At 35.8% G+C, this 144179-nt stretch overlaps 4 protein-coding genes across 5 annotated transcripts; 2 read left to right on the top strand and 2 right to left on the bottom strand.

Moving 5' to 3' along the window:
* Positions 1 to 52759: 52759 nt before the first annotated feature.
* Positions 52760 to 54043, top strand: LOC137402368 (uncharacterized). Its single transcript, XM_068088869.1, has one exon. It carries the CDS (start codon positions 52760 to 52762, stop codon positions 54041 to 54043), a length of 1284 nt encoding a protein of 427 aa, XP_067944970.1.
* Positions 54044 to 56534: 2491 nt separating this feature from the next.
* Positions 56535 to 57482, bottom strand: LOC137402367 (delta-type opioid receptor-like). The gene has a single exon (XM_068088868.1). The coding sequence runs from the start codon at positions 57480 to 57482 to the stop codon at positions 56535 to 56537; it is 948 nt and encodes a 315-aa protein (XP_067944969.1).
* Positions 57483 to 75865: 18383 nt separating this feature from the next.
* On the top strand, positions 75866 to 109094 carry LOC137401638 (uncharacterized). 2 transcript variants are annotated; one of them, XM_068088087.1, is made up of 9 exons: positions 75866 to 75910; positions 83740 to 83909; positions 88569 to 88725; positions 89069 to 89252; positions 91495 to 91685; positions 94279 to 94434; positions 96666 to 96774; positions 98136 to 98873; positions 107744 to 109094. In XM_068088087.1, exons 2-9 carry the CDS (start codon positions 83746 to 83748, stop codon positions 107878 to 107880), a joined length of 1836 nt encoding a protein of 611 aa, XP_067944188.1. In that variant the 5' UTR covers positions 75866 to 75910; positions 83740 to 83745; the 3' UTR covers positions 107881 to 109094. The 2 variants fall into 2 exon arrangements, with proteins under 2 accessions (XP_067944188.1, XP_067944187.1); XM_068088086.1 differs by having other exon boundaries at positions 94264 to 94434.
* A 25083-nt stretch (positions 109095 to 134177) lies between these two features.
* Positions 134178 to 135272, bottom strand: LOC137402366 (uncharacterized). Its single transcript, XM_068088867.1, has 2 exons — positions 134475 to 135272; positions 134178 to 134339 (listed from the first exon to the last, which is right to left on the bottom strand). The coding sequence occupies exons 1-2, from the start codon at positions 135270 to 135272 to the stop codon at positions 134178 to 134180; spliced, it is 960 nt and encodes a 319-aa protein (XP_067944968.1).
* Between the last annotated feature and the right edge of the window lie 8907 nt (positions 135273 to 144179).

Below are 144179 nucleotides of genomic sequence, written 5' to 3'. Positions count from 1 at the left end.
AAATACCATTTCATCATGATACAAGCACTTTTCACCAAAATTTGATGAAATATTTATAATGCCTTGGCAATTTAGGCAGTGCAAAGACAAGCTACGACAAGCTTCTCCTGTTTATACAGTATTTATACTATATTATATATACAAGACGCCAGTGGCACGTAGTACGTCAACTACATCACTATATCGTGTTTTAAAGTCAGTTTCACAAAGTCCTATGTATGATTCAGTAGTGTTGTTGTCTAGTCGTGTAACTTTGGCTTGGTATATCACACTTTTTTGCAGGCAGTTTTCATTAAGTGGGCATTCACTTTTGACTCGGCAGTTACATATTTTGTCATATACTGGGGTTTCATTGCTTTTTCCAAGGATGTTTTTGTTGTGTGCATTAATTTTACTCTTCATGTTGGGCATTGTGGAATAGCTGATCTTTACTGTGTTCTTGTTGAATATTTTGCCTAGCGGGTTCTTTTTGTCAAAGCATTTGTTTACAATTTTCAAGAATTTTTTGCCAATGTTATTCTGTACATTGCTGTTATATGGTGCGTTGTACCATATTACTATTCGTTGCCTGTTACGTTTTTTTTAGTTGTGGTTTCAGGTTTGTATTTTAGTTTGTACTTGTAGTTACTGTCATTGAGTGTTTGTTGGTATGGTGTTTTTGATTGCTCAATTATATGTTTGTTAGCAGAGAATCGAGAGAGTCTTTTGTTGACGTTTTCTGGTAAGTTTTTAATGATGTTAGGGGGTGGTTACTTTGGGCATGAACATATTGCATGTTGTTGTTGGGTTTAGTGTATGGGCTGTGTGTACCACGGTTTAGGTCTAGGGTTACATCTAAGAAACTGATGATTTTTTGGTTAGCTTCAATAGTGATTTTCAGTTAGTTCTGTTTGAAGGTTTTTCATATTTTTTTCTTCATGCTTTCAATGCTGCGAGGTGTGCCATCACAGATTGCAAGTCCGTCAGCACGATAAAGTCCAGTGTTGCGTTTGAGTTTGTCTGGAACTAAAGAAAGTAAGTAAGTCCCTACAAGTTAACAAGTCTCAGCTCCGTCATAGCTTCCCACAGTCACGTCGAACTTGCTAACATTGTCTTTTTTCTCCAAGGTTCTTGTCCATATGTCAAGTATGCGTTTTTTGTGTGAATGATTATGAGTTCTTTATTGTCAGTAATCGTAGTATATTGACGGGCAAAACATATTGCATTAGTTAGTAGTTCCTGTGTTATTGAAGGGTAAAAGTCATTTTAGGGACATACTCTATAGGGACATTTAATTTTAAATGTCCTATAGAGTGGTGTAGAAACCAAAAGTAATTATCTAATGAAAACACCTTGATGAAAATAATCAAAATTTTTAATTTGTATCTAAGATATTAAAGCTATCAACGGAATGATATTTTAACGTTGGTAACTATAGTTAACAACTGTAACTTGGTGTGCCTATTTTTTATGATCTGCTAGAAGATTTAACATTGCAAATTACTTTGTACAGTATGTAACATAGGGTAGTTCTTACCTTTGAGACAAAGGTGTTACACAAACGTTCAATTCAACTTAAATTGAATTAGCTTACTAAACGCGTACTTTAAGCTGAGTCTTAGTATGTGCTTTGCTAAACTACCTATTGCCTTTGTCATTAGATAAAGCCTCATCAAATAACTGTATTCAGTTTCATGTTAACTATAACCCACCATGAATAATGTTGAACTAAGATTGACAGCAAGGAAACCTCGTGCAATTTTCAGGCTTTGTGAGAGGTATTTGGGCAAGTAGCATTTTGGCATATTAACTATTTTAATGTAATCGACATGTCGACTGTGAAACTTTATTATTGAAAGAATTTTCAAAAAAATTATTTTTTTCCACTTTTTAGGACAACAAATCATAAACAGGACTTCGTAACTCAAAAGTGCACTGTATTAGTTGACACTAAAAATTTCAATCTAACGTGTGTCATTGCAAAACAGAATATATGATATATGATATTTTTCTTGTTGATATCAGTTTTCTTGCCATTGTAACTCCACTATGAAAAATGGACTCACTCTTTTGTCATGTGTTTAATATAAATATTATTTAGAAACTAAGGAGTTAGAATTTTTTATAACTGTTTGACAATTTCATCAATTTATAAACGAAAAATCTCATGTTGCAAATAGCAAAAAGTAATATTAAAGATTTCAATTTTCTATCACGATTTTTTGAAATTAAAAATAATATTTTGGTAAATATACCAAGTTTCCAAGAAAATTTTGGTAAAAATAAGAATCTGATTGAAGCTTTTTCATGCTGATATACCTGAAAAATCTACAGTAGTCTCACTTCAGCTGAAGGGTTGATATGGATAACAAAAAAGTTGGCGACCGGGAATTTTTGTTCATGTATGGTCAATTTTATAAAGGTTTCACTATAGCTCACAAAAACTTTAAACAAAGCTGTAAAATTACCTCTTCTTTGGAAATATTTCTGAAGTTTTATGTTTTACTAATTTTCCTCCCTAAGAAGTTACTAGAAAAATTATGTTTTTATAACTTCAGTTCATATCTTTCTATTAAAAAATTTTAATGGGTTAGGAAATGTTGTTTGATTTGATGGTTTTTTCTACATTAATTTGCTCATAGTATTTACCTAAAAATATTGGAATCACCAGAATAAAAACTGAAATTTTAACTTGTACTTCTCATCAGACGAAACTGAGAGTCTGCTCACAATAATTAAAATTTAATATATATTCATCGATTTCTGCTTCACTTAAATGATTCAAATTTTTATTATATGCCATGAAGCATGGAATTTAATGATGTCATTCTTTCTGCTAAGTGCAACACTGTGAACCTTGTTCACAGCAATTTCATATATTTTTTATTCATCAGTAATGGCCAGCCCTTTCACCGGTGGAACAGTTTTAGACTTTATTGAAAAAGAACAAGATTTAATAAATAATGTGAATGAGGCTTATGCACATTTACTTCACATTCCCGCAACAATGTTCAGCGATCAAGTGCCAGGAATGAATGATGCGTTAGAAAGCAAATATACGCAAGTTAATTTTGAGGAATACTACGGAGCTGTAACAGATCTTGAGCCAATTGCAGCGGAAGTTTCCGAAAAGCGGGATGAGATATGTAATAGCATAACACAAGCATACTTTCGAAGCTGGTAAATATATTCATCTATGTTATGTTATATAATTCATTGAAAACAACAAATGTTACTAATTACTGTTTAAGGTCATCTCTATATAAGAAAGAAAATAGATAGTTTATTACATTTGAGGTTTATTTGAAATGTCTAATTACCATCTTGAAATACATAACTAGTATTAATATTTTGCAGTGCTATTAACGTTCTAAACTTATGTATTGAATCAACTCTATTATACCGGTTTAATTAAGTTATCAGCTGATGTTATTTTATTGCAAACACATTAAGTGTTTGTGTACACGTCAATAAACAAAACAGTGTTTTGCTTATTGGCCAATTTCAATTTTGTGAGCAAATATTTTATCGTTTTTGATGGTTAAGAAGGAATATTGACAATCCCAGATAATTTTTATAACCAGACCGCTTCCATATATATATATATATATACTCTTCTCTAGTTAATTGTATGTGTTTTATATAGGTATAGCTTGAAAGTTTAGGAGTTTCTTTTTGAAAAAAAAACAGTTGCAAAAGAAAAAATGAAGATGAAAACAGTAAAGGCTGTCGTTGAGCAAATATGACGCTGATATGTCAAAAATGAATTATTTATCTTCCTATTAAATTTTTAGTAACTAGCTAAAAATAACGCTAAACTAACTACCTATAATTAACTTCTCCTACATTTTTGTGCAAATTGCACTTGTAATTTTTTCTTTGAAAGCTAGAATTGAGTTGTAAACTCTATTTTAAAATTTTTGTTCGAAAGTCAACAGAAAATTTGGCACAAGAACCAATAAATTTGGCAAATAAAAATTATGTTCATTTTTTTGTAATTTAGAAAACTGACAGCAAAAGAGAAGGTTTATAGTTTTGACAGTTTGACCACAACACAGACTAAAACGCAGATTGAACTTTTCTAATATAAAATATAGTCCTAAAAAATGTCTTAGAATCAATATTGAAAAATGACACTTGCAGAAATATGCTTAGAGCAGTGTTTACCATATTCTTTTATAAATGTTAAAAAGAATTAGGATATGGCAAAATAAGTGACAGATCCGAGCTGGTATAAATGCTTTTTATAATGAAAAAAATTAAGGCGAATGTTTATAAGCTGCAAAATAATAAATATTTGAGTGACTTTGTGAGTATAAAAATATACATACCTTTCTAAAGAACTCGCGTCTAACAAAATTAAACCTAGTTGTACCGCAACAAAAGTGGCATAGCTAAACCTAATGATAGTGCGCAGGTGAACCAGATAGCTGTTAGTTCTCTACTAACATACTATGTTGATGCGCAGCAACATATTACTAACCAATAAAGTATAGGCATTAAAACCGAGGCTTTGTACAAATGTGTGCCACTGTCACTGTTACACTGAATTAACATCTATTCTTCAGTTCACATCAAATTGGTTTATTTAAGATAGCATTATTCAAGATAGACTTTTTGTTACTGCAGTAATTATTATTGAGGTAGCAATATTACAATAAAACATTGGTGAGCTTCGACTCGGCTTGTTGCGCTTATTGAAAACAGGGAATCAAAGGAATTAATTCATTTTTAGTAAAATGTACTGAGTTAATTCAATTCTACAGCAGTTAAAAAATACCAGAAATTGATTAGCTTCATTTGTGATTTGAACGTGAAGGTTTTTCTGAGAGAGCAGGCTAGCTCGAGCGTAAATCTCTAAAAACAGTGCATGTTTGCTCAGGTAATTACTTTTAGGGTTCAAAATAAACAAGGCTAACAAAAACGTTCGCTAAAAAAGTCCTTATCGCTGTTTGTAAGAAATGATCAGATAGTGCAGAATGTTTTATAAAACAATATTCTTCTTTTTATTTTTTATTCTGTTTTTATAAGACTTTTTAATTTAAATTTTGAATAAGTAGTCAGATTTCTATTAAACCAAAAGCAATTTTATGTACGTATATCGTATTATAAAACTCTGGTAATTCAATCTTGAATCCATCGAACCAAAGAAATGATAAAAGCAGTAGCTAAATTTCTCTCTAAAATGTTATACAGGTGGGTTTTCATCTCATAAACTTTTACACTATAAGGCATCCACTACCTTTCTACACTCCAAGGTTTATGATCAACTTTTTGAACACAAAAATGTTGAACTTTCACTCAGACTAATACTGTAGAAACAGAATTAAGTACTATCAAGCAAAGGGTAACAAGTTAAGTTTTAAACAATAGACTAATTTTGTAGATGTCTGTTTCAGCTTATTTCACTGGTCTGACAGAGGGGAAGATGTACAAGGGTTTTTAAACACTCATCTGGCAGAGAGTCCAAGATTAGATGTTAACTTGCAGAGACTTCACAGCCTTGGTATGACATGTAAAATAAATAATGGCAACAACGACCTTTTTGTTGAAAGACCAGTCAAAAACATTCACAGCGGCTAAATTTCTATACTCTAATTACTCAAAAAACTATTGTTAATGAGTGAAATTTCCTTATTGACTCTGTACACTAAACTTGCAAACAAGGCTGTAATAAAAAACCATTGCTGTCTGCCTTTCCACCTTTCTGGAATCTGTGTTAGAATTTCCAATAAAAGATTATCTCATTCAGTGCTCCAGTTCATGGCACTCAATTCAGTAGCTCAATACTGTAATACCCTCTAATCATGCACCTGCTTTTTCTCTATGCTTTATAAACGCAAAACAAAAAAGATCTCTTTTTTAATTAATAATTTAAATAAATAAAATGATCATGAAATAATACTGTTTAAAAAACTAGATACGAAATACTAGTACCACTACTAAATATTATTCATGTAGCGGGTTTTGCTTGAATAAATTTCTTACTCCTAGCCAACTACATACATGTAGTTATGTAGTTATTTATATTTTCTATTTTTCTCACAATATGGCATTTACTGTACATGAATATATCCGTAATTGTAGTTAAAAGCAAACAAAGATAATTTTACTAAAAAAAATTGTTACATATTTTGGATAAATACCTAAAACACAATCGACCAATTTGTTTTTAAACTTTAAAATGCTTCAAATCTTAAGCTTTTTCAAAAAAACTAAATTTTTAACTTTTACAACTTCAAATCTGAAAGATTTTGGTTGCTTGGTTTTATATCATAATTTTCAAATCACCTTGAGATAAGAAGTAAAAAAATCTTCGCTCATAACAGATCAAAAAGTGAAACAGACGAAAGTTTATTGACGAGGCTTTAGGCTTTGTAGGCTGCTAACTTTGGAGGATGAAATTTTTCTTATTATGTTTTATGCGACATTCACACAAAGTTGTTTGAATTTTACATCGTAAAGTTTGTAAAACTTTACGATGTAAAATTGTAAAAGTTTGTAAAAGTTTGTAAAACTTTACGATGTTCAATACGTAAAATACTAGGCCTAAAAATTTAATTACCTTATGATTGTTAAACATTTTTTACAACCACTGTTATCTTACTTCTGGTCACTTACAAGTGTGAAAAGTCAAGAGGACCTGGAGGCCTAGTCACTTCATACACATATCTTTTGCATCTTATGACTTTCTGTTTGTAATTCAGGGTCTTGCAAGTTTTGTGTGGTTTGGGAGCCTATAACATGCATAATCTACTATATAAACGGCAATTGTTATCTGTCTGTTTGGTTGAGTTTCCGCCTTGTAGAGTACCATACTTTTCGGACTATTAGCTGCTACTAGGTATCTAGGGCGCAATAACAGGAATCTCCGGTTAGTACACTCTTCTATTATACATAGCCTAATCATCATTTGCCGTTTTCACACAAAAATGACGTAATAATTACAACTCTATAGCTTTCTTTTAGCTTCATGACACACGATGCTTTTTTGTCCTCGACGCATTAGGGCTAATTTGTTTTCGGCAAAACGATATCGACAATAGACTCTCTCGATATTAGAATTTGGCGAATAAGTTCTATTAACTCTATGAAACACGATGCCGTTTTTGTGAACCTCTATTTCTGGCTTTTTTTAAGGTTCAATTGCTAAATCGCTGTTAAGGTCACTAATTTTCACGCGAACAATCGTATTATCTCGAGTAGGAATAGCATCTAGATTCTCTCACTTTTGATCAAACAACGACACTATAATATTTTATTTTTACATAACATATCGACGTACCAGTATCGTCGTATTTAGAGTTTTGATGGATAGCTGTTGGTGGAACTGTAACTTTTTTACATACACACTTCTATGCAAGAATTTTTACTATTAATTCAACATATTCACAAGATTTATTCTGTTTTCTCAGTTTGTATTAATTGTATCATTGCCGAATCATCTCATATTGTAATCATAGCAAAACAGATTCAATTTAGCTACTACTTGCTAATGATTTCATTGTTACATCTAAACCCTTTTATAGTCATTTTATTTTTAAAATTAATTTGACCTGCACAAAAATTTTTCTCATGATATGAAGTTTGAAAGTTGTTTGACAAAGTAAGTTTGAAAACCTTTACAGTTGTTTTAGGTAGAATGGCAAATGTTGTTATAAGTTAAATACAAATCAATTTTCTGTTCAGCTTTTTTTATTACCCGGGCAATGCTGGGTTTTACAGCTAGATGTATTAGCTTACACATCTTTCCTTTTAAACCTAACTAATTAGTTTTTCGTAATTAATTTCACATTTTACAAAAAAACATTTGTAAGATTACTATAAGATTTATTGTGTAAGATCGCAAGTATTAGTTATTCTCCACTCTATTATATTTACATACATTTACATGCTTTGAGAAATAGTATATACATATAGAATATATATAAATTTATATTCTCTTATTAGGCCTACACTTATAAACTTTTTATGACTTTTGATTTTATAATATAAGTTTTTTAAAGTTTGTTTCATCATTGTTATTAGATCAACTTGCATTTTTTAAAACATAAATTGAGTTCTTGAAGTTAAAATATTATTCATTTTCCAATCACTGTTATTATTACTTGATTAATTTCCAATCTTTATTATTAACAATATTCTTTCATTCAACCATTTTTGTCAGACATTGTTCTAATAAAATTTCAACTACAAAGTACTATGATATTCGGTCATATTTTTTAGTATTGTCATGTTCAAAGAACTGATGGATAGTTTCTGGTGGGACAGTAACCTTTTTATACCCACACACCTTTATGCAAGAATTGCTACTATTAATTCAGCATATTCATGAATTTTTTTTTCTCAGTTTTTATTAATTGCACCATTCCCATATCATCTTATATTGTAATTGTATCAAAACTGACTTAATTTAGCTATTACTTGCTAATAATTTGAAATTTAGATCTAATCCCTTTTACAATTGTTTTATTTTTTTAATTTATTAGACTGGCAGAAAACCTGTTCCTCATGATATGAAGTTTGAAAGTTACAGTTGTTTGACAAAGTTTGATAAACTTTACAGTTGTTTTTATTGTCTCCAAAATTATTTTAACTACACAAAACACTTTTCTTATGATAGGTTACCTATCATGTTATTTCATATTACCTATGTAGTTTGAATGTTAGAATGGCAAATGTTGCTACATATGTTAAATACAAATAGATTTTCTGTGCAAAGACTTTTTTATTACCTGGGTACAAGTACAGCTTATGGTGTAAAATGTTGAAAAAATACTTTACTGAAGTTGTTTTCTTGCCTTGAAGTAGATTAAAATTTACATTGTTTTATTTTGATGGAAAAAATTGTTTTGGCTCTCAAACTTCTGGAACTGAATATGTTCGAAAAATAAGGTTCCACTATACGTTATCAAAAGATATAGGTCGCTGATAGTTATGAAATTTTAATTTTACATTGGTTTAAAAACCTTTACAGTTGTTTTATTTATTTTTTAAATCAGTTGTCCTGCACAAAACCTATTTCTCATGATATCAAGTTTGAAAGTTGTAGTTGTCTGAAAAACTTGGAAAACTTTTACAGGTGTTTTATTTTTTTTCCTAATTTATTTCAACTACACAAAACACTTTTTTCATAATATTTAGTTTGAAAGTTATAATGGCAAATGTTGTTATATGTTAAGTACAAATCAATTTTGTGTGCAAAATTTTTTTTACTACCCGGGCAACGCTAGGTAGCGCAGCTAGGCTTGGAGCCGTGGTATCACTTGGAGATGCACGGGAGACCTGTTTTGCCCTGAGTACAGCGAGAGTCTCTAGGCGCGGCTTTACGGATGAATGAGCTGGCGAGTGCGAGGCGATTGATTGCAAAGCGATTGAGTGCTAGGCAATTAATTGCGAGTGCGAGGTGATTGGTTGTGAGACGATTTGTTGCGAGTGCAAGGTGATTGATTGCAAGGCGAGTGCGAGGTGATTGGTTGCAAAGCGCATGCAAGGCAATTGATTGCGAGGCAATAGAGTGCGAGGCGATTGATTGCAAGGCGAGTGGGAGGTGGTTGCAAGGCGAGTGCGAGGCGATTGATTGCGAGGGGATTGATTGCGAGGCGATTGATTGCGAGGCGGGTGCGGGCTGATTGATTGCGAGGCGATTGATCGCGAGTGCAAACCGATTGATTGATTGTCAGCTGCTCGGCGAGTAAAGACTGGTCAGCCGAGGCGGGGCTCAGCGGCAGATGTGCGCGATTGTCAACTGCAAATATAGATGGGTATGAACGGATGCATGAATCTAGACACATGAATCTAGAATATTTACTATATTTTACACGCATCTAACTGTAAGACACTTTGCACATTTCCTATGTATTCTCCAACATTGACATGTATTATTAATATGTGCATGCATACTCTGAACAGGACAACAATTTCAGTAGATTGCATATTTGGAGTTGTTTTACAGTATGTAAGACAACTCTCAATAAACCTCATGCTGCACGTGAATCTGTTCCTGTAGGCGGGTAATGCAGCTAGTTGTGTATATAGCAACCACCCTGCCTTTCTCTTGCTCAATTATATTTATGTTGTTGTTAGCATTGTTATTAAATTTATTGCTCAAATAAGTTTTTTAATCAGTTTGTATTACATATTGTTATAAACTTCTCTAGAAGTTTGTTAAAAAAGGTAATATAACCTGATTAGCTTATTTTATCAAATCATTCATATAACTTCTTTGATTTAATTTTTGTTTTAACCATGTCCATCACAAACTGTACTTATTTATTTCTAGCTAACCAACTCCGACAGCGAAATCCTCCCAACTTTGATCTGTTTGCGCAACGGGTGATGGTTTTAGTTTTCAAAATTCTGAACGAACCTGAACCATATATGTTGTTTAATGATGTCTTTCCTTTAATGCGTATGATTAGTGATTGGACAAATCAAGCTCAAACCTCACCTTGGAATACTTATATTGCAGTAAGTAAAACAGCATAGATTTTTCGAGTTTTTAGTTATATAAATATAACTATAATATATAATATAATGCTATAATATATAATATTTCAAATAAAATTGCCAAAATTTATTAATATTTTGCCTAATAGAAATATCAAAAAATGAAACAATAAAAAAACTTAGCCTTTTTTCTGAACTTTTCTTAAAAACATTTAGATATTTAAAAATTTTCTCATAAGACTTTTTGACAACATGAAGCTTAAAACCTTAAAACCTTATGCAATGCCATTAGTTTATTTGCTAAAACTTCTAAAATGTAAACACAAATGTCATTTATCAAGTGCTTTATTATTTGTACTAAAAATAATGTTATGGTGATTATATTTTTATAAGTCAGCAGAAGTAACCTCCCCAAATCTACTTTCAAGGTTGCGTTAAAACTAACAGAGAAACAAAGATTTTTCAACAAACAACAGCTCATGTATTGTTATTTTCAATGTCAAGGTCGATTGTCAATTTACATTTTCTAAATGTCAAATAACAAAAAACTGAGATGAAAAATTGAAACTAAACTTTTTCCATTTTTACATCAACGACAATCAATATAATAAAATAATTAAAATTAATGAAACAGCTGATAGTTTAACCAAAATATCAAGCAACAATCAACTCTAGTATTCTAAAGTTCTTGAGAATTCTTTGTACACCCAAGTAAGTTCTTAAGAGCTTTTCGATTGCTTATTTCATCAAAAATTAAAAGAGTATGGTAGTCTCATTTTATTTTAAAATCTTAAGTAATGTAGCATGATTTTTTTTTATCAAATTTCAATTTGGAAAAAATTTCAGCAATCAGAATTTCAGTTTGAGTAACTTGTTTAAAATTCAGCAGATAAAATACCTTTAAACTTTTATGGCCCTTAAAAACTTATAACAGACTAAATGAAAGAAACTCAGAAAAACTATTGCTGTGATACAATGATGAATGCTGCTACTCTTCCGGATACTAAAATTAAGTCTGTTCATTCATTTTAGAAAGCACACTTTAAACATTAAAAATGGTTCACACCACGCTTGAACTGAAACAGTCTTATTAATTACAGGCTCTCTAACCACTAAACCACTCGGCTGCCTTGCAACTTCCCAGATTAATTAGACACTTAGTGATTGGACGATAAGATATCTCACATTGTACTGAGGTCAAAATATATTAGTAAAAATAGTAGCAGCAAATACAGCCATGCAGTGTAAACTTTTTGATTGACTTGTTTTCTTTTAAATGTTACGTTTGTATAAATTAAGTAAAAAATTAGAACTATTTTTGTGGTGGTAGCTAGCCAATAGAGATTACCAGGTTTTTGAAAACTGGTTGACTTACTGGTATGTCACAAACTGACTGCAAGCACGAGCAGTCAAGCATAAATAAATTAGCTGATCAGATAGAAAAAACTACTAAAGCCGGCACTGAATAAACTGACTCTGCTAAAAAGGCTATTGCTGAATCAGCTGAAGATGGCACAATTAGCGTTTCATTTTTATTGCCTAAGCTCGAATAATTGAAAGCAAAACTTGTTGATTAGCCAAGCTTTAAAAATAGGTGGTTTATTAGTCAAAAAGCAAATAAAAGAGATACAAAAAAGCGCAGGAATCGAAAGTCCTAATAGTCTTTGTATAAATTTCTTTGTATGTCTACATGAAATTGACTCATTGCGGTGGACGCCTGGCCATGACTTTCTTACTCTTATAAATATTTCTATATGTATATTTATGTATATTGCATGTTGTGGTTGCTCATTTTATTGTATTGTTAATAATTTGTTAGTTAAATCATATTGCTATTACATTTTGCCTTTGGTTACGTTTCTCCGCTACTGTAATTTTAGTGTATTATAACCATGCCAACACATTAGTAATTCCAATTATTTCAATTGTTGGTCAATTTTTCTTATTAATGCCACTATCCACTATAAATTAAGCGTGCTTACTAAGAAGGCAGAGCAAAAGTTACAGGATTCTTGACTGATTCATTATTTTTCTAAATGTGAGGGAATGGAAACCATACATCTTTTTCTTCATGCAACATTTTAGATTGTGCCTGTGTATACATCAAATTTAATTTACACTAGTTGCATTGGTAGGATTGTGCCAATCTCAAAATGCATTGTATGAAAATTGAAATCAGACCTTGGCAAATTTCCTGCCCTGCTTGCAAAAGCAGCCTCTGTAGAGGAAAACAAGAGTAGTATGGCAAACACTGGGGGTTCCGACTGCAAGAACAATAGTTTTACAGCTATCCAGCCATTTGTAGAGAAATCAAGTGTTTAAGAACAAGCAGGTAATGCAGTATTTCTAAAGATAGAGTTGATGACTGGCACTATGCCAACCATACCCCACTCTGTGAAACACTCGAAACTGCTATTGTCTATTGTCGATTGTCTATAAAAAAAACCTCACTCGGAGAGAAGCTCAAAGTCATCTTATAAGAAGAAACGGAGTGCAGACTGGGACATACACAAACTAGCTGACACCGCGAATCAACTTGTCAGATTAAACCGAAACCCTGAACCGGCCTCCCAGTTCAAAATACCTGAGTGTAATTACCAGATTTAAGGAAATAACAACTGCAAATAAGTTGGCAGAAGGAGACTCCACACTTCAAAGAGGCTTGGAAAGAAAAGGCAAAGTTTTGTGGATAGGTCAGTTGGGGTAGTAGCCATAGTTTAAGCCATCCAAGCCCAATTTGGACTATCCCCCTCACAAGATTGGGTAAAGTTGAGCAGTTTGACAAAAAAATTCCAAACCTCCCTGCAGAAGCTATCGACGGAAAATGAACCGCTAGTCCAAAATTGCCTACTCTACACTGTAAAAAAAATCTATGCAGTATTCAATCACCTCAGATGGTCATTTTTCAATGCACCTGAAAAACTACACACTCGAAAATTATGGAATGTCCATGCGCTATTCATTCAATAAAAACACACTTCTATTCATCGTTTTATGCGATGTGCAACTAAAAATTAACGCACTGCTGATGGTCATTTTTCAAGGCAATTTCTATTCACACTGTGCATTAATCATAAAACCAAAATATGTACGCACTTAGCGTTTAAAAATTGCAGTTTTTAAACATTGACTGAGTTTTCTATACGAAGACGATTTTCACACGCTGAGTGCATTTAGCATTGCAACCTGGTTTTACACGCTTGGCGCATTATATTTTAGGGTCAAATTTGAACGCAGCAAGTGTTTACAAGTTTAATCACTTTACAAACAGCTCTGCGTTTTTTTCAGCCAAGGATATTTTTAAACAGCGAGTATATATAATTTATTATTAACATTTAATAAAAGCACTAAATAACTCGAAAAACACACACAGCATTTAATAAAAGCACTAAATAACTCGAAAAACACACACACCATTTAATAAAAGCACTAAATAACTCGAAAAACACACAGCATCTGTTTGATCAAGATCGATTTAGAATAATAATTAAAAAAAACTATCTACAATAATATAAAAGAGAGCACGATTCCATAAAATCCATTGAGTAAGCCCAAACCCCAAATCACGTAAATAATTCGCTCTAAAAGTGGTGTCACTTTGGCATACTGGATTGGAAAGGTTACTATTTCGTGTGAATTGTGTTCTATGAATTTTGTTGTTATGTTTTAGACTTATAGCGTTCCAGGCTTTGCCGGCACTTGCTTTTCTTCGCCTACTCATCGTCGGCTCGGCTTTCCTGCAAAAGAGAAAAAAAATGTTTCTATGATTTATGATAATTCCAACATGAAAAATAAACGTTAAAAATAAGACTAGGAAGACGGCAAAAAGCTCGACCAATGAGTTTAGGATATGAGTGTTCTCGGAAATTTTAGTTTCAATGATTTTACAACTGGTTGAAATCGTTTTTTGCGCCAAAAGTTACATTTTGGAGTTCTCTTCTCATGAATTATATGATAAATTGCTACCATAGAAATTCATTCGAATCCTACTTAGTTTTTCGACAGATATAAAACTAGCATAGCTGAGTCATTAGGTACTCACCCGCTTCATTTTTTCCATAAATTTGTCGACAGACAAATACTTGCTTCCCTTTCTCACGGTGCTGGAGCCCAAGAAGGTAAACTCCAGCAGCTGGCCAAACTTCTTGGCGTCGCCAAACTCGATGTCCCCAATGTAAAATACTGCCAGAAGTTTTAGCAGGACGAGAGGGTCCTCACTAACGCTTAACTTTTCCCCATCCACACAGAGTTTCCCGAATTTGAGGTGGGGAAGAGAATGGCTTACCTAAAACAGTAAAAAGTAAGTCAGATTGGAGCCGAAACCAGTCCAGCCAATTTATGACGTCAACAACATGCCTATAGAAACATCCTAATAACCTCTAACACGCTGAGTTGGAGTTGCGAACCCATAGCCGGGCTAATGTATGACGTCAACAACATTCCTATAGAAACATCCTAATAACCTCTAACACGCTGAGTTGGAGTTGCGAACCCATAGACGGGCTAATGTATGACGTTAACAACATTCCTATAGAAACATCCTAATAACCTCTAACACGCTAAGTTGGAGTTGCGAACCAATAGACGGGCTAATGTATGACGTCAACAACATTCCTATAGAAACATCCTAATAACCTCTAACACGCTAAGTTGGAGTTGCGAACCCATAGACGGGCTAATGTATGACGTTAACAACATTCCTATAGAAACATCCTAATAACCTCTAACACGCTGAGTTGGAGTTGCGAACCCATAGACGGGCTAATGTATGACGTTAACAACATTCCTATAGAAACATCCTAATAACCTCTAACACGCTAAGTTGGAGTTGCGAACCAATAGACGGGCTAATGTATGACGTTAACAACATTCCTATAGAAACATCCTAATAACCTCTAACACGCTGAGTTGGAGTTGCGAACCAATAGCCGGGCTAATGTATGACGTTAACAACATTCCTATAGAAACATCCTAATAACCTCTAACACGCTAAGTTGGAGTTGCGAACCAATAGTCAGGCTAATGTATGACGTTAACAACATTCCTATAGAAACATCCTAATAACCTCTAACACGCTGAGTTGGAGTTGCGAACCAATAGCCGGGCTAATGTATGACGTTAACAACATTCCTATAGAAACATCCTAATAACCTCTAACACGCTAAGTTGGAGTTGCGAACCCATAGACGGGCTAATGTATGACGTTAACAACATTCCTATAGAAACATCCTAATAACCTCTAACACGCTGAGTTGGAGTTGCGAACCCATAGACGGGCTAATGTATGACGTTAACAACATTCCTATAGAAACATCCTAATAACCTCTAACACGCTAAGTTGGAGTTGCGAACCAATAGACGGGCTAATGTATGACGTTAACAACATTCCTATAGAAACATCCTAATAACCTCTAACACGCTAAGTTGGAGTTGCGAACCAATAGCCGGGCTAATGTATGACGTTAACAACATTCCTATAGAAACATCCTAATAACCTCTAACACGCTAAGTTGGAGTTGCGAACCCATAGACGGGCTAATGTATGACGTTAACAACATTCCTATAGAAACATCCTAATAACCTCTAACACGCTAAGTTGGAGTTGCGAACCCATAGACGGGCTAATGTATGACGTTAACAACATTCCTATAGAAACATCCTAATAACCTCTAACACGCTGAGTTGGAGTTGCGAACCCATAGACGGGCTAATGTATGACGTTAACAACATTCCTATAGAAACATCCTAATAACCTCTAACACGCTAAGTTGGAGTTGCGAACCCATAGACGGGCTAATGTATGACGTTAACAACATTCCTATAGAAACATCCTAATAACCTCTAACACGCTAAGTTGGAGTTGCGAACCCATAGACGGGCTAATGTATGACGTTAACAACATTCCTATAGAAACATCCTAATAACCTCTAACACGCTGAGTTGGAGTTGCGAACCCATAGACGGGCTAATGTATGACGTTAACAACATTCCTATAGAAACATCCTAATAACCTCTAACACGCTAAGTTGGAGTTGCGAACCAATAGACGGGCTAATGTATGACGTTAACAACATTCCTATAGAAACATCCTAATAACCTCTAACACGCTAAGTTGGAGTTGCGAACCCATAGACGGGCTAATGTATGACGTTAACAACATTCCTATAGAAACATCCTAATAACCTCTAACACGCTAAGTTGGAGTTGCGAACCAATAGACGGGCTAATGTATGACGTTAACAACATTCCTATAGAAACATCCTAATAACCTCTAACACGCTGAGTTGGAGTTGCGAACCAATAGTCAGCCTAATTTATGACGTTAACAACATTCCTGTATAAACATCCTAATAACCTCTAACACGCTAAGTTGGAGTTGCGAACCAATAGTCAGCCTAATGTATGACGTTAATAAGTTACCGAACTAAGAAATCCACTCACTTTGTGTTCGGGTGTTTCGGCCAGCATCTTTTTGTCTCCAAGGCGCTTTCCAATCACGATCACCAGTTTCTCAAATCCATAATCATTCGCTGCAAACAAAGTATTTTTGTTATATTTAAACTTTTTTTGACTACACACTACCAGGTAAGACCTCCAACAATAGAGACTAGTTCTTGTTTAAGCTGCTGCACATGTAAAGCATTGGAATGGAAAATAGGGTGAGACAAACTCCGTAGATTACTATTATCGTGAGGTAAAAAGCCACCATTACTCTTGCTCCAAGGGGTGTGCGTGTGTTCTATGATTTTTTGTGATATCCAATGATGTAGTTCTCAGGAATTTTACATTGCTTAGTGACAGAAACATTAGTATGACATTTATGATAAATTTTTGGCTAAATAGTGCCATGTTGTATGTTATACAAACTCACCATGGCAGGCTTTCACAATTGATTATCCAAATGACTGCAGAAAGTGTGATGGCACAGATGGCACAAGCTCTTCATGGTTACTTGCTTCAATATTGTCTATGTCGTCACTACGATATATTTTGTAATTATCTGAATAGTTGCCTATTGTGTTGTGTATCCTGCTAGGTGATCGCTTTAACAGTATCAAGTGCAAAATGACCATTGCCAGCTTTAATTCTACAAGGATGATTTGAAAATGCCTCCCTTGTTTTCATTGGTCAATGCGATGAATAGGCTGCCCAGCGCCTGAGCCGCTTATTATCATCATAGATATTGGGCATTTATAGCTTTAAAGCAAGGCATGGCCAATTTTTTGTACATGTATTGAGCAAAAATACTGTGAATAATAGTTAACCGTGGAATGCAATGATTTTAGTTTGTATTTTCAAGCTAGGAATACAGAGAATTTAAAAAACCCCAAGATGTCAACATAAGTAAAAAAGACATAATTAATATGAGTTAGTCTAGATAGGCTCTCTTGGAGAGGGAAAGAGCCGTGCCTCTACCCCACCACGCAATATGTGTAGTGTAGCTACTTGATTTGACTTAAAAACAAATAGCTTATCTTATACTGAATATTGTATTATGGATACATTAATCATTTCAGTTGGGTTGAGTATCAGATAGATGTTGCAACAGTGGCGAAGATGTGCGGTGTTAGGAATGCATTAATATCAGGGTTTTTTCTTATTACCACGTAAATCAAATTTTGTGTGTACACCGTATAGCACCAATAAACAGCGAAATCGACATCTATATGATACTGTGAATAAATGTCAGCTCATGGCAAACCATGGCCACCCCCTTGGCTCACATATAACCACCTTAACTCCATGTTTTAAGCAACACTTACAAAAGTCAAATAAACATACAGATTACAGATGTTCTGAGCACTACAAATGACGATGCAACTTAATAGGAGAAATCAATCTTCACTCAGTAAAATAAAATACACTAAAGGTTTCTATGTATCAGATTAAGTGAAAACAATTGCCAGATCATTGCTCCCAACCAAATGTTTCGCTGGTAATAAGTGCATTTTATCGATATCAGGCAAGGCAAAACATCCTAAATAAGTGTAATGTAGTAATTTAATCTAGTATTTCATCCTTTTAGCTCTAGTAGGAAGCTTACAGATGGCTCAACTAATACTATACTGTTCACTTATATGCGACTCCACAAACTACATTTTGTTTGTTGAATTAGGAAAGTGGAATTAGGAGATTTGAGTCAGACAATGGCTATCGAATGGGTTGTTTGAAGCCATCATTCAAATAGTAAGGTGATGAAAATTTGTCAATAGTACAGCCTCAAGCTTAGATTGCAGCAGTTTGGATACATTAGCTACATGCTACAATTAGAGGATTTCAGAGGCATGTTTATCCTTGAGTTTTAACAAGATGGTAAGTTTTCTTAGCTATTGTATCTCTGGTGAAATACAGTCATACTAGTGACAAACATCAATTGGCCATTAATTATATCCATGAAGCATTGGTTAAACAACTGTGACTGCATTGCACAATAATTTTGTATGATTAGCTGAAACTTTATTTTTGTTTTCATTGATAATGGGAGAATGGCTTCAGTTGCCTCAAAACCTGACATACAATAAGCTCTACCAAAAACCACTTTTTTCAAAAGGCCGCCATAATTGAAGTGCCAAGCCATATAGAAATTTACATTTAAATCATACTCATTTCAAGGCATCATGAGTTTCGCTGTCGGTCAAGGGGTGGTTTCAACTACCTGTTTCTACTGCAAAAGCACATTACAGAATACTAGTATTAAGGCTGCTTGGTATCATAGTGTACAGTGCTCAGCAAAACATCCTGATAGCTAAAAGAACAAAGTGACCAACAATAATAACTAAATGCTTGTCTATAAAAATGTTCTTCTCAGCTGTGGTTGTAATATTACCAGGTCGCTCTAGTTGTTGCGCTGGCCCATACTGAAAGCAAGCACTCCCAATAACTCACAGCGTCATTGTTTCATATACAACATAAATCCCATCATTGAATTAAGTTATGTAACTCATAGCATCTGTTAATAATAAGACAAGTCAATAATAAGACGCTATAAATAAGCAATCATATAGTATTAGATAATTGTAGTAGAAGATTGTGGAAGATAGCATTTTATGCACAATCTAACAGAGGTTTTAGGCATTGGCTAGTAGATAGTATTGGGCTCGCTGAATTAGGAAGGCTGTAGCATAACAGCCAATGAGTTTACCATCTAGCATGTATATAAAAATATATCAACTGCAACTAACCTGAGACAGGCTGAGCTTAGGCTACAATAAAACTAAATAATAAATAAAACCAATAATATTAGATAGAGGGTTTTTACCATTGATATCAATTATATCTAAAACTGTCTACAAAAGCAATGTTTGACTGATTGCCCCGTTTTCAACATTCTTTTATTGTAGCTCATTCCAATTTTTTGCAAGTGTGAAAAGGTGTGATACTATAATTTTACTTGGTTTTACATGTACAACTATTTAGTCAAGAGATTCACAACACAATTCTATGTTTATCAAGAAGAATATATACAAAGCTCTAATTATTAATATGTACACAACTTAGTCATGCTTGTGAAATTTCAATTGCTTCAAAATGAATTTTTTCAATATCAAAGAAGTCTAATAATAATAATTATACTGTTGACATTCCAGAGTAGACCAATAATATGCAATAAGGCAACTTTTCAATTATTCCAGATTTGAAACTCAACAACATTCTGATCATAGCTATTTCCTTACTACAACAGTCCAATGTTTAATAGAAAATTTAAAACAACTATTGCAAGTTGATCATGTCAGTCCTTGGCCAGCTATTTCATTGGATTCATTAGATAGAGAGCATGCCTAAAGAGCTTTCATTGCTTCTGCATAAGCTCGTTAATAAACAGCTTTGTAAATGACAGCTCAATTTTGTGTTGCTGGTAGAACGTGAGATATGACTTGCTGCAGTCTGTGCAGCTAATTCGATGATATGGTGGTCTGGATTTATTAATGAGATCTCAGTCTTGGCCCTTATATTACTAGACTTTTGACATCCAAGCTAAACATATTATGATGAGATAAGTTGCTAGAGGAAATTTCGTATTTTACCATTTTACATTTTTTAGGCAAAAGGTTAATGCAATTACCGAATTCTCAATAATTTACTCTGTTGTGTAGTCTTATTCCAGCATTTCATTACCCCAGCAATCAGACCAAAGCAGTCTTGGGTCAAAAACGGTGTTTGGCTACACACCATTTCTGCAAAGTTGTGCAAAGGAACCTTAGTTCAGTGAACTCAACAATGCCATGTTGAAAACCTTTCTTGAGAGAATATCTAGCTAGGTTTGAACAAACTGACGAATGAATATATTTATTATTCTCCAAATGTATAAATTGTTCATATGAATCAATCAAGGGGGCGGTGCCCAGATCTCAGCAAGGAAGGATGTCCTGTACTTTTTATTTATTGACTGTTAGTTTCCACTACCAAGTTCAAATCCAACGCTTCTGTCTAGTTCCAATTAGGGAACAGATAATTTCATGAACTAACCCCAGCTTGATGCGGTTCAAAATACAATGCATTACATTTCTTAGCTCAGTTCACTAAACTGCCATGCAGGGCCGTATCCTTCTATACTGCGGTTTCTGCCATGGCAGTACCATTTTTTGAAATTCAAATCCTGGAATTCACGTCATTTTTGCTTGACTTCAACCCTTGGGCTGGGGAAAGGGTGTCGTTTATCGTTTATCGTTTTAATGTCCTTTATCGGTTGCGTGGAGAAACGAACTTTATGTCGCTTTTGGTAGACGTTTATAAAGCTGTCGTCTAGTAGCGTTAAACAAAGGATGTGAATGCTAGTAAGTTTTATATATCATCAACAAGATATTAGTCGATGAATTACAATATGAAACGATTATCTGAGAGACGTTGCTTTGTGCTAGAAGCTAAAAAAATCATGCCTTTTTGGAAAAGAATAAAAATTGAAAAACCTAGTCAACATAGGCTCGAATTTTAAAATGGTAAAATAAAAGTTATTTGATCCTGCGATCGTTAGTGATTTTTTGTCAGATCAGAATAAAAAATAATTCAGATGATAGAAATGATGCAAACTTTTTGAACCTTTATTATACTTGGAATATACAGAGAAAAACAATTGTTATGGTAGCTCACACAGCAACTTTATAGCGTTGGACTCTAGCAAATTGAATGCTTGTAAGCATTTCATACAGAGACAATTGAACATGGTTGTATTTTTTATGTGTAACATATGTATTTAGTATGTGTAACCAGATTAAAGTGGGAACAACTCTTGGTCTAAACTGCTGTGGATTGTGGAATCAATATTAAATGGCAACTGTCTGAAATTTGATTTATTTCAACAATGATTTAAAACAGATTCATGAGAAAGTATGTGATTGAATTTTGATAGTCCTGGCTGTCAACAATTAATTAGCGATCATTATTAAATCAATCTTCAGTGTCATATGATTGATTTTTTCATTTTGCTTCACTGATTTAAGAATGATCAGTTGTGATTGAAGTTCGAGTTGTCAGTTGAATGTAGGATAGACTCACTATTTACTCCAGCTCTTGATTAATTTGCCATTAATTATCATTATCAAATCATTTTTCAATCAGTATGGGTATGTGTTATGGGTAACAGTGATTTTTAGATCATTATCAACATAATATTAAATCTTAAGCCTGGCTAAATCAAATTACAATCATTTTTTTCTCTCTGTGTATACTAGTTAAAGCCACATTGTATGAGACGTGATATTTTTTCAGATTTCGCCAGGAAATGTGTGGCAGATAAGCTAAGTGGAGGATCAAGGATACCAACAGAAAACCTGTGATGCCGACAGTAAGCGCTTAGATAATCCTATTTTTTTTAACTCAAGAACATAGATTTATTATCTTTAGGCCTACATTGATATTTTTATGTAACTGAAACGACTTGAGCTTCTAACTGTGGTTTGGGAAGACATAGCTTTATTTTAGCTTTATATTAGGATTTGACTTTGAGGCTTATCAATCGTTATTGTAATATCATAGTACTAAATGACGCTCACGATTCAATGAGAGTTGCATGAAAACTCTGAGCTATCTTTACTCACATCAAATATATATTTTTAAATTAAAAAAAAACATTTCCACAGCAGTCAATGTTCTTCAATCCAATCATGAGCATGGGTCATTATTGTTGGTAATTCTTACATTTACTTTGCTAGTGATAAATGCAATAAATGGCATACCGGTATGAATTTTCATGACATATTTTAAAATTAAAAATAACAATATCTTTGGTTAGGCAGACCACTCCCATTGCAATATCCTAGTTGTGATTAAAAACTTTAAAAAAAACTTAATTTTTATTAGATATTCTTGTATCTTACCCCTTTTTACAAGGGTAGATAATATTGAACCTCCAATTCTGTGCAAGGAGGCCGCATTTTCGTTGCCCGTAAATATATCAATTGACGCCAGTTATGGAAATTTTGTTCATGATATGACAGGTCACCGCTTGGATTCCCAACCCCGTGTGTTCGGATCAGCATGGTAATCATAACAAGGAAATAGAGATATACCAGAAGTTATCTTGGCATGTCGGTAGCGGTAGCAGGGCAGTATTTATAATATAATATCTACATCTACTCTGCACTTTGAATTAACCCACTTTATAGAATGTATCCGGCAGTTTGATGGTTAATAAGACTTGTGTGGTGAAAGTGTAGCATAGGCTAAATAAGTCAATTAAATCAACATATTATTTGTATTTTCAGACAGTAGACGCGTTCTCGGTTGTGTCAAGTTGATGTCAGAAATAGACTACAAGAAGAACTCCTCATACGCCAAAAAAATTTCACTCTCAGGTGAGCACAACTATAAAACTTAGTTCTGTAGATGGCAAACCTTTGGAGCAAGCCATCCTTTTTGCAGAATACGTAGGTCCACTAATGATCGCCACTAATCGAGAGATAATTGCACTTTCACATTAGTTCTACTAGTAGATAGGCTCAAAAATCTTAGGACATCTTAATGCAGAGCAGTATGCCTGTTGTTCACATTGTTTCAAAAGAATTGAAGCGGGTTTACGATGCTTCAAAGAAAAAAAGATACATGGGCTGGTGAAGTCACAATGGTCCTGGTCTGCACTGCACTGCCGACTTGTCGATTATCACAATTGCATATTTTCCGAGCCATTGTCGATAAAATGAAAAATGAGATTTTAATTGTGAAATTAAGTTAAAATGAACGATCCACACTAGCTAAATTAGTAGCAATAGCGAGAGAGGACAATTCCACCAATTATCAATAGCTGCACTCTATGTTAGTGGTGTGAAATTTCCAACTCTAAAATGCTATAACACTTATTACCAGCTGGTTTACTGTTTTGCGGTCTATATTGAAAACTATGAGTATGTAATTTTCTTGCAATTCACATTATTGAATAGAAGAAGATAATTTTTTGCGAGAAAGTTGAAGTTAGGGTAAAATGCACTATTCTCTGCGAAGTGGGAATAGTTTGGGTATACGCAGGGTGTTAATGGTAATAATAATATACTAACAGATGGTGATGGGCAAGCTAAGCTGCTTGGGAGTTGGCCAACTTTGTTTGCAGTGGCCAATGATATTAAACATGCTGTCGCTAAACTAGTATCAAAAGCGAGAGAGGACAATTCCGCCAAAGCAGGAGAACAATATTTTTGTTCAATTATCAATAGTTGCATACTATATTTAGGTTGCAGAAAATTTGCGGCTCTAAAATAATAATAGCAGTGACAATTTATAATTACCAACTGTTTAACGTAGCAGACATAAAACACTTGTGAGGGGCGTGTGAGTCGGGGCATTTATTTATAGTAGTTCGCTCACAGCTCACATCTTTGAATTAAATAAAAGTTTTTCAAGAATGGTGGAGCTATGGTGAAAATACCAAATTGATTTTCATAGTGAAGAAGTATACACAGGGTAATGGTAGTAATACTAGTAGGTGGTGATAACAGAGCTCACCTGCCAAAGGGTTAACAACTCCCGATGGAGGAAGTTAAACTCGAAAGGCGAGAGGGGGCAACTCCCCCAAAACATTACATGATCGGTTTTATTATTCAACCAATCGGTTCGCTTTATGAGTTAGGGAAATGAAAAACTTTGTCGCCTTAAAAAACTAATAATAGTTGGAGGAATTACTAACCCGTTTTATTAACTTCCAATTCAATTGGAATATTCCAATTATGTCTACCGCTCTCCACATCCCTATCAACCGTATCACTTTTCTGTAGAAATTGTCAAGTCTTATTTTGTAAAGTTGAATATACCTTGGTTTTTTTTTTGGGAAATAGTTAATTTTCTTTTGCGGAAAAAATTTCAAGGGTTTGGTTTGTCGCAAACGGAATCACATATGCAGAGTTCACCTCAAATATTGGTGTTGTTTTCCATGTCTCAAACTACTCCATGTTGGATGTAATTCAGCTGGAAATGTTGCCTGCCCTTGACCATCTCGCAAAATGACCAACTCTTAAAGCCATTGAGATTATACACACGAGATATAATCACTTACTATAATAACACAGACCTGTAGATCAGAGGATGGCCATATTAAAAGTTTAACCACTTGGTGTCTGCTTGTCAAGGTCTTCCTTTGACATGTTGAAAACCGGTAATTATGAAAACAAAGTTTGGTAATCCTTTAGATGTAGACCTATGCTCATCAGATATTACCAGCAAACAGCAATTGAAAAAAGGTAGGATTCCGCAATAGAATTGTCCCCACTCGAAATGGTCACGTGACCATTTCAAATTGGGACAACTCCAATTCAGATAAAGTGATTAGGGCCTGAGCTAGTGCAGACCTAATGAATTGATCGCATTGTAAATTAAGATGAGCTATTACATTGACAGGTCAGAATTTGAACATCTGGTAATCTGTTGAGGTTTAGTGTAAATAATACATTCAGCTCATAGGCTTTCAAAACAAACGACGCTGACTACCTTGATACTTAAACTAGTCAATGCATTAATATTCTCAACTATACACGCCTATTGAGTTCAAGTACAAAATCACACAACCATTGCATAAATGTGGAAATTTAATGCGCTGACTGTTTACTGTATCTTATTTATTTGTCAACTATTAAGCATGTAGTGAGTTTTTTTTGTAAACAATTCAACCAGTGCATAAATTTTTGCTAATAATGCAATGGCTGTGTTGCAAGTTTAATGCAGCTGACGCATTACTGTTCAAAATTTTAATCGTTTATCAAGTTTTTATTTAGTTAACACAAGCAGTGCATAAATGCCTGAAGCCTACACCCTCACCGCATAAAAATTATAAACAGTTAATGCATAATTATCAATGCTCTCTATGCACTCATTGTGTTTATCTTAATTTAATTCACTCGGCGCTGTTAAGCGGATCACAAACGCATCATACGCATTAGCTTTATATACAAAGTGCAATGTTTAAGCATTAAGCGCATTGTAATATACTGATAGGTAATGGCAAAATACACACTGAATGCGATTTCATTGCATTGCCTGAGAATTTAATTCAATATTTAGTTCATCACAGTGCGTTTTAAAGAAGGGGATATTTTAACAAAGTGCATTGTTTTTCGGACTGCAGAAAAATATTCATCCAATGCCTAATATTATGCATTATTCAAGCAGTCACTGCACTGAATCACTCACTTTTCACACGCACTAAGTCTGACAGTTTTTACAGTGTAAGCTGCCCAAAAGTCTCAAAAGCAATATAACCAAAAAGTACTTCTCAAGCTATTTAAACCACGCCGCCCTACAGCGTCCTAATTGGCACCTTCTAGCGCCACACAAAGATACTCTCATGAATGCAGAATGAGCTGAAAAAGTCTTTCTTCCTAATCAAATCTAAAGAAAAACTGACCCTTAGCACAGCCATTCAAACAGTTGCAGAAAAAATATAGGACTCAGAGGTCAATAAAGGACACAGTGCAGTACCAAGTGTCAAACAGGACACCTTGAACAGACTGCTGTCCACAGTAAATCTGCTGGCAGAACAGGTTAAGCAGCTGCAGAACAACCCAATGAAGCCTTCAGAAAATAAACCTGCCATCTGTTGAAAATGTGGAAGCCCTAGATTTTTTTTAATAGAGTGCCCTCGCCAAAAGGAAAAGAGTCAAACAAGTGAATAAAGAATACAGCAGTATCACCCACAACTAGCTGCAATAAAGCATTTGGGGTAAATAGAAAAAGATTTAAAATGAATACCGATTCAGCAAAGGCTTCAACCAAATGGACTTATCCGAGGAAATCAGGTCGACTCAGAACTCCACCTTAACCAGCCCAGAATTCACTCAGGCCACTACAAGGGTTAGGCATGACTCACTCCGAGGTAAGAATTTTGCTTTTATCTTAGCTACCTTGGCAATCTGTTTTGCAGAGGACAGTCCCTACCACCCAAAGAGAGCCACCCAGGCACCTGCACAAATGGAGCAGCTTAAAACAGCGTTTTGTGGCACAGGGAATCTGCTAAAGCACACCTGCTGGAGTGCCCATATTCTAACAGTTAATTCCTACTGAGAAAAATTGTAGATTAAGCGATGCACTTCTTGTTTGATAGCGGATGCACCACCAACCTATTGGGAAATCAAGTGTTTGATCAGCTTCTTCGAGATGTGAAAGTCCAATTGAAAGACAGGGATACCAATGGCCTGCTCATTAATGGAACAAGGTTGCTCTTTTTCAGCGTAATCCGGCTCTCTGTAAAGCTTCACGAAATGAGAACTGAAAAATCTTCATAGTCAGCCAGATTAGCAAAGATGCCATTCTTGGCATGCTCTTCTTTATGGCACATCAATGCTTGATGGAGTTCAAATCACCCATGGTGAAGGTTAATGAAAAACTATTGGCATGTACCAACCGAGCGGAAGAGCTCCTCCAGAACAAAGTATAGGTAATCAGGGACCTGGTGGTGCCGGCCAAGACAAAGGTTGCAACCCGCCGCAGATTGGCTACATGAAATTTCTGTTCACTAGGCACCATAAAAAGGTGCTCTGACAGCGCCTCTTTAGCAACAACCCTGAAACACCCAGAGCAGGTGGGATGAAGTTGGTTAGGTGTATCCACCTGAACCAAAGCCCTGACCTTCTGTTCAAGAGCAATCAGAGGCACATACACCTGTGTAGAAGCACCTCATTTCATTGCCGGCCCCCTCTTTTCAAGGAAAACCCTGCTATGTCAATCACCTTAATCGAGGCTGAGCCACGGATTCCCCAATATCTCCAAGAACTGTGCTATTCCGCAAAGTCCTCGTGTCAGAACGCAGAGCCGGTAAAAAGCTGGCTAATCTATTGACCAAATTCGAGTCAGAGTTAAGCATTACAGATGACGATATGGGTATGGAAAAACCAGTGCCGGAAGAAGAAGTGGAGGCCGAAAGACAGGTAAAAAGCGCCTGGTGGCCAGGGTATTGATTAAGCCGGCTGGAGGAGCCTTGAACTCGCTTGTTGTGTTAGTGAAAAAGAAAGAAGGAAAATGTTTTTTTGTGTAGGTTATATGAGGCTCAATACAGTAACGCCTATCCCCTTCGCAGAATAAATGATGTTCTGGACGCTCTAGCGGGGAGCCAATAATTCAGTACCCCCGATCTCAACAACGGACACTGGCAAGTTTTTTTTGAACAAAGATGCCAGGCAAGAACCTGCTTTCATCATTCGCTCAAGATTGCGGAAATGGAGAGTCCTTTGTTTCAGACTCACTTCCACTCCAACCATCTACCAACGATTGATTGAGAAAGTGTTGCTTGCACTTTGCTGGCAGATGTTATTTTTGTAGCTAAATGACTTGATTTTTCTTGCCCCTAATTTAAGACCCATGTCCAGCAGCTGAAGGAAGTGTTCAAGTACATGTAGTTACGGCAAACTGGACTCAACCTCAAGTCGACAAAGTGCAAACTACTACAGTCTCAAATACATTGCCTGAGTCACATAGTAAGTAGTAAAGGAGTTGCTATGGACTCAGCCAAAATGAAGGTGGTTGAGTGATATCCCAACCTTCATGGAGTTTAAGAACTACAAGGTTTCCTGGGTACTGTCAGTTAATACCGGCAATACAACTTGAGGTTTACTAGTATTGCAAAGCCTTCCATTGACTTGTGGGGATAGATGAGCCTTGGCGGTGGATGGGCAAACAGCAAGCAATGTTTGATACCCTATGCCACAGCTTCACTGCAGCACCCATGTCAGGGTGTTTGAATCCAGGAAATACCTATATCCTGCGCACCGATATCAGTGAGTGCGGCGTTACAGAAGGGTCACCAAAACAAGTGACTGCTTTATATAGCAAAACACTCATCCCTCAAAGTGAAGTTACTGCCGAGCGAGTAGAGAGCTGTTGGCAGTGGTCAAAGTTGTGAAATACTTTCGCTCATACTTATACAAACAGGAGCTTTGACTTCACACAAACCGTGCCTCTCTGCAATGGTTTTGCTACATAAGGAGCCATTCCACTAAAATGCATGTTGGCTAGAGGTGCTAACTGGGTTTAAATACATGCTGAAACACCGTGCAGAAGTTAAGTGCAGCAATGCAAATAGCTTAAGCCAACAGGCTTGCAAAAATTGCCGGCAGTGTGCCCAAATGGAGCTCTGCGAGTGGGGTTCAACTAGGCTGGAGCTAAAGCTAGATTCTGGCTGAAGCTAGAGTGGTCGGAGGAAGCCATGCTCTATTAAGATTGCCAGACTAGAGTGCATAGCCAATTGGTATGACACCCCGTATGACAACTGAGGCAGCCTAGTTCAGCCTTTGATCGGTTGAGGCCATTCTGGGATTCCCCGACATTGGGTGGATGATGACCCTAAGCACTACTAGTCGCCACCAAGAACCACGGACAAGCTGGATAGATGTCGCCAGGACTGTGGGAGACAGCTGGCCAAATGATTTGGCGCCTTATTCCCATGGGGGCACCAGTTGGCCCGAGGTCAGTCGAGGCAAACCTGGGATTTGAGGCTTTGACAAAACTAATCCACCAGTTATCTTAGCCTGCTGCAGAGTGAAGCCAAGATTCGCCTTGCCATGATGTACTAAACAATTTGGGGTCACACCCAAGTGCCTGCGTAACCACTAAACTTGGGAACCAGGAGATCAGGGTTCTGCATTGCAAGAAGGAATCACTGGGAATCAAGCGTAATGGCATGATAGGATGCAAAGTGACCCATTCATGGCCTAACTCGGTGGTGTGCCATAGTATCACCAGTTATGAAGAAGCCAGTTATTTGGCAGAGACATGTCATAACTCTATCAGGAATGTGGAAGAAGGTAGGCTGCCTCCAGCTTACGTGGCCGGTACTGACAGCTGCTGTCTGCATGTTGGTACGTAGCAGTGAGGTGTGCCAAGCCGCCAAGCACAGAGGAATAAAACTGAAGAAAGACGGCAGTAGTTCTACACTGGCCAACACTGGCAGAAGGTTGCCGTTCATTTGGTGGGCCCCCTCCACCCACTCCGACATGGAATAGGTATCTTAGTGCGCCTGGACCCTGTTTACTCGATGGCAATATGTCAATGCCATTTTGGAGGCCACAACTCCAGTGGTGGCCAGCGCCCTTAGGGAAACGGTGTTCTGCTACATGGGGCCTCCAAATAAAATCCATATAGACCAAGGTATTCAATCTGATGGCCAGCTGATGGAGGCACTGTACCAGCTCTGAAAGGTGAGTGACACTCTTACTACTCCCTACCATACTCAGTCAAATGGGATTGTAGAAAAACAATCAAGGCTTGGGCAACTCCTTGATAATAATGTTGATGGAACGGTTACAGAAATACTGAGGTGAATTCCTGCCTCAGCTCATGCGGGTGTACCAAGGAATTCCCATTCTTAACAGGCAAAACAGCAAACTTTATGATGCTTTGAAAAATTGCATCTGCTTGATCAGTTGGAATGCTGTCTCCTTCCTTGGAAAGAAATTTTACTGCAGAGAAAGCAGAGGCTAAAAGAAGTGCCCAAGTCTCTGAGGAAAACACAGATGACGACCAAACAGGCAGACCAAGAGGAGCCATTGCTGTTTGCACTTATTGATTGGGTGTGGTTGGTAACATGTGGCAGCAAAATAGGGCGAATGCTAAGATAAAAGCTAAATTTGTAGACTACCTGGCCCAAACACACCTTTGTGATTAAAAGCAGGGTCAAACCTTCAATCAAAATGAATCAATGGTAAAACCTTATCAAGCTTTTCCAGAAGCTTTGAACATTCTACAGCAACGCTCGAGCCTCAAAGAGGGCCAAATACGAAAGAGGCCGGGAGAGCTCGGCTTTCCCAAAAAAAACCTACACAGAATGACACGGAGCTAGCAGAGCACTGCTCCTTTTCCAAATGAGTCCAACTGATAAGTTCGATGGAATGGGAAAGGCTACATAGCAGGTCAAACCAAAAACAAAAACTTGCACAAGGTTTTGGACTTCAAACTTCCTGCAACATAACCCAAAGTGAAACTAAAGAAAATAAACCCCTCCCCTCTAGAACAACTCTGTTTAGTTGGATACAAATTTAGACTCTGGACACTTAGCGATGTCTCCCCAGGCTGAAGAAAATCCCATTTATAGTGCAGTAGAGCCCATTAGTTGTCCAACCCGTAAAATTGAAAAACCAGAATAGTACAGTTATTGCGCCTATCACACAATAAGAGAATACGAAGACCTAGCCACAGGCCAGATGATTTGGGAGCCCAGTCCAGACTATCTGACCACTCTACTAGAACAGCCTCCAGTTGGTCAACCATTCTCAGGTCATGCAGCAACAACTTCAAGAGGAAGGGAAACAATGCAAAGAGGTGGCCCACAGTACCAGAACCAGGATGCTCCAGCTACTGACAACAAACAGTTGATTAGTCAAAGAATTACTCGCCTTGAATACCACATTGAGCAGTTTGAGACATGGGCTTGACTAGATGCTTCACCCATTTGAATTAATTAGACACAGTCTTCATAAGAGGTGAGTGAGTTGTAGACGCCATGTCATGACATTCATATTCTTATAAATATTCCTATGAATATATCTTGCACGTTGTGTTTGCTATGTTGATGGTATCATTAAAAATTTGATTGTTTTATTATACCATTATTATGTTTTACCTCAATTTATGTTTTATCTCTACTGTAACGTTAGTGCACTATAACCATGTCAACTCATTAGAGATTCAATTTATTTTCATTGTTACTCAGTTTTTTTTACTCAGTTGAACAATTCAGAACTGGTAAATAGCCGTGTATAAAAGGAGCCTGCTCGATATGAAAGCAGAGCAGTAGTCGCAAGCTCCTCGACTAATGAATGTTTCTTCCTAAAAAAAGCCAGGGAAACCCATAATTATTTTTTACTTTTTATGCAGCATTCTATATTGTGCCTAAGTAAACGTTGGCAATTTTCTTTACATTATATTGTTGTATTTATTGATCCAATATATATTTGCTAGTATTTGCCTTACTTTTGCTGGTATATTTGCCGTAGCTTCTTTTGAATTAGAAAAGAGATACAGCAGCTTATTATACATCTCACGGTGCTCAAGACTGTCAGGTGTATTGCATATAATAGAAACAGTAGTAAAAACATTAATAGTAATAATAGTAAAAGTAATAATAGTAATGCAACCATTTTTTAATGGAATGACCTGCTTTCAATTTTGCTATTTTGAAAAATTGAACAACCGTAACTATCTAGTCTTAATGACTGCTGCAATGGATATGATTGAACTTTAGTGACCACTAGAGACCAGGAAAATTAAGCCCAAAAAAGCATATTCGAGCAAAAAATCAACACATAAAGTTTATTGATGTAAAGACATTCACTTATAAACTGCCATAAATAACTTTTCAACATATTATTTAACAGAATTTTAAAGTTATTGAGTACAAAAATACATAATGTTAATTATCAACTGTTTTTCCATTGAAATGTTGCACTTCTTTATGAGTTCTTAAGTGTTCTTCTATAACATAGGATTCCTTTTTTTGATATGTATGTAACTTTTCATGTTCGACTTCACTTGCTGCTGAAAATTTAAATTTTGATTCGCTTAACAAACAATATAGTTTCACCCAATTTTTATACCAGATTTAATATCAGATGGGGTGAAACTAGGTTTAAACTTTACGGTTGCAAATATTTTTCAATGACACACCAATTTAACATGCTCTGAGTACACCAATTGGTACAAAATATGTTTATGATGTCTACTGAAAAAGCTTGACATTAACTTCAACAAACCATGCACATCCTTCAAGTATTTAAATATTTGTAGATACTTTAATATAACTTATTAGCATTGGTAAAAGTGTATATGTACTTTAGATGATGATGATAGGAGCTCATCACAGCATTGAGCTAGTTAGGAACAGAGGGCGCACCACAGAGGTTGGACAAGCAATATGGTCACTGAATCAGGCAATTCATCTATCAATGGCCGAGGTTATCCAAGAACAAGGATTGGAAGACACAGATTTTTGGGTAAGAGTTATTAATTTAAAAAATGTTGTTAAGACGAACTTTAAAATTATTTAATTTTAATATCTAAAAAAATACTTTTTATCTTTTTCTAACTAACAAGTAAGGAGCGTTAAACTGAACAATAATTTTAATCTTTTTATGAGTTTTAATATTTTGTTTTATTTTCTTTACTAATTTTTATTGCAATTTTTTCATTTCAAGCCAAAAAAGTTTAAGAAATAATGTTAATAAAGAACCTGTCAGGACTTTTATTTTGGTATTTAAAGTCAATCCTATGTGTGTCACACTGCGTCAAATGTTCAACATCAAGAAAAATGTGTAGTATTTTTGAACACAGGGTTCACCAATAATAAGAACAAACTACAGAATAGCAGTTTTATAACAATCATTACATGTAGAAATATTAGATGCTGCTGTAACTTGGCTTGTGGTGTTGCTGGTATTTCACTTGACAACAACATTTGGATACCTGAGTATTTTTCCTAACACTTAGTGTGGCTTCAAACAGATGAATAGAAGGTCATGGTTTCAATTGTTTCAATTCCAGTAAAGATTAAAATAAACTTCAGTGTAATTTAAGCTGTGCATTCATTATATTCCAGCAAGTCTAACTATTTGTGACATCTAAAAAGCTAAAATCGCAATATAGAGTATATTTTGAATAGCAACAGTTATTATGATTAACTTTAAAAGATGCCCGAGTGAAAATTTGGTGATATCTAAATTTGTTTTGCAGTTTTGATTGGTTTATATGTATTACCATACAGAAGATAAACAACAATAGTTACTAAAAATAAATAATATAATTATTAATATATTAACACTGATTGCTATAGACTTATTGTAATCAGTATTAATGATAAAACCAGTGTTAAGATGATTGTTGAATAGTAGTAGTATCCTGATTGAAATAATCTTTCCAAAATTGAAATCTAAAATGAAACTTTTTTTAAGGTATATTACTCATCGTTTGACCCTGAATTGATTTGAGCTTTCACTAAGTGAATATCAAGCATTGCCGTGATAGCAAAGTTTATTTACACAAAACTTAACCAGATTAATTTAAAACGAAAAACCATAGCTGACTATGAAACTAGTTTGTTTTTGAAATTTTATTAGAAAAAAATCTGAAACAAATAGATAATATACTAATACTATATATACGATAACCAATATTTATTTTCAGAAAGATTAGCGACCAAATACATTATAATTACAGTAAGAGGAAAATTAACAACTTTTGAGCTTTTAAAAATATATTTAAACGGTATTTAAAAAACGCATCTCTTAAGTAACAACAATAAAGCAAACGTTGCAAACTTATATTAAAAACTCCTAAACTTATAAAAACTGTAATATGTAATATTTGTTTGCTGAATATAACAGAGTGAAGAATAGCTGACACTTATAATCTTACCCAACAGTATAGTTGGTAATGGTGTACCTATTTTTGTTCTAAAATGTGAAGTAATCATTATATTAATTTGCTAGGTTGAAAGAAAAGAAGTGTAAGCTAATACTGGGAGCACAGCAAAAATTATAATCAGATTTGGTGAAACGTGCTTAAAAACTAAATGTTGGTCTGTTGATTAAAGGAAATTGTGCATGTAATTGCAATAAATACATACTAAAATACATTAAATTAAACAAAGGCATAATTCATACAACAAAAAATGTTTAAATTGGAACCGCTTGACGTTTAAATTTTGTTAAAAGAAACTACATAAAAGCCAATAATAAAAAAAATAAACCAATTTGGTTTGTATTTAATTGTTGTGAAACTAATGGTAGACGCCAGGGACTTACTCTAAACTCGTGCATTGTGATCAAAATTGAAATTTTCATTGTCAAATGCACACTTATGCAAAACTTATGGTCGACTGCTGCATGCAAATTTCGTGAATTTCCAAGCAATTGCGAATAACATAATTTTATTGTTCGTTGATAACATAACTAACAATTTTAAGTCCTTTATACGGTATTGAAAGAGTTGTCGGAAAATTTAACTATAAAATTAGCCTAAATTCATGAAGCAGTGTTAAGTCTTTGTGTGGCAATTTCCAATTAAAAAACGCATGTTTTTTATGTTTGAGCTATTTAGTATTATTACGGCTTTTGCAAGCACTTCTCAAGTTTAAAAATGAAGAATTACTTACGTTGAGACATAATTGCCGATTCAGATTCAGGTTTTAGTAATTACCTAGATAATGAATGCGGCAGCATGGACCATGAAGGTGGTGAAAGAAAAGGTTTTCTAAAAGTGAGGAACACTACAGAGGATTGTTTAGCTTCATAGTGGTTGTAGCTTCACATAGCATTAGCATTGCAAAGACCATGTATAATTTGGATCTATTGCATAGTACTGTTTTTTAAAATGTTGGCAAAATAAAATATGCAACAAAATTTTCTTAGATAGAGTTTGAAAATGGAAAAATGGTATAAATATCGTTAGTCAAAATTGGCAATTTTCAGTACAATCGCTGGTGGTAGGCCAACGTAAAATTTGCACATGGACGGCAGTGAAATGGTTAAGGAAAACAAAATGTAGTTGAATGAGCTTTCTTGTGCGGCTGAAATAAATTAAGGAAAAAGTAGATGTAAATTTGAAGCTTTCAACATGTGCGTTGACGGCAATGCTTCGATGAAAATATTGTTTCCATCGAAATTGAACAAAAACAAATAGTTTGGCAATCACATAATAAACATAAAATGAGAAAACCAAACTAAAGTCATGAATTTTTTTTACTATTAACAACAATCAGTGCATAGAAGTGTGGGTTCTTAAAGTTTCTACTTTAGTGACTTGAGTGTATTTTGTGGGAATGACCTACAAGGAGATGTAACATTACAAAGTATTACAGGTACCGTACACTACAGAAAATTCTTACTATTGAGACAGGCATGCAACATAAAAGTAAAATTTCACTTAAATGTATAATATATATTACTATATTATTATATAGTACTATATATAAATATATATATAAATATATATATATATCTATAAATATATATATATGTATATATATATGTATATATATATAAATATATATATATATATATATATAGTAATTTATAGGCAATAATTTCATTCCAAAAATAGATTTTTTTTTCAAATTAGGCCATACAACATAGTAAAACAAAAAAGGGAAAAAACAACAGTTAGCCATTAAAATTGAATAAATAGTCTCACAAATAGGGTTTAAAATGCCTTTCTCTCCTAAGAGAACGGATATTAGGTGGAAGATTGTTAAAGCAGCTGGCAATTATATTTTCAAACTAATTGTCAGTGATTGTATGCAATTGGTTCATATCACATAAGTTGAAATAGCAAAGGGCCAGGATAGTGATAGATGGCATTGCTTATGAACTGATTTTATAAGTATGGTATTGCTATTATTTTTTGTGAGCTGATTTTTAACACCCATATTTATAATACCCATGCACCACCTGGCATTCTCCTAGTATATGTATGAATCAAAGTTTAAATTTTACATGAAGTTTAGCCGTGCTAAATTTTAATAATATTAATAAAAGCTATAAATTAATGGCACTAATCTGTAGTTTATACATATGTGTGCCACTGGTGTAGAGCAACATGATGAAAGAACAGTAAAATATGGACATGCAAGAGCTAGTATAAGTGGTATACACCAGGAAGTAGTGTGGTTATTACATGGCACAGTCAAATCCGTATGTTAAAATACTCTTAATTGGCTGTACTACCAATTGAGCGTTAACGGCAAATCTAAACAAGCTTTAGCTACCGAAAAATATGCAAAAGTTACACACAGAAAAACGTAAAATAGAAAACAGCACTATTTGGCCAATACAAAAGTTATTATGCCTGGAGGGTGGTTCCCATGTAAATTAAAGGTATTCGGTTTGATGCTACAAATTGTAGCAACCTTACCCTGTACTTTATTGATAGATAATTTAGGGTGTTAGGAAATAAGTGAGTTCTTATCTTTTAGCCCATTACATAACCAGTTTGTTCCTAGCAACTGCTCTTCAGATCTATTAGTGACAACTGAGTTTGCTACCTTTGTTCTAATTGAACTGAAAACTTTTGTTCATATTCTGACGTGTGTGCTCACATAATTTTGGTTTCTTTTTTATATTTCCTTAATTTCTGGCATCCCTAGCATTGTCTCATTTTGCATCAGTCAGCACTCTTTGTAGCAAGGTTGGAAAAAGATGCAAGTTCACGCACACTGTCATTTATTATTAGAGTAAGCCTTTTAAGTTTTCTGTTCAACAAATAGGTTTGTTTTAACCAAACGCTTTATATTGTACTGGCTTTGTTGCAGCTAGTTTTGTTGCAAGAAAGAGGTGTGACCACACTGAAGACAAAGTGTCACAAATTATATAGATCTTTGTTGGGTTGCTCCGTTTTGTTTCAAAATATGCTGAGGCACCTTGCCTGCTTTTCTAAGAATGCAACAAGTTGATCAAAGTTGTCTGCATGGCGATGTTGTCAGAACTTTGAAAAAATGGTTCAATGCCAATATAAACTTTGATAGATGGACCAACACAACTATATGCTAGTCTCTAATTGAGCTTTGCCTTTTGGTGGCACAAACACAGGTAGCTTTTGGCTCCTCTATGTCAAAGATGAGTAAACAAGCAATAGCTGTTGCTAGCAGCCTACTACATTTGTTGAAAAGCTCACCACTGATTTCCGATACCGAGTTTCCATCTCCACAATTTATCATAATGGCCAAATTCTCTAAACTATACATTTTTACCATTTTTCACACAGTCACCCCACCTATTCATTTGCCAGATTATATGAATTGTTTGATGAACATGTGCGCATACTTATGCTCATGAAATCATAGTAGCATTTATTGATCTCCTATTCAATTTATTGTATAAGAAATCAATGAAAGACATCAACTACAATGAAGAGAATTAATCTCAATAAGCAGATTGTTAAATTGTTCTTTGAAACTTTTAGACTAGTTTTCTGACATATTTCACTGCTAATTTGAGTTTGGGAAAAGTTACAATTCTATAAAATCAGCATATCTTGTGATAAATTCCTGTAGTAAATTCCAGCATTGAATACTATTTTCTCTCGCTAAATATAAATATTTAACAATAAATATATATATATAGATAAATATATATGGATATACATATGCAGCTAGTTATGCTATAAATATAATTCACTCAAAATAGGCGTGTTAAGCTTCAAAACATTTAAATTCATACATTTTCATATTTATTTGACACAACTTTTTGATGTCAAAACTGCAAATTTCCTGCAACAAAATTAACATTTTTAGTTAATATTTAATTATAAAAGTCCAGGCTTACAGAACATATTTGAAAAGATCTGGGTTTTATTGTGGTTTTTGGCATTGATTATGCATAAAATTTTGTCACTTCTTTTAATTATCAGCATTTTAAATGTAGCAAGTTTTTACAGGATTTGGTTTTTGCAACTGGAAATATCAATCATAACCTTGACCTTCCTCCAGTCACCCAGTACTGCGTAGATGTAGATCAGGAGACCCAAGAAATGGTGACTCCATTGATTGTTACTAGAGCAAATAATGCATTTGTTCCTCTGGCCAGTGCTGAATTTAAAGGATTTGTTCCAAACAATTGGAACAATTTGTGAACAAAGCAAGGAAATACATACTTGTATAACTGTTCAGAGACCATTGATTTAATTTTGTTAATAAAGTTCTTTAGTGCAGTAAGTATGCATATTTGCAGATAAAATTTGATTGCTGGTAATACACTCAGATTAAGGAAAAGGGCAGTTATGATGTCTGTAGTTTATAAGACACCGACATAATGCGAGCATGATCTGTTACAACTTTAACGCGAAGCCAATATCAACTATAGCAAGGATAGCAACTACTGATTTCTTCTTCTGAGCAACTTAACCAATTTCAAGAATTTTCTTGTAATTTTACAAAAACATTTGGCGATTAGATCACCTCAAACATCAAACACAATTGTACGTGATAAATACTTGTGAATACTGATATTTCTTATAAAATCTACTAAATCACCATTAAATAGCAAAATAGTTTTTAAAAGTTTATGCTCCCAATGATGAGCCACCCTAAAATATATATTTATCTCATTGTTAGCATATGCCACTGCAGCTTGCGCATAATTTAGTATAAAATTTAATTCAAAAATTAAAAATAAAAAAAATAAAAAATTGCCAAAGTTTAAATCAATTTTGAAGAATTTAGAACATTTTTTAGTGTTCCATTTTACACAAAATATATCAATTTTTTCATAATTTAGAAAAGTTCTTGAGTTAATTTACCATATTGTGCAAAAATATTTTGTTTGTTGCTTCCTCATCACGGAGAACCTAATTCTATACCAAGAAACTTTGACTTGAACTATGTCACCTACCAAGGATAGTTAAACATAAAAAACAGTGTCCATATAATAAAGCAAGAAGCAAAAACCAGCATTGCCATAAGGATTTAGCCATAGAAGTGACTGCCTTTCTACATCAATTGGTTTTTAGTATTTTTCAGGCAGCTATCTCATGATATTGATCAAAGTGTATGCCAACATTTGTAGGGAAGTCTTTTGCGTGGTTGCTCTGTTTCTGTCTTCGTATGATCCTTCATATCAGCCTCCAATTCCGTTACTAGCTGAGCAAGTTATTAGTGTCACAAGTTTGATGTATTAAAAATTACACGATGTGTATTGCCAAAATAAGCCACAACTCTGGTGCAAAGTTTACAATAAGGTCACTAAAAATTTCTATGCAAAGCTGTTCGAGGGCCTACAGAAACTAACAAGCATGTTTAAAAGAAAAACTAGCAAAGGTTGTGGTTGGCCAGGAAAGCAAATTTTTTTTTATTATAAGTATAGTAGTAGCTAATGACAACTAAATACCAGTAAAAAGGAGTAAATAGAGAAATATCTCCCGCTCAAGAGATTGGAAATTTTTGGCATGTAAGAGCAACTGCAAGGTTAAGCAGCTAATGGAGCATGGAGTGAAATAGTACCTGTACATTAGATGCGATGTGACCAGCACTGATATACACTAATCGACCAAAGTGAAGTGCACCAGTGAGACTGTCAAATACTTCATTGTGCAAATTTTTTAATCAGAGAGCCACATTTTAAAAAAGCTGATTCTTCAAAGATAAAATTTGCAAATACTACTTCATGTTGTTAAACTTTAATAAGCTAGACACAAAGTCTGCTAAACATATAAAACTCACCGGTATTGCAATAATTTCACAAAGATTCAAAGGGTTGTTGTTCAGGGATAGGAAATCAATAAAAGACATCAACTACAATGAAGAGGATTGTGTTGTTATATTATCTTGCAGATCAGTACCACAAAATGCACTAAATTCGTTGTAGGTACCTATAGTTACCAAGGTTACCATATTATTTTGCTACCAATTTTTAATGATGATGATTTTTACCAGGGTATGAATGCATTAGATAATTATGGTGGGTTTCTATACCACTCTATGTATTTTTATAACCTATGATATTTTCCATGACAACACTGAAAAAACTAAAATCTTATAACTGTGTACAAAACAATTATTCATTGTCACCATAGCAAAATAGACTATATCTAGTCATTGCTTGCTAATGATACAATACTATTTAATAAGTATAGTAGTAACTAATGATGACTAAATTCTAGTAAAAAGAAGTAAATAGAAAAATATCTCTTGCTCAAGAGATTGGCAGGGTATTTGTTGAGGAATAAATATAGAATCAGTAAAATAAATCAACTAGAATGAAAATGATTAATCTCAATAGGCAGATTGTTAAATTGTTCTTTGAAACTTTTAGACTAGTTTTCTGCCATATTTCACTGCAAATTTGAGTCTGTGAAAAGTGACTCATTCTTCTACCTAAAAATTTTCATTAGAAAATCTGATTGCATGTTGATACAAACCCCTGTTTATAAGTTTTTAAAAGCAATGCTACAAAAGACTCAATATAAATTAGTTTTTAAATTAGACAAAATCTTTAAAGGCTAGCATAGGACCACTTAATCAGCAACACCGTAAAACTCTCAGCAGTAGTTTAGATACCACCAGCGAAAAGTGGGCAAAGGTTACTAAATATTCTCACAATACTATAAATTCAGCATATCATCTGATAGAATCCTGTAGTAAATCCCAGCATTGAATACTATTTGCTCTCAAACAAGATGATTGAAATTTGCTGATGAAAAACTTTAGGTGGCTACAAAAAACATGATAACATTGTTGCTGGGAGAGTTTTGGTTTTTATATGAAGAAAATAAACATAATTTGGCTTATTTAGCTGTTTGGGTAAAAGTTTGGACTTCTACAGAAAAGATCTCCTCATTGTACAATTCATTAACTATATACTTTTGTTTAAACAAAAGGGGTAGAATAATAGATGTCAAAAAGAACAGGTCAAGGGTATAGAATGAGCTACAGTGTAACTAATTCACTATTAATGCAAATCTTTATTGAAAATATTTTTGTCGAAAAAATTGACTATCAAAACTTTGTTAGTTAGACAATTTCATTATAAAACTCTTTTCACATAAAATAATTGTTCAGATACAAATTTTTGCATAGAATTTATTGTGTTCATAAAGGTTAACACAATATATATCAATTAATGAAATTATGAAACTTCAACAAAAACATGAATGTCAGGCTCTTGAAAAACTAAAGTGTATTAATAAATGCTTTAGCCAAACTAAAAGTGTCTTTAGCCTTGCATTTCACTGACTGAACTCACTTTCAAGGTAGTGAGTGAACAAGGTACCTCGCTGAACCATGATTTTTTGAAGAATTCTTTATACATATTTGCTAAAGTTTGTGCAACCTGTTGGCAGCCTGGTCTGACAATCATAAAATAGTGGGAAGAAGCTTGTTGGGATGAGAATATAGGTTTATATAGAAACTTACAAAAACAGCATAATCAATAATTTATTAAATATGAATTTATCAATAACTAAAAATAAACATATGGAAATGCAAACTGAGAAAACTTTGCATTTTATAGCCACATCAGTGAGCAATTGATTCATTGGTTTTTCTAAAAAGAAAAATAAGTGATTAACAAAGCACAAATTTTGAATCTTTCACTGTACCTTTTTAACCCGAAGTATCCCATTACATAGTATTGCTAGAGTCAAACATACCTGTGGCAGTTAAAAGTTTTTTTCTGAGCTAAACATGAGGTAGAGGTTATTCTACAAGGTTTTTAAAGATAATGTATCTACCATTCTTTAATGCAGATATTATACATGTAGGTCTACAACTATATGCAAAATGTCACCTGATAGGTTTGCTTAATGATGAATTTTTGTAGATTATTTTGCTGAATTAAGAGGATGTTTTGATTATTTGAGAATGCTTCTAATGTTTAAGATGATGGGACCATCAAAATGCTTTAAAAATAAAATCGAAAAACTCACTCACAGTGCAAACGCTCGAAAGGAAAGTATGTGTAAAAATGATATTACTATTTGCTATCATTTCCATTGTTGGTATCAACAATTGAATCCAAGTTACGGCACTACATGTCTTTTTTCTGTCGGTCTCTTTGCAACTAAAAACTGTATAGGTAACATAATCACTCATTTTTCAAATGAGAAATTTAACCTCAACCAAGTTTTGTAAATTTTAAAACTGAAGCAGCTAAAATCAATAGCAAATGATGAAACCTATGCTTTCTAATAAAACTTACTAAATTTTTGCACAAGTTCAGCTCGAAATATCTACAACTATTTTTAAATATATACAAGTTAATCTCAAACATTCTGCTACTAGTCATGCAGAAAATTTGCATGAATTAGTATTCACATGTAGCTTTAAAGATTCAAACTCTAATTTTTGAGAGGTTAATATTTTTTGTAACACTTAAATTGTGTCTCCCTTTCCCTGACTTTGGTTTATTTTATTACTTTGTACACACTAAGTAGTTAACTGCCTGTTGGTAAACACATGTAATCTGATTAACACAGAAGATGTATCAAAAGAAACTTCAAACCACACTTCAAAGCAAATGCTTTTAGGAGACGTAGTCATAATAGTCGATACATCTTCAAATACGGAAAAGTAATAGTGTCAGTCTGTGAGTAGGATGATGGGTGTTGTACTTGTTTGCATATCTGTCAAAACTTTTGGCTGAACTGATTCACTAAAACTCATTTACTAAAACTTCAAACTCTCACAGTCAGTGAATATTTGAAAGTTACAGATTGAAAGACAAAATTCTAATAAGCTTTAAAATCATGTTCACATGAACTCATGATTTGGTAAAAATGAAGATTATAAACATCATAGAAACTAATATTAAGCTGCTTTCTCAGTTACAAAGTTTATTTTATATTTTTAAACCTTAAACCCAGTAACCTGATATACACATAGCTCACTGCACTTAGCTGTCTGTTTCGTTATTCGTCATTAACAGACAGCTTCTAAACGTACTTTCGTAGTTCCTATAACAGTATTTTGTCAAAAAAATGGGAGTTACTCACCCAATGCACATGTTCCGACAAATTCTAATAATTGCGAAACATGTTTTGTCATGATACTTTCAGCACCAACCAGTTTGCTAATTAATAATGATTTGCAGTCACTTTAGTTTGGTTTTAATCAACTTGAACTTTTGATGAAATGAATGAAAATTATTTTATTTTGGTTGTAACAGTCACTTGGTTAAATAATTTTATAATAAATTTAATAACATTCATACTATTATGTTAAATACTTTCTTATTGTAAAGCCACAATTCTGTTTAAAACTTTTGATTTGAATTATGGTATTATGGCACTATTGTGGTTATTGTTTTGACATGTGATGTTATCACATGAAATGAGAAGCCAATAAAAGGCTTGATATAACACATCTCGTAGCACTAATTTAGAACAAAAACTTTGCGTTCTACTGGAAAACCTGTATCAGATATAAATGCAAGCTAATTTGCAGTTTCATTTCAGCTTGGTCTAATCATGTAGTCATAATCTGATCATGTTGCACTGTAGTTGCACTAAATGGCGCGAGCAACTTCTGCAGAATTTCGTAACAATTGCAAGCGATCAAAGGGCTTTTCATGTTTACCAAAAAAGTGTGCATCCCCTCGAGCTAACCTTAAAAATTAAACTCTTTTTAAGCTAGGTTTTGAGAGATCAGTGCTAAAAGTGACCGCATTAAAATAATAAGAAAATAGACGTGTAAGGGCAATAGACATAGTTTTATTATATGCGTGAAGTGTACTTGTGAAACTATTTTGATGAATGAGTTTGCATGAAAGTATAAACAAAAGCACTTTGATTCAACAAGGTGATGTTTGAGCTGTTTTGAGAGTTATTCCACCCTACGGTGTTTTCATGATGGTTGCGATTAACTGTTCGCGTTTGAGTTTTCAAAAGGTTTTTATCAAAGTACCATATACATTATTTTGTACCTACAACAGAACAGAGTAAATCATAGCAAGAGCTTTTTGTACCAACAACAGAACAGAGTAAATCATAGCGAGCTTTTGGATACCAAATAATTGTAATGTGAATCTTTTGGCAAGTCAACCGTTAAAGATAAATGCACACAAAATGAAATTGAACAAGATTCCGTTCCTTCTGAACTTCACAACAACAAAAGAAAAGTTTTTGTTTTGTTCAGTTTTTAACAAAAACACTTAACAAAATACTTGCACAGTTAATCATTGAATCTCACAGTAAAGAGTAAACGGAAGTTTACTGTGCACCAAAAGTTTGCTTTTACTAAAACTATACTTTCAGTAAATACACTGTAGTAACTAAAATTGAACAAGAAACTTGGCAGTTTACTTTACTTTAAACAGTGAGGCTAGAACTGTAACTTTACTGTTTACAGTGAAGTTTGCAATACCAGAAGAAGACCGAAGTTGCTCTATCAACTAATACTGTGAAGGTTTTGTGCGACCTGCACTTTCCTCCAATAGTACAAGATTTGGTGTATGAGTTTATACATATATTTCTGCTTGGTTCATAAGTTGTACAATAATGCTCAAGTAACAGGCAATGAACAGGCTCAGAACAGCTCTGCTCTTCTACACAAATGTTTGAGCTTATATATCTAGTAATCTCCGCCTCCGTTCTACTTGGCTGGACCGGGCATGGCTCGGCTCGACCCAGCTCGGTCTTGACTCCACACGGCTCTGGCTTGGCTTGGCTTGGCTTTGGCTTTGGCTTGGCTTTGGTTTGGCTAAACTCTGACCTCGTCATTGTGCCTGACTGAGCACAGCTCGACTTAGCTCAGCCCTAGGTTCAGCTTTCAGTGGATCACAGTCCACAACAATATTGCACCTGCATATGTTCAGTATAAAATAATAGAGGTAAATTGTTAAGATCTTCAGTAACTCTCTTGTTTCATGGTTTTATGTTCACAATTACAATTTAGTCAGGTACATTTTGGATGCCAAAATCTTTACTCTAATGACCTACTACAAACTATACTGCGTCATGCATGTAGGTTTAAACCTTTAACGCAAACTTTTGTCACCAGCATGCTACCACCTGTGCCAATAAATCTCCTACAGGCTTTTAAAATTCTTTTGCATGTATTTGTTTTTTATGCTTTATTATTATGATTTCTCACAACACTTGAAACTAAATGAAATACATTTTTAACACAGTATAAAGCTTTGCCTTTTTTACCTGGTAAGCTATGTTTTAACATAAATGATGGCATTTTGGATGTAGAAATGTTAGAACGCTGTCATTACTACTGAATGCGTTTGGTAAAGGTTTTACAAAATGTTAATAACAACTTATTTGGGTTGCTAAAACAATGTGTTTAATACTTCAACATTATAAAAAAACTAGCACCCTGATGGTCTAGTGTAACGTGAAAGACCATATTTTGTAATAAGTAATTGCGCAGTTGTTCTGAGCTATGGATAAATGTTCAAATGATAGTGCAGATGCGTAGCTAAATGTATGGGTTTCAATACTGGCTGGTGAAAAATCTTGTTTCAACATCTACCAATGGCTTTGGACAAACAAACAAACAAACAAATGAAACAACTCTCATTATTTTAACATCGCATACTGAATATGTAAAAAATTTTATTGATTTGCTAATCAAAGATAAAATATAATATTTAACTATAACTATATTGATAAAATATAGTAAAAAGTGACCATATTTTAACCGTTTTTTATCAGCACACAATTTTTGGAACTTTTTAAAGACGAAATTAAAAATTGAAAATGTTCTAATAACTGCTACCCATAAAAGATATTGTATATTATTGAAGTAAATTATTTTTGGTAATAAACTTGGTGCCATTAATCACATTTTTAAAGAGGTTAAATCTAAAACTTTTAACCTAAAGTAAGGACAAAAAATCACAAACAGCCAGATATGAGAATTCACATAACTACCAAGTAAAAAAGTGAGGATCACTCCTGAACTTTGAAATTGTTTCATACCAGATCAGAAAATGCTGATATCAATTACTAAACAAAATGGTTTTACTGTGCCAGGAGTAAACATTAGTTATTAAAAATACGGAATGTATTCACTGCTGATATCGACTATTAACATAAGTTCCTAACTCACTTATCTCAAAATTCAAGTTGAGATATACATCTTATTAGTTATGTTCTCCTGAATATTTGTGCCTAACTCATTATATCAGCATCCAATCAGAATGTATTTTACAAAAATAAATGTTAAATGCGTATCTCATCGATGTGGGTTGGGCATATTTGAGCGGCATATTTAACAAAAGTGATAAGTGATAGGTGATCTCACCCGAATATCAATATCAACATCAACATGCAAGCATATAATGTTCTTAAGATGTTGGTTCGAGAAGAGAATGAGAGGGCCTTAAATACTGATACCTTTGGTGAGTAAAGATTTTTAGCAGATTGATTATACTTACTAACTTAAAAACATGCTTTTCCCACAACCAATACCACTATTAATAGGCAAATGAGTGACTGAGTAAGTGATATGATGACTGATGATTATTGACAGTTACGAGCAGGATAGAATGAGTAGTAGTAGTAGTAGTATAGTAGCCTAATAAGCCTACTGCTTAATTTGTATCAGTGAGACTAAAGACAATCGCTATCTATGGCAATGGCTATTGCTTTAGTAGTAGTAAAACCAGCTCTACTTTTACGCAACGGTTTGGAATACTACAAGGTTGATGGTAGGCCCAGCACTGTGGTCAAACTAGTAGTAGGCTTTTAGTTAGCACATGTTATCTAGTACCTATTAGTAGTAAACTACTAGTAACAGTACCGTCTTTTGATTTTTTCTCAACTGAGGACCCATTTACATAACATGGTCGTGATCTATTCAACTTAAGCCATTTTAAAAATGAATGAATTTTGGGGATTGATTTCGAAATTTGGGTTTGGGTGCTACGGCTGGTTTTCAAGCTTTGTTTTAAACTGATTCAGATTCTGCATGTCTAGTGCCATCCATAGTTTGATCTTAGTTGATATACACATACTCGTAATAACAAATCTCAACTGAAGATCTGAGAGTTGTAAATCTTGATGCTTCAGTCCATAAAACGTCTTCAATTAATTCTCTCCCTCTTATGTTGTAGGTGAAGGGTTGGATGATTCAGATATAGATGTGGATTTTCTTCCAACAGCTCAACAGATCCAAGCAGCATCAGAATCATCATCTGATGGAGAGAGTTACATAGGTGAGTGCCTAGGCCTATAGCAGAACCTGAACCTACTGATGTTGATGGTGATATTCCTGGTCCTAAAAGATCTAAGCGAGCGGTCCCCGTATGCTGCAAAAATAATGTAGCAAAAGCTAAAAGGTCTCAAGGAGTGCAATTTACGTGATTAACTGGTGATGAAAAGGTGGCTAAAGTCATGGAACCACCATGTTTATCTGCCTACTGTCAAAAATCTAAGCTGTTGGCCTGTCAAAATTTTTGCAATGAAATGAGGCAGTGATTGTTTAACTGGTTTTGAAAAATGGACTCATGGTCTGAGCATAAATTTTATGTGAAATCAGCTGTGACCAAGATCGACATAAAACAGAAGAAGAGTCAGAATTCATGACAGGCATCCAGTTTTTCATGCGATGTAAAAATGAAAGAAGGTACTGCCTGGCAAGTCTGAAAGCCAATGTTTGCCTCAACTTTAAGACTGTCACTGAGAACTCTTGGGTTGTGGCTCAAACCACAAGTGGAAGAAGATGCTAAGTAGAGGGCACCAAAGACTGGTCGAACCATTCTCAGAAGAAGAAGGCAAGTATGTTGTCAACTGGTTAGCTGACCTCCCAGTCATGCCAGCTCATTACTGCAGGGCATGTGCCAACTTACAAAGAGAAAAGGTTTCTTTACCCCAGTACCACTTTGGTCTGCCTCCACATGTCCTACAAGGCAGCAGCTGATAGACAGGGAATTCGGTCTTTGAGCTCCAAGTGTTTCAGAGACACTTTCCATGAGATGAATTACTCAGTATTTTTACCTTGTAAAGATCAATGCGATGTTTGTGTAAGTGCAAAACACAATAAAATTGAAGATGAATCTTTTGCTTGCACTTAAAAGCTAAGGATGAAGCCAGATCTGAGAAACCAAAGACATGGATAATACAAAAGCCTCAATGTCTGTCTAGACAATGGACCTGCAGGCAGTGCTTCTGTAACCTAAAACCAAAGCTAGTGCTACATACTAAGAGACAAAGATACAAGTGCACAACTTCACCCTCTTCAACTTATCTACCAAAGATGGGTTCTACTACAGTTGGGATGAATCAGAGGGCAATCTGAGCAGTGAACATTTTGCCTCGGTTCAAAACCAACACTTTTCCAACCACTTTGACTCTAATCCAGACATCAAGGAAATTCTCCTTCGGAGCGGTGGTTGCGAATATCAAAATAGAAATGCCATCGTGACTATTTTACTGCTCCAGCTGACCATTGAGTGCAAAGTGGCTCTTTTGCAAAAAATCCTAGTGGCAGGCCATACCCAAATAGAGTGGGACTCTATGCACAGTTGTATAGAGCGGAAAAGAGTGTGCAATGTGTATACCGCTGAATATTATGCTGTAATTATGCAGACTGCTAGGGTAAGCCCCACTCCTTACACAGCTCGACCACTAGACCATACATATTTAAAAAAAACTTTCGGGTTTTTACCTGCCAAGCAAAAGACCAGGCAAGAAAGCTGAAGACTCCACAGTCCACCAGCTACAAGGATTGCAGTATAAAAGTAACGGTGAATTGAACTATACACTAACATTTGAACCTGGATACTCATGAAACAAGATGTTCCAAAAAGTGGCAGTTCCACCCATACCTGTCACCTGGGTGGCAACGTTCTAGGACTGACTCCCAATCAAGGAGAGGAAATACAGCGATCTACAGTCAATTAAGCACATCCTGTCATTATTCAGCCAACCATTTTTTGAGGATCAACCTCATTAGAATAAGCATAGACAATCTATCCATTAATAGAGATCAGTAGCTCATGTGTACCATGTGCATAAGTCCATCATTGAACGCACCAATTATGCCTGAGTCATAAGAAACAACTCTCTAGTGCCAGAAGGCAAATACCAATACACAAGCATAATTTGTAATGGTAATTTGAATATTATTTTTATTTCAGTGCTTTTCTGAAAATCAAATATCTTGGTCATAAATTTGTTTTTTAAATTTACTCAAAGCCAGAATATATGAGTTTGGCGGTTATGTTAACAGTCTGATGATATCAATTTTGGAAGAATCAACCAAATTAAATTCGAATTTTATCTTTTTGGGCACTAAGATAACAAGTTTCAAAGCATAAATGTAGGCCAAAACAAAAGTAGGACACTTATTGGTTTAAGAATTCAGACAAACCATTTAACTAACTGTTGGCTAAACTGCTTCAAAACACAGTAGTTACTGTTTAAGTTCTTTTAAACTCAAAGTTAGTAAAAAGCAACTGGGAGTGCAGGTGTGCAAAAAGTGCTAACATAGTTAGAACTATGGCTAAAAATAGACATGTATGCATACTACTTTTAGCAGTAGTAATAATCAACATAAGGAGCTCCTTCCTTACACGCAATGAGAAAAGAATAATGAAACAAAAATTTTAAATGGCTGGTACTCTGGTAGTCTGGTCCGTCATGAGCGATTGTGATGTGTCATAACTATGTGCACAAGTAGTCTACATTGTAGCACAGTGGCTGAGTAGTGCAGATGATAGCGTGTTCCGGTGTGAAGTCAAAAATCTGGGATCGATGCTTGAGTACTAGTTTTTTTGTTAACACTTTTGGTGTCGCTTTGCATAGACAAACAAACAAATAGACTTAGCTCTGATTATGTCAAGAAAATTGGGATGAAAAAACGTCTTTTAAAAGTTGTTAATATAATAGTATAGCAAAAGAGAGAGGCAAGTGAAATATAGGTTGTTGTACTATAAAGCTCGTAAACCAAAATATACGGTGGTTGACTTTATATGTTAATTTTACAAAATAGAGATATTGTTTGTCATGTGATTAGAAAAATAAATACAAATATTCTTGGCATAGTTTATGCAGTATTTTTAGAACTTGAACATAAATGCTGAAATTAGCAAGTATGGGATAATCAAAATATTTAAAGATTTTTTAGCGGAAGTGTGGGGAACAGGAATATATAATCGGTAGTACACAAGTCTTAGTGTAGATTACTTTAAAAGTAATATATTTTTCTGCTGTGAATATGGTGAAATAGAAATGCATATATTTACACCAAAGGGTATCCTTTTAGAGCTACATACAGTTTTTTACAATTTACTAAACACTTAGGAAAATTTTGAATAACCGAACTATTCCGATTATTTTCTGATTTCATGGACATTGCAAAAAATTAATAAATTTTTTTTAATGAGCACTAGAATACCTCAGCATACCCCTTTAATTTTTAAACTTTTATATAGTTAACTAACAACTTTGTCAGCGATAAGGTCATTTTTTAATATCAACTTGAAAAAACAAACCAAAAAGAGTTAGTGTTTTACCTTGTAGGACACTAAGAACAAATCTGTTTTCATAAATATCTATTGCCATGTAATAAATGTTCCAGCGTACATGTAGGCCTAAACATTGCGAGCGCATGTATATTTTTAATGGGTCCCTCATTATGGTTTTAAGAATTCACATAAAATATTTGTGTAAATCTATGTTCAACAAATTTGATGATGTCATCAGAAATGACAAGCTTCGAAGAAGAGATGCGACCGGCTCACTGATGATAGCGTTAGAGAAAAAGTACAAGAGACATGTTGGGTGAGCAGATTGCATCACTTGTATTGTGTACTTACGCATTGAGGAGGAAAGTAGTTTTTGCTTGCTCGGTACTTACCTATAGATTTGAAAAAACGCATATACCAAAAAGTTGGTAACTGTGCTGTAAAATCACCTGCTACACGCAAGCAAGGCATACTTTATGGTGAGACAGCTAACTGCAGTTGCATGCATAGTATATTCTTGGTAAAAATTACAGCTTGTGTCTACCATGATGAGGAAAATAACCATAATCCTTTAGTTGAACACTACAATTATCAGTTACAATATTGGTACCGATAGTAAATTATATCAATAGCCCTAAATTATGTATATATTAAAAAAATGTTTTTCTTGCTCTGATTATAATCATGTAAAGTCATATATCTGTATATAACTGAAATGAGCTAATAAAATTGCATGTGGTGTGATAATATCTGTAGAGATTGTTATCTTGAAACATTTTCAATAAAATGTTCAAAATTTAGTCTACATAAGTATTTAAAAACATAATGTTACAGCTTTCTCGTTTACAAGTTTAACGTGAGAACAAAGTGAGAACTGTACTAATTTAATATATAATTTATGGCTGTTGTCTTAATCCACAATTGGTTACAATGAGCTAAATAATAATAGGTATCATTTAGATCTGTGTTACACATTGTAGAAAACCAAAATTATTATGGTTTTCAAAAAATGACGTCCAGCTTATTTCACTCATCATAGTAGCCACAAACTCCAATTTTTATTAAAAATATAGCATATACTCAACCGCAGGAAAACATAGCATCATAGAGTGTACTCAGCTAATATACTTGCTCCCCTGAGCAATATAACAAATAATATCCCATTCTAAAACTCTCAGAAATCTTTGAGCATAAAATTTCCCATCTCTAGCAAAAGTCAACTTTCAACCATCTCATTTCAGTCTCAATAGTACATTTTCCACAGAATAAAAAATTGGAGGAAATACTTTGTAACGTATCCCTTTTTGATTTTGTTGCTAGGATGTATTGAAAGCTATTGTGAACAAAATTTGCAAAATTTGCAAAACAATGATAAAATTGTATAAAATGATCGATATTATTTTTGGAAAAAGATTATCATAGTAAATATAAATTCTAAAGAAAACTTGCAAAAATTAAACTCAGCTGTTTAGTTGCATCACTAAACATAACAACTATAAAACTTCTAATAAAGAAACATTTTTTTCTTCTTTTTTACAAAGAAATTCTTTGGAAAACCTTTACAGATAACTTGGCCATATGGTTTGTATATATTTTTCATCTAGCTCTTTTACTGCTACACAAAAGGGTCTCAAAATTTGCATGATGCAAAACTTGGTGGGGAAGATTATTTCAAATAGAGATAAGTTTTTTCCAAAACAAAGTGATCTTGAATTCCATGGTTTGTCTGCTTTTGTTTATTTCTTTAAAGTCAAAATCATTGAATTTACATTACATTGAATATTACATTATATTTCTACTTGCTATTAACTTGTTTATGTCATGACATATTAGATGGTTATTGTCTCGTGCCAGAAACAAACAAATAACAAGCATGGAAACCTAGTCTTGAAATCACTATGTTTCCATTACTCGCATCATTCAAATTTCGAGTCGTGCGCAAGTTACATTATTGTGGGAGTTAAGTGTTGCTGTGGAAATTTGTGTGATGTGATTGGCTCCGGCGCTTTGTTGAGAAACTGTAAGGAATGGTTGGCTATAAGTTGATATCAAGCGACGCAGTTAGTGACCCATGTGTTGGCTATAAGTTGATATCAAGCGACGCAGTTAGTGACGCATGTGTTGGCTATAAGTTGATATCAAGCGACGCAGTTAGTGACCCATGTGTTGGCTATAAGTTGATATCAAGCGACGCAGTTAGTGACGCATGTGTTGGCTATAAGTTGATATCAAGCGACGCAGTTAGTGACGCATGTGTTGGCTATAAGTTGATATCAAGCGACGCAGTTAGTGACGCATGTGTTGGCTATAAGTTGATATCAAGCAATGCAGTTAGTGACGCATGTGTTGGCTATAAGTTGATATCAAGCGACGCAGTTAGTGACGCATGTATTGGCTATAAGTTGATATCAAGCGACGCAGTTAGTGACGCATGTGTTGGCTATAAGTTGATATCAAGCGACACAGTTAGTGACGCATGTGTTGGCTATAAGTTGATATCAAGCGACGCAGTTAGTGACGCATGTGTTGGCTATAAGTTGATATCAAGCGACGCAGTTAGTGACGCATGTGTTGGCTATAAGTTGATATCAAGCGACGCAGTTAGTGACGCATGTATTGGCTATAAGTTGATATCAAGCGACGTAGTTAGTGACGCATGTGTTGGCTATAAGCTGATATCAAGCGACGCAGTTAGTGACGCATGTGTTGGCTATAAGTTGATATCAAGCAATGTAGTTAGTGACGCATGTGTTGGCTATAAGTTGATATCAAGCGACGCAGTTAGTGACGCATGTGTTGGCTATAAGTTGATATCAAGCGACGCAGTTAGTGACGCATGTATTGGCTATAAGTTGATATCAAGCGACGTAGTTAGTGACGCATGTGTTGGCTATAAGCTGATATCAAGCGACGCAGTTAGTGACGCATGTGTTGGCTATAAGTTGATATCAAGCAACGTAGTTAGTGATGCATGTGTTGGCTATAAGTTGATATCAAGCGACGCAGTTAGTGACGCATGTGTTGGCTATAAGTTGATATCAAGCAACGTAGTTAGTGATGCATGTGTTGGCTATAAGTTGATATCAAGTGACGCAGTTAGTGACGCATGTGTTGGCTATAAGTTGATATCAAGCGACGCAGTTAGTGACGCATGTGTTGGCTATAAGTTGATATCAAGCAACGCAGTTAGTGATGCATGTGTTGGCTATAAGTTGATATCAAGCAACGCAGTTAGTGATGCATGTGTTGGCTATAAGTTGATATCAAGCGACGCAGTTAGTGACGCATGTGTTGGCGATTTAAACATGTGAAACACGTGAAACGTTAAAGTTGAGTAGATTACGCAATATTTACATTTGCAAAATTCACAAGTTGTTTTTATAAGTCGCAAACATGATAAATTTGATAAAAGTTTGCAAACCGCAAAACTTTCCTACTGTAACTTGAGGATTTCTGCCATATCCACAATGCGATTAACTTGCGGAAGTGCTCAAATTTACATGTAATTGACACCATAGTAACAATGTAAATAAGTCAATCTACATGTACATGAGACTTTCACTATGTTTTCAGTGTGTGGGTGATGAAGATTTGGAGTTGTTTGCCCATTGAGTTACCATGTGATAATTATTTAAATAGACATTCACATATTGCAGACTAATTTGGTCACTTTCTTAAAAGAGATATGCAATTACTTGTCAGATGTTATAACAGGGCATCCCTATCTTGCTAGTGGCATACTTTCAAAGAAAATATCGACTTAAGTGTAGAAACCTATTAAATGGCTTGTGCGGCATTTTCTGGTACATCCTCCGTAAGTGGTGTTTCTATATTTCAAAAAAATGAAAATTTAAAGAAAAATTTCTGGTAAAAAAAAACTGCTTGACTAGTGGTTTTTGCTGCTTCAATTTTGCAAATACCGCAAATTGGTGGATTGACGGTAACTTGGAAACATAGTGATTGTAATTAGTTTGATAGTTCATTGTTTCAACTAAGTGATTTTTCCAGGTTAGCAAAATTTGAAGCAGTAAATGAGATATCTCTTGATGAAACCATTGTATTGATTTATTTCTTTGCCTTGACTACGATCATTATTTGCGGGATCTCGTTAAAAGATTTACATAGAACATCAGGCGTTATCCCTCATCTATGAACTTGTCTGACATTTTGGTACATGTCTGAAAAGTACCACAGGCCTGCTTAGCTAATTTTGGCAATCATCTTTTTCAATACTTAAACTGAAAGTGTGCAAAAAACAGTTATTTATTGTTGTCTGTCTTTCATTCTGAGCTGCCAAAAAAATCTGTTTTAGGCAACGGCAACACCTTTTTTAGGTTATATCAGTTAAAATATTATATAAATTAAAATTGTGCCAAACTAATTTTATAGAGACTTTGCATCGGTGCTAATATATGCTTCCAATGGCGAATGCTTCCAAAAATATTATATAATAGCTAATAATGAATTACTTCTAATTTACTACCATCTAGTTCCTGCAGAGCTTGACACAAAGCCAACTATACGTAAAACACATGCTACGCTAGTTCCCTAGTAGTCAAGTGCGCCATGAGCAATTATCCGCTGCACTGATAAAGCACAGAAAATAACTTTAAGCCCAGTTTTTCTTTACTCCCTGAAAATGGTCAAATGGTTGAAGCGGTAACACTTGTTACCGCCAATGCAAACATGTGGTATATGAATCCAGCTTCTAAACGCCATCTATTTCAACCTGTAAACTTTGGCTGAAAAGTTTGACACACATTGAGCACACATGCTATCATAGGAATATTTTATAGCTTTCTAAAAACCATTAACCAGAGTTAATGGATTCTGAGAAGTCTGTGCTCCACGGCTTAAATGACGCTTAGTTCGCAATTTGTTCTAATGTTATATCTTCCTTGCTAACATATGTTTTTAGCAGCGTTTTTACAGAAAACACCTCAAACCGAACTCCTGACAAAAATAAATTTCTGATTTTGAATTATGGTCAAAAAGCATAGCTAAATGGTATATTCATCTTGCTTATATAGTATGTATGATGACTTCTTTAGCCCAGAACACAACAGATGGAATATTAGAAATGATAACAAAAAAGTTTAATAACCTACGGTGACTACAGGGGTTAAGTACTTTATATAATTAGAAAAAATTCTATTCACCGCAGGATTATAAATATTAGAAGCTAAAAATAGAGTTTAACAAAATTTGAAGGCTAAGGTTCAATTTCGGCTTTAATATATGCTACTTTTGAATGTGTAGAACAAAACATTTTCACCCATTTTTCATGTTGTTAAAAGTTTTCCCAATTTCCTTACATTCACCTTTTCCTTTTTATCTTTCAGTCAAATCAAAAATATTTGCCTTTGGGTTGAATCACACAATATGAATGCCCAAAAAGGTCATCGTTTTAGGCTAATTGACAGAATTCAGCTTCTAAACGTTAACTCTAGCCTTACTACTCTAAAAACAAATACAATTATGTAGTACTCGTTGACTGAAACAGCTACAAAGAAGACAACTAATATCATTTTACATTTAAAACAATTTATTATATCAACAACAATATAATAATTTAAATTTATACAACATTTACAGTCAAAATTTGTTTTGCTGAACTACAATGAAGATATTAAAAACACACATAAAACTCCTCACTCATGTGTAAAATAATTAAGCATGCTAAAACATTGATACTACTCAAGAATATTAACTGCCATTATTATTACTACATAAGATTATCACAAAAGTACAGTCAATCTTCCAAATGCGTATTATTATCCAACCAAAAGTTCCAGATATAATCTACTCCTCAATAGGACGAACTTTGCACACACAGATAGATTTGCACAGCTTCTTTACCTTGAGTCTGTACTCAGGGTTTAGATAAGCGTAGAAAGCGATATTGCCAACACCGTACAAGGTTTGAAGGCAGATACCAATCTGTGACGCTACATAGAGTATTGGCTCACGCCCAGAAAATTTAAGAAGAAAGCAAATCAACACAAGAAAGAGCGGTGAAGCCGAGGCATAAAGCATTACAATCGTTCCGATGATGTAATCAGATGTCTTGATCAAAATCTGATCTTTTTCTTGTAAGGTTCTCTTTTTCATTCTTTGTATTTCTTTGAAAACTGCTGTCAGGCAAATGGTTGTTAACAGAAGTGAAACAAAAAGAAACACGTGTATGACAATGAGAGAAACGATTCCTTTCCAATTGAAAAAGTTTGGTTGAACTTTACCATTCATAAGACAAGCAATATCAGGAGATGTTGATAGGGTGCCTGACAATGCAAGATTGATTATCCAAACCAGAATCAAAATTTTCCCAATGTGGTTTGAAAGTGTCGAAGTGCTGTATTGAAATGCTTTGCAAACGGCGTAGTATCTGTCAAAACTTGCAAGAGCCAACAGACTGTAACGGCTTAAACCAACAGCCATTCCAACTCCTTGGAGAACCGCAGATGTGACTTCAAATTCCGGCGAAGGCAGATGTGAAAGTAGAGGGCTGTAGCTTGTTGTTAGATCGCAGCTGGCTACGATGTCAGCTACGGCCAAATTGATCAGAATCAAGAAGTAGTTTCGTTTACTAGGCAAATCAGTAGTAAACAAAATAGATATATGTAATACGTTTGCGAGCACACTGACAATGTTGAACACCAATATTGCTGTTGAGTAGGCAGCGCTATGTTCTCCAGTGCATAACCTTATTGCTGATAAATTTTCTGTTGAAACGTTGCTCAGCAAACTCATTGTGCAAGTTTTGATTAGAGACAATCTGTCAGCGAAGAGAGGTTCAGGTTTATTGTAACTGTCTCCAAATGTTATTCTGCAACAATCAGAAAATACAATGATGCACTTTAAAAAATAATTTTCGCAAAGTCACAAACAAGTGTGTAATAAAATACAGTACAGTATATCTTTTTTATTTTTATTTTTAGAAATTACTAAAAACAAGTGATTCAGCAAATTTGAACACCTACAAAGCAAGTGAACAACTATGATTAAGCAAAGTTTTTAAACAAATATAATGTTGATATTCTGAATTCGTTTATTCTAAGAAAACTCCCTCAATTGGATATATCAAGCTAAATGTTTTTTAAATTTTCAACACATGTTTTAGAAAGTTAAAAAAATTAAGAATGGAAATGAGAAAATATGACAATGGGTTGTGTATGATTCAGTGTTGTGGAATGGAAATGACAAAAGGATACCTGCTGCTTTTTGTATGGCAGTTCATGAGAAACTTTTTGAAATATTATAGGAGACATTTTAACTGCATCTGTTTTAAAAAGTCCCAAAGCGTCATTGGATATAAGTGTGGGCATACATGCATGAGTGTGTGCATTTTTAAGCGCGTGTGCATGCATGTGTGTGTGAGTGTGTGCGTGTGCGTGTGCGTGTGCGTACATGCACAAGTGTGTGTGTGAATGTAAGCGCGCATATATGTGCATACGTGTGTCAGAGTGCATTAACACTATACTATTGCGATTGTTGGCTAGCTCTATTTTCATCCTCAGCTCATATGTAACGACACAAAACAGCAACTCAACTCTGTCAGTTTGAAAAACCTATGACTCAACTTAACCAAGCCAAGAGGACGACGGCCCGGAAAATCAAACCAGGAGACCAATGATTAAGTCAAACCGGTTAGTGGCTAGGTTAAAAAAGTAAGGACCCTCCAGTTTCTGAGATGCAGAGGTGAGCTCTTGTCATATACAGGGAGCTGCAAAAACGAAGGAGAACATTCACCCAAGAGCTTCCAAATGCATGCTACTTTTATTGCACATAACTCCATGTTAACTTACCTTATTCACAACTATTGTACTAGTAAATAAACAAATTCAGAATTGGTAAGATAGTGAAATACTATATTAATCTAATCAAAACATTAACTTTACGGTCTCAAAGTTCTTATTATTTTCTGTATTTGCCTGTTTGAATAGTTATGCTCGAATAAAAAGGCACTTTTTAGGCAGCCAGTCGTAGTCAGTCTTAAGTTATCATTCACTTTGAATGGGATCATATGGATTCTCAGAGCTACATGTGAAATCTGAAAAGTCAAGAACGGGATTATTGAACACATGTTTATTATTTTAACCACGTTTATGACAGTTTATTGAAGTTATGTTGGCATGTTGATTAGCAATGTCTTTTTTGAAGGATGATACTCGCAAAGAAAAGTTTGAACGTAATGTTTCATGATTTTTGCATTCATGACTAACGTTTACTTATAAATATATTATTTGTAACAGTGTATTATATGTAGCCAAACAATACAATAGCTATAATAGCTAAATCACTCTTATTTTTAGAATTCTTATTGTAAAATTTTAGGTATAAAATTTAAGTTTCAGCAGGAAAAGGTTCTTGAGAATAAAAGTTTTCTAAAACTGCCTTCTTTCAGACACATGTTGACATGTAAGTAATCTGAAGTGTCTATTAGAATTGTACACCATTTGTAGGAGGAGACTTGGCTGGTCACTTTGCAAATTGAACAGGTAACCTATCTCACTATGGTTACTGGTAGAAGTGGTAAGTTAAATTGTAGCACTTTTTCTGAGACATGACTGGTATTTGAGGTAGCTGGCATGAAAGGTAGTCCATTGCAAATGAGTTAACACTGCACAAAGATACTTGTTATTTATGAACAGGCAGTGGTGATGTGTTTGTGCTAGCTTAGATAAGTAAATATCACTAGCAACCTTAACACTATTGGCAGCAGTAGGATATTCTAGAGCCCTGCTCTCTACAAGTACCAAAAGTTAGGAAAAATCAGAGTGAACTTCTTGACAATGTCCAAAAGGTAGCGGTAGAGAGTAAACAAAACAAATCTAGTAGTGTTTAAGCAAGGTTTGAGCGAGAAGAGAGAAATAGACGTCATATTGGAATGGCTGATAAATGGCTTGAAGATGGAAAGAAAAAGAGAGATGATGGAAAGAGAGAGAAAGGCAGAGAGTGAATGAGGGAAAGAAGGAGTCAGCACGATTTAGTTGCTGATAAAAGGCTTGTGATGAAAAGTGAGTGAGGATGTAAAAGAGGAAAAGAGAGTAAGAACGAAAGCGAGAAAAAGAAAAGAAGAGAAAGAGAGAAAGCGAGAAAGAGAGAATGAAAATAGATAGAAAAAGAGAATCAGTGAGAGAGAATGGGATAAAGAGACGGGAAGAGAGAGAGAGAAAAAAAGACAGCATGTTAGTGTGGCTTATGAAAAGCTTGTGACAATGACCAAGATTCGAGTCAATCAGTATACAGCAAAAAAGGGCACTAAAGTTAGCGAACTTGCCCAAACAAGCCTTAAGAAGTCAAATCATTTATTAATGGATATTGAATAATCTGTTCTAGTTAAATTCAACTGACAGTTGATTGTCACCATAAATAAATTCACTTTTATTCTTTATTTTCAGTAACCAAAATGACCGAACGGAAATATTAACAATGCTTCTCTTTATTATTACTATGTCAATGATTCTTACTACATTGACATATTTATTACCGACAGTGATATCCTAAGTAAAATGTTATGTTATTCGTTAAGTGCTGGAGTAAAGATGTCAGTGCATTCCAAAGTTTCCAACCATAAATGTTTCTACAAGGCCTCGACACCCCTACACATATTTTATTGGTTGATAATGTGTAGTATGCACTAATATAGTATTGTTTAATGTTCTGCCCATACACTGGCAACAAACTTATTTATACCATTTTGATTGCAGTGCAGACAAATATGCGGACAAATTTTAAATGTGTTTGCCATATTCGAGCTAGCAACCAAGAGAGGTATGTTTATTTTTATGCTTATACTGTCATGCTTATCTATTGTTTTGCAGTTGTGAATACTTGCATTAAGTACTTGGCTGAGGAACGCCAATTATGACCGCTCACCTATAAGTTCTTCTGCCAAAAAAATGATCACAGATCATGGAACTAGCCGATCTGCAAAAAGATTTGCCCATAAATTATTTGTCCCGACCTATTTCTATTAGAAAAGTTGTCTAACATTTGGCCTTAAATCTTTCTGATGAACATATCTTTTTTGAAATAATATTAGTCTGTGTTTTGATTGAACTGCTAAAACCGTACCGTTCTTCTTCTGCAACCGGTTTCAGTAAACAGCAACGAGTAATACACACAATTTTTGTTTAGCAAATTCATAGACTCTGGTCCAGAGCTAGCTAGATTCAACTGATAAAAAAAGGCCACTTTACTGCTGAAAATGCAAAATTATGAAAAAAAAGAAAGCTATGATCAAGCCAATAGTCCACCTCATCTCTGACAATTTCAGGAAAAATTCAGTCTGTAGCCAATGCAAGCTCAGGCAAAACTGAGTACCCTAAAGATGAGTACCCACATTACTTATTTTGATTAGGACCAGGCCACCGTTAGCCCATGTGAGGGTTAAAGTCTGTTAGAATTTTATTTGGGAACATTCTAATGCAACAACCAACCCCTTCAACTATACGACACCACGAACGGGGATAGAAACAAACCAGTAGATTTGAAAGTAAGATTTAAAAAGAGACTGATTAAGCTGGCTGGGGCGCTCTGAGTTTTCTGCCATGTTTACCAAAAGACGGGCAAGAAGGAGAGGTTCTGCATAAACTATCAATTTTTAAATGCAGTAGTTATTCAAGACACTTACCCATTTTCCCAGATCAACGACAGCCTTTTCACACTTTTTGTGAGACATTTATGCTGTGAGTTTTTTACAGATGTGCAAAATATATACAAAGTGTTGCTGTTCGATTGACCTCAGTATCAGCTACTTTCCCAAGGCTGATGAGTGTGTCTTAGACCGCCTTCATTAAAAATGCTGTTGTTGTGACAGGACATCATCTCAGCTATTATTTCAAATTTGAAAAGGTATCTGCACTGGATGAAAGAGGCTTTCAAATTCCTGGAAGAGACTGGTTTAGCATTTTGGCAATCACCACAAGCGAGGCCAAAATTACTGGACTGATTAATAGCATAAAAGGAGCCATGACATAGCCACTTGAATGCCCCTTTAACTTACATCCGATGCAACGGAAGACAAAAAAATTTAGAGAACCACCGAGTTTGTCAAAAATTGGATATTTGCATTATAACAGCCAGCAAGAGTGAAGCTGAGAGTTTACTTCTAGAGTTTCTATATGAGCACTACGTCTCTTATGAACTTTTTTTGTTAGAGCTTTATATTGCATGAACATGTGTTTATTGTCCACAAACTTGAAGTAGTTGTTTTTAGTAATGTAAATAAGCAAAGGGTTACTTTGGATCTTTTATAACACATCACTAAAGAGTTTGTGACTAGTTTCATTTAAACTTTCCACATATACACTGTACACCTTTCATCAAACCTTTAAAAAAGGGGTGTCTCAAAACCTGGTTTAGTTTTATAGAACCGGCCTTTTAAACACCAATAGTGAGCTATCTGATTGAAAAATAAACAATTCTAAGCATAGGCACATGAACACAACCAAATATGATTTCAGTAAAATGTGGAAACTGTTTAGTATCACATTTTTTCTTACGTCTCAGCCGATGCTTCCTTGGTTTTAAAAAAAGTTGTTCCAGTAACCAGTTGTGATATCAGTTAGAATAAGCCTGTGACCCTAACATAACCTTTTGGTTTTCATAAAAAAACAAAAACTAGGATAAATTACATTTCAAGATAAAATCACTGTTTCCATTTGGTATTGCAGCATCAACTGTGTTATGGAGCAATATTGATTTTTGCTGTATCAACTCCTAAGCACATATTAGATATTTTAAACTAGATGAAAGTATTCTATAGAATTCACCATGAGTTTACATTTTATTTTAATGTAATGTCACTGCAAATCAATAATAATATTTGTAATTTCCTATGCAACCCGATTAGTGTAAATGTGTTCATGGCTATTTATATAGCATAAGTTTGTCACAAGATTAGAAAATGCTCCAAAATATAATACAAACTACAATTTTTTAAATAAATCATAAAATTTCCTTCGTATTTTTAGGAACCTTTGTCAATACTAAAGGGAAGGGCTCTGCGAGAACCAAAACTAGCTAGCGGTAATACTGCTATTATATGTTTTAACCAACACAACAATTACCTTTTTACTGTATTTAGGCAACCATTGCCAACAAATTATAACGCTGCTTGGGTTTGGTTTTTCACAAACGCAACTGTTGCATTTCAAAATGCGGTGAACATTTAGACTATTTAAAAATGCTTTACAGTTAGCAAAGTATAAATAAATACTCACAAGTGCTAAAGAGATTGGAGCGACTTAAAATAACTGTAATGGTGACTCCCGAGGGAACAGCAGACACGACTTCAACTCTGGTGAAAGCAGATGTGTCAGTAATGGGTTATAGATTTCTGTCAGGTTACAACAACCCACAATGTCAGCTACTGTCTAGTTAATCATAACCAGGAAGCTGCTTCATTGAATAGGTGAATCAATACTGTTTGGAATAACTAGAGGTAATACATTGGCAAGCGCAATAAGAATACTGAGCAACTACAGTGTTGCTAAGCAGGTGTAATGAGGTTCTCCAGAACATAAAATTAGTGTTGGTTCATTTCCTGTATTTGTAATACTCAGCAAACTCATTATGCAAGTTTCTACTTTAAAACAGTCTGCCAGCAAAGAGAGCTGCAGGTTTCTTCTAACCACTTTTGAATACCTTTCTGATGCAATATAAAACCGTTGCACTTTATACACACCTTGTTTTGAAATGACAAATTTTGTACAAATTGGCATGAAGTAAATCAAACTGAAACTACATTACATTTCAAAAACGATAAAAATTGAAATGTTTTATATTGAAATTTTAAAAATGATGCATTTTGTAGAGTCAACCAATATCTGAACAAAAAGCTAACTTTCCATTTTAACATGAAGCATTTTTTTTTAAAGTTACAAAACTTTGTTTAATCAGAATTAAGAAATAGTTTATTTTACGAAGTAAGTCTCTAGCATTTATCATTAAGAATCCCTAAATGCGTTATAGTTGATGACGTGGCAGCATAGCGTTCTGCAAACTAACACAGGGTTTACTTTGAAACAATCTGCTAGCCAAGAGAAGCAGGGCGAATTTACTGTGGTAAACATGGTGAAAATGCTCTACCCTAAATATAGCAACAAACAGAAAAGATTTGAAATCCATCAAGAATTGAGTAAGTTACATTTCATTTCAGTTGCTTTAGAAGGAAATGAACATAAACCGCTTAGTAAGGCTTGTTATAATTATCAAGTTTGAATACCCTTCACCTGAATTAGTTTAGCTCATAAACAAATGAGGGTGGTCGCAATGGACATCCCAATTGAGCACCAACTTTTTTGAAAGAAGTACTATAAACAATTTTAAAAGCAAAATGTCTCAATAGAAAGGCCAAAAGTGAACTTTTGGCATGTGTGTGTGCGTGCGTGCGTGTGTACCTATGTACCTATGTACCTATGTATATATGTATGTATGTACGTATGTACGTACGTATGTATGTATTTATGTATGTACGTATCTATGTATTTTTGTATGTAAGTACATATGTACGTACATATGCACATATGTACATACGTATGTATGTACATATGTATGTATGCACATATGTATGTACATATGTATGTACTTATGTATTTATGTATGTGTGTATGTATGTATGTAGGTATGTATGCATGCATGCTTTTTATATAGAGCATATTATTCGTCAAACTTAGATAGAGCGCGAGGCGAGCGCGAGGCGAGCGCGAGGCGAGCGCGAGGCGAGCGCGAGGCGAGCGCGATTGTGATTTAGGCGAGGCGAGAAAGCGCGAGCGCGATTTAGACCACTAAGACTTAGACTTACACAACTCAGACTTTAACAACTTAGATGACTTAGACTACTTAGATGACTTAGACTACTTGGACGAAATAGATTTAGACTTAGACGACTTAGACCAACAATACTTAGACTTAGTCTTAGATTTAGACTTGGACTGAGATGACTTGGACAACTTAGATGACTCGGACGACTTAGACAATTTTAACGACTTAGACTTGGATGACTTAGACTTTTTAGATTTATACTAACATTTTTTAATCTGACACCAGCTACTGTCAATGACGTTTTCTCCAAGTTTTCAACATTAACAAAATAAAATTGGCAACAAACCAACAGTTTACAACTACAAACTTTGTCACTCACATGTGTTTATCGATTGTTCATTGCCTGCAAAATATTTTGTCTCCACTTTTAAATGATTCCCAAATAAATGTTGTGCAAGCTGTTCTATTGTACCTGATATACCTACTGATGTTATATCTGTTATTAGCCATGTACAGATACACAGAACAATATTAGCAAGTCACAGCACCTTTGATTATGAACCTCGTATGATTGGACAGTAGCTAATGACTGCAAGCAGCTAAAAATTCTTGTACCCAATCAAGTTCACCTAATTGTTTGCAGACTCATAGTTTCTCATCAGTAAATCGGCTGCAGAATATGTTACAAATTCTAATGGAGGTAAAGTGATATTCTGGTGAGAGCTCGACAGCATGAGAAATGATATGTAATATCCACAAACATCACATGAGCTATGAAAGCAGCTGAGTTATTTCTAGACTAGCAAAATTACAAAGAAAGAAGCTCTAAGCCGGGGATGCTCAACTCAATTGTACAAGGGAAAAAAATTCAAATTACACTTTAGGTCGCAGGCCGAACATGATAAATATTTATTTAACATACTAAAACTAAATGTTTTTGAAACATAAATACTAACTAAAACAGACAAGAATATTATTCTGAAACAATTTTGAACCGTAAAGGTTGACTTGCAACCAAATTCACTTTACAGTTATTTGGTATCTGAAGGTTCACCATGTTTTACTCTGCTGCGTTGTAGTTGCAAAATATGTGGAAATGTGATCATAAGCTTTTAAAAATCCAAAAGAAAGCGATTAAAAAAAGGTCATAGGTTGGAAATGTGGTTATTGTTTTGACACATAATGTTATCACGTGAAACCAAATTCCATTAAAATTTTCAATATAAAACGTCTCATAGCACTAGTTTATGACAAACACTTTTGGTTGTACCAGAGAGCCCCTACCAAATACAGATGCTCCTTACTTTACAGTTTCGATTCAGCTCGGTCTAATCATCTAATCATCTAGTCATAATCTGATCACGGGACCTAAATTTCCCACTACATGGTGCAAATAATTTCTGTATCATTTTTTGACATTCACAGTAGACCAAAATGCTTTTCATGTTTAGATCAGAACAATATGCATCCCCTCAAGGTGAAGTTAAAACACTAAACTTATTTTTAAGCTAGGTTTTGAGATATCAGTGCTCAAAGTGGCAGCCTTATAATGATGATGAAATAGACGTGTAAGGAAAATAGACATGGTTTTATTGAATGTGTGAAATATAATTGTGAAAATATTTGGACGAATGAGGTTGCATTAAAGTGTAAACAGTAGCACATTGTGTTCAGCTACGCCACAATTGAGCCGTTTTGAAATGAATTCCAACCTATGACCGTTTTTGTGATGGCCACGATTAATAGTTAGTTTTTAAGCTTTTAAGAGCTTTTGTTTACATTTCTACATATTTTTGACCTACAACACAGCAGACCAAGACACGGTGAACCTTTTGATACAAAATACCTGTAATGTAAATTTTGTTGCTAGTCAGCATCTATATTATTTCTATTTAATTTTTTGCTCTTCATAAATATCTTTAGTTAAAAATAAAATGCAGATCTTTTTGCTCTTATGTCAATGACCATAAAAAAACAAACTTGAATATCCAAAAATTGTTTACTCTCCTTAAAAATATATCTTATCAAAAACGTACAAGTTAGAAATATGAACATGCTAAGAACCTGGAAATAAAATGTGTGTGGCTCAGCAACAATAATGTAAATCATTCAGCTCAGTTTGCTCTTATAAACTTCATCTGATTATATGATCTGACCGAAACTACAAATTCATTTCTGTTTAGTGTAATGTTCTATGTGTGTGTATGTGTGTGTTTGTGTGCGTGTGCTTGTTTGTGTTTGTGTGTGTGTTTTATTTCATCAATTAGTAGAAGTATAAAATTAGGCAATAATAAAGATATAGTTACAATATTGATAAGGTTAAACAAAGTAATGAACCTTAGTTCCTATTGTTAAGGCGTGATAAGGCCCACATGCACAGCAGCACTGCAGCTAGTTGATGCGCTGGGCCCACACAAACTGGCAAACTTAAACGGCAGGTCTTCATTTTAGGAATCTAAGTTTAACAAATAACCTTTCAAATTAACTGTAAAACTAGTAAATGCAGAGGTTTTTGCGTAAGTCTATTGGAAGACTGTTCCATTGTGATGGTACGGTGTATTCGATTGTTTTTGTGACCTGAAGTAGTATAAAATAATGGTAAAGGTATGTTGGTTTCTAAAAGTATGGTGTCATAATGTGAATGCTTTTTGGTTTTGTCATCACTTGAATAAAATTTTGAATGCACTATCAAGGGAATGTTATATTGATAAAGTTTTTCAACAGGCAACACAGACCGCTGAACAAACACAGACCAAAATCAAGTACATATGTACATGTGTTGTGGAGATTCGCAGGATGGACAGCATGTGTTTATCAGGCCAATGGCTATCTTTGTAATATCTTGTAATAGCTAGACTTAATTGATGTGAGGAGCACGGTGGTAAGGCAAGTGAAACATTGCCTTCTGGAGTCTGCAGTTTTGTGCAGTATTATTTCATCAGCGCTTCATGTAAAATTATTTTGCAGGCCGGATGAGATTGCAAGGCAGCCGGGTGTAGCCGGCTGCCTTGCCCAAATTTTAACATAAAACTCTTTTAGCATCTTTTTGAATACCATGATAAATAAAATAGAAACTTTTCAAAAAAAATTTTTTTACACTCAATAATTAACGAGATTTTTCAAATGAATAAATAGCCCGGTTACTCAGAAAATAGTAAAAACAGTAGGAAAATTTTAAATGGTTTCAATAGTAAAGGTTGGCACGAGTCAATATATATATCAATGTATTTATGCATATTTGTGCATACATATGTACTTATGTACTTCTGTACTCATTTTTGACATCTTTGTTAGCATTCAATGACAGGAATTGTTCATAGTCTTTGAATTACGTAATAACATTCGGTTACTGATATCAAACTGAACGTTGAATAAGTTCAATTGGTTTATTTCATGGTGTAATTAAGAACATTTTAGTAGTTTTGAAAGTTTGCCAAATAACATGAGAAAACAATAACCATAAACCATCAAGCGTGAACAAATTTGTTATCACTTCTCACTCATTGACAGACATTCATGTTTGAAAAAATTGGCATTTAACCTTGCATTGTGTTTTGATAAAAAACAATTCAAAAGGTTGACATGGTTTACTGTGTTGGGTAAATACTAGATCATGTTTGTAATATAAAAGCTATTCACAAAGATATTCTAAAAGTTTTACTGCAAAACATTTAATATCGATTGTAAAAAAATTTCTGAAAATCTAAATTTGCACATATTAAGTTGATCCTCAATTTTCAAAATATATTTTGAAAACTATATATCTTAAAGTGAAAGATATATTAAAATATATCTTTCAATTCAATATCCTTTTTGGTTTCTAGCAACAGAAAAACTAAGAGTGTTATTCCAAAAAGTAATCTATATTTTTCATTTGGTAATCGATTGTTAATTATTTTACCAATGATATACAGCTTCTGTATATCATTGGGGAGGAGGCTGTATATCATTGATTTTACCAAGCAATAATAATTTGTTTCCTATCAACTTCCAAGCGCATATTACAATTTTTAAACCAGATAAAAATGCTCTATAGAGAGCTATTAAGTAATTAACAACTATTACTTGTAATACATTTGCTCATAAATATTTCTATAGTTTAAGCTTAAAGAAGATTTAAAGTTACTAAATATATCTAAATATGTTTTTTTAAGGTTTAACATATTTTTTTGTTATTTGCTGGAAAGCTGGTTTTATTGAAACAAAAACTAATAAAATTTTTTTTGTCTTTTCAGGAAAATTTAAATTGCCATGTTTTACCGAAGAATAAGCTATAGTGATGATGAAGCATTTTTGCCACATCAAGCGCATGAAATGTTGGCTTTTATGAGTGTGAATTAACCCAGGCTAGCTCTTTACTGGTTCATTTAAAGATAACACAAGTTTAAATCAACATTGATAATATGTTTATCTTTTGAATTAAATAAATATCATATAATAAGCTATTTGTAATAGTATGAACGCAAGGATCTTTCTTTTGCTGTCATTTCTCTTAATTTTGGCAGTACATTAAAACTCAGCTTGTTGTTATATATTTGCCCTTAAGTTTTGCCCTTCTCACAGTCTCTGGCTGTACCATCCATGACGCATGGAGCTGGCCAGATTTTAACCTGCCTGGTCTTCACCCAGGCTTAAACCATGCAACTTGACTAGTAGTTTTAATTAGGAATTATCTAAATAGAACTCACAATAAATAGAGGCCCATAACTCCACATCCATCAAAATAGAACATGTTTTCAACCAAAGTTCCCTCATTTGTCTACTGCAAAAAAGAATTAAGATATAGCAGCTTTTCGGTAGCAATGTTTGATGCATAAATTTTGCTGTTGAGAAAAGTTCATATTTTAGCATAAAAGTTAACAGTTTCAGGCTTTTTTCAACTTTTTTGCAAGTTGTCTTTTCTCCTCTGTGTTGTATGGGCCATACTTTTCACCATGATTTGTTTCAAAATATTTTTAATGCTGTATTCTTAGGTCTGAGTTACTGAATTCTGGCAGATTAAACATGGTCTTGTTATTTACTGATGTTAACAAGTATTTATCCTGCCATTCAGTAATTAATTAATGTTCTTTTTTTTCAGCCACAGTTCTTCTTTTATTAGCCATGATGACTAGACAGCACTTAATTATAAATCAACAGTTAGGTAACTGATAAAGTAAATTGACCAACAATGGACAAGAACAAACAACCAATCATCGAAAGGGATTGGCCATTTGTAAACAGCTACATTTTTGCAGTGTATGCTAGTTGTAAGACAAACCTGTAACTGTGATCTTAATACATGTATACAAATATCACTGATCACATATTGAATGATAAAAAGATGGCAGCTTTTCAGTAAGTACATGTATGTACGTTGTATAACATTATCTATGACTACTTTGCTAAAGTTTAAAACCAACTGAAGATTCCAGTTGATGTGAGGGACAATACAGTATGCTTTCAACAACATCTCACCACTTTGTAGCATTTTTTCTATTTAGTGCATTGTACCACTGAATTATACTACCCCGGGAGTGGCATTGGCCTATCTAAACCAATGAACTTCCGTACGAAAATTTGAGCGCCAACTTGAACAATGCTACAAGGGCTTTCGGCAGTAATTAGTGAAATGGGGGATCATAGTTATCCCATGAAAAACTCATTTATCTGCTATAAATCAGTGTTTTGCCATTAATTGCTACCATGACGACAACCCTGAAACACAGAGAGTTAATGATATATCATTTTTCAAGTGAGTTTAGCATTTTATTCCTGGATTAGTAGCTGTAGTACAGCAGTAGCTGTTTAAAAGAAGCTGCTAGCGGCTAATTAGTAGTAGCTTACAAGCGTTTGTTAGTAGTATCTTGCTAGCAGTTGGTTAGTAGCAGCTTGCTAGTAGTAGCTGATTAGTATCTTGCTAGTAGCTGGTTAATAGCTTGCTAGAAGCTGGTCAGCTAATTTAGTATTGCTAGTGTGCTTATCTGTATGCTTATAACTTTTATAGGTTACTCTTGCTACCCAGGTGTTATCTGCATAGGTGGCTGATTCTCTAATTACCCTGAAAAACGTAAATTAGCTACAGTTTCAAGACTGTGATGCCACACTTGAGTTCATTCAGGTTAGTGTGTGTGAGTCTATTTTCCCATGTGTAACTGCAATTTGATACTGCAAAGACTCGTCATTGGAAATTCCTATGTCATGTTTGGCAGTGTGATCACAGTTAAAATAATGTACTGTAGGTTAACTTATATAAGGTGCAGATATTAGAATTCAGCCAATGTTAGTAAATGTGGTTTCTTGTTGTGTTTCTGCAGAAAGTTGATAGACTATTTGATATACTCAATAGTCATGAGTTGCAGGCCATGGCTAGAAACGGCCTATATGGTTGTCTAGTATGGAGTGCCTAACTCCGTTTTTACTAGACACAAAGACATATCTTATGAGTGAAATAATGGATGATACACCTTTATATAACACTAGACGGTACAACATTATTTTGTTGAAATTGTTGCTTTTTTAACTGTTCGCTTCCTATCTCTTTGCTATGGTCGAAATAAACTGAAATACTAATTCAAATTTTGGATTGAATCAGATTTGCACAAGTCATATTCTGGTAATGATCTATGTTGTGGTGACCTGATGTAGTCTGTTATTTTTTCACAATATTTCAATTTGTTTCTATGGTTAAATACTCTTCGTTTATTGTTTCGATTTCTAGTTTATGATCTTTGTGTGTGTACTGTTCTGCTTTTCAGTTTTTTAAACTAGCAGCTGCATCATGTAGTTTGGTGTGATATTAGTACATAATTGTTATGAGCCTGCATTATTTATATTGATGTACAACAGGGTGCACAAATGTCTTTAATTGAGGGTCAATATTTAATATGCTTGAAAACTTTGGTAGGCCACAATATGTATGATGATGTGAACTGAAGTTCTATATGATTTTAGGAACATTATTGTATTTCTATAACTATACACATTATATTAATTTACAATTACATCCACCTGCCAATAACAATTTATGTTTAGTTGTCTTTAGTGAATATGGAATACATATTATGTGCGCCATATTTATAGAGAAGTACTCTATGTAAAGCTTTACAAACCAGCCTAAAATGGGTTGTATTCCAAATATGTGCAAAAAAACAATTTTTTGGAAACTCAGTAAGGTGGGCCACGCTAAATTTGATAGTAGGCCAACACAGGCCGCTATTTTAGCATCACCCGTGTACAGTAAAAAAATTGAACAATGTTTATGTATTGATATATCTTGATGGTTAGTTTGTAGGCATGTTTGCATTACTGGATTGGTGTGTGCTGTTGATGTAGTACTTGGTTTAGTTTTGAAGTTACTCAAGCCTGGTCATTGAGATTACTTGCTGATGTACAAGTTCTCACAATACCATTTAGAGTTGTTCTTTAATGCTGTGTGGAGGTGTGGTACATGTATGTAGTACAGTGCTTGTTAATTCATCTCATCTAAGTATAGCAGAAAACGCACATATTATGCTTTGCAGTGCGTCATTTCACCTGCTGGATATAGCTTTTCAGACCACATGCTGCTTTCGAGCAAAATAGATCATGTTGGCCAAATCAAGAATTATACAGAAAAAGATATGACCAAGCTTCAAGATAATGGGCGCCAAAACCTAAATATAATCAATTCATGTATTGCTGGACAACGTGATATTGATCGACTATGAGTCTATTTTTTGTTGTGTTTGATTGTAATGGGTACATTTTGGCTGATACCTTAACTGCCTAACAATTTGCTTTTAAAAATCATTAATATTCATTCAGTCTATATTTTACCACCATTTCCTTTTCATTACCAATTGCAACAAAGGATAACTGCTATTATTGCAGGAGGCTGGAACAACAACCCATCAGTAGAGCAGTTTCAGTGTATCTTTTATTTAGGCGCTTGGTTACAAGATGTGGTGTTACACCAGGAACTACTGGTAACGTCAGATTTATGGATGATACTGCGTTGTTACAAGCTTTTACTACCACCGAATGTTAGTAGAGAAGATTGTGCTGAACATGTTAATGACAGACAAACTATGCTTCCCGAAGAAATGCTAAACATTACATCACATCCTGTTCTTGATAAAATTGCTGTATATTTATATGGCTGGCTTTTCAGATAACTGCTTAAAAAGTTGCGTTGTGAGCCATGTAGACTCTTTCTAGTTCAGTATAAGGAAGTTAGCAAATAAGATGAAATTCATGTTCTGTTAAGAGTTAAGAACAACGGTGGCTTGATTTCTCCTTCTGATAGTGCTGTAATAACTGTTCTTTGCGTCGAAAAGTATCGGAAGGCGGCTACATCAGCGAATCAATGTTTGAAATATTCTAAGATTCTAAAGTGTGTGAAGGAAGAGAACGCACGCTATGTTATATTTGAATTAAAGCAACATTATACTGACACTTCTGTAGGAATTGATAATCTTCACTTCTCACTACTAGCTTCAGTGGTAGAAACGTAGTTTGATTTACGACATCATCACTTTGCTAACTTAAAAAACCTATATTTACATCAAGTCAACGTCAGACATAATGCTACAAAAGCATATTATTTCTTTATTTATGTCACAGCGAACTGTTATTTCGCTGTGACATAAAATCTCTTAAGCCGTTTTAAGTTGGTATTTACTTTTAAGACTTTTCTCTAGATATGCATACAAATTGTATAGTCTGCAGGCATGTAGTAGTTCAATTTATTGTATAATTTATATACACTATCATGCTATTAGACGTTATATTAGGACCATCAGAGCATCTGGCTTATTAATTTTTTATGCATAGATCATTTATTTTCTGAATCACAAACAAATTTGATGGTAGAGTATAATGTAATTAAGATTTACAGTTTGCTTTATATATGCATACAATTTGTACATTTCGAGGGCATTTAGTTGTTTAATTTATTATATACTTTTTATATATAATGCTATTAGACATTGTATTGGCAACCGAGCAACCGGTTTATTTGCAATGCATAGATCATTTATTTTCTAAATCACGAATAAATTTTGTGGTCAAGCAAATTGTAGATAAGATTTATAGTTTGCTTTTAGTCTATTTCAATGTAAAACACATATAAATATAAAATAAATCAAGGTATACTGAGTGTTGAGACCTACTGGCGCAATAGCTAAAACTAACTTAGGCTCGAGGCCAATCCAACCATTTTTCAAAAAAAGCAATATAGTTTGCAAGATTTTAGTCAAATGTATGCAACAGTTTTGACCAGTTTTCTGTTTAATTTAGTATATACTTTTCATATATAATTCTATTATACATGGTATTAGCATCCGACTCATTTTCTATGCATAGATCATTTATTTTCTAAATCACAAATAATTTTGTGGGCAAGCATACTGTAGTTAAGGTTTATAATTTCCTGTTGGTCTATATCAACGAATAACACATATAAATATAACACAAATCAAGACATATTGAGTGTTGGGACCTACTAGCGCAATAGCTAAAGCTAATCTAGGCTCGAGGCCAATCCAACCACTTTTCGAACAAATCGATGTAAGTTGCAAGATTTTAGTCAAATGTATACAACAGTTTTGACCAGTTTTCTGCTTTTGGTGATGTAAACAACTATTGTGATCTCTTATTAGCTATTCAATAAGTTTTAAAGCTGAAGTTCAGGAGGCTGGTAAGGCGAGCAATGCCAATGATACCCTTAAATCCAGTGGAAACATCAGTTGATTAGAAATGCAAATTATATAGAGCCCACATTGAGTTGTCTGCCTATTGTTGAAACACGACAATAGCCATCTACAACAAAAATCTATAGCCTATAAATCTGTAGACCTTGAGCTAGCTTGAATTTGATATATAGGTTGAATGAGTATGTAGATCTTTATCTCGACTTTGATATATACATGTATGTTGATAAAGATTGGAGATGGATAAAAGCACCCTCAAGCTCATTGAGATTAAATGCAGAATGTTGCTAGGTTACCGTAAAAGATGTGTGACCTTGTAGCATGTTTCAAGATGGCGATCAAATTGTAACGCTGATAGATGACCTTGGCCATTTCATTGGTAGTATAATTCAGTGCAATGTACTCATTCAAACGCATTTATATATGCAACATTACTAGGAGGTGTAGAATGGCTGCACAATGAATGGCAAAGGGCCGCATGAGGCCCACGGGCTGCATCTTTCCTGCCCCTGAGTAAAACATAGAAGAGCATAGACAATCGTGTAAACATCGTTTTATATAAAGTCTCACTTTGGGTGGCGGCGTACAATCAGAAAATTTACATACACTTGCATTGAGCTGAACTTTTTACACTTTTTGAAGCTTACAACAAGTGCTAAAATAAATATTGGCTGGAGGACTTTTGTATTAGTTTAAAATAAGAAAGAAGTTTAAATTTTAATAATATTTGAAGAATTAATTATTATTCAAACACCGGATTTTACCAATTACTTGGTATACAATTTTGGAGTTTTTCTGAACATTTAGGAAAAGAAGATTTCTAATAGATAGGAATCCCTAACAAAGTAAAAATTAGAGAAGTAAAATTGTGATGGTTAAGTAACCGTTGCTACTTTTTGAAGTAAGTTTTTGGAAGGTGATAGTAAGTGTCTCAGTAAAATGTTATTATTTTGAGGCATGGCATTTCCACATCCAGATCTAACCAGCTATGAAGTCATTGTCTAAACCCTAATAATCTTAAACTCAGGCCTGCCCCTGTTCTTGAAGAATAAATAAGCTTTGATTGAATCGCTAGTAATGTTTTAACATTTGTTTTCATTCTTTCTTCGCCCCTTCTCAGTGCCACCAACAATTAATGTTGGTGGCACTCAGACCTGCCAACCCAAGAGTAGGGCAATGCGTGAGATTTGGTTTTTGGGCAATTGATGTATCGATGATAGTATATACAAAATTGTGGAAATTGGGGCAAAAATCTCACGCATTTTCATTTTTTCTTTGGGGTGATTGCGTGAGTCTCACGCCCAATGCGTGAGAGTTGGCAGGTATGGTGGCACTGAGAAGGTGAAACTGTCATTTCGCTTTATTACTTATTAGTGGAAAGGCTTTTCGTAAATTTTACGTAAATTTACTACGCGGGCGTGTTGCGATGGTTATGAATGAATAAATTTATTTGGAGTTACCCTCCCTTGCATAGTGCATTTATTGAAACAGCAGTGGAATGCGTTGTTGGCATTGGCAACGATAGAGCGATTGAAAATAGAGCTCTTAGTTTTATACTCAACGCGTTCGCGCATGATTGAGCGATGAATCAACAAGTAGTTTAGCGACTGACTGCAGAGTAGGCTTAATTGCGTAGATCTATTACATATGAGTCTCGGCCTAACTTCCGCGTAGCGCTTAGCTAACTCGTCGCTTTATTATTGAATAATTTAACTCAACTTCAAAGAGCGTGATCCTGTAAGTCATTTTATTTGTTTGACTGTTAATTGTGCATATGATACACATACTGTTTCTATCACTATTAACCTTTTACCTGTGTTCATCACCACGGATCAATCTTTGCTATAGCATTGGCTGTGTCTGTCCTGCCGAATCAAACGATTGAGATTAGAATAAAATATGGCTTTGTCCAAGAACCAGATTCATAACAATTAGCTTATTAGCTGACATTCAGAGCGTTGCATTAATTGACCACATCTTGTTATTTTAGAATAATTATGAGAATACATATTCTCAGTGTGTTGTCGATACATCTAACGAGCTCTAACTGTCAGCAATGATATACAGCTGGGGAGGGGGCTGTATATCATTGCTGTCAGGGTACTAGTCGACACTAAACAAAATTTTTGGTTTCTACATGTCACCGCAATCAATCAATAACTCATTATTTTCATTTAAAGTGATTACCATGGGCTAGCCGGGTCACGCACTCAAGAATTTTCGCCACGCACATACAAAACAAAAACAACAGGGTAGACACACTTTTCGCGGTCTTCCGCACGAATATTCAAAAATGCTAACAGATGTCAATTCTATCGGCCAAACACAACCTACTAATGGATGAGCAACCTATTAATGTATCTGAATACCTCATATAAAATAAGCCAACCATGTTACATAATGGTTAATACCCACTTTTCTCTGGAAATATGCCTGCCCGCGGTTTTTGGCCAAGAATAACTAGGGTTCTTTAAACACCAAAATGTTTCTCACGGGTTCCGGAGGTAGCCCGTACTGTAAATTAAGTTCGGGTGTCCATATAAAGACCCGGCCTCAAATGAAGGCTACAAAATAAGCTAATCACAACACAGTTCAACAACCATACAATACCCAGATGCTCGTCTGCTTGAATTTACCGCAAACTCTGTTTTGGCCGCAGTTGAATTTGATTGGCTTAAAATAGTTTATTTTTCAGTACGAGAGCAATGGACCCACCCGATAATGCCAATAACGGGCTACCTCCGGAACCCGTGAGAAATATTTTGGTGTATAATGAACCCTGGTTATTATTGGCCAAAAACCGCGGGTAGGCATATTTCCAGAGAAAAAGTGGGTATTAACCATTATGTAACATGGTTGGCTTATTTTATATGAAGTATTCAGGTACATTAATGGGTTGCTCATCCATTAGTAGGTTGTGTTTGGCTGATAGAATTGACATCTGTTAGTATTTTTGAATATTCGTGCGGAAGACCGGGAAAAGTGTGTCTACCCTGTTGTTTTTGTTTTGTATATGCGTGGCGAAAATCTTGCGTGACCCGGCTAGCCCGTGGTGATTACTTTCGCTCATCTACTAGTTACTGACGGGTGTCAGAGTTGGAAACGGTGAACGTTAGAGTAGGCCGCAAATAGCGTAACAAAAAAGCAGCACCCACGCTAAGATAGGAATCGCAAGAATTGCAACGCTAAAATAAGAGTGTGAAAACTACAAGGCTAAGAATGCATCGAATTATGGACGGTTAGGCGACAGCCAATTGGGCGACAGACACTTAGGGGACACTTTCGGTTCAAAAAGCGACAACTTCAGACGGAAGGGCGACACAGCGGACAAACAGGCGACAATTCTGGACATTGAGGTGACAATTCTGAGGGCAGGATTAATTCAAACTATCAAGTCCTCTTATGTTGTTGTGAATTAGTAGTGAACACTAACAAGACACCAACTTTATTGATGCCCAGATCAGAAATCTTGCATTAGTATATTTTTCACCCATTGCTCCTCCTTATTTTCTTGGCATCTATTACCTGCTTATATCCTCATTAATCTGATTACATTATTTTTTTACACACATATTCTGTGTGTAAAAGAATAATGTTAGCTGATATGTTAATATCAACTAATATTATGAATAATGTTAATTATGAATGAATAATGTTAATGAATATTAGTCTTTAATAGCCCAACTATTCTTTTGTTCATCCTTTTCCACAAATTTAACAAGTTTGTCAACACTACTCGCTCAGAAGTCCTTTAGATAGCCACTATTTTTTTTCCACTTACTTCCTTGAATGCTTGGGAAAACTGGCAAGTTGCTTATCAGTGTGGCACAAGTCTGAGATTCCTTACCGCCTAATATATGACATCATAGAGGTACCAACTTTTTTAACCCCTTTGAAGCGATGCGTTCTTGAGTCACTAGTATACCGCTGTTGATGAGTCATTATACTATTGCTGGCTCATGTATCATGTATTAGGACCCTCAGTAGTAGCTCTCTAACTAGTTTATATTCTTGTTCTAATTGCAGTATTAAAATAAATACATACATCTGAGTTTAGCTTGATACGTTTTAATAAATTTGCTTTTTGGTATATTTATACAAATAGTAAAGCTGATTTTTATCATATATAACTTTCAAAAATACGTATATCAATAGTTTGCAGCATTAATTTTTTTACAATAACTTTATTTTGACCGATACTATGTAGATAAACTCACCTAGCAATAGAACTTCTCTTTCCTATCTGGAATCACGAGATCAGGTTCACGGTTACAAATTGGCAACTGAATATTACTTTCTACTAATTCTAAAACTTACATGAAAAAATAATTTGAATTACAGGAGTATAATTGTACACAGTGACTCGCAGGTACTCAAATGCACTGGAACTTCCAATTATACACAAAAATAATAGCAGTAAATTTCCTACACCACTATTTAATAAATTGTCATTAAAGTTCAAGCCGATGGTTTTCTATGTAATATCTTCCCGTCGTTTCTGAAGTCTGTCCTTTGTTAAAATAGCCAGGTATAAAAAAGATTCATAGTGCGTGTTAAAATGCAAAATATGGTATATGATGTGGCACATGGCAGCATTAACCTGCAGCTGAGTATATATCACAAAGGTCTTTGAGGTGTTGATCACTCCTCATTGTCTCAAACTACAATTTGTGTGTGCCATCGGGATCTGTGGCAAGGATGATTCAGTAAAATATCTCAAGGGACTCTAAGGGTAATATGGCATCAGGACCGGTTGATTTCTATGCTTTGGAACGGATCATTTCTCCATAAGCTTCCTGTGATGCTGTTTAGTCTTCTTGCGACAAGCTGCAGAAGTTAGTAAAATATGGATATATCTTAGACACCTATGTCAGAAAAAGCCTTCATTCTTCATACTCAAATAAAATTTCAGCAAACATAGATTAGTGTGAACCGCAAGTTGGCCTGTTGAGTCTGCGTTATAATGACATTGGATTATTATCGTATAATTGTAAAGAAACAAGGATAAGGAAATAATTATTTCCACAAGTAAATGAGAAATCACAATAATAGGGAATTGTCTTTTCATCTCACACAAAGAGCAAACTCTTCTCCCAGCTACGCTGATTTTCGACGATCGAAACCATAAAACTATTTCTTCTCGAGGTAAGATAACTCTAAGTTTTAACAATCAGAGACAAGATTGTCGACAATTCAGCCGAGAACGTGACTTTTTGAACTGTTTTGAACAAACATGCTGATATTAAAACAAGTTTTGGTGTTTTAATTGAATAAGCTAGATGTATTTTTATAAAAGGAAGCCTTAGGCTAATATTTTGTTAATTGTCTGGGCTAGCATAATCAGAGAAATCCCACCAATGGCGTTTAAAAATACATGTTACTATTTCGATTTATAAAAAAAGTCTGTAAAAAGAAAACAATAACACTGTCAAGGTTACGTTTCAAAAATATATGTAAGCATTGCACATGACGACAGAATCTCATAGTTTGTCAGTACATGTACATTACCTTGCCTTCAACCAAACAGCAAACCAATTTGTCGCCTTTCAGTCTGGAATTGTCGCCGGCTTGTCTGCCGTGTCGCCTTTCCATCTGAAATTGTCGCCTTTCGAACCAAAAATGTCGCCTAAGTGTCTGTCGCCCTATTGACTGTCGCCCAAAAGTCCAGTTACCGAATGCATCAGTGTTGGAAGCACTGACAGGCCAGCATGAGAGTCAATGTGAGAATCAGTGGAGATCGGAATGTAGGTCAGTTTGAGAAACTACAGAGATAGAAGGACGAAGCATTATATATGACAGCTAGGAATGCTTAGGAAGGCCATAACTAATAGGGCTAATTATACAAGCACTTTGTGTTTTTTTCTTTGGCTAGTTTGTATTGACAGAATTGCTGTTATTTTTTGATCTTCTAAAGGGCATAAAGTTTACAGACACTTGAGAACAAACCACTGGCGCATTATTGTTGTTTATCAGATAATTGTCTACAAGCAGTACTAGGCCTCGCAATTTCAATACTACTTTTTGTGAACTTTGGTACTTGGGCTCATCATTGCAATACTGCGTTACTGTCAAAACAAGTTGCAAAGAGAACTATAAGAGTGCCCATCTCCATTGATTGAGTTGTTATTTCAATTTGGCCTTATAGCAGCAGTTTTATTTTTGTGGGGCAGAAGTGCCACTTTGTCTGCGGTCAAAATTTGTCTTGGGAGAAACTGAACTCAAGATCCAGAGGCTAACCATTAAACATAGAACCACAGAACGATTGTATTATCACACTCAGAGGAAATACACAAAAAAACGATACATTTTTCATTAATATTTAAGTGTTATCAACAAATATTATTATTACTGCTAATAGATCTGTTTTGAAAAACAAGAAAATATGTTAATTATTATTACTTAAATATTTAAAATTTCTCCCTTGACAGAGTGAAGGTTTTACCGAGATAACAAGCATAACTTTCACCGTTTGAAACGGTGAAAGTTAGAGTCTGCCACAAACAGCGCAACAAAAAAGCAGCCACCACGCTAAGATTGTCATCGCAAGAATTGCAACGCTAAAATAAGAGAGTGAAAACTGCAAGGCTAGGAATGCATCAGTGTTGGAAGCACTGACAGGCCAGCTTGAGAGTCAACGTAAGAGTCAGTGGAGATCGGAATGTGTGAGAAACTACAGAGATAAAAGAACAAGCATTAGATATGACAGCTAGGATTGCATCATTGATTGAAGCGCTGACAGGTCAGCTTCAAAAACTACGGGGCTAGGATTGCATCAGTGTTAGAGGCATTGGAGCGTTACGAAGACAGCATAATAGTAGCATTGAAGCATTGCCACTCTGCTGCCACAAACAGCGTAGTAAATGATGTACTGATGAAAATATCAAGCATATTAGCCATTTCACCATTACGACTGATGAGAGACATTAACAAGCATGATAGATGTACTCCTAATTATGATTATCACCATTACGTATGATGGAATGAGTCACCATCTACGAATCAATTATAATTGTCACCACTACATACGAAGGAGAACAACACATCACAATAACTACCCAATATTATTTTGCAGAGTGACAACAAGCACAAGCAGGAATAAATATGCATTGAAAGGCCATAACTAATAGGGCTAATTATACATGTGTTTTGTGATTTTTGCTTTGGGTAGTTAGTAAGGACAAAATTGTTACTTTTTGATCTTCTTGAGGAAATAGAGTTTACAGACACTTGAAAACAAACCACTGGCGCATTCTTGTTGTTTATCAGATAATTGCCTACAAGCGGTAGTAGGCCTCGCAATCTCAATACTACTTGTTGTGAACTTTGATATTTGGGTACATCATTGCAATAGCGCGTTACTGTCAAAACAAATTGCAAGAAGAACTATAGGAGTGCCCATCTCCATTGATTGAGTTGTTATTTTAATATTGCCTTATAGCAGCACATTTTTGTGGGGCAGAAGTGCCAATTTTTCTGCGGTCAAAATTAGTCTTCGGAGAAATTGAACTCAAGGTCCAGAGGCTAACCATTACACATAGAACCACAGAACGATTGTATTGTCACACTAGGGGAAATACACACAAAAAATACATTTATCATTATTATTTAAATATTATCAACAATTATTATTATTATTACTGCTAATAGATCTGTTTTGAAAAACAAGAAAATATATTAATTATAATAAACTTAAACCATAACTGTCACGAACAACTTTTATTGTATTTACTAGGTGAATCAGACACGCTGATTCTGATTTTGTACTCAAAATAAAGATTAGTCCACTAACTTTCAGAGTAATGAAGGCTTTTTTACAGCGTTTTAATATCGGTCTTGAAAACAACACGATCGGCATAACAAGCTCCGCCCATAAATATGTGACGTAACCTAGCTTTTTAGTAACAGAAGTTACGTAGGGATGTTTAGACCGATTTAGAATAATAGATATGGGTGTTTTAAAATCCATTAATATCTAAATTCAGCTTTAAAAATAATATCAATCTTTTCTGAAAGGTAGATGAGCTATTTAACATTGCATATTTAAAAAAGCGCGATAACAACGCTAGCTTATGATAAAACCGCGCTTTTTGAGCTCATTTTCCTCGGCGTCCAGCCCATTTAAACGTCATGCAACAAGCTACGAGCAATTTTAAATAGTTTAAATACCTTTCATGAAAATCTGAAATTATTTTACAGGCTGGATTTAGATAATAATGGGTTTTAAGACACCTATCTCTATTATTCTAAATCGGACTAAACATTCCTAACTTCCGTTCCTGAAAAAGCTAGGTTTCGTCACATATTTATGGGCGGAGCTTGTAATGCCGATTGTGCTGTTTTCGAAACGGATATTGAAATGCTTTAAAAAAGCCTAAATGACTTTGAAGGTTAGCGGACTAATCTTTATTTTGAGTACAAAATCGGAATTAGCGTGTCTGATTTATCTAGGAACAACGATAAAAGTTGTTCGTGACAGTTATGGTTTGAATATTTAAAATTTCTTCCTTGACACTGGCAAAGGAAATTTAATTAAAAGCTAGGCACTCATTCTGCTACCTATTCAAGATAAACAACATGAATTAACTGCTGTTGAATGAAGATTCATTGTTCCAGTCACTCATTTCAAAAGTAGCTGTCATTGATTCTACTACCCTATGTTGATGTGATTCATGAGTTGCCTGTTTTGATTACCAGGGGGTCACTTAAAATTATATTACATGACAAAACTAATTTCATATGCTATTTGATGATGTGTGAAGTTCACCTTGTATGTGATCGATGAAGTGGGAAAGATTGCAGGTATTTTAAGGATTAACACTTACTAAAGTACTCCATGACTTGGATTTGTAAATAGTTTAACAAAAACACGTTGATAGGAGCGATATACGATTTTCATTTTATGAAATTGAGATTTACAATTGCTTTCCACCCTTCTGTGCTGCGGAATAGAGCTGTTGCTACACTAAGGATGTGTGTGTAACATGAGCTTGTAATACAGTAAAGTTGCTTATATGAAATTATAGACATACAAGCTAAATTTATATAATAAAATACAAGGTTCGTAGCATTACCTACAAATTCAAAGACCCTAATTTATGTAATTTGAGTTTTTAAACTTAAAAAAAAAATACTAGATGGTCTTTTAGAAGAACTTTTGAAGAACGTCGAAAATCGGGTTAGATGCTTGTTTCTCCTTGTTTATCCATCTCAAATTTCTCTTTTGATACATCTCTTATGTTCAGAAAATCTATTTCCATTTTTGCTTTTTATTTCCACTGCTTACTTCCTCCAAAGTAAGTGGCTCCCATTATATATCACCTCAAACTCGAAGCTCATAAATACTTCCACTGTTTACTATGATCCAACGAATTGTTTACCAAAGTTTTGATCATTTTTCTCTACTTGTGTGCCCATTTCAAATCATCATCTCCGTTTAATTTAATTGAAGTGCATGTGGTTAAGGTTTTTATTATGCATTGCATGAGCTCATAGTCTCATTTCTCATAGACTAATTTCCAATGCATATTAAGAGAATGGTTTTAGACATTTTTGTGTTTTATCTGTAGATAAAAATGGCTGACACTTCAGCAGATGTTGAATGTGAGTTCTGTTGCTGTAAAAGTGACACCATCATCAACCCAAAGGTGCTGCCATGTAACCATATACACTGTATAACCTGTTTGAACACCTACTATGAATGCAAACACCTGCTGATGTGTGGACACAGCGGATGTGGGTTAGTAATGGTTTATAGTATTTCAAACTAGTTTAGCACTACGAGAAGATAAATAAGATAAACTGATGCTGTGACACTATCAACTTCAGCTCGCTCTAAATTTTTTCATTAATGATTTTCATCTACTCTGTGTGGCTACAAAAGGGTACTTGCGACTCTTCAGAGTCCTTTTTTGGGCACCTAACCATTTTTCGAAAAATTTTGTTTTTTGCATTAATTAGGCTGCACCGTAGTAGTTAATCATTGCGTCGGTAAGTATTCTTTGACAGTGAATAGGCACGCGCGACAAATGCATCGACAAAAGCTTTCGTCAGAGCTTTCAAGAGATATTTAAAGGCTGACTTGCAACAAAATTTACATTACAGTTATTTGGTATCGAAAGATTCACCATGTCTTACTCTGTTGTGTTGTAATTGCCAAATATGTGGAAATGTGATTAAAAGCTTTTATAAGTTCAAAAACGAAAAGCCGCCATAGATTGGAATCTCTTTATTTCGATGACGTAACCACGAAATTTGGTTATCGTCTTGTCACGTAAGCTCTCACGTGAATTGAAAGGCCAATACAAAGCTCAATATATAAATCTTATCGTAGTACAGTTCACCCTCGAGATACGATGTTAATTTGTTCCAGGGTTGGCATCGTATGTTGAAAAATTCGTATATCGGGGTATAGAGACCATTGTAATTGTACAATGCAAATATCCCCTGGTAAAAATCGTCAATTTTTTTTACAAAAATGTGTACATATCAACAATTAGCAACAAAATAGTATGTTAACTTTAGTAATTATAGTTACCTACAATAACTGTGTTGTATTTAGTGTATTTTAATGGTTATGATCTGCAATAAAATGCAAAATTATAATGTGTTTACCAAATGCAGTATGTACGGTAAGGAGATTTTACATTCAAAAGGCACGCATAACATAAACTTTGAAATCACTTCAAGTAAGTTTAGCTTGCTAAACCTACACTTAAAACTAAGTTTTAGTATGTATTTTGAACTATTTTACTGAATTTCAACTCTTTATCACAAAAGTTTATCCTTCAGCAGTTCCTATCTTCACTTCCACTATAAAATTTAGCGTGTCTGGCTGAAACCTTTTTCAACCTTAACAATTAGGCCGAGCGATGCAGCTATAGAAAGCGGCCCCTCGCACACTTGACCATTTAATGGCTACCAAAAAAAAAAATTTTATTTGCTATACAGGGCGTACATACCTTTGGAGTAACGTGGCTTCAGCAGAAACATGTAGAGAGTAAAGCAGAGAGGAGGCAAAAGCGTATCAATGCTAATTATGTTGCTGTACACTTGAAAATAAATTTAATACGTAATGAATTGGAATTTTTTTAGCAGGCTAAAAGAAGTTGTCCATTCCTGTCCAATTTTTCTACTGGTTTGAAAGAAAAGGTTGATGGTGCAATGCAGAAAATTGCTAGCTAACGCTTGTAAAAGGATCCAGAGAAGATGGTACAGTAGTTTGTCTTGTATGAAATGTGCACAAGAACCATTGTAACCGAACATACAAAGTTTGGACGAATTTATACCCTAGAGGACAGGGCTTTAGCAAGTTTCAGAAAGTAATGTGGATGCGTCAACTATCTTGAGTAGCTTGTTATATATGAGTTACATACATACGATGAATTGTATTTACGTAGTAGAGAACAGGCCGGACTGCAAAGACATGCTTGAACAAGAAAGTAAAACATAAAATCAAAATGAAATAAATTAAACATAAAATGAAATGAATAAAACATGCCACAAAAATATAAATAATGATATACATTCCACACGCATTGGTTTTATGTACCAGTCCACATCAGTAAATTAAACACTTGAAATATTTCTGCCAATGTAGGTTTTTCTGTATCTTCTAGTTCCTCGGCCTTCGCCCATACTAAAGGGTTGCTCCTCTTTAATGCTGATCGTGTGCATGGCCTTCCAACTGTTTCAAATCGTCATTCGTAAGCTCCTCCTTGTGCTTGCTTTAATAATAACTGCAAATTCTGATTAGTTACAACCATATTCCTTGACAATATTAACAATACGGGCGCTTTCTTCTTATTTATTTATAACTTCCAACTTTGTTGACATGGAAATCATTTTTTCTTTGTTTTTTAATGTTTGTATCGGTCTCAGATTCTATAGCTAACGAATTAAATATGGATGCTGGTAGTTATATACGTATGCTGACTAAAAGTTTATAGTAAAAGAGAGTATAACGCTGAAAATGAATATTTGCTCTCGTTTGTGTATTTTGCACGAAATTTCCATGCAAAATGCTGTCCTGAGTGTAGTCAGTCATGGTATCTTTTCTAAACGTTCTGAAAATGTTTTCGGCAAACTGTATTTCGGTATCTTTGTTATTTCGACGTGCGTTATGAGCACACCGACCGCCAAATTTTAACTCCGCGAAACTTTTCTCAAAATCGTATCGTGAAATAAAATTTGTATAGCGAGGTGAAGATCTCACAATGTTCAACTTCGTAAAGTGAAAAAATCGTATTTCAGGGTAATCGTATTCCGAGGGTGCACTGTACTAGTTTATGACAAACACTTCGGGTTTTACCGAAGACCCCATATCAAATATAGTTGCTCGCTACTTTACAGTTTTGTTTCAGCCTGATCTAATCGGCAAGTCGTAATCTGATCACGTGACTCAATACTTCGCAAATAATTTGTGCATAACTTTTTGATTATCACAAGCGACCAACAGGCTCGTCATGATTATCAGACAATGATATGTACACCTTCGAGCTAAGTTAAAAAAATTAAACGAATTTTTACGGTAAGTTATAAGATATCACTGCTAAAAGTGACAGCATTACGATGATGATAAAACAAACGCGTAAGAACAATAGACATAGTTTTATTGAATGCGTGAAGTATATTTGTGAAAATATTTCAACGAATAAGGTTGCATGAAAGTGTAAACAGAAACCATCTCTCACAACTACATCACATTTGAACCGTTTTGGAAAGGGAATCCAAACTACGGCGGTCTTGTGTGGCTGCGATTTTCTCTTCGTTTTTGAGCTTTTAAGAGCTTGTAATCACCTTTCCACATATTTTGAACCTACAACACAACAGAGTAAGACATAGTGAATCTTTTCATATCAAATAACGGTAATGTGAATTTTGTTGCAAGTCAACCTTTAAATACTCGCATATCGCTTGAATATTCACAGAATATTTAAAAATCTCTTGAAAGCTTTGGCGGAGCTTTCAAAAGATATGTAAATATTTATAAGCACTAATATCTGAGCTTCTACCTTTATATCAGTGTATGCACAAATCATTCATTGGATTGGTTCCATGAATCTTGGATAAACCATTTACTGGATGGTTTATTCATTGCTTTATACAGCTTGTTAACAGAATTTGTTAACATTAATAACATTGTTAATGCATTCCATATTTGTAGATACGGAAAATAAATAATGGAAAGCTTTTTTGGTACTCCACTTTGCGGAAAAGCTTTCGACATACGAGTTTTCTCACAAATCAGTCGATCAAAAGAGTGACAATTAAAGAAACAATGGCATTTGTCACTATTTTTTCCACCGTGGGTGATTTCTTTGTAATGATGCGGCAGGCAGGTTACTCCTGGACTGCTTCAAAAAAATTTTCTCATCTGACGCACTCTATAGACTATTCCAAACTTGATCACTTATATTACCATGAAATAATTCACGGATATATATTCCAGGCTTCATTTAAAAAAAAACAACTTGCAAACTAGTTTTTTGTTGTTGCTTGTATGTATGTTAAATGTACTTCTAAGAGTTGTCCTACTTTTGAGTGCTAATCACCAATCAATTAAAAATGTAGGAGTTTTAACTAGGGGTAGTTGATAGGCTAGAACTTGCTACAGTTAAAGCATTGATGACCCTCACCATACAATTTTAATTCGTTTCAGTGTAGACATCCTATAGCGAAAATGTTGTATGGAGGGCTATAGAAACCCATAGTAATTATCTAATTTAAACAACCCCTAGCAAAAAACATCGACATTTCATGTAAGCGAAGTATACATTAAAAGTCGTTAACAACATAATCTGTTAATCATAGTAACTATAGTTACTTACAGTAATTTTAGTCTAGTCAGTGGTTATGATCTGAAATAAAATGTAACATTACATTGTGCTATGTGCAGTACGCATTGTGGGGAGTTCATACCCACTATACTAGCATCCATGTCGTGAAGTTTCAATTACTTCTTAGAGCGCACTAGTTTGCTTATATGAATATTTTGAATTGTTATCATAGTTCTGAAGAGATTAGTTCAAATTATAGTCTAACATTTGGTAGGTGAAATAAGGGGATACTTTATAATGATGGACTTGGCATGTCTATAGACCAAATAATATATCGAAGTATGTATTACATGTTTGATAATTCTGAATTACTAATGCTTTCCACAAGTGATCCTCTTTTTTTTCAAAATATATTATAACTTTGTGCTTTACTTTTGCAAATCGTTCCTTTAAGAAGTGACAAATGTCAGGGTTCAGTTGCTTTTATACAATTTGGGAAAAAAACAGTTCTTAGGTATAACTATGACTCCATGTTGCGACTGCACATCATCCTCTAGGTTGGATTACATCATTTAATGTAGTGTTGAAGATGACAGTGCTAACATTGGTTTTTGCAACAGTCAGGTGTTTGAAATGCCACCAGACAAGCTTCCGTCCTATGACTTGAAAACCGACAAGACCCTCTGCGATGCTTGTCTAAAAAAGAGCACTCGAAGACAGAAAGCTGTAAGCTATTGTACCTTCTGCTGTAAGAAGTTCTGCCCTGCTCATTTAGAGGTAATGTATGTTAGTGTTACTCTTGTAAATTTGGGTATTATTCGAAGGCTTGCGTAGTCAACAGTACGAGTTTCTGTCATGTTAGTCCTGTTATCGCTTGCCAACTCTATTTGAAAATCCATTTCTTCTTCACTTTTGGCATTTTTGGTTTTGTCAATACTCTTTCCTTCGTTACCTTATTTCACATTGTCAACATATTTGTATATCAACATTTTATCAGTACGGTCTCAGTGGTTTGAAAAGTTGTTTCCATCATCAACCAAATGGCTACCATCTGAGAGACCTGTCGACTAGGCTCATACTGTCTGGTAATCAGAAAGCTATGACTTTGTCAATATTATAGTATCATGATGAAATGCTGGAAGAACATCACAAGATAACAATACTAGAGTACCTTACACAACAACAAAAAGCTAAAGTCAGCACCTGCCCCAAGCATAAAGAGCTACAATATGTCCTTGGATGTGAAGTCTGCTATGTGCTCAGCTGCCTGAAGTGTGTTTCTGTCTTGCCAATCTGTGACACTGGTATGTAGGTTTATTGTGACTGTAAGTAACTATCCAAAAATAGCTAGATTTATTAGGAATATGACTTTTTATATATAACATATACATGTACTATATATATCTTATGATATGTAAGCTACATTGTATTTAATACATATTATATATTTTATCTTTAGATTGTATTTATATAAATACACTAGCTGTATATTTTATTACCCGGCGTTGCTCGGGTAATAAAAAAGTCATTGGACAGAAAATTTATTCGTATTTAACATATATAACAACATTTGCCATTCTAACTTTCAAACTACATATCATGAGAAAAGTTTTTGGTGTAATCTAAATTAATTAATATATTAATTAATTTTAAACAACTCTAACTTTCAAGCAAACTTTATATCATGAGGAAAGGATTTTGTGCAGAACAGGTTCTTTTCTTTGGATGCATTAGACAATGTGTAACTTCTGAGAATACATGTATTTAAAAGATTGATAAAAAATATGGTAGTATTTTGTAGTCGAAATTTTATTAGAACAATGTCTGCCAAAAATGGTTGAATGAAAAATTTATATTAATATTAAAGATTGGAAACTAAGTAATAGGATAGGAAAACAGTGATAGGAAAATGAATAATGTTTAAACATCAAACACAACATTATGCTCCAATTATGTTTAAAAAATGCAAGTTGAAATAAAAACATAATGCAACAAACTTTAAAGCCTTATATTATAAACTTCAAAAGTTATACAAAGTTTATAAATGTAATAAAAGATTGTAAATCTATCTATCTTCATATACATTCTTCAAAGTATGTAAATTTGTGCAAATATGAGAGAGTGAGGAATAACTGATACTTGTATTCTTACACGATAAGTTTCACAGTAAATATCACAGATAATCTCACAGATAATCTTACAATAATCTCCCAAATGTTTATTGTAAAATGTGAAATTTATTATGAATTACTAATTGGTTAGGTTTAAAATGAAAGATGTAAAAGCTAATACACAAAGCGAGCGCTGATAGGAACACAAACAAAGATGTTTTAATTTGAACTGAAATAAATAACGTAAAAAGATTGTTTAAACGAACAAAATATGTATTCCTATTTAATGATTGTTGAGCGCAAGGTACCAAATCAGAATAAAAAGAACATACTGCAGCTGGAAAAAAGTATTCTGAGCAGCTGGAATAAATAAGCAGAGAACTAAATGAAGATGTGAAATAAATAGCAAGTATGTAAACTAAGAAGCATGTTATTTGGTAATGATACAATTAATAGAAAGTGCGAAAATAAAAATCGTTATGACCAAATGAAAAGCACAACAGTCACCAAATATTTATTTTGAGAGAGAAATTTTTGTTGATACGGTTTGGCAAAAAGCATCGTGTTTTATGGGGGGCGTAATGACCTGGGGGTGCATTGTATCAATAAACACGTCATTTAGCTGAAATTTTATCATTAAATGATTTTATGTTTGCGAAACCATTTTATCGTAACGAATAACTCTGAACTGGCCATTGTGAGCAAATGAATCTCCTGAAAACGTATATAATCAGTACACAATTTGCCAAATTTTAGGTTCGTAGATAAATTATTGTCGATATCGTAGGGCTGAACAAATTAGCCTTAACAAAAGAAAGACGAAGAAGCATCAGGCTGGATATACATAAATCCCAAAATATTTCTTCCTCGCAGCTTCGTAGCGCGTGGAGGCTTTGCTAAAATAATTAGTGTGTGGTTATGATATATCAAACATGATAACGCCATAGATCAAGGTTTCCTAACCTGGTGTTTGTAAACCGCCACAAAGCTAAATTAATTGCTATAGCCGGACATTCAAACCTAGAATGCACATACGACGACATGCTTTGAAAAAAAAATATATAGATAACGTTATATATCCCTGTTAATCTAATACTATATTATTATATATATTTTATGTATTATCATATGATGCATCTTTTTTATAATTATCTATTATATTTATACATATTGTTTAAATATATATATATAATACTTAATTATATTATACGTAAAAAGATGTCTGTCATTCTAGAACACCAAGTGATTTTTGATGACAGCCTGAGGTACATTAAGGGCAACTTTACACGATTACATCGTATCAATCTATATGTGTATTTGATCCTGAAGTTTGTGAGTAATGAAGCAAAACAAGCGTTTCATTCTTTTTCTATGTAACGCGAATCATTGCTGCTCTAACATGATTTGTATACAATAAGTTAACTTCTTGGTGCAGGTTCTTCTCATTCATTGGTTCCACTGGAAGACCTGGCTTCGACACTTCTCACAGGCACTATATCTGCTGAGAGTTCAGCTAGAGACGATCAGTTTGAGGCATTGTTTAAACGAATATCAAAATTTCAAGCTGAATATGACAGCAAGACTGACAAAATGTTGAAGCTGATACATAGAAAGAGAGATGAGCAGGTTGGCAAAAGAGAACAGTTTGTTTGCATTGAATTCTCGTTGTATACTTGTCTACTCAGTATAGCTTGTTTTTAAGTTATACATTACAAAACCGTCAAAGTTGTAGAAGCAATTTATTTAAAGCCCCAAACTTATGTGTGAGTCCGGCCAATGCATATATATAATATAGGAATGCTCGAGGCAGAGCTAAAACAGTTAGTGGAAAAAAAATACATTTATATTCCTTTTGCTACACATTTGTTTAAGATTTAAACTGGCTTATTTACAATGGCTAGTAATGCAGTTTTTGTCGGCTAAGTTTTTTACCCAATAACTTTAGGTAACTTAAGCTAGTAACTTAAACTATTTTGTATGTCTACTATAATAATAACCATCTCCATTTCTCTGAAGCCAGTGATAGGAAAAATTGTGTCGTGATTTCTCATGCAATCATGACCTTCAAGCGTGCTAGCTAAAACATTTAGTGTTATTTTGTTAAATCGGCCTTGAAAATTGGCAGATGTAATACATATGATTTCAATTATTGAATATCATGGCTAATTGAACAGGTAGTTTAATTGATAATACAACCAGGCCTGTATTCCTGGTTGCAAGTTGGGGTTGCAAATATTAAGCGGCTAGTTATGAACGCCTGGGGGTTTGGGGTGGTGTAAGCCCCCCAAGGGCGTTCGAGGCAGCGCCCGAAGCTCTAGACCTTTTAAGCAACAACAACCCTCAAAGTATGCATAAATGCAATCAATTGTAAGCTTCAAAATCTACATAAATATATTTTTTATTGTAGGCAAAACTTTTTCTTTATTCAACGAACGATATAAAACCCATGACACTACAGATTTCAGTAAGGGACATTGACAGAACAAGAGCTATCACTTCTTTATTGCAATAGCTCTTGTTCTGTCAATGTGTCCATGGCAGAAATCTTTCACAACTGATTCTGTATCTATTTCAACATCATTATATATGTATAATATTAGAAGATTATTTAGACAGCCTGCCCATGGTGCTCCTCATCAATGTTTTGATTTGCTTCAATGCAGTAAATGATCATTCACTCACTAACACTGCATTAGTGGCAGGCGAAACTAATACTAGGGTAGATTAGTGAGCATCTCCACCTAGTTACTAGTTGCGATAGACTAGCGATGAAGCGAGAGCGATGAAGCTAGAGCTATGAACTCATTTATGCTAATCTAATAGCGCCGTAACGTTAGTTGCTAGTTGTTGGAAATTCAAAGTGAATGCGTTTAGACTGCAATTATTAGTACATAGCCGCTGAAAATCATTAAAAAATTGGGGCGGCCCAGCTGCCCCAAGGAATACGGGCCTGAATACAACCATATGAAGAACTGAAGATCCCGAGTTTATTTCCAGTGCTACACAGATTTTTTGCTCGTACGTTTAACAGACAGACCTTGACGCAGGACATATCCAGACGACAGACAAACAAACATTGATATTTATATATATATATATATGGTTGCATCTTATATATGTGTCATGATCACAGAAACCATGGTTAAGTCGGGATTATAAGATTTAGAGTTATCTACTCTAGCAGAAGGAGAAACTTCTTACAGTTATTTTGCAAAAAAATTTTTGATTCCAGCTTAATTACAGCAGATTTTATGGTCAATAATTTGAATGCATGTTTACCATTAGTGTGAAAACATACTTTTGAGAAAACTGGTGTTCAAGTCTGAGAAACGAAAACCGATGCACATTTTTGTTTACATTTCAAAACGTCGTAGCAACCAATATTAAGAATTTGTGATATTTATCTAGATTACTGTGTTTATATCCAAAATATTATGCTGAATTTAAAAATGTAAACATATTTTAGCTGGTTGTCATAGAATTAGCTGTATATCTATAAAAAAAAATGTATTACTTAGTTTTGCAGATATTAAAAATGGCTTGGCGGTACCGCGGTACCGCGATATTGTGCACAACCGTAATATGATCAACAAAATCTTTAAAAAGATAATGACAGTAACATATTGCACACCATTGGTCACTATATACTTCGATCTTGTAAATTCGAATAATTATTCTTATAATTAAATCCTAAAAAATCAAATAATTATTCTTATAATTAAATATTGTAATATTCTTAGAAGAATTGTTAGGAATATATCATCGTCATTCCCTTTACTTTCACTGCTTTTGACATCAGTTAGAATACCAAAGTACTAATTATAAGTGTCCAAATGTCAGAATTATCTTTCAAATCGGCAAAAAAGAAACGATTACGTTTTTCGGACGCCATTTTCAGTACTTCCTGTTTAGCATAGCAACAGTTTTAAGGTTTTTTTTCCGAGGTCTAAAGACATTTATTATCTAAACTGACTTCAGATTCAGAAAGATCACTCTTTGGTTAGTCCAGAAACACGTGTTACAAAAATCGTTACCAATATTATAAATTCAATTAGTGTAACTTTAAAGTCGGATAACTCAACTTCGTGATTTGCGACTTAACCATGGTTTCTGTGACCGCGACCCATATGTGTTTTAAAAACAGAATAACAGTCTAAGTAATATCCATATTCATGTGTAGCATCAGAGTTGGCTATAATTGTAGATAAACTCACTAAAGGAGCAGTATGATGAGCTGGAGACAAAAGTGGTTAACAACAGGCAGAGGTCTAAAGTACAGATCAGTGACTTCTTGGAGGATATTGTACTTGACAAGTGGAAAAGTCTCAGGAATCATAAAGAAATGTTGGAGACTAAAATCAAACATTCTCCACCCGTAAGTAGACAGATGAATACCTGTAGTAGAACTTCAGAACTTAGTAGATGACTTATTAAAGTAGTGTATCTAATAGTGTACTTGCAACAGATGGGCTATGACATCATACTGTTCCTCATAAGTGTCATTTTTGGAACATGGGGGTTTAGCTCTCTTATTATATATTTGCACAGTGTACCGAGTTGCTTATTGTTGTAGTTTTTGCAGAAAGTAACACATTATTCATTCAATAGAAGCCATTGACAAAAAAGTGAAGCTAAAATAAAGTAAGAAATAATATAATAGGAACTTATGAACAACTTGGAACAATGAGTTCAAATAATGAAATCACCTCAAAAAGGCAAAATACATGTATGTACAAGTATTAAGTAGTGTTTTGGTTTTACTTATCTCTGTATACGAAAGGTTTTGATAAATACACATTTTTACTAGGCTAAAGATTGTCTTATCATCATAACATGGAAAAAAATTAGGTTTAATAAGTGGTAAAAACTTTAAATTGACTTGTTTATTGACACAGAAAGTCGAACTGTTTGTGGGACCTATCCACCATAAAAAGCGTAAATTTATCAAATCTAGCGTTGTTATCACGTTTTTTGAGCTAACATTTTTGGCGTTCAGCCTAATAAACATCCTGTAACAAGCTACGACAAATTTTAAATAGTTTCTCTACTTTTCATAAAAGACTGAGATTATTTTAGAGGCTGCATTTTATGGCGGATTAGAGTGTGCTGGGTTTGTGACCCGAGTTGATAAACCGAGTTATATTTACAAACTCGAGTTTGTAAATATAACTAGGTTTACCAACTCTGGTTGCAAACTCGAGGCACTATAAGGCTCTACAGCATTTAGATAATAATATAATTGGTTTTAAGACACCCATCTCCATCATCTTAAATCTGACAAAACATCTTCAACTTCCGCTCCTAAAAGGCTAGCATACGTCACATATTTATAAGCGGAGCTTGTGTTGCCGGTCGTTTTGTTTTCGAGACGGATATTGAAATGCTGTAAAAAGCCTTCATGACTTTGAAAGTTGGTAGACCAATTTTTATTTTGAGTTCTATATCAGAATCAGCCTGTCCGATTTACCTAGAAAAAACAACAAAAGTTGTACATGGCTGTCAAGGTTTAAAGTTAAGTTTGTAGTTTTCATTACGTAGGGTCACAAAAAATTAGTGTATCAAGCCCATTGCTCTCAAGTCTCTCTCAGGCAGCTGTTCTCCACAATTTTTGTCTCAGAAGTAAAAACTCCAGACAGTAGTGTACATAGTGGTGTTACAGTTTATTGCAGAGCATATAGCAACTAAACAGGTATCGGAGGTACTGAATTACAACAGTCAGAAACACGTTTTTTCACCATAATATCCTGCTTGGGTGGTGTTTTCACAGTATGGTAATGGATTAATTTTTACTTAATGATTTGATATAGAAAACAGCATCTTGAGATGTAAGTGAATTGACTTACGAGCTTAGTTCCGGAACACATTAAGCTAGTATGTTGAGGTATGATTGTACATTAGATAATTCTAAAACGTCAACTTCATAACATAAATTTCAAATATTGTAAAAATTTTAGTCAAGTGTATGCTTTCTACTACAAAGGAATTCGATATAACGTGAAATGTCAAATCGGGGAAGGTTTCCAAATTCATTTTGAATAAGGAAAATCTTGTAGTTATCCAATAATTAGCCTATAGCTTTTTATCTTGCCGCAAACAGCTTAGAAAATGACGTATTATTTCTATTGTATATAGTAATACCATGGCAGTTTAGTTTGCCTGGAGAGATGATCATGTGTGTCGATAAAGCGCATATAATTTGTAGCAAATATTCAGAAATACTTAAAGGCATTCAATTGGCCCAGGTGTTGGTGTTGTGAGTTGTCATGAGTTATAGTGCCTTAGAAAGCTATATTTTATCATAAATTTAGTATATGGTAATTGATAAACGAACGAACAAATAATAACAGCTTTTATTGTAGTAAAAGATTTGTTTACTGCGTTCTAGACATAAAACATCTTTTAATACTTTTGCTTTCCTTAATGGAATTTTCTGTCAATAAAAATAAAAAGAAGAAATTAATATAAATCTAGCACAAAGCAAATATTTCAGTCTTAGATTTTACTAGCTATAGCTTGACAAGGTGAACGGCAGTAGACCTAAATTTCTATATAAATATATGTAGCTTATAACAGTTTATATGTATTCATATATTGTGTTATGCTTAGGATGACATTGTGAGAGGCTTCAAGCAGCTAAAGAAGCAAATGGACGAATTTATTGTGGACGAGTTGCCTAAAATGGAAGTGGGAGAGCAACTACAATTAAAGCAGACAGGTAAGAGAAAGCCATTGAAATGAACAACATGAGATGAAATCTTGAAGCCGCGTTCACACCAGCCTGTTTGCAAACAGAGCTTTTGCGGTTAATATCTGAATAGATTTATGGGAGTTATCAGCCAATTATTCTCTGTTCACACTAGGGCGATTTTGAACCAAGCGCGGGCAGTTTTGCCATTTTTACTCGCATGCTCAGATCGCTTTAGTTGATATATGTTTAGTGAGTCAAGCTTTACAATTTCTTGACTGTTTTCTGCAAAGTTTCCCGTGCATGTTTTTAGCAAGCTTATTAATTATTTTGTACTGTTCAGTTTATCACCGATTACGAATAACTTTTAAAGACAATATTTTGCAAACATCATTTGCTTTAGTTATTGTAGCAACAACAATATGATTGAATCCGATGTGTCAAATATTATTTTGTTGTTATAATGATTGAGCGTGAGCAATAATTCTATTGATAGCACCTTTCAGCGGCGCTATTAACAGAATTATTGCTGTGGAATGTACAATTGTCATTGACGGAACTATTACTCTCGTTTGAAGTTATGACAACAACATTCACAGATGAGCGAACAAATATGGTGTTCACATAAATATTAAAGACAATGGGTCATTCACTGTGAAAGTGATTTCATTGCCCTACTCAAATTGAAAATCGGTCTACCGATCAGGCGCAGACATCTTGTTTCTGAACAAAATTGATCGCAGGCTTGTTTGCTTTTTTCACATTGGGTGATTCTTGGTTGATGGGCCAAACCATCCAGACAAGTGGCATGAAATTGGCTGGTGGCATTTCAGCTTTACTTGCACTTTTATCCGGTTAGTCAGAGTAAAGATGAGTCATAGTAAAATAGTTGATATTTCCTATTTTCCCATTTTGCAATATTTAAAAATAGCTAATAAAATATACTAAAATTTTTGTGATTTTTTGTAATAGAAAATATAAACAGAATAAAAATAGAGAGACACCCATGCTCTGTTCTCAGACTAAATATTATTTACCCACGACTAAACCTAAACTTTATACAGTTTATATATAGATGCTATGCTCTCAGACCAACGTATCATAGAAAAATTGCTAAAATCTGTTTGTCTGCTTAACTTGTGTTTCCTCCACTCTTAAATGTTTATCAGCTCCATATATTAGTCATCTGATAACACACTCTTGATTTGTGTTGTTGTTATATTCATGTCACACGGTTTGATCCGTTAAACTTATTGATGTTTCTTTTAAACGATTTGAGCCATCGAGTATTTAAGTAGTCTGCCTCCACTCTTTTATGATGTGATGCACAGCCTGCAATTGAATATTTGATTACTATTTGTCGACGTATGTTCTAACAATTATATTTTCAGGTGAGAATCGTGAGATCGAGTTAGAGGTTGTATCGTCTAGTGACATTGTAGTTGAAAGCAGTCAGGATCTTCCACTTATTCTACCACGCCGCCTTCCTTCATTTCGATCCCCTCTTAAACCTGTAACTCTAGTTAATTCCGTAACACCATCGTCCAGGCCTGTATCAGTGTGTCAACATAGAGGAGTTACTTATGTAGGATTAAATAATGGCACAGTCAGTAGGATTGACAGCTACTATGAGCTTCATGACTCATTAATCTCTACCTCTGGTCCTGTTGAGTCCATCAGCCTCTATGAGAACAGACTATACCTATTGTCTTACATAAGTCCTCGCACAGTAGGTGTCTACGATTTGTCCGGAAAAGTGATCGCTACTTGGCAGCACCCATGCCATGACAAGTACTGTAGCATGCTGACTGTAGCCGCAGGCTGTGTAGCAGTTGCTGACCCTCCTAATAAAAGGCTAATTATTTATTCGCTCAGTGGTAAAACTCTGCGTAACATAAGCTGCTCCCTTTTGAGTAATAACCAGGTCTCGATATGCGCTGGACACGGAGATGATGTCATCATAGCCGACTATAGAACGAGAAAAGTCTTCAGATTTAACATCAACACCGGAAAGGTCATGTGGACTTTCACCCATTTTAATAGTCCAAAAGGCCTTGTGTGCTATGGAGACTACATACTGGTAGCTGCATATTCAAGCAATAGCATCTACACGCTCAGCTATGAGACAGGTAAGTTGTCTACTTGAAGGGCAAGTTTTTCATATCTTACGTCAGTTGAATTACCACTCAACGGTAGCTTTCACCAGATGTGGCAATATTTGTAAACCAATTTTGTGGGCTGCCATCCATGACTGCTGATTTGAGCTCTTTAGTCTAAATGAATAGATCTGTATAAAGAGTGGTTATAAATCCAATAGATGGCACTACACTATACAAAAAATTTATTCTGAGAGCGTTTACATTATGGGAATCTTACGTTTCGTGGACTGTAAAATACGTTTAAATTTCCTAATCCGTTCTAGGATGTTTTCGCACACATTCTATTGGACGCTCCAATAGGAAGACACTAATCTCAACTATTCAATTTATTGACTGCAGTAACTGTGGGATTATTTGTTTGTATCAAAAACCTATATATATTTTCTTAGTTTTTCCTTTAGCTTCGGATCCAATGTTGCGGCAATTTTACGTGAAGTTAAGTGAAGCACATGCCTTCAGTGTCACTTTAAAGGTTGACTTGCAACAAAGTTCGCATTACAGTTAATTGGTATCAAAAGATTCACCATGTCTTACTCCGGTGTGTTGTAGAGACAAAATTTGTGAAAATGTGATTACAAGCTCTTAAAAGCTCAAAAACGAACAGTAAATCGCCGCCACCACGAAACTGTCGTAGATTGGAATTAGTTTATTTCTTTCACGTACTCAATTCATTTGGTTATTGTTTTGACACATGATGTTATCATGTGAATTGAAAGGCCAATAAAAGGCTCAATATGCAACTTCCTGTAGCACTAGTTTATGACAAACACTTCGGGTTTTACTGAAGAGCCCGTATCAAATATAGATGCTCGCCACTCTACAGTCTTGTTTCGGCTTGGTCTAATTGTCTAGTCGTAATCTGATCATGGGACCCATACTTCCTGCCAAGCAGCGCAAATAATTTCTGCCTCATTTTTTTGACTATCACAGGTGACCAACAGGCTCATCATGTTTATCAAAGAATGATATGTACTCTTTTAAGCTAAGGTTAAAAAATTAAACAAATTGTCATGGTAGGTTTTAAGATATCAGTGCTCAGAGTGACATCATTACAATGGTGATGAAACAGATGCATAAGGACAATAGACATGATTTTATTGAATGCGTGAAGTATATTTGTGAAAACATTTCGACAAATGAGATTGCATGAAAGTGTAAACATAAGCCATTTCGTTCAACTACGTCCCATTTGAAACGTTTTGGAAAGATATTTTAATCTAAGGCAGTTTTGTGATAGCGGCGATTAACTGTTCGTTTCTGAGCTTTTAAGAGCTTGTTATCACATTTCCACATATTTTGCACCTACTTCACAGCAGAGTAAGACACGGTAAGTCTTTTGATACCAAATAACTGTAATGCGAATCTTGTTGCAAGTCAACCTTTAAATCAATTTTTTAGTTTTTTTTTGGAGCAGCATGGTCTGTGCTGAGAAATAGTATAAGTCTAAAGTAATTTAAAACCGACCATCATAGCTACACAATGAGTGGGTATCTTGGTCTGTTTTGCGGTCCGAAGCCAGGTTTATTAGTTACAATAAAGTTTAGCTTTCAGCGAAACTCTAACTCAGGACATTCAATGTGGTAGACCCACACCTTAAAGGGTGACTTGCCATAAAATTCACATTACAGTTATTTGGTATCAAAAGATTCGCCATGTCTTACTCTGTTGTGTTGTAGGTGCCAAATATGTGGGAATGTGATTAAAAGCTCTTAAAAGCTCAAAAACGAAAAGCCACCGTAGATTTGAATCTCTTGATTTCGATGACGTATCTGCAGAGTTTGGTTATTGTCTTGTCACATGATGTTCTCGCGTGAATTGAAAGGCCAATAAAAAGCTCAATATAAAACTTATCATAGCAATAGTTTATGACAAACACTTCGGGTTTTACCTAAGACCCCGTATCAAATATAGATGCTCGCTACTGTACAGTTTTAGCTTGGCCATTCTGTCCGACAATTCAACATGTGTGTACATGTCCGAGTTGCGATCATAAAGAATGTCAAATTCTGAAGAGTTAAAACCCTGGCGTTTCGAGCCTGACGCTCTATCTGAAGAAGATCCTCAACAGAATCAAACCTCCCAGCAAGTAAGCACCGCTACTAGCCAGCTCTTATGTGCCAAGCTAGCTAGTAGTAATAGTTTTAGCTAGAGAGTGATAGAACGAATATTATTATATATATATATATATATATATATATATATATATATATATATATATATATATATATATGATTTTAATGATGGTAATTATCGCTTCATATTGCGAAAAAATAATTACAGATTTTTCTCGAATGACAACATTAACAATTTTAATATTTAAATTTAGTGCTGCACTGATATACCGTTGGATAACATGGACCTGATGTATTAGCTATGGTTGCATAGACATATCTGTTCATTTCTTTAGCAGCTAATACCACCGGCTACAGAGTGGTGTGTCTGCAAGCGCTGTCAAGACATGCCATCTCTTCTTGAATGTTTGTGTTGCCATGGTGCTGAGTTTGCGCATCGTCTCCATGACTGCGGGGAGCATGAATGCCTGTGTATGCATCCTGATGTGGACGAACCTGTGGCGCCTGCACCCCTTGAGTTGGGGTGGAATAATTACCTGCGATATCATAGTGAGTTGGATTTCATTTAATTCCAACAACACCAAAGCTATGCTAATGTGTCAAGCATTATCTACAATTCTTGTGTTACACATTTAATGCATCGGTTGAACACACATATTCTGAACTCGTGGAACACAAGGAGAATTGTTATATTTGGCTTGTACACTTACTACAGTAGAGAGTGTAATAGTTTTATGATTTTATTCTATAAAGATCGAGATTATTTTGATGATCAGCAATTATTGTTTTTCAATAATTGTTTTGGTAGATAATCTATTCCCATTTGGAGAGCCATCGCCAAATGCTCGAAAAAGGTTGTGTGCATACCGCAATCTTGTGTTTTGATTTATGCCGCAAATCTTGTTTGCAAGTTTGCAAACTCTTCTTCATCATCCGTTGGTGGGAAAAGAGCCCAAATCTTAGACACCCAGCAGGCAGGTAGAGGCCGTCGCTCACCGCGACTAATTTGCGGCATAAGCCAAAACACAAGCTTGCGGTATGCCTACAACCTTTGTAACAACATCCGTTGTAATGGACCTCACTTTCAGGCCGTGGGAAATTAGATCGGACTGGCATCGCTTGAAGCCTTCCAGCTCCATGGCGTTAGAGCTGGTGGTCTCCGTTGACTGCAAAGTAAAAAAGCTACGACCAACAATCACTTTCACATTATTTGAATGAATTATTCAGCTAGATCAGCAACTTCATGTTTATGTATTGATAACTACTAAAAAATTTGGGTTTTTGTCGGGCTGTGAAGTAAAAACTGTCAAAATTTTACCTTGACAAGATGGCTGCTGACTATTAAACCGCAGCTCTGATCCATCATAGTGTAGGCTCCATATAGTGCGCAATGCCCCAGACTATCGCATCTACCGTCACCTGCCAAATCAAGCTCCCAATCGATTGCTGCCATCAATCCCTCGTTATGCAGGGTGTACTGCTCAGCAATACACTGTAAAATATTGTAAAACTTCCTTATACAAGATTAATTAGTATCATTATCATTAGTCTAAGAATGTAGAATCTTCTTCCCCTTTTTGTGTTACATTATGATGAAAATCAGAATTTTTAATTATAATATATTTTGCTTGAAGGATGACATATTTTCATTTCAAGAAAAAAATTGTTTCTGAATGTCGTTATTCAATCAGTGTGCCTAGCTTTTACTCACATTTTCCAAGTTTATGGGTAAATATTAACACTCACACCATGCAAGTATTCTCTTTGTTGGTAGAGGCAAACACTGTGGCTTGGTATCGCGATGTTCAGGAGCGACAGAAAACGGAGGTTCTGCGTAAGGCATCCGCCAGAAAAGTGTGATGCAGCTGCCAGCAGGGGGTTGATGACGTGAGCTCTGTTCACCCTGGCAGTTGTTTCCCAAGTGTACGATTGGTGAAAGGAGACAAATGTAACCTTGAACTCTACCCATCCGCCTTCTCCCACCATCGTGAATGAGCAGGGGAGGGCACAGGTGTGACAGTGAATTAGTCGCTGGAGTGCTGTCACACTTACTATTATTTTCTCCTCTTTGAAGGAGGATTCGGGTCTGAAATCACAACACAATAGTTGACTTGCAATAAGATTTGTACAACATCATTTCCTGTTATTATATCATATTTGTTTGATCAGAAAAAAAATAAATATATAGCCATGCAATCATGACACAGATTTTACAAAACCTTATCAGAATCCATGATGTTGTAAACATAAAAATGTGAGTAATAACTCTATGGATATTTTTTATATTTTGTCAAGTTTGGTTAAGTTCAGCTCTATCTTACATGTAATTGGAGAGTGTTTGATGCTGGCCAACATAGCGCTCAAACTCTTCCCAGTCTTCAGTGGCTGGCACAAAATTTTCATCATCTAATACTAATAATAATAATCATCTAATAATACTAATATGCTATTAACGATGATACCAGAAAATGACAATAACTATTTTATATAACATCTATAAGTGAGTAGGGTTAAGAAATTTGGCGAAATTAATCGTGAAACTTATAACATTATTTTATCAATTATAGATTATTATATTACATTTTACATATAGATATGCAGTATGAATTAGTTTTGTTATTATAATAAGAATAATACACGTACTTAAAAAGATAAAATGCTAATAATATCATATTACAATTAAATGACATTACTATTGTAATATTAAATATAGATTAATACAGTAGTATTAGGAGAATACTAGAAAATAACCCAAGTTACTACTACTAATACAAGTAGTTCATAAAATAAATTACTCACGGGCTTTGGTGACATGTGGAGTATGCAAACAGGTTAGAAAACATATCGCCTTTGAAATGGCGAAAACAAAAGTAAGAGTAAGCAGGCGAATAAATAAAGTTTGTTACATCCAGCTTCACCCAGTTGCTCCATGCCCGGTGAAGGTCTGGTCTTTTCTCTTCTCTTGGCCAAGAAAAAAGGTGCTTCTCAGCTTGGCAGCTGCACAAACACGATGTGGCGCGTTAGACATGACGAATTGAAATTATTAAGTTTAATACGAGAAAGCGTGTCTGTTATTTGCGATAGATCAAACTTGAACTGAAACTAACATTATCTGATCCTGTGACTTACAATTCCCGCCATATGGCGCGAACAATTTCTACAGCATTTTTCGACCATCACAGCGGACCAAAAGGCTCATCATGTTTGTCAGAGGATGATATGCCATCGTTCAAGCTAAGTTTAAAAAGATAAACATATTTTTATGCTAGGTTTTAAAATATCGCTGCTCAAAGTTGCAGCATTACGATGCCGATAAAATAGACGCGTAAGAACAATAGACATGGTTTTTATTGTAAGCGTGAAGTATGTTTGTGCAAATATTTCGACGAATAAGAATGCATGAAAGTGTAAACATAAACTATCTCGCACACATCTGTCACATTTTAGCCATTTTGGAAAACGAGTCCAAACTAGGGCGGTCTCGTGTGGCTGCGATTTTCTGTTCGTTTTGAGCTTTTAGGAGCTTTTAATCACATTCCCACATATTTGGCACCTACCACACAACAGAGTAAGGTATGGCGAATCTTTTGACATTACATAGCTGTAATGTGAATTTTATTGCAAGTCAACCTTTAACACAATTACACTCTAGATGATTTGTATAATTGCACAACTAGATATTTGGGTCATGATCACAGAAACCATGGTAAGTCGGGATCGTAAGATTTAAAGCTAACTACATTAGCAGAAGGAGAAAATTCTCAGTTATTTTGCAAAAAAATTTTCATTCTAGTTCACTTACAGCAGATTTTATGGTCAATAAACTGAATGTATGTTTACCATTAGTGCGAAAACGTAGTTCGGAGAAAACTGGAGTTAAAGTTGGAGAAACGAAAACCAATGCACAATTTTGTTTACATTTCAAAAAGTCATAGCAACCAATATCAAGAAGTTGTGATATTTATCTAGATTTCTGTATTTTTATCCAAAAAATTATGCTGAATTTAAAAATCAAAACAGATTTTAGCTGGTTGTCATATAAATAACTGTATATTTTCAAGGAAATGTATTACTTAGTTTAGCAGATATTAAAAACGGCTTGGCAGTACCGGGATATCAGGCACAGCCAAATCATCACCAAAATCTTTAGAAAAATAACAACAGTAACATATTGCACACCATCGGCCACTATATACTTCCACCTTGGAAATTCAAATAATTATTCTTATAATTCTATCTGATAATAATCTTACAAAATCGAATAATAATTCTTATAATTAAATATTATAATATCCGTGTAAGAATCGTTCGGAAAATATCATCGTAATTCCCTTTACTTTCACTGCTTTTGACATCAGTTGGAATACCAAAGTACTCATTATAAGTGTCCAAAATGTCGGAATTACTTTTATAATCGTCAAAAAAAGAAACAATTATATTTATCGGACGCCATTTTACAGTACTTCCTGTTTAGCATAGCAACGGTTTTAAGAGGGTTTTTCCGAGGGTTTAAGACTTCTATTGGCTAAACTGACTTCATATTCAGAAAGATCACTCTTTGATTTGTCCAGATGCACGTGTTACAAAATTTGTTACCGATATTATAAATTCAGCTGGTGCAACTTCAAAGTCGAATAACTCAACTTTGTGATTTGCGACTTAACCATGGTTTCTGTGACTGCGACACAATTATTCTCTGCACTTTATTGTTTCACCTCATTAATCTTCCATGACATTTCGGATTGCCTCGGTAGAAGTAGATTCAATAAATACACACATATGAGTTGTTTTCTCTTGCGAGTGTCACAAGAGAAAACTAATATTATTAAGACTAACTATGGTTTTCTTGTTATTCAAATCGATTTTGAGAACTTGCACTTTACACTTGAAATTACATGGAGTTAATTACGTAATACAAAAAGCAAACTTTATGTTATTTAGAATCTACGTAACAGGAGGTTTATCTTATAAGATGGTTTGCTGTGCTAATTTTGTGTGGAATACATTTTAAGAGGTTGTTCATCTAATTTTGTTTTTACTAACAATTTTAACATAGTTTTTGTAAATGCAAAATGCTTATTTAAACTTAGCTTATTTCACTCAAATTATTTGCTCAAATATTTTCAATCCGATTTCTTGGGAGAGTTTACAATCTTTTAAATTTTGATTGATCAGAGGTACCGCCAAATACAAGATGAAATCAGAAATATAATTTTTTGGAAATGTTTGTGAGTTTGTTTGCGTTGTCCTTTTGAAGGTTGAATTTAACAAATTTTTTTGCGAATTGACCCATAAAAACACAATTTGATGCTAAATTTTTCAATCAAATACAATGTGAAATGAAGTTCTATTTTTAAAGGCTGTTGGAATACATGAAAGGAGGCATTCATTAAATTTTCTGATTCGCATAAAATCAATCAGCATTTACAGATTACCAATGAACAGAAGGGAACGTTTACTTAATGTCATAGATTAATGAGTCACACTATATTCATATAATGTAAGAACTCTGGTAAGTCCAGTCTGACAAGAACATAGTTATTTTTGCGAGGGTGTCAGGGTGGCCTAGTAGTAGCGTCTTTGACTGTCAACCATGGGGTTGGTGATTCGAACCCTACTTAATGCCGGTTTGACAAAAAGCTCTTAACCCTAAACTGCTGGTCTTTTGGATCCAGACCCTAACTTGGAGGCCCTGTGTACCACACTGACAATGTGCGCACATTAAAGATCCACCTCGGTCTTTTGCACATTGGGCAAGTGAAATGGCCAACTGGCTCTGTCAGCCTGGACATGTTTCAAAATGCATTCCTACATTTTAATCTGACAGTTCCAGAAGAAGCCCTTCTAAAGTGTTAGGACCACTCAAGGTAGCTTTTATAAAAACTAGTTCTGGCAGTGTGTTTCTCTACTAGTGAAGTACAGCAAGTGCTCCTACAACAAAAATAATCTGTTACAGGAACATTTATGTTATGGTGAATTTACAATAAATGAACAGTAAAATACATGTAATTTGTATTCAAACTTGTATTGAATTCGTTCAAAGATCTTTCCAAACGCACTCACAAAAGGAAAAGCTTGACTTAACTCTTTTAATTTGTGTGCTGTACTGTAACTGCAGCCTTATTGGTTTGCATCAAAAACTTTTCTCCTTTTTATGATCAATTTTACCGGTTTTATAGACTATGATTGCGATAATTTTACAACGACTTGACGGAGACTGCACATTTTCGGCATTTATTAACAACGATTTTCTTATTTTTTCTAAGCGACAAAATAAAAATTAGTAACAATCTTTTTGGCATAAAAGACGGTTCTACCTGGTCATCGTCTATTTGTATCCAGGAGTCAAGATTAGGATAAAAAATAATTTTTGACGATAATCCAACTTGCGTCATTCAATTTAGTAGACCGACGCTGTAACACCATCACCAATCGCCCACCTTTGTATTTGTGAACAGTTGCGCAGCTACCTATTCTCCTTTTTTCCTTTTTGTTGACACATTTAATGATCAATTATGACGAACTAGAATGACATAAAAGTTATACATAAGTTTTAGATAACGCTATACGCGCGGCGATTTTTCTTCCGCAAGTGCAGCAAGATAAACTAAAATTCAAATCAAAATTGAAAACTCGCCCTATTTGACATTTTACATTATTTACAAATTTTTATGTAGTAGGAAGCAAAAAATTCTGGAATTTTCATTATAGGAGGTATCCATTATAGGAGCATATACTGCATAAGAGTTTCATATGCTCTTGTTTTAGGTGAGAAAGTTTCAGCGATAAGAGATGATGCCATTGGTAAAGGTAGTATCTACAGCTTAAGCGTCACAGGTGACACTTTGGTTGTACCCAACTGGGAGACCCAGAAGGTTCTCTTCTATAAACTCAGTGAGAAATAACGACCACATTCTCATCAATCATCATATGGCGATAATCATGATCGGGAGCTATGATGACTGACTATTCTACAGTGACTTAGTAGTATTAGTATCATTTTACGGTCAACTTGTCAGCTAAATGGCTAAATGCATGATCTTTAAACCATAACTATCACGTATAACTGCTATCGTTCTTTCTAAGTAAATCAGACACATTGATTCCGATTTTGTACTCAAAATAAAGATTCGTCCACCAGCTTTCAGACTAATGAAGGCTTTTTTACCGCGTCTTAAGATCGGTCTGGAAAACAACACGATCGGGACAACAAGTTCTGCCCATAAATACGTGACGTAACCTAGCCTTTTAAGAACGGAAGTTAGGGTTGTTTAGACCGATTTGAAATAATAGAGATGGGTAATTTAAAATCCATTATTATCTAAGTTCAGCCTTAAAAAAATCTCAGTATTTTTTGAAATGTTGGTAAGCTATTTAACATTGCATATTTAAAATTGAGCTCAAAAAAGCGCGATAACAATGCTAGCTTGTAATAACACCGCGTTTGTTGAGCTCATTTTTCTTGGCGTTCAGCCTGTTGAACAACATGTAACAAGCTACACACAATTTTAAATAGTTTATATACATTTCATAAAAGACTGAGATTATTTTACACGCTGGATTTATATAATAATGTGTTTTAAGACACCCATCTCTATTATTCTAAGTCGAACTAAACATCCCTAACTTCCGCTTCTGAAAAAGCTAGGTTTTTTCACATATTTATGGGCGAAGTTTGTTATGCCGATTGTGTTGTTTTCGAGATTGATATTGAAATGCTTTAAAAAAGCTTTAGTGACTTTGGAGGTTAGTGGATCAATCGTTATTTTGAGTACAGAATCGGAATCAACGTGTATGATTTACCTAGAAAATACGATGAAATTTTTACGTGACAGTTATGGTTTAACTGATTGTTTAGACGTAGTGCTGCCAGAATATAAATTATACATTCTGTTATGCTGTAGATTCTTATTCCAACGTCTTCCAACATTAGCATTTAGCATATTTACTTTAGTAAGCATCCGATTGTACATCGTCAATGATACTGATAATAATATTTTATCATTATGTAAAATTATCAGCATGGTTTTAGTCCTAAAGTTTATGTTACATTTAAAACCACCATAAAAGTTTAACATCATCATTTTTTACAATTTTATGCAGTAATAATAAAAGTTAATTTTACTTAAAACCATTTTACTTCGATTGGTCTGGCCTCTACTCAACCGCTTATAGAATTTATTCTGCTGGTATGCCCTCTACACACCCAGTTAGAGTATTCTGTTGGTTTGTCTGCTACACAACCAATTATTGATGTGTCTCTGTTGATCTACCCTTTACACAAACAGTGATAGAATTACCTCTGTCTGCCAATGATAGAGTTACTTATGTTAGTTCGCTCTCTAAACACCCAGTTACAGTATTACTTCTGTTGGTTTGCCTGCTACACAACCAATTATAAATTGGTCTCTGTTGGTCTACCCTTTACACAACCAATTATATAATTTTCTCTGTTGGTCTGCCCTCTACACGACCAATTATAGAATTACTTCTGTGGTTTCGTTCTCTACTCACCCAAATATAGATTTACCTCTGTAGATCTGCCCTCTACCCAATGATACATGAAAAAGTGACTGGCGACATTTTTATTGCTGCCTAACCAAAATTTTTCCCTTTTTGTCAATCACCTTGAAAAAAATAAGATCTTTTTTGCTAATGGTATTTGTAATTTTGGAACCAAATCATAAACTACAAAGTGATTTAGTAGATTAGTTGGTAATGTTGATCACAATGATACCAGTGAAACTACAAAATGTTTAATTTAAAACAATCCAAATACAGCTCAAAATAAATCGTTCCGCTAGCTAAAGTGTAAGAGCTACAGTAAAATGGAAAAGGTTCTGGAAACACCTACATCAAACACTAAGATCTTTTAGTGGTTAAAAAGTAACCATCTTCGAAATAGTGTGCCAAAGTGAAACTCCATATTCCTTATAGCTGTAACAGTTTTTGGGTTGAACCATTCATTAACTTGGTTAGCCCTTCAATTATTCTACTCTGATTTTGAGATGAGGGACTTTTCAGTTCATATGAAAGATCAGTTGTAAAGTCATAAGACTCTTATGGAATTCAACTCGTGTTTTATTATTCAAAATTGTTATTAATGACAGAAGAACTACATTTTCCCATTGATCAATCCTTTAAGTAAGAGCTGTGCCTTCAGTGAGTGTTACACACGAGGTATAGTTTAGCTGTATGTTGTACACGAGTTGCACTTTAGCGGTTCGTTGTATATGAGCTTTCCTTAGTTGTATAAAATAAAAATGGGTTAGCTGTACCTTAGCTGCGTAGTACATGAGTTATAGTTCAGTTTTATGTTGTACATGAGCTATATCATAGCTGAATGTTATGCATGAACTATACTTGGGATGTGCCTTATATGGCCTTTGGTAAGGCCACTAGGTTTGCCTCTGCAACCGAGGGGTTAGTTCTCATCGCCTTCAACGAGTATATGAAAAGCGTAGATGAGCCAAAAAAGCGGAGCACCTAGCACTCTCGCACTACAGTTGTTTCTGCATATATTTATACACTAACTGTGCTACCCGACCTTGGCCGGGTAATAAAAAGTCATTGGTCAGAAAATTGATTTGTATTTACCATAAAACAACATTTTCCATTCTAACTTTCAAACTACATATAGAAAATGAAAACAATTGTAAAGGTTTTTGAACTTTGTCAAAGGCCTTTTAAACACATATTTTCTCATATCATGAGACAAATTTTTCATGCAGGTCAGATGAATTGAAAAAATAAAATTACTGTGAAAAGGTTTAGATGTAAATGTGAAAAAATTAGCAAGTAATAGCTAAAGTGAGTCGGTTTTGCTAAGATTAAAATAAAATCATATTTGGTAACAATGCAATAATTACGAACAAGTAAAACAAATAAAAGTCCTTAATATGTATAATTAATAATAACAACTCTTGGATAGACGTATGTGTGTATAAAAAGGTTACTGTTCCACCAAAAGCTATCCATCAAAACTTTGAATACGGAGACACCCCTACTCTATGGAGACTCTTCCCACAGAGGCAATGTAATTGTCTGCGTGAGAAGAATTGGCCTTGACCCCAAATACAGTAATTGAACCTTACGAAAAATATTTCTTAACGGGGGCATTGTAACGCATCGGAAAAGTAATCAACGTGCGCTATAGCAGGAACGACAGACAGATTCACACACATTGAGGATTATAACTGAGGTGCTAGAGAATATAGAACAATGGAATAACCTGAGGTGCTGGAGAGGATGATAACGGTGCCCCAGGCCCAAAGCTCGCTAGTTCAAGTTACCTTAGTACTCCGGCTTGAGAGATGTACACTACCTCATCAGTTGTTTCCAGGGAGTAGACAATTTTATTGGGGAAGCAAAAGTTTTTGACAAGCTGTTTAGGTCAGGCGTGTCCAACAGATGGCCCTAGGTCCGCACCCGGTCGTCGGCTTGGTTTTTTATGGCCCCCGAAGGCCAGCATATTTAAATAATGTTTTATCAGATCATCTTTGTTCTTGGGTTATAGTTAGCATACACCGCAGCTATGGGTAGTGCGCATAAAAATGTACCAACTAATATTATTAAAATTTTTAAAATCCTCATCTGCTTTTTAGAAATTCCCCACAGCATATATTTCTTATTTCTATATTTCTCAAAAGTATGTCGTCGTATGTCGTGTATCGTATGTCGTGTATCGTATATCTGTCGGTTTTCCAGCTATAGATCTTAAAATCTTGATTTTCTTCAATCTGATGGATTTGAAATCACGACGATTTTCTCATCGACAAGGGCTTTATCCGGATGCTCTACCACTGAGCTATAATGCCATAGTAATCCTATGCGTTGTTATATACGTTTTTATATAACGGATACGCCATGCACATGCAATTTATAAATTAGCCTTGCTAAATAATAGCTATTAAAACATTGCCATTAATACTGCATTTTAACTCATGACGAGTTTAATGGATACAGGCACGCTATTTATTTTAGCCTTGCGTCCACGATTTACGATGCCACTGTTAAGAAATATTTTGGGACCTAAGTATATGCAACGCGATGCTTCTTCGTCTTTTTCATCAAAGCTGATAATTTATTTCGAACAATAAATTTGACGATTTTTTACTGATTATATATGATACCAAAATATATATGTTTTGTCGACATTTTGTAGCTTGCATGCTTGCTATTTATTTTACATCTACATTTAGTTACTAGTTTATTTCAGCTGCTCAGGAGACTTTTTCACAGCTACATTATGTTTTTTGGATTCTCATTTGATACCTTGTGTTTCACAATCATTAAATATGAACTAAATCATTGTTTGTTTAAAAATATTTACGCTATTTCTTTTAGTTCAAATTAAAACTTCTTTGTTTGGATAAATATTTTGTAATTTGTTATTAAACCTTTATTGTAATAGCGATATAGTATATTAACAAGCGCAATTTCTTATTCTCAACAGACGGATAAGATGAAGTTCGCTCACGCGCACGAAAATCACAAAAGTTCCTATCAGTGCTCGATTTGTGTACTAACTTACACATATTTCCTTGTAAACCTATCCAATTAGTAATTCGTAATTAATTTTACATTTTACAAGTAAGATTAGTTTAAGATTATCTATTAGATTATCTGTAAGATTTATCGTGTAACATTACAAGGGTCAGTTATTCCTCGCAATCTTATATTTACACACACATTTACATATTTGAGAAATATATAGGCCAATCTATATTTAGATTCTATTACATTCTTAAACTTCTTATAACTTTTGAAGTTTATAATATTATTTTTTAACGTTTGTTTCATTATTGTAATTATTTCACCTAGCATTTTTTTAACATAGTTTGAGTATCGTGTTTGAAGTTTTAACATTATTCATTTTCATAAACCTTTACTAGAACTTCCCCAGTCATACAGCCCACGACCTGATAATGGAATAAGTGATAATGGAAAAAAGAAAGGGTAGTGCTGGTTATTGAAAAAGTAGTTGTCAGCAGGAATTGACAGAGTATAGTGTAAATGAGAGTTGTTCGAGATGATATAAAATAAAATTGAGGGAACACGACTTCAAAAAGGAACTTCTAGTAATCTAGGAATTGGACAGGGGTACTTGTTGACATATGACATATGACATATGACATAGTGGTATTTGAGCATTGTATTTAATGAAACATTTCTCATTACATTCAGTACACGTGAGCTGTGATATTTTGATGTCAAGTCTGCCTAGAAAGTTGTTGCGCAGCTCTTGAAAATCAGGACAATCTAAAGATTGAAAATGAGGAATTTGATGAAGGGGCAGCATTGGGAGGAGCAATATTGTTTTTTGCAATATTTTCATGGTCAATGATGTCCATAAAATCATGATCATCATCTGGAAACAAAGAGGCTGCCAAGTCCATGTCATTGACATTACCTACAACATCTGCTATAGATTTCTCTGAATCAGATGAGTTGTTGTTATTAATTTGAGTATAGCGTGTTGTTGAACATTAGCATTTGACGTAGATGGTTGCTGTGAGGACCTTCTATTTATTTTCCTATTGAGCTAAAATAATTAAGAGACACATGGACGGCCACTGTGTCGGCTGCGACGTGGGTTTCTGGAAAGTTGTATGTCATGGTAGTTGTCAAGTTGTTTTGAAACTAAATTCAAAAAGTCAATTATGCAAAACAAAAGGTAGTAAAAATTTCACACCTAATCTATTACTATCTCAAACCGTTGTCTCACAACAATAAAATAAATATTAATTAAAGCTGTAGGCCTAACGTACTCTAATGTATGTAATTTAACAACAGCAATAAGGAAGTATGTTTATTATATCTCTGAAATTCAGTATTAGAAGTAAAATGACAAGCTGCTGTGTAATATACACAGTTTGAAAGTTGGTTGTGTTGAATGTAGAATGGTTTTGATAGCGGTCTAGCAGAAAGCAAGTTTGAGCGTTCACACGTCTGGAAGTTTTCTGCAAACTGGAGCAAAATAAAAAATGTTTTCATCATAAAGGGGCATTGTAGTTCAGCCCTAGCTTGTATAAGATGAAAATAATTTGGGCTAACGTTTTAAATAATTCAATGAAACCTTCGGTAATTGGAAAAACATAGGCTGATAGACTGTGTACCCCAATTTCGCACCTGCAAATCGGTCTACACCTCAAATGGTCTACGTTTATTACAGAAACCTTTGGACAAATAAATTTGAATAATGATTCTTATGATAATTTTATCAAATATATAAACATTTATTCTTATAACTAAATATTTTTGCAGGATATTAAAAACGGAAAAATATTAGAAACCTTCAGCAAATAGGCAATGCTATAAATTCGTGAAATGAGCATGTTTTTTTGTGTGAAATATGCGCCCTTCTTTATAGTGCTACTCTCTGTCGCACTGCCTAATTGGCGTCTCGTTGGCCGGTCTTAATTTTGATCAAAAAAGCTTGTCAAGTTTTTTATTGCAAATTTCGTCCAAATTAATCTGTATAGTTATGTATTGTCCAATCAGATTGGTAAGGTTTAAGGTATTGTCTACAATCTTCAAAGACTTGGTAACATATTAAATATGTTTATATGTGTTTTGTATCGTTATTATACTTGAACGACTTCATTGAAATTGGTTAAATTTGACGATGAGATATCGGTACAAGGGTTGGCAATGGTGTTGATGAATAATTTTCATAATTTGTGTGCACATGTGTTTATCATAAATCTCTCAAACAATCGCTCCGCTCGTGTTTGGTCATTGGATTATTTCTTAGTCAGTTTCCAATATTTATTATTAATATTAGTAATTCATAATTAATTTTACATTTTACAACAAAAATTTGTAAGATTACTGTAAAATTATCAGTTAGATTATGTGTAAGATTTACTATAAGATTTATTGTGTAACATTACAAGTATCAGTTATTTCTCACTATTTTATATTTAAACACACATCTCTAAATCTAGATATATATTTTGAGAAATATATCCAAATTTAAATTCTATACATTTTTTACATTTTTTGATAATCAGTTCATTACATGTATTCTCAAAAGTTACACATTGCCTAAAGCCTCCAAAGAAAAGAACCTCATCGCAATGCAAAGATTTAGACCTGCTTTCACAGACAGAGTTGCTATGAGAAACAAACTTTAACATGGAAAATTTAGATAAATTTGTTAGCAGCACAGAACCAAACCTTACATTTGATCAGAATTTAGTTCATGGAAAAGTTTTAAAAGCTGTGGATGATGAGCGTGAAGCGATCTTTTTCTTGGACACTCCCGGCTGAACTGGTAAAACTTTCTTGCTCAATCCTTTGCTTGCTCAAATTAGATCTAACCGACAAGTCGCACTGGCCGTCGCATCTTCAGGTATAGCTGCTACATTTCTGGAAGGTGGAAGAACGTCTCATTCCATGTTTAAACTACCATTAAATTTAGGACGCCTGGAGACTTCTGTTGGCAACATCCGTACAGGAACTGGATTGGCTCAATTGTTACAGACCACAAAATTCATTGTTTGGGATGAATGCACAATGGCACATAAAGCAACATTGGAAGCTTTGGATCTCACCTAAAGACCTTCATAACAGTGAAAAACTTATGGGTGGTGTATGTGTACTTCTTGCTGGCGATTTTTGTCAAACCCTACAGGTCATACCTAGAGAAACTCCAGCTGATGAACTCAAAGCTTGCTTAAAGGATTCTTAGATATGGCACTGTGTAGAAGTTTGTAAACTAACGACAAATATGAGAGTCCATCAGATAGGACACATATAAAAATTTGTGTCCTATCGACTCACATGGACCTAGTGATGAATTTGCTAGGCTCAGCTTTTAAATAGCTTTTGAAGTACACAATAAGCTATTCTGGGAATAGCCTAGTAATATGCAAACCAATTTTCATGAAAAGCCGATAGACTCACATAAATGTATATTGGCAGCTGTAAGCCAGCGTTTAACAAGAGGGCTGAGAAAGTGTATCAAGAAAAGATACCCTAGTGAAAGGGAGAAAAAAGAGCCTAGAGCAAAGATCAACGAACTACAAAGCCGATAACTAGAAAGGAAAGAGTTAACATTAACTTACCTAAGCACAGTTTTTTGAATATATGTATTTGAGATTTTTGGATTTATTACTGTAACTATTTGACTATTTATTATTTTTAAACTTGATTCATAATTATGCTTAATTGCATTGAAATGTACCTAAATATCTGTATTTTCACGCTTATAGAGCTTGAGTAATAAGAAGCCATTCTTATTCACCAGTCATCTTGCTTGCAACAGTTACAAGGAGCTTCAACTCGTACATGGGAGCTATTACTTAACCCGTATAAGAGAACTTGAATGCTGAACCCACTTGCAAGTGGCTAGTCAGTGTCGACTCCCGCAACAACCTAATGACCTTTTTTAAACCAGTTAAAAGAGTACTAAATAATTGAATTTTATTTGAAGTTTCATTTTCTATTAGTGCCAGTGAAAATCAATTCTGCACTGCTCATGCAGCCCTATTGTTGCACATTTTTTCTCGGCTAATAATATAACGGAAGTTTGATGAAAAGAAGGAGATTGCTCCAAAATTTGTACCAAAAATTTAAGTTTTTAGAGCGTATAAGCATTAGTTTTTAGTCACAAATGCTGTCTTTTTAAAAATCTTTGTCAATACTTATAAGAAAGATGATGCATGAACCAAAACTTGCTAACAGTAATACCGCTGTTATGTTTTTAAAAACACAATGAACACTTCTTCTGTAATTAGTCAACAATAGCTCACAAATCATCATGAAGCTCTCGTTTGTTTTCACAAATGCATCTGTTACATTTCAAAATATGATTAACAATATGGAAATGCTTTAGACAGCAAAGTATCAATAAATACTTACAAGTGCCAACAGATCGTAATGGCTTAAAATAATGGGAATAGTTACTTCTGGAATAACAGCAGACATGACCTCAATATTTGGTGAGAGCAGATGCATCAGTAGTAGGTTATAGATTTTTGCCAGATGATAGCAGGCTACGATGTCAGCTACCACCAACTTAATCAGAACCAGGATGCTGCTTCATTTACTAGGCAAATCAATAGCGTTTGAAATAGTTGCATGTCGGGTAGAGTTGGGATACACGGGCCAGAGAGATACATGGGCCAAATCAATTTTTAAACTGAAGGAGTTTTCTTTTCTGGATTTCCATATAAAAGAACTGTGACCTTTGTCTTGTCCGTGACATACCTTCAGCTATTTTGAACAATGAGAATTGTGAAGTCTGACACATGTTTGTGTGCTTGTAAAAATTTTCCATTGTTTGATGACTCTGTGAGTTAAGCCACTTGGTAAGTAATTGTGATAATCAATTTGAATCATGTGATATTTTGTGCTTTGACTGATTGACTTTGTAGCAGCTAAAGGTTAATCTGAAGTTTCAACCTAAATTTTTTACTTGGTAACTTTTGTGAAACATGAGCCAGGGATACATGGGCCAGTGGCCAATGTATCCCTGTTCAGACCCATGTATCCTTATGCATTTAAAATAGTTACTAAATGCAAATTTAGTGCTTTAGAACGGATATTGGCCGCTTACCAGTTTTCCGTGATATTTATTAATCATGTTAGGTTTTTTGATGTTATGTTACAAAATAGAAATATTGTTTCCGGTATTCAGAAAGCCGCAGAATTACAAAAGAAGGACTAGCAGAGAGGTGGTGTCATATGATCTCATGCTGAAGGCTGTGGAAGCTGTGAGGAAGGATCATCAATCTGTGTGTCATGAAGCAGGCCTGTATAATCTCCTTCGAAACACTCTCAGTAGGTGTCTGAAAAAACATTCAGCGGACGAAAATTCTTCCCTCGAACCAAACTATCGCAACCTTCAAGTTTTTACTATAGAGCAGGAGATGGAGTTAGCTGCCTATATCTGTGACTGTTCCAAACGATTATATGGTCTAACTACAGTGGAAGCTCGGCAGTATGCATATGATTTAGCTAAAGCGAACAACATTAGTATGCCTAGTCAGTGGGTAACCCTTGAGTCAGCAGACAAATCATGGTTTCAGGGTTTCATGAAAAGAAATTCTCAAATATCCATTAGAGTCCCCATAGCCACAAGCATTGTGAGGGCCACAGCGATCAACCGGCCGAATATTGCTTATTTCTTTGACGAGCTTGAGTGTGCCTTGAAGGCAACTGGAGTCACCATGGACAGAATTTATAACCTGGATGAAACAGGTTTTAACACTGTTACTCGCCTGCCAAAGGTTATCTCTCCACGAAGCCAAAAACAAATTGGCCAGATAGTGAGCACGGATTGAGGAGTGCTCGTTACTTGTGCTGCAATAATCTCAGCTACAGGTGTGGCTCTTCTGCCAGTGATAATAATGCTGAGGAAAAAACCAACTCGGGTTTCAGGCAGGATGCCGAATAGAAAACACTCTGGTCCTCACAAACCCTAGCACTGGCTCGGCATGGATGTGTAGAGAGTTATTCGCGAAAACCATGACCACATAGTGCAGCGTACTCAATCATCAGCTGAAAGACCTATTATTTTAATAATGGACAATCACGAAAGTCATGTGGCATATGAAGGGCTGAAGAAAGCCAAGGAGTGTGGCACACATATCGTAACTCTTCCAGCCCACACGAGCAACAAAACCCAGCCCCTGGACAAGACCGTCTTCGGTCCTATGAAAAGATGCTACTCGAATTTTTTTAATTCATGAATGCTGCAGAATCCAGAAAAGCCTATCACCATTTATCAAATGCCAGAGCTCATAACTAAAAGTTATCTGAGAGCCCTCACTCCAGAAAATATCCTATCTGAATTTCAATCGGCAGGAATGTGGCCATATGACAGAAACACATTCACAGATGATTGGTATTTACCAGCAAGTGTTTCAGGAAGGCCGAAGGTCTACACTGAGCAGACAACCACCACCGAGTCAATTTCCACCGCTGAGCTGATGACCACTGCCCAGCCGACAGCCACCACCGAGCATCTTACAGATGAGCCTAGCGCTTCCACCTCTTGTCAGTCAGCGGCAGACAATCCTTCAACTTCAGGCAACCCGTCGACGACAGCTTTCACAGTTCAGCCATCTGAATGTCGACTATTTCCGACATCAGCCAGTGCTCAATCAAATTCAAGTATGATGACACGACAACAGAAAGTGGTAACAGGATATCTAACACAAACACCTAAATTTGAAAGAAGAAAACCTCAGCCTAAACCTAAACAAGCCGAAAAATCGACAGTTTGCCGACGATTAACAGCGGTCAAATCAAATGAGTCTAGTGACTCAAATGTGGTGGTACAACTGGACAGCAATTCCTCTGAGCCACTGAGTGATGCTAATGAGCCAAGTTGCATTGAGTCAGGAGATGTGGAAGTGGCGGTTGGAGACTTTTGTCTGGTGGAGTTTACGACGAAGAGGACTAGGTGTTGTACATTGGAAAAGTTCTAGCTAAAGACTGACGAAACAACTCTATCTGTAGATTTCTGCCGAAGGTCTGGTGATGTGTGGGTGAGTTCACCACAGCCTGACATTTCCACTGTCTTTGTAACCAAGCTGTGAGGGTTCTCCCACACCCATCCAGAGCGGAGGCATTGCTCGTCTGCAAAACACCCTGGATTTAGGAATCGACCTCGCATCAGATGTCAAATGAACTAACTCAGTACCAAACTCTTAGCTTGTTTTCGGGATTTTTCATGATTTTTGGAGCTTAAATTTTGTCCTTTTGTTGTTTCTGATAGATTTTGGTAATAAAAGTTTAATAAAACCTAACAAGACTGTGTTTTAATTGATATTTTCTTCTTAGCCCGTGTATCCTTCACCCCGGCTCAAGTACCCCAAGCTGAAGGATACATGGGCCGACGTCATATAACCCTAATTACCGCCGCCGTGTTAAGGTGTTAGTAATTTCAAGAGCATATTATGTTAGAGCAGGTCTATACATTGTTTCTACACTGTATATGGGTTGGAAGTAACTGAGAGCAATAATTTGGATGTGACATAGAAAAAAAACGACACTTTTATTGGCCTATGTATCCCCTATTACATTGGCGAGTGGAATGTAAATACTGAGTGGCAAAAGTGTTGCTGATAAGGTGTCATGGTGTTCCCCAGCACATAAGCTTCGTCTTGGTTCATTTTCTGTATATATAATACTCAGAAAACTCATCATGCAGGTTTCTCTTTTGAAACAATCTTCTCAGCATGAAGACCCGCAAGTTTCTTCTAGAAATTTTTGAAAACCTTTTGCCTGCAATGTATAATCGTAATTGTATACTTTACACATATCCATTTCAAATCATGAAATTTTGTTTGTCCAGAATAGCATACACATGTAGTACATCAAAAAGAAGTTACATTACACTTCAGAAACCATAAAATTGAAAAGCTTTACATTTTGTTTGAGCCACAAAGTTCTGAACAAAAAACAAAATTTGAATTTCCAAAAAAATCTTTTTTTTAAATTAAAAATTTTTTTTAATCAGAACTAGGAAGTTGCTTCCTTTACTAAATAATTTCTTAGCTTTAAAAATTGAAAAGTTTGAATGACGCTATTGTGCATGACTAAGCGGCTTAGCGTTCTCCAGCACATGAGGTTATTGCTGGTTCACTGAACTTCTTTCTCAACAAACAAACACAGGTTTTACTTTAAAACAATCTGCTAGCTAAAAAAGGAAAAGGTTTGGATTCTGTCTTGAAATAAATTAAATATACGGCTACACACTTAGATACTGCTGTGTAGAGTTTAGAACATAATGAAAATACTGGCTCACATAGTTTGATTTGCAGTACACGTCAAAAGTCTTAAAAATATTAAAACCTTTTTCTAGAAGGTGTTTTGGTGCATTTACTTGGACCAAGTAAATTATTTAAACAAACATAAGTTTGTAACTTTGAAATCTATTTTTGTAATGCAATCCAATAACTCTCACTCATATAGCAAAGAACAGATTTTCTTGTTTTCAATACATGTCATATTTCAAATTAAATGAGTTTTAATACAACTGCGAATGACATCTGCTACTTTTCATTTGATAGTTTAAAAAAAACTATGAAACCATTCAGAATATTTTGTTGCTACCCAAAGCTTATGACCCGCCGTATTTGGATTTGCCTACTCATAGCTACTAAAATTTAGGAGGGAAACATTTGTCCCATGCTGGATTTGATCTCGGAACCTCTCTTTAACTAGGCAAACATCTTACCATTTTGGCTAAACATGATGCATTAAACTCCTAAGCAATATGAGCCATTATGCTGGTTAAAATAGGCATAAAATTCTGTGTCACGCCACATAAATAAAGCTTGCTCTCACTGATCATTTTGGTAAGTTTAGCAGCTTGGATAGCAGCGTACTCAAATTAGTCTTTGACTTTAGGCCAGGCTAATGGCAAGTTGCAGGCAACTACATTACTTGCAACTGTTTATAAGCTGTTTTTAATACCCGTGCAATACCGGGTATTTGAATAGTACCTTTATATATAGAAGCTATTTGATTCATTTTGTTAGCACCAGGATTTCTCCCAGTTCAGCAACCTAATGAAACAGTTGATGCTGTGTTTTTCAAAGAAGTTCTTGTATTGGGTCGCTTGACTTCTTGAATGAAATTTTCTTCAGCTTTGAGTGTAAGCCTTGCATAGGAAGTTTGATCTCATCATCATGTACCATTTTGCTTCATTACTGATACTGTTATCTCACGTCAAAACACTGTTTGTTGTCTGTCTGTCACTTAAGGACAGACAGAACCTTTAATATAACCTCTCAAGCAATTTGAACTTACAACTGCAAGTAACCCATTTTTATGACTCCTAAAAGGTATAAGACTTAAAATTTTTTGTAAACACTTGTTTTGTATAGCTTAAAGTTTACTAAAGGTGCACCTAAAATGTGATTTGCATGTTTCATGGTGCTATTAAAGACAGTTTGAGTTGTCTCGAAAAATAAAATTGCCAAATAACATAAGAATACAATAACCCCAAACAATCAAACATAAACTTTTTTTATCACATCTCATTCATCGACAGACATTCATGTATCAAGAACTTTGGTAGCTAACATCACAATGTTAAATACCAAATGTCAAATATTTCAAAAGGGTTGACCTGGTTTATTGTGTTGGTAAATACTAGATTGTGTTTGTGATTTAATAGCTATGCAACGATTCAAGCAGTTATTGTTTTATAGGAAATTAATATAAGAATTTAGATTTAAAAAAGTCAAAACTTCTATAACTTTAGCTGACTCTCAAATTAAAAAAACTTTTTTTTTCAATCTTGACAATTTCTTTACTAATTTTTACATAGACCAATTTTCATATATGGAAAATTTTTTTATTTCTGGTTAACTAGCAAGGCCGACAGATTTCCCAGTTGTGTAGTTTCTTTGCTTAGTTACCAATCTTTAACACGGGTAGTTGACAGTCCATGTTAACCTTTGTAGCGGGTGAACATTGAAAGATTTATAATCTCAATACTTCATTGATAAATTAACTTGAGAATTTGCTAAGAAGAATCTTCTAGTCTCTTTAAATAACCAAAAGAGAGAGATCGTTTTTGCAAAGAGGTTTAATTATATTTGTGCAAAACTATACGTGTGTATACAGAGATTTTGTATCTTTGAAACTATAGTCGTTGAGCTGTGGCAAATGTTTGAAAGTAATGTATATATTAATTAATATTGAGTTCCTTCTAATTTACTTCTATCTGATTCCTGAAAAGTGTGACCACAAAATACCTGTAAGACACATGCTAGTATCCTGAGAGTCTAGTGTGCCATGAGCGATTGTCAGGCACAATGACCACATGTAGGTGTACAATACGCTACATATATATGCTCATATGTATTTACATACATACGCACTGTTGTGTGCACATAAATACATACATGCAGGCATATGTACAGAATTACGTACATACATGAATCTGGTTGCACATACACATGTTGATATGTTCGTTGATTTATACATACTTTTACTGTTTCAATTATTTGAAATTTACCTAATTTTTTAATATTAAGCAGTGATAGTTATTTATTTATATATAGCTAAATATTGAATGTAAGAAATCACTCTTTGAAAAACTGCCATCTCAATTATCCTGGTATTCGAAAACATGTTAAAGTGAATCTTATGTTAGAATTGTGTTCAGAGTTAATCTCCTGGTAATTTGGCTCGTCTAGAATTACCTCAGCTGCTTTAATAGCTCAAATGAATTTTTAAAATATTCCATAGCCATTCCTTATGCCGTCGAGCTGTCACCAAATTATCCCTTTACCTTTGCTCAAATTTAGAACATGTTCAGATTGAACCGGACTGATTGAGAGAACTGGACCAGATTGACTGATGAAAACTATGAGTCTGCAGGCAAATAATTGATATGTATTGGGTACAACATGCTTTAGCTAATTGTAGTCATTTGCTGCTGCCCACTTATTAAAGTTTTGTAGCCAACCATTACTTTTAGAAAATTATAAAATTGAATACAACTTAGCCACATCTATAATTATTTGCAACAAACTAGAAAAACCATTATTATTTGTAAATTTGTTGTTATATCACCGGATGTAGATGCTGAAACATTCACTAGTTGTATTGAAACGTCTGATACATCTGTCTGTCTAAGGCCACAGTAAACAATTGGAAAAAAGCCTCGTACATGATTTCAACTCATAGATTTTTAAACAGTAGGGCATCGGTAAGAACTGCACTACTTCACTACACCCTAGTTACCATTAAGGAATTGTTTATAATTGTTACACCTAACAATCTATCATAACACACTATATAGCCAGAGTACTAGCGCGATTATGTGCAAACATATGTAAATTTTTGTGTACATATGTACACATATAAATACATAGGTATGTACATATGTACATAAACATGTTCATATGTACATAAATATGTTTATACATACATACGTAAATATGTAGGTACATAAATATGTATGTACACATGTACAGGTATGTGCATACGATCATGCATATGCAAATGTGTATGTATGTACATGAATACATACATATGTAAATACATACATGTCTACATACACACGTATTTAAATGCATAAAAGCACTACAGGTAATTATTTCAACTATATTTCCAAGTACAGTGATGTGGAATTTGCTGACTGAGACAGCTATGAAGATTATGACCCAATAATTTTCATATTCAAAAAGAATTTATTCAATGAACAACCATTTGATGATAAATTACATTTAAACAACATTCCACTTGTTAATATGTGCTTGTTTGACTAAACTTAACATATTTAAAATAGAAAGATAACTATTAATTGTATAAAATTATAGAAAGTGGCAAACACTACATTTTCAAATTTTTAGCCTTGTATTACAGCACAGAAAGGTTACAAAAGTACAGCCAATTATTCAAACCTATACAATCAACTAATCAAAAATTCTAGATGTAATCTACTCTTCAATGGAATGGACCTTGCACAAATAAAAAGATTTACACAGCTTCTTTACCTTGAGTCTGTATTCAGGGTTTAGATAAGCATAAAAAACAGTATTACCAACACCATACAAGGTTTGAAGGCAGACAGCTATCTGTGTAACTACATACTGTATTTGCTGACGGCCAGGAAAATTAAGAAGAAAGCAAAGCAACACCAGAAAGAAAGGTTGAGTCGAGGCATAAAGCATTACAATCGTTCTAATAGTGTAATCAGATGTTTTGATCAAAACCCGATCTTTTTTCTGTAAAGTTCGCTTTTTCATTTTTTGTACTTTTCTCAAAACTGCATTCAGACCAAAGGTTGTAAAAATAAGTGAAACAAAAAGATTTACATGTCCAACAATAAGAGCAGTGAGGCCTTACCAATTAAAATAGTTTGGTCGACCTTTACCATTTATGAGATAAGCGATATAAGGGGATGTTGATAGGGTGCCTGACAACGCAAAATTGATGATCCAAACAAGAAGTAAAACTTTTCCGATGTGGTTTGAAAATGTTGAAGTGCTGTATTGAAATGCTTTGCAAATGGCGTAATACCGATCAAAACTTGCAAGAGCCAATCAACTGTAACGGACTAAAACAACAGCTAAAGTGACTCCTTGGAGAACAGCAGACATGACTTCAAATTCTTGGGAAGGTAGGTGTGCAAGTAGTGGGCTGTAGGTTGTTAGTAAATCACAGCTGGCAAAAATATCAGCTAAGGTCAAGTTGATCAGAATCAGGAAATAGTTTCGTTTACTATGCAAGTCAATAGTAAACAAAATAAATAAATGTAATACGTTAGCAAGCGCACTGAGAATGTTGAACGCCATTATTGTTGTTGAGTAGGCAGCGTGATGTTCTCCAGTGCATAACCTTATTGCTGATTGCTGATATAAATTTTCTGTCAATGTATTGTTTAGCAGGCTCACTGTGCAAGTATCCACTTTGAAACAATTTGTCAGCCAGGAGAGGCTTAGGTTTGTTCTGGTTTATTCTGAATTCTGGACAGCAGCAACTAAAAAATACAATGCACAATGCGCAAACCTATTCAAAAAGCACCAAACAAGTGTGCATAATAAAATACGTTGCAAATAGTTTATTTTACATTAGATTTCAGACACTGAAAAAAACAAAAAGCTTTTACATCTCAATTTTTATTTTTGTCATACTTTGTTTCAGCCAGCAAAGTTTTTAAACAAAAGTAAGCTTTCTACATGTATTTTAAAATTAATCTTTCTAATAAAACTTTTTAATTTGAATAAATCAAACTGTATGATATTCTGTTTTAATATTGTTTGACAAAAGACCACATATTTGTTAACAAAAATTGCCTTCTAATGAAAATAAATTGTAGATTTGGTAAATTGTGGCAGTTTTTTGCCTGTATGTCCAAAGTTCAAACTTTGCTACTGATTGTCTTGACAATTTCTTCAATTCTTCGCCATATGTGTCTTGTAGTGGAAAAGTTAGTCATGGATGAGGCATGTATACAAAAGAAGCAAAAGACAGAAAAACTGGTCACCAGCAATCTAGGAAAGCTAAGAGGTGATGTTGCAGCTGTGTTGGTTTGAGTAGCTCAACCGGATTGCTTTGCAAGCAGCAAGCCATGTTTTCGTGGAGTCAGATCCAGTTGACATGCTGACCTCTGACTTTACTTATACCAAGTCAGGCTGGGCTATGTTTTACAAAGGTTGTTACCCTGCGATTGAGCTTTAAACCAAGCAGACTGCTCTTTCAGCAGAGTTGACATCAACTGAGCTGAACAACAACACTGACAATTTGGAGGGAAGGCGTCACTGGCAGAATCCCTGTAGCTTCCGTGTCTCTTGCATTATTTCAGCAAACAACCTGTTAACTACTGAATCACCTATTGCAGAGGGCCAGTCAAAATCCATCAAAAAGCCAAATTTACCCACAAAGGTACCAGCTACTCTAACTTTAAGTCTTGAGCTGACCAAAGCAGACACTCCATTTGCACAGTTTCTCAAAAAGATCATGTGCATGAAGCAGTACGTGTTTCAGGACATGTGCGTCATAGTTACCGCTAAACTTATAAAGGGGAGAATAAAGTGTGAGATTTGTAGGTACATGATCAGTTTCTTGAGAGAAGACACAAAATCTTTTAGCATTGCGTTATTTTTGTGCTCCCCTGTAACTTATTACCTAATGTGGTCATTCAGCATCAGGGTGAGCACAAGAGTGGCAAATACAAACTAGTGGATCAACACATTGGCCTACTCACTTATGAAAACATCTTCCAAGATTGAGGATAGCTTGCAGACCATCAAATGCTCAGTGTACCTTTTTTACTTCCGCTAAATGTTCACAAAAAAAACAGGAATGGAATAAAAAAGAAGACTGGCGCAAGCCTACTCAACCCAAGGTGCCCCCAGCCAGAAGCAGTGCCATCATACTGCAAAAAGCAAATGTTGGCCAACTTCAGCGAATTTCGGACTGCCTGCTCACCCTCCATGTAATATATGAAGGCAAACAGAGAAAAGGCAGGAAAATTTGGCAAGATACAGATCATTAAAATTAAGCTGTGTAGACCATAAATGATTGGGATACCAACCCGGAACTGAATCAGACAGACCAGGAACTATTACAGAGTAAAACACGTTGCTCAAAGTAAGGAAGTCAACAACATTACTTGCAGGCCTTCTTAATATTGCCGCAAGACAGAATCAGAGCTACCTACAATGTTCAATGAAAGAAAGTGTGTGGCAGCGGCTCACCAGACAAGTTTTTAACACTAGCATGGATAAAAAAGTAAAAAAATCAATCAACCAACAACTTCGCTCAGGTAGACCAAATGACAAATACTCAGCCAAGTCAGATCTAGAGAATGCCGAATTAGCCCAGCCGGACTGACCAGCAAGACTAGCTCAGCTGGACTGGCTCAGCTGAACCAGCAGGCTGACAACGGGTGAACCACACTCACTGTTGCTCAAATGGAAAAAAAAAATTAGCTAGTCATCGAGTCAGAGAGGTGGGAACTTTATATACATAAAAAACCACAAGAAGAGAGTCCATAATTTACTCCAGGAGCGTTGATATCCATGCTAGTTGTATTGTGAACTTATTCATTGTAACTTTAGGCCACATAAATATGCATGTTATTTACACATTTGAAGTCCTTGGTTTTTGCTAGTCTGGAGAATAAAAGTTGTCACTGGAGAATCTTTACAATAAGTTTTCACATTTTGTGAACAATTTTATTCAAAAATGCATTTGCTTGCATATAAAATTATTTGTGTTTGAAAGTTCTATATGGTTCTTTCGAACCAACCTTTATAAACACCCACCTTCAGACTATAAGACATGAAATGAAAAAAGTTCTGGGCATCATGGGTTCTACTGCTAAGAACTTAATATATGCAAATACTAAAAATATATCTTCAAATCAATTTCTATCCTTAAGATCAATTACTAATTCATTAAAAAGTTGACAATGCAAAGCCATGTTATATTTTCACTTACCTCACTGATGATGATGCTCTGCCTCAAGTATCAGCTGCCCAAATGACCAACTGTGATTCTAATCAGAACAAGCTTTTGAAACTAAATTAACATTTTTGATTTCCAATAACACAAAACTTACATGTAGGTTTAGTTTTCTTTCAAGACACAAAACCAAATTAAAAATATTGATTTTATTTTAAGAGAACACATATATTTTTCATTTGGTTTTGTGGTGCCAAGTATTACACTAAGAAGTAATAGTTTGTGTCCTATCAACTCCCAAGCACCTATTAACACTGTTTAAACTAGATGTAAACATTCTATCGACTTCACAGTTGTTCTAAAATGTTAGTTTCCACTAGTATCACTAAAAATCAATAATGCTTGACTGGTTATGCTGCCCTACTGTTATATGTTTGTTCAGAATTATTCCTATAACATAGCTTATAGATAACTAGCAGCTTCTATATAATACTGACTAAATGCTTTTATTAGGGTAAAAAATCAGCTAATTTTTTTTCACAAATGCTGCTTATTGTTTTTTACTTTTTCAGAAATCTTTGACATTACTTATGAGATGTTTTCGCATAAACAAAGCTCTCAAGTGATAAAACCAAAATATGGCATTGTGTGTTGTGACATTGCATAAACGTTAACATTTACTTTGGTATTTCTATGAATGTTTTTCAATTTTGCTGATTTTATATGTTACCATTAACTGTTTAAACTAAAATTACAATTATTAAACAAAGCCTATGTTAGTATATTGACTTTTCAGATGACCTTTTTAAATAGAAAACTCAAACATTGAAACTTTTACCGGCATTTCAGTTTGTAACAATTTAATTATATCAGACAAAAGTACCAATTTCTCATTGCTGACACTGAAATTAACCCTTTCGCGGGCGAATTTTTAGGACTATATCAGACTCCCATGGGCAAATTAAATTTCCGGAAAATATATTTATTTTGAAATGTTTATACACTCTTTTGTATGTTATTGTGTGCATATATCTATGTGTGGTGGATTTTACTGTGCCACTTTCACGGTTTCCCACAAGCCAAGTAATCACAAAGACCGAGTGGTTATCTGAGCATACAATGCGTATTTACCTAATAAAAATAGTTGTATTAATATAACAACGACATGCATACGTAAATATTACACAGTATAAGGATAAAGTGTCTCTCGTATGCAGGGAGCTGCGCTACTCTACCTGCCTCTCCATCGCGTCTGTTCTTTTATCTGCTTCGTTCTTGTTAGCTCTGCCCACTTGCGGTTTTGCTTCCCGCCGTATGTTTGGTGGCTACGTGACCCACGTTGTTCCTGCCTTATCGTCGGTCCAGCCTCTTGGCAAGAGGGGGAGGCCTGGCCTGGCCTGTCACTTGGTCGTCACGCTGGCACCGGCTCTGCTCGCGATGCATTTCCCTCACACTCTCCCCCCCAGGACTGGCTATGGGGGCCATTCGACTGACGCAGGAAGGAGAGAGCATTTGGGCCCAGAGCCGGTGCTGTTGAGCCTCTTTTTCCCACTAGGAGATCGTAGTCTCCAGGAACAGGGCATCCTGGCTTCAATGCCGGGCACCCTTAATGAGTCCTCGAGCGCGGATGGCCATCCGCTGCCAACGGCGACCATCCTCTTGTAACCGGTCGCAGTGGCCCTCTCGCAGTCCCCCGAGCCTCTCCTCCTCCAAGTTGGTCCGCTCTGGTGGGTAGGGTTGGCACCGGTGGAGAGTTCTCATTTCCCTTATAGGAGCGGGAAGGCCGTCTGTCCGCAGGTCCAACCTTCTCTTCCTTAGGTGCGGGCCGCTTTCGTGCTGGCTTCTCTCGACGTGGCTCCTTCCAGGGGTGGTTGTTTTTTGCCCGAATGGTCCAGGCCCTGACTGGCCTCTCGGGTGGGGTGAGTGTGGGCCAACACTTCTACATGGGCAGGTCTGCCAGCCATCCACGGAGGCGCAAGAAAAACTGCCAGCGGGGTCTGTCCACCAGGTAGACGATGCTTCCGCATTCACCGCTTCCGAAGGTCCTCCTGTGTGACAACAACTGGTCACGTGACACGTGCTGACGCCGGCAGGGGCACAGAAAAACAAAGAAATGTTGCATGACATGCTGCCGGATCCTCTGTGTGCTTGTCTCGACCTGGCAGAGGTTACAGGTCCCGGGTGCCAAAATAGCGGCCCATGTCTTCTCCCAAGTGGTCCCGCCCATGAAACGTTTGGTCCTTATGATTGGCTTCCTGCTGGGCTTGGGAGATGTTGGCGACTGATTAGACTTGGTCTCTAAAATGTAAGAGACCCGAGCCGCTTCAGCCGTCTCAGCCGCCTCAAAATCGGCCACCCAATCCAGCTTCTCGTGTATCTCAAGTACTTCCTTGGTAGACGCTGTCGAGTCGGTCGTGGCCGAGTTACCGGTGTCATCCCAGCTGTTGGAGATAGATTTGAAACCAACTAACTCCGCGGGTCGAGACTGGCTGATGACTGACAGAGTGTCAACCAGGTGTGACCTAACTCGAGCAGAGCTCGAGGAGGCAGCCTGGACAGAGCACTCAGTCACTCGGTCGCTGGTGGCTCCTACCGGCTTGTCAGAGGCAGTTTGGCTCAAGAGTGCAAACTTCTCCTCTTCTGGGGCCAGCAAGTCTACCAACCTCGCTTCCTCGTTGCTTTCCATGGGTTCGGGCAGGTAAGGCTCGGTAGATAGCAAACTAGCGAGCTCACCTGTTTTAGCCATGTCGATGAGAGTGTTCGTAGCAGTAGCAGTGCAGAGATCCTGGAGACTGTCTGTGTAGCTGCAGGGTGTAAGCGTAAGTGACCCCTCTTTTACCTCCTCCTGGCTCCTCTACACGCCTGTTTGATGTCTGAAGGCAGGCTCGGATTGGCTACTAATCGTTGCAGCCACGCCCACTCGCCATATCTGTCCGGTGCCCCAGTAGCTCGTGCCGGCCGGGGGTTATGTTGTATGGGCTCCCTAAACTCCTCCCCATGGTGAGCTGGGAAAGGGCTCTCAGTCTGGGCTAGTTTGGTTGGCAGATCTAACTCCTCACCAATCGACTCTTCTGTGGTCGGCTCCCGTTGTTCTGAGTTACCATCAGCTATTATCCTTTGATTGGATTGGAGTAGCTGCTCTGCCTGCTTCCAAGCCAACTCTGACTGGCTTTCCTTTTCACTGTCTAATGTCCTTCGTTGTGCGATTTCTTCTGCTTGCCTTCTGCCAAGTATTAAACTAAGAAGTAATAGTTTGTGTCCTATCAACTCCCAAGCACCTATTAACACTGTTTAACCTAGATGTGAACATTCTATAGACTTCACATGAAAGGGGCCCGCACAAAAACGCAGGAAAGGGACTGCCAGCTCGAGCTGGCAGTCCCTTTTCTGCCTTTTTGCGCGGGCCCCTTTCATGTTTGGGCCACGCCTCAGCTCTAGTGTAGCTGGTGCTTGGCTTAGCTTTTCCTTGCAGGCATAGTAAGGCTTGAGCCGGCCCTCATTTTAAATAGAACACTGGCCCTGTCTCTCGATCAAATTGGTATGGTTTGCCTAAGCTTTTATGATTTTAAAAGGGCCCACGTATTTGGCCTGTAATTTGGGGTTTACTCCCCTTCGCCGGCGCTTGTTCCGAAGCAACACCCACTCTCTTGGCGCGTATAGGGGTGGTTCTTCCTGGTCCTCCTGTCTCACCGCTTGTTGGGCTTGCATCAGTGTTTCCTGAGCAACTTCTAACCTCTTCTGTGTTTCCTGCACGTACTGGTGAAAAGGCAGCTCCTCCAGCAGAGGCGGGCTGATTTCTAACAGGTCAGGGAGGCGTAACTCTCGGCCGAACACCAGCAAGTATGCTGTTTTGCCCGTAACAGAGTGTGGCGTACCCCTTTAGGCCTGCATCAGCTGAGGCAGCAGTCTGTTCCACTCCTCCTGTCCTTGTGTTAGCAGAAGCGCTCGTAGCGAGTCTCCCAGTTGTCGGTTGTTTCTCACCACAATGCCATTAGCCTGAGGGTGGTATGGTGTGGTGTGAGTTTTTTCTACTCGCCATAGCAGGCACAGTTCTTACATCAGTTAGCTCTCGAACTGTGCCCCTTGGTCCGTATGTATTTGCTCTGGCAAGTCCATGTAGCAAAATACTCGCTCGTCCAGCGCATTGGCAACTACAGGCACTGTGGCATCCGGGAGAGTCAGTGCATCCTGCCACTGAGTGAAATGGTCTGTTAGCACAAGGATCCACTGGTTCCCTCTCGGTGTCTCCGGCATTGGTCCAACCAGGTCTACTGCCAAATTTTGCCAGGGGCGACCTGTGTATAACCTCTGCCGGCTACCTGCTCCCTTGTTGGCACTGTGCTTAGCCGCCTGGCAGACCTCACAGCACCTGACCATTCTTCTCAACATGGCCGTCATACCTGGCCAATACCAGGTCAGTCGGAGCCAACTGACCGTTCTTCCCACCCCAGAGCGGGCCAAGGTGTGAGTCTGTCCAATGGCTGTTTCTTGGAACGTGGGAGGGGGCAGACTGAGCACCACCTTGGCTGACCGTGTGGAGCACTACGTGCCTCCAGTACCCTGTTCTGCAGCCAGAAGAATGGGCAAATGTGGTGTAGCTGCCGCAGCTCGAATCCGCCCAATTCCTATTGCTCGAGAGTTAATTCCATCGCCTGCTGCATAGAGAGATACATGGAGGCCACTGGTCCACGTCCGGCAGCCTGCATGCGTGCCAACTCTCCTGTGACGGTTTCTCTGGTGCTTATCCGAGCCGTCCCACAGAGTCCCGGGGTGGCCTCAGTCGGCCTCGAGCTAGACTTCGATGCCTCTAGGGACAGAGGCGGGCTCGAATGACCAGCTCTCGGGCACGCGGTCCAGGGATTCTTGGGTCAAGACTCGGGTTCTTTCTTGGCTGGTTCTCTAGGGTCAACTCCCTGTGGGTCGGTCCTTCATCCCGTAACTCAATCCTGTAACTCGAGTATTGGCACTGTCGACAATCTTTGCAGGTCTGTCAGCTAAGCCCATCCGTGTTGCCGTGTCGGAGGCCGGCTCTGTGTTCCAGAGTAAACTGGAATTTGGCAACTAACTCCGAGCAATTCCAATTGCTCGAAAGTTAATTCCGTCGCCTGCTGCATAGAGAGGTACATGGAGGCTACTGGTCCACGTCCGGCAGCCTGCATGCGTGCCAACTCTTCTGTGGCGGTTTCTCTAGTGCTTATCCCAGCCGTCCCACAGAGTCTCGGGTTGGCCTCAGCCAACCTCGAACTGGACCTCGATGCCTTTAGGGAAAGAGGCGGGCTTGAACGACCAGCCGTCGCGCACGCAGTCCCAGGGACCCTCGGGTCAAGACTCGGGTTCTTTCCTGGTTGGTTTTTCAGGGCCAACTCCTTGTGGGTCAGTTCTCCATCTCGTAACTCAATCAGCTCGCACTGTCGACAATCTTGGCAGGTCTGTCGGCAGAGCTCATCCGCGTTGCAGTGTCGGAGGCCGGCCTTGTGTTCCAGGGTAAACTGGGTTTCGGCAAGGATCTCCAACCAACTGATTATCTGGTTGAAAGGCTCTTTGCGTCGACACAGCCATTGGAGGAATGCGTGATCTGTACGAAGGAGGAACTGGCGACCATAGAGGTAAGGCCAGAAGTGCTTTATGGCCCTCACCTCGGCGAGCATATCTCTTCGAGTCACACAGTAGTTCTGCTCTGCCAGATTCAGTGTCTTGCTGAAATGTGCGATGATTCGCTCAACTCCTCTTGGTACCTGGGTAAACACTGCACTGACTCCACAATTACTAGCGTCCGTGTCCAGTATATACGGCTGCGTTGGGTCTGGGCAACCCAGTGCGGGGCTGAGGACAGTGCCTCCTTCAGCTGGTCGAAGGCCTCTTGCTCCTTTTGGCCCATAGACCAGGTTTCCCCCTTGCTGGTGAGTCGGTTCAACGGACGGGCTGTGTCAGCCTAGTCGGGCATGTACTGCTGGTAGTATCCCACGATACCCAGAAAGCCTTGTAGCTTGCGGAGACCACTGGGATTCCGCCATTGCTGGACTGCCAGGGTCTTTTCTGGGTCGGTGGCTACCCTTTCCTCACTGACTACATGTCCCAAGTACTGAACTCGTGGCTGCAGGAGCTCATACTTAGAAGGCTTGAGCTTTATTCCAGGTCCCTTCAAGCACTGCAATACCTCCTCCAGCCGTTGCAAGTGGGTATCTAAATCCGGGGCGACGACGATGATGTTATCCAGGTATAGCAAAAGTGCCCTCCAGTGCAGCCCGCGCAGGACCCGCTCCATAAGCCGCTGAAACGTGGCCAGTGCCGAAATCAGACCAAATGGCAGCATCTTCTATTTCCAGAGCCCAAATCGGGTTGTGAATACAGACTTTTCCTGTGCGACTGCGTCCAGGGGTACCTGCCAATACCCGCTCACTAGGTCGAGTTTGCTAAAATAACGTCTGCCGGAGAGGGCATCGAGGCTGTCGTCAATCCGGGAGAGGAGGTAGGCGTCCTGTGTATTCACGACGTTAAGTCACCGGTATTCGGCACAGAACCGCCATTTCCCTTTTTTTTGAACTAATACTACTGGGGAACTCCAAGCTCCTCCGGCTTGCTCAATTAACCCCCTGTCCAGCACCTCCTGTACCTGCAGCTCAGCCTCTGCCTTTTTTTCTGGCCCCAGCAGGTAGGGTGGCTGTCGGATGGGGCGAGTACCTTCCTTCAATAGAATGGAGTGCTGCAACTGGGAGGTATGGAACACACCCTTGTCTCCCCTGCTAAAGATGTGCTGATAATGCACCAGTAGCTGCTCCAGCCGTGCCAGCTGGTCCAGCCTTTGGCAATTTTTTTTGGCAGACATGTAGAGATCTTTCAGGTGGGCTGGCACCTTTACACCCGGCGTTGCTTCTACGCCTCCCAAGGTGGGCCCGGGTCCGGAGAAAGGTGGTTCGTCATCCACCTGATGGTCCTCTACTCCCGTGTAGCTGCCGACGACCGACCCTGCCCGCAAGTGATAGGGGTGGTTTGTGAGATTGAGACACCTAGCTGTCACGCCTCCCTTCAGCCCAGGCCGGTTTAAACTGTTGGCCATAAGCGGTCCACCGGGGCAACTATCTATTAATTCGAGCAGGCAGGGGTTTTTCGTGGTGACTCGGCAAGGCACTGTTATATCCGTCCTGGCGGGTACTACCACGTCGTGCAACATTTGAACTTTACCCAGGAGCAACTGGCCCTGTCGGTTTGTGAAGATCAAGGAACGACCCCACACGGTCACGATGGGCTGCTCGAAGTTCATTGTGCACTGGTGAGCCACCAGGAAAGGCATCCCTATGATAGCGTCCTTGCTTATCTTACTCGCCACAAAGACCTCCTCGATCTTTACGTCCCGGAGTTGTACTTGCAGGCGAACAACCCCGTAGAATGCCAGCCGGTTCTCATTGGACATGAGACCATGGCTGTCACTCTCTTCCAACAAGCTCCTCGTAGCCAGAGAGAGTTTATCGAACACCTGTTTGCTCCGGAGGTTCGTGGTGCACCATGGGTCAATCAAAAACTAGGCAGGCTTTACCTCCACCTACCCTGAAAGGAAGTAGCTCGTGGAGTGAGGCCGGCTCAGTGCCTGGGCTCTGATCAGCTCAGTGCCATTACAAGTACCTGCAACAGGTCCGGATACTCCTGGGCCCGAGCCCTGGGATATCCGCAAGGAGGGTTCCAGTGCTTCACTGGGGGTGAGCCCTGCTGCCTTAAAGGCAGGCTTCTCACCGGGCAAAGGGATTCCTTCTTTTGATCCGCCCTACAGGGGCATCCGAGGTCCCTCAGGTGGGAACTCGTTCTTGTGTCTTTCCACTGGGTCGCAGAGATACCAACAGGTTCGGCTAGCTGCTTCTCCTGTCTCCCTGGTTCTTCGGTTTTTGACCTCTCCGGTGTCTGGGGGCACCGGGGTCCATCTTTTCTTTTTTGTGGACCAGAGTTGGGTCTAATCCTCCCAAAGACTCATAGTAGTTCCAAAGAGGGACAAGTTCGGGTTGGTCTGGTCATGAGGGCGGCACAGCACGATCCCGCTTGTCCTGTCTTTGCTGTCCTGGAGTCAGTCCGTCTTCCTGTCAGCTTCTAGGGGTCGAGGCCTGACCGGAGTGGCCGGGTCGCCCGCTGGTATTTGCTGGGTGGTGGAGGCTTTGGGGCTTTGGTGCAGTCAGTAGTTGGCCCTACTGCTGTGACCCCTTCCCATTTCCCGGAACAGTGGGTCTATCCCGAGGGCACCCCTTTCGGACGTGCCCTATCTTTCCACACCCCCAACATTGCAGGGGTTACTTTATGGGAACATTTTCATGAGGTGTGTGTTCCTCCGTAATCTTCTGTACTTGCCGGGTGAGGAGTTGGACCCATTGAGTTAGTTGGTCTAGCGTGGCATCCTGGACCACTGCGGCCTGGTTTTCGGTGGGCTCCTCGACACTTCGCACCTTTTGCTGGTTCCTCCTTTCTAGCCAGATCTGCAAAAATTCTGTGCCGGCTTGCACAACGTCTGTTAAGTTCACCGTGGGCACAGCCAGCAGATGCCGCTGCAGATTGGTGTCATTAAGCGAGTTGCAAAATAATTCCTTTGCCGCATCGGCCTGGTAAGGTACCGGCAAGTCCCCATAGGCCACCATAACTAGACGTTCTACTTGACAGTCGTGCTCCTGTAGCGAGGCAGTCGCCGTCTTCCAAAGGCCGTTCAGCTGAGTCCTTGCCTGTCGAGGGGAGAGACCGAACCGAGCCTGAAGAATCTCAAAGATGGCTCCCACCTCGCCTGCCTCTCCGCAGTTATTGGCATCCTCTCGGAGTGCCTCTCTCAGATGCAGCAGGCTGGCTCCATTTGCCCATTGGTTGGCCTCCGCCACCTCTCGAAACCGGCAGATGAAATACTCCACGTCACCGGTCCCGTTGTAGTGAGGGGCTTTGAACTGTGGCCCGGGGGCTTCAGTTCAAGGGGACATTGCTAGGCACTCCAGTACTTCGGCCAATCGGTCAGTGCCGCGCTCTCCTTTGCATTTTGCTCGAGAGTATGCCTGCTTACTGGGGGTCGACTGCATGCCTCAGCACGGTCTGTCAGTAGCAGGGAATAACGTCTCATTGTTCTTTCCTAGCCGGAAGTATGCATGTTATTGGGAATCGACTGCGCGCATCAGCACGATCGACCAAAAGCAGGGAATAACGTCTTGGTAATTTCTTCTTATTCCAAGGCCTTCACCAATCTGGTGTGTTCAAGTGATGCTACAGCAAAGTCGGCAGCCGGATCCGGTGTGCTTTTGCCGTCCGAGTGCTAGCTAACCTCGGTGTGCTCGATCGATGCTTATAAGCAAGGTCGACAGCCGAGATCAGGTTTGCTCCAAGTAGTGCTTACCCGGTTGTTGTGGATTCGAGCTAAGTATCCTACTGCTGCCACCAGTGTGGTGGATTTTACCGGGCCACTTTCACGGTTTCCCACAAGCCGAGTAACCACGAAGACCGAGTTGTTATCTGAGCATACAATGTATATTTACATAATTAATATAGTTGTATTAATATAACAACGTAATGCCTACATAAATACTACACAGTATAAGGATAAAGTGTCTCTCGTATGCAGGGAGCTGCACTGCTCTGCCTGCCTCTCCATCGCATCTGTTCTTTTATCTGCTTCGTTCTTGTTGGCTCTGTCCACTTGCAGTTTTGCTTCTCGCCGTATGTTTGGTGGCTACGTGACCCGCGTTACTCCTGCCTTATTGCCGGCCCAGCCTACGAGCAAGAGGGGAGGCCCGGCCTGTCACTTGGCCGTCACGCTGGCACTGGCTCTGCTCGCGAGGCGTTTCCCTCACATATTTATAAACATGCATACGTATACATGTATATGTCCAGTTGTACATATATCTATATATTATAAATGAATAAAGATTTATAACATAAACATATTTATATATGTAGATCTCCCAAGATAAGTATATTTATTGTATATCTTTTTATGATACAAGTGTTCACTTTAAGAAGCACGATTTCTGTATAATATATCCAAAAGCATTCTCCTTTACAAAGGACTACATCACAGTCTTTGCACCATGTGCTTATTCTTGTCTTTTTGTACCAATCACACGGCATCTACTGGAGTAAATACTGGACCTGTCACTACTATAAACTGATGAATGGTAGGAGATTTATCTCTCTTCATATTGGTAATATTCTTCCCGGCACTGGCATCACCTCATTATTACTGCTACCAGCTTCTTCATCAATGTCACTTCCAGATGTAAAATGATTACAATCACAGTTTGAACCTGATTCATTGTCATTTTTGGCTACTAAACCTAAAAAGTCACAGTCAGCTGTGATTCTCCTAGTACAGTACTAGTACTTGCTGTATTAGAATAATCACGGAGAGTTCTCTTAAAAGCCTTCATGACGATAAACTAAATTAAAACTCTCGAAGCTTTCAGTAAATCACGGCTAAAACAGAACCAAAAAGAAATAAATAATTAAAAATTATTTAGAACAATTTCCTAAATTTTTTTGCAATTTTTATTCATTTATTGTTGCTTTTAAGAAGCTAACTGATGCCAATATATCGTAGCTTGCTATCGATCAAAAAAGTAAACATAAAACGGCTTTTAGCAAACCAAAAGCCGCAATAAAAGAAATATGTTACTATAGCGACAAAAATGTCGCTCTGCCCATTTGAAGGAGTATCAGGAAGCAACAAAAATGTTGCTTTGCCCGTGAAAGGGTTAACCAATAATTAATTCATTTTTTTGCTAGGGAGTTTTGGTATGGCCGTTAGCTTTTTGGACCATTAGAAAGACCATTGAATCTTAAACTGCTCATGTCTCCCAAACTATTGCAGTCTCATTAACAGTTTGATTTTTTAAAACTACTCATAACTTCAGCTATCATGAATTTTTTATATAAATGAAACTAATAAATTTGGCTTTTGGAAACATAAATAAACCTCTCATATCTTCTTCAGTATTCCAAAGATAGAAATACATTCAATGTTCATAGTAGAAACCACAAGTAGATATTGGATTCAGGCGCCCCACCCGTATCCATAAAAAGAGAAAGTTCAAGATAAATAATGTGGTTAATGTGTTCAGCAGAATTTTAGTTATAGTTTGTTTTACTTCCAAGTGATACGATTTGTGGTAATGATGCAGAGCAGTTTTTTGTCCTATTGAATGCCTGACACGTTTGCATCTGCGAATTTGAAGAGCTTTCGGCAAGCAGTTTACTTATTCACAGGAAGACAGCATCAGCTGTTTCCAATATCAATATTATACTTATCATCCAATAAAAATATGTAACAATCGATAGTTTACATGTGATAGCATAACTGTATGTGTCTCTTGTCTGTCATCACTTGTTTCCTGTGAAATACATTGATGCTTGGCTCATTTCGATATAGCTGCAAAATCCAACCCCTTTCAAAATACTTGACTGTACCAGTTTGGTCACACCGAGTCAACCTATTTCTGGCTGACCTGCTCTTCATTTTGGCTTTCTGCACATCGCATAACTACTTGTTGCAAGTAACTTTCATAAAGAATATGTAAACTAGACTTGCAATGAGCATAATTTCTTTACTCAAAATCCGTTGTACCTAAAATGCATTTTCAATAGAAAAGGTATTTTAAAGTTGGTCAAGTACAAAATGAAGGTAAAATATATCAGCTTTCTTGCAGGAATATACAAAATACAAGTTTTGCTCGTGAACAAAGCCACCTTTTTAACACATTCAAATTTTGTTGGCTCAGTTTTAAATGCGTTGAAATCAGGATTAGAAATTTAAATGGCCAGCTATTCAACATGTATGACAATATTTTTTTTAAGAGTTGATAGCTTATTTTTAAAACTGAAGCACTTCTCATTTTACTTGAACAAGATATACAATGTTGTGAATGTACTTAAGCATTATGATAACCTCTATAAAAATATCTGCGTTTTGAACTTTTGTCCACTACCTACTAGCCCAGTTTGACTTAAACCAGTAAGAAACATGCAAATTGATAGATGGCGATGCTTAAATTTACAGGTATTTTTAGTCAGTTTGACATATGATGCTCTTTAACTTACATTTGTTACTTTTAAATTAGTATTTTGGTGGTCAGATTCACGAAAAAATAGATCAGTCTTATTCTGTTTATACTGATTTAGGTTGTAATAGCTGTCAGGTTTGATATCTTCAAAACGGATTTTTTCAGTAGTATTTAGTCAATTGGTTTACGCCAGCTTGTTAATTAATTTGGGCAATACCTAATCATGTTCTTTATGTTATTTTTAATATTATAGATATATTTTATGAAGTATTACTATTTAAAGTTTAAACAAAAACAACAACTATTTTCTGAAAATTTTGGCATTTTTTAAATCAAATTTTATGAGTAAAACATATTTTGTTTTTTTCAGATTGTGTGGGTTTAGAAGAGTAGATTTTTTTTATAGATTTAGCTAGTCTAATCAAATGTTGTACACTGGTAACAACAAAATAAATCAACTAAAAAATTTACCTGAAAACGATTGCTTGTTATCTTTTTAAGATGAACTATCAGTTTTGACTAATTTAAATAAATTGAAAACTTAGAAAAACTTACACAATTTTCATGTCAGATTGGTTTGTGCCAGTTTGACCATTTCTCAGTGCAGACCACTGTGAATATGTGATACTAATTAGTTCTAATCATAAAAAACTGCCAAAATCTCACTGACATCTCTGTTCTGTCAAGCAATGACTTTATGATTGTCTCCAAGGTAATCCCTCGCTGATGCATCATCAAATAAACGAACCTCAAAGTGCTTCATGCCGTCATTAAAAAGATTTCCATTGTTCATGACAGAAATCAGAAGTTGGTGTTGGATTCAGGGCTCTCTCCACATTTTACATAACAACGAGGAAGTACAATATTGAAACTAGTGATGCGTGATTCTTCAAGTCATATTTACTCACATGAAATAAAGAAGCTATGGATCAAATATGTATCACAGCTGGGTTTTTATTCACTACACAGTAGTTCTTTTCTGTTATTTAGATTATAACTACCAACTGCGACCAATATATTCTTGTGTGGAGGACTTGCCTTTTACTTTGTATTTTTAAGAAACTCATCGATAAATTTTGTCTTTCTCTTTTTCTGAACAGGTTGCAAGGCCAACTACAGATAAATCTAAAAGCATCCTTTACAGGGACAATATTATTTTTCATTTGATAAAATCAACCGGTAGCAGGTAAATCTGTAAAAAATGCTTTCATAGCCTACAGCAACCTATGCCACAGAGGTCACTTGTTATTTGAATGGGACATTTGTTTAGAGATAAAAATATTTTCAAACTAGAATTTTACTGCCATATTGCAGGCAAATGTTACATGGGTGTTTATACTTCAACATTTCAAAGTAACATTCCCAGAATTTTACTGGAACATTTAATAACAATGTTTTCTAACAATGTTATAATAGCGCTAGAAAATATTATTTATGCAACATTCCCCAGAACATTACTATAATATGTTTGCGGAAAACTTTGCAAAATATTGATCATGATCATCAGATAGCGATGGAAGAACATTACAATAATGTTTGCGTGGAACGCTATGGAGCGTTTTGCCATTATTTGTTAGTTAGTTACATATGGTATATCATATACTGCATGATAAAAATTCTGATGCAATATGCTAGTTGATTGACACATACAGTCATATTCAACGTACGAGCTTAATGCGTTCCGAGACTGAGCTCGTATGTCAATTTACTCGCATGTTGGTGCAATTTATTTATATATAGAACAATTAAATATATATTGATTGGTTTCCATACTCTAAAAAAGCAAATAAAACACTCAAAACAAGATATTGTAACAGAAAGAACATGTTGGTCATTGTTCTTACGTACTACATGCTTTCAAAAAGCAACAAATAAAAAATAATGCAAGGAAATGTGATTAATTAAAATGTAAAATTAAATACATACCATAGCTGTTAACACTCGCATTTGCTAAAGAGGGAGATATAAGTTATCTTTCGTTACAACATTTGACTTTGATAAGTTTGGATTTTATCAAATGGTTAAAAGACAAATTTAGAAGCAAACCTGAAAGCAAACTTTCATTTTCAACTAAACGTAATTAAAATTTCTTCGGCGTTCATAGTTTAAAGTTTCTCGCTGGTTAGCGAGAAATTTTTCCTTTTTTTTCGCTTTCACGACTAGCCGGCTGTTTTAAGATAAACCTATCTAAGGACGTTTGCCTTTGTCGCCCTTGCAACATGTTGCGATTAGGACGAACACAGGTGTCGTCACAAATGGTTAATGCACGACCACTAGCCAGCTTGTCCGAATGTCTATTAAACAGTTTGGATAGATAGCGCCGGCCTTTTCACATAGCATCGTTTCAGTTACGCTGTCACTGGCCAATTGTTTGTCCAATGCCACCAGCGGTCGTGAAGATTGCTGCACCGCTTAGAAACTATGGTTAGTCATTTTGCGAACTAAATGCCCTGAATATAATCCTTCTGTTTGATAATTATGAATGTATTTCTGTCATATTGCCGAGCTAGCTCAATCACGCATTCACATTTCGCATATTTTTTTATATTTTTCCATTTAATATCAATTGTTATCATTTGCTTTTTCTTGGTATTATCTTTAATTTTACTGGCAAACTTTTGGTCTACGCACAGTACGTTTAATTCACATAATTCTGCACAGAAAATCGTGCACAAAAAACACGGTACAACAGTATAACCTGAGCAGTTGAAAAATACAGAGTGATGCTTTTCTCAGAAAACACCTCCGGCATACTTGGCAACTGACTCAAGTGCTCGTATCTCAAACATGGCTCGTATGTTAGTGCTACAATTTGCTTAAAAGCTGGCTCGTATCTCAAGTTTCTCGTACGTTGGAGCACTCGTAAGTTGAAGTATTACTGTATTTGAAAGCTCTTGCAGATAATCACAGTTTTATTTGGAATCTACTTCAAACAGAATACCTTTATTGGACTCGGAACTCATACAGCTTGGCATCTGCTGCTAGAAGGACATAACTTTAAAGGAGGTCATTAAACTGAAAAATTTTCAGCTTGAAGCCAAAAATTGGTGATTTTTCTCAGGCCATGTTTGTTTATATTGTGCAAAAGAGCTCCCCATTCTAAAAAACAAAGCCAGGTTTGACATTGTTTCCGTTTCAACAAGTGTATGTGTGTGCTAAATTTCTCACGCTTTATTGTGATAAAATATCTGATCACAATAAAAGACACAGTGAGACTTAAAGCTGTTTGGCAAGAGATTCATGTATGTTTCTCTATCATTCTTGCAATGATATTCATGCCGGGCTCATCAAAATATGAATAATGTAAATAAACGTAGGCCTGGTTAAGCATTAATAAAATGTGTTTATTATAAAAGAACTGATTGAGTTCATTTACTTGCGTACAAGGCAAATGAATATATATATATATATATATATATATATATACATATAGATATATATATATATATAAATATATATATATATATATATATACATATATGTACATAGTCATGCTACAGACAGTACGGTTTCAGCTATTCAAACCATATCAGGGCAGCTCAGAGTAGTCAACGGAATTAACTTCCTTTGCTAATAAGAATTAACTTTCTGCCATAAAACAACTGAAATGTTTTACAGATTTGAGAAAATTCAATGTGCAATAAAGGGTGCTCAAATAAAAAAAAGTGATGGGCATCGCAATAAAGACAATATTGTCACATCTCTCACAAAGAGCTGAACTAAACTGAAATAATGCAGCAAATAAACATATATTGTATAAATATTATGTTTAATATAAGATAGCAAAAATATGTTATATATGTTCATGTATCAGAAAGCGTCTATGTAAAATCCATGATGCTGTATGTTTTAATCCTCGATCTATAGTAGTGGTTTTATCAGAGAAAACATTCAAATAGAGGGTGGCGCTATATTTGCTTATCAGAAGTTTAGGAAGATAAATTTAACACGTTATTTTGGATGAGAAACTTTAATGCATTCAGCTGCAAAATTTTTGTTGAACCAATTTTTAATTAGGTCAAAGCATCAGACCAACTTAGACCAGAAACAAATATTATGCAAATAGAATTATTATTTATTTTGATGTGTGATTTAAAAACTTTTTTTAAAGCTTTTAAAGCTAAAAAACAGACTTTGATACACCATCAAAATGGCTGCATTTAAATTGTACAATGTTCCTGTAGAGTAATCTCATCTTTCATCGAAACACATCAAAGTCTTCACGGCAGATTGTAAACCAACTCATGGATGAATCGGAAGACAAGTGATTAGTTTTAGATGTAGTGATTTTGAATCGAAGTACTCTACTG

The sequence above is a fragment of the Watersipora subatra genome, chromosome 8 (assembly GCF_963576615.1).
Source record: "Watersipora subatra chromosome 8, tzWatSuba1.1, whole genome shotgun sequence".
NCBI lineage: Eukaryota > Metazoa > Bryozoa > Gymnolaemata > Cheilostomatida > Watersiporidae > Watersipora > Watersipora subatra.
The sequence above is the reverse complement of the archived record's forward strand: the minus strand, read 5'-3'. Positions and strand labels throughout refer to the sequence as shown.

Excerpts from the sequence above, each read along its gene's own strand:
- LOC137402367 (XM_068088868.1), bottom strand. The coding sequence starts at position 57,482 with ATGAGTTTGCTGAGCAACGTTTCAACAGAAAATTTATCAGCAATAAGG.
- LOC137401638 (XM_068088086.1), top strand. The coding sequence starts at position 83,746 with ATGGCTGACACTTCAGCAGATGTTGAATGTGAGTTCTGTTGCTGTAAA. Across the intron at positions 96,775-98,135 it reads ACTACAATTAAAGCAGACAG|GTGAGAATCGTGAGATCGAG; the intron begins GTAAGAGAAAGC and ends TTATATTTTCAG. Across the intron at positions 98,874-107,743 it reads CACGCTCAGCTATGAGACAG|GTGAGAAAGTTTCAGCGATA; the intron begins GTAAGTTGTCTA and ends CTCTTGTTTTAG.
- LOC137402366 (XM_068088867.1), bottom strand. The coding sequence starts at position 135,272 with ATGTCCAATGAGAACCGGCTGGCATTCTACGGGGTTGTTCGCCTGCAA. Across the intron at positions 134,340-134,474 it reads AGGCAGAGGCTGAGCTGCAG|GACGCCTACCTCCTCTCCCG; the intron begins GTACAGGAGGTG and ends GTGAATACACAG.
- LOC137402368 (XM_068088869.1), top strand. The coding sequence starts at position 52,760 with ATGGTTGGCTATAAGTTGATATCAAGCGACGCAGTTAGTGACCCATGT.